This window comes from Lepidothrix coronata, unplaced genomic scaffold (assembly GCF_001604755.1).
Source record: "Lepidothrix coronata isolate B3197 unplaced genomic scaffold, Lepidothrix_coronata-1.0 Scaffold16, whole genome shotgun sequence".
NCBI lineage: Eukaryota > Metazoa > Chordata > Aves > Passeriformes > Pipridae > Lepidothrix > Lepidothrix coronata.
Genome location: NW_016690196.1, coordinates 6011035 through 6155213, shown reverse-complemented (window position 1 = coordinate 6155213; position 144179 = coordinate 6011035). Strand labels below are relative to the sequence as shown.

At 46.2% G+C, this 144179-nt stretch overlaps 2 protein-coding genes and 2 long non-coding RNA genes across 4 annotated transcripts; 2 read left to right on the top strand and 2 right to left on the bottom strand.

The window, feature by feature from the left end:
• Positions 1–5461: 5461 nt before the first annotated feature.
• On the top strand, positions 5462–12212 carry LOC108493400. The gene is made up of 3 exons (XR_001873459.1): positions 5462–5621; positions 8474–8598; positions 12139–12212. It is a non-coding gene; the product is annotated as an uncharacterized LOC108493400 (long non-coding RNA).
• A 65207-nt stretch (positions 12213–77419) lies between these two features.
• LOC108493399 lies at positions 77420–93675 on the bottom strand. Its single transcript, XR_001873458.1, has 4 exons — positions 93624–93675; positions 82415–82506; positions 77871–78051; positions 77420–77557 (listed from the first exon to the last, which is right to left on the bottom strand). It is a non-coding gene; the product is annotated as an uncharacterized LOC108493399 (long non-coding RNA).
• A 507-nt stretch (positions 93676–94182) lies between these two features.
• MRPS18A (mitochondrial ribosomal protein S18A) lies at positions 94183–117101 on the top strand. Its single transcript, XM_017806781.1, has 6 exons — positions 94183–94297; positions 94457–94488; positions 97809–97913; positions 106548–106671; positions 107491–107557; positions 116312–117101. Exons 1-6 carry the CDS (start codon positions 94198–94200, stop codon positions 116454–116456), a joined length of 573 nt encoding a protein of 190 aa, XP_017662270.1. The 5' UTR covers positions 94183–94197; the 3' UTR covers positions 116457–117101.
• Positions 117102–119047: 1946 nt separating this feature from the next.
• Positions 119048–137538, bottom strand: RSPH9 (radial spoke head 9 homolog). Its single transcript, XM_017806780.1, has 5 exons — positions 137309–137538; positions 136980–137142; positions 136271–136400; positions 135629–135775; positions 119048–119305 (listed from the first exon to the last, which is right to left on the bottom strand). The coding sequence occupies exons 1-5, from the start codon at positions 137533–137535 to the stop codon at positions 119145–119147; spliced, it is 828 nt and encodes a 275-aa protein (XP_017662269.1). The 5' UTR covers positions 137536–137538; the 3' UTR covers positions 119048–119144.
• Between the last annotated feature and the right edge of the window lie 6641 nt (positions 137539–144179).

The window sequence follows — 144179 nt, the reverse complement described above, 5'->3', positions numbered from 1 at the left end:
GGAGGAGGAATATACCAGAGTGACAGTCATGTGATGCAAAGGGCTAACAATAGCCTAATCTGACATTTTAATTCCCTTTAAATACATGTGGAGTGGTTTGGGCATAAGTGAGATGTTAGTGGACTCTAGCCTGATGTTATTTTCTTTGCATAGGAGAGAATTGCCACAAACACCAACATCCAAAAAAAAGACTTTTATAAAAAAAGTTTCCTAGCTTCACTACCAAACCCTACAGGGGAGGAGAAATGAAAAATGGTAGGACTGGCAGCATACTGAGAGATTTTTGCCAGTTCTTCTACTGCAAGACCCAACCTTTAGGATGAGCAGGGTTTATGCCAGCAAGTCTTCATCTGCATGATGGAGTTAATTCATGTAGTTTACTGTCCAGTCTCACTCTCCATTAGCTGACTTTGCAGAAAAGCAGCCCTGTCTCACTGGCTCCTCTCCATGCTTTTGGGGGCTTATCTCACAGCCCCAAGTGCTGTGCAGGAAATGGCATGGCTCTACAAACCCTTTCCCAAAGGACTGGGAGGAGAAACATCAGTCTGACCCACGGAAGGGAAGAGAACTCCTAGAGCACATAGCAGCATGGGAGAGGGGCTAGCTGCACCCACATTGCAGAACAGTTATGTCAGCAGCCTTGGGGTTGTACTCTAGCCCATCTCCTTGGCTGGCCAGCCAGCTCAAGTCAAAAAGCATCTCTGATTTATAGGGATGTGGGTGTGGATAAGACATAAGTTACCAGCAACACTGGAGTTATAATCTTATTAACTCTGCAGTGAACACCCACACTAAGCAGGGAGGCAGAGACTCCAAAAGAGGAACAGGACAGCCAGGCTTGTAGTACTGGTCCAACTGTAGCCTTCCCACTCTCATTCCCTTCACCCCATACACCCGGTGATCCTGTTGCCACCTGCACAAGGTGGGAGCAGGATGTGTCTTTCCTTTCATTCTCACAGGATCTCACTCACAGGATCTCAGCAGCAGGGCCCCTTCCCTCGGCCCTTATTGCAGCCACTCATGCCTCCACCACCTCCACCCTGAGACCTTGCAGCTGGGCCAAGAGCACACAGCCAGAAATGGAAGCTGTCAGCGCAATCACTGTGGGTTTCCCAACCTCTTGTTACTGCAGCTTTACGGTTTATGTGCTCTGTGTGCCAGCATATGTGGACACATGCTCTGTTCCTGTGGATATACATGCATCTATGTGTCATGCTACCTGTCTCCTAAAGCACAGGGAATGTCAAGCCTGTGAAAAGGTGATGTCCATGGTTTGGCAGCTGCACACTTTGTGGTCACTCTTTGTATCAGATGGGCATGGGAAATTTCTACTGAACTCTGGCAGCAAGTTTCTCCCTTGGCTAATTTTTAATGGCAAAGGTTTTGTAATCACCATCCGAGCCTGAGGAGCAGAAATTCCTGAGGAGTAATTGGCTTTGTCGGTCTGTTGGGCGCACTCAGCCTTGATCTCTTCAATTACTGTATGCATGTACCTACTCTCACACTGACACACTGGTGAGGACAAGCCCTCTGGCTCCATGGATGGGTGCGTGTCTTCAAGCAGTGCAACCACCCTGGTAGCTAATGCAGTGCATGAGACATGGGGCAAGTCTAGCAAGGAGCAACTCTGGTCTCACCTTGGTGGCCCATGAAAAAGATCACTGATGAGATGGGGCCTGTGGAGACAAGGGGACAAATAAAATGGTCCTCCAGTTGGTCCTCTTATACCATTTGACTCAGGTTGCTGACCACAAGCTTCTTCACCTGCCACCATGCAGAGCAGCTCGTTCCCATTGCCAGCCAGGAAAACCCTCCCAGCAGAGACTCAGCTTCCACTGACAAAAAGTCTGCACGTGCCAGGGTGGCTTATCCTGGATGAATTTTCTGCCAGCAGTACAGTGCATTGTCTTAAGACTCTTGCCAGCAAAACTGTATCAATGTGAGAGACAGGATGACTTTTCCTTCCCTTAATTAATGGGGTTATGGAGGCAAAAAATTGTTGGGAATGGACAAGGCTGATGACCCCTTAATGCTGCCTCATCAACACACAGCATTTAAAGGATATGTATGACAGTGAAGCATGTTTTGAAGCCCCTCTGGGGGGCCCAAAAGGACTCCACATAGGCACAAATCTAACATCTGTTATATCAGATTACATACTGGGGTCTCAGACACAGCAAAGGAGTCAGGATATGTGTGCACAATCCTCCTATTTGCTCCTCCCATCCTGCTCCATCCTCCTCACCTCCTCCCCACAACAAACTTTCTGCTAACGCCTTTCTCCCTCCAGTCCTCAGGTCTGTCACCCATTCCCGGATCACCCCAGGAGCTGCTGCCCCTACAGCAGTGGCCAGCGGGTTGTTCCACAGCTCCACTGTCCCGGAGTTCACCACAGGCAACTTTCACTCCCTCGTCTCCTCTAATTGCGGTCCGCACCCCCCAGGCTGGGGGAACTCGTAAATACCATGGTCTTGTGAGGGAGTCTTCCAGCCAGTAATTGACTAAACTTTCCAGATGCGCTTCCAGCAAGAAATTAAGAAGCAATGTGACCCTTGTCAAGGGCACGGGCTCCCCCTGCAAAACAAACACCCTCTCCCAGGAAAGCCCTGTCCCTACAGACATGGGCCTGGCTGGGCTGGCAGGATCCATGGTGACAGGAGGCGCCTGGGGAGCTGGGGAGCTGTAAAGCAGATCTCTCCCAGCCCCCTTTCCCCCATAGATCCTTATCAGTGCCACTTAGCATGGTGGATGCTACAAGAGGTATGTGAGCAGGGCCACCAGTAGAAATAAGGGCTCCCTGGAAACCTCCAGACAACCCACACCTCTGGGGCAAGCAGGCCTGGCACAGGGGTCTTCTCCTCCTCCCCGTTCCCAGCCCCAGCTCCTGATAGCACTGGGGGCTGCAGCCTGACTGTCCAGCCTAGCCTGCCACTCAGCAAACCCCATGCCTTAACCTGGGCAGGTTGGACTTCCCCCTCCCTGTACCCTCATCTTCTCTCCCCTTTGTCATATAAGAAACAGCCTTAATGAAGGTTTTTATTGAAAAATAAAACAAGTCGGGAGCTTTACACCTGGGGAGCAAAACAGTCACGGGCTGACAGTGTGCACCACTGGCAAGGCACTCCTTCCCAGCCTTGGCCATGGGAGTCACACCAAATCCTAGAAGACCTGGCTTGCTGGGGGCCATTGTGGCTGCAAAACGCTTTCCCTCAGCACCCAAGCAATGCCATCACTTTCTAAATGAGCTTCTGCACCCTCCAGCAATGCTGTGATGGGAGAGGAGGCCCAGCAGAAAGTCTCTTACACTGCAGGCCTGATTCTTGGCTCAGGCTCCAAAAAACATGGCACAGCTGCCACCTTGCAGGGCTCTGCAAGAGACCAAGGAATTGAGACAACACAGGGAGCAGGGCAGAGAGATGCAGAGGCAGAGTCCAGGCAGGTAAGAGCAGAAGAAAGCAGAGGTCTTCAGCAGAACTGCCAGCAAGTAACTGGGTCTGGAGCCAGTCAGGGTTGGGGCCAAGGGACCGGAGGAGGCCTTGAGAGGGAAATGTGCCCTCTGTGTGCTGGGCTCCTGCACCCTCTCACTCCCCCAGCTCAGTGACCTTCAGGGCAGAAATGACAGTCTCCAGCTGTAGGATTTGCAGACAGGGGAGAGGAGGAAATCCAGTCTGAGGGAGAGCATCCTCCAGCACCAGCATGGGGTGGAAAGGAAAACTGAGTGTGTTGCAGCTCACTCCTGTCCTGCCACAGTTGGTGGCTGGAAAGCAGAAGCCAGGGCCAGTGTGGGGAGAGCAGTGATAGTCCCTGTGTGGCAGGACAGAGCTCCCTGTATGAGGCACAGAGGGAAGTGCCTGGGGAGTGCCAGTGATTCACAGCATTGAGACCAAGCACAGATAACTGGTTGAAAGGTCTCTCACCCTGCTAATCCTGCTTCCTTTCGATAGCTTTAAATCCATCACTTAAAAATTCAGTGTTTCTCTGTAGGAGAGCTGGGTGGCCTACAGGATGAATGGAGCTCTTCACCCCTGGAGCAGCAGGGAGACTCCAGAAAACAGGGCCAGGAAGGTGCTGGCATGTTAGCACGTAGTTGGGTTATAATTTACACACATACACCATATGCTTACTACCATTAGCATCTCAGCTTGGAAGGCACCCAGTCTCCTTTCACCCCTGAAGGAATTGACCTCATTAGAAAGCACTCAGAGGCCTGCGTGGATATATTTGCCTGCAAAATAGAGGCAGCTATGACTAAACCAAAGCCTTGAATATCAAGCTCTCTCCCCTTTGATGGAGTCGGAAAGATGGCGCTTTTCATGGTGGGCAATCTCAAGTTGGCCATTTTCCCTGAGGGGACACAGCACACAAAGATATTGCTGCAATTTCAGTGACCTCAGGTGGCAAGCAATAGGGATCATTTGCACTTGCGTATTTAAAATAACACCTATGAGAGATTGCCCAAGGGTCCAGTACAGATGAATTAGCTGGTAGGAGAGAAGTCTTTAACTGCATGGCTAGTCCATAAGATAGGACCTCAGGGGCAATTAAAATGGGATTGAGTCCATGTTTAAGTATGGTTTTATTATTGTCACTAGCACTTTTCACACTGAGTGTGACAAATACTGTTCCCCTCCTGCACTCCTCTAGGAAAGGTGCAACCATTTCAGAAGTCATAAATAAGCCTCAGGTAGGTGAGGTCCTCAAGGGTCAAACCAGCAGTCCCAGCTACACAGGAGGGCTTTGCCTCCAGGTGGACTTGTCTCCAAGCAGCTTACCCACTCTCCCATCACTTTGGAAGGCCACAGCCCAACACTATCTCTTCCTGTCTTTTTCCACTGTGTTTCTACCATCTCCACTTAATGAGTGCTGTAAAGCCATCTCCTTGATCCCTGCACACAGCCCTGGGCTCCAGATGGAGGCCTGGGGGTAGGAGGGTTGCTGAGTCTGTATATTCTTCAGTATCTCCCTCCTTCACACTCCTCCATGCAGAAATATCCCTACTCCTATCAGCGGTTTTGGAGCTGACGTCTTTCGTGACGCAGGTAACGCCCTGCAGGGGCAATGAGGAATGATCTCCCCCCCTCCTGGGGTCCCAGACCCTGCCCGCCCCAGCTGGGGAGACCTCACACTCATCTCGTTGCTGGTGCTCACAGGATACTGCTGGGTCACATTGGCTCGCTGAAGGTTGGGCCTGGTGACAAAGTGGAGCAGTGCTGATTTAGACCCACCCAGAGAACTGCCTTTTGAAACTCTGGTCCTTCGTTCAGGCTGCTAAAGGGCCATACTGATGAAAGTCTTTGACCAGCATTTCCAAGCACTGAAACCCGGACTGCAAATGTTGAAAGTGCTGGAGCTCAAGCCCACACTCCTGACTGGCACCTCCATCATGTTGTCACAAAGAGGACTTGGATCACAGACAGGAGCAATGGACAGTATGTAGTAGTTGCTCCAGGCAAGGAGCAAGACTCTCAAGGAGTGGTCTCAAAGGCAGCCTCACTGTCATGCCAGCATGTACCTACTGTGGAAAGGGGTTTCTAGAGACCGCATCCCATTCCCTGTCCTGATTTGACCACATGGGAACCTTTGCAGTGGAAAGAAACCAGGCACTATGGGGCCAGGGCAAAGTGAGTTCACACAGTGAATGCCTAAAGGGAGGTGCTGAAGTGCTGTCATGCCTTGGTGCATAGTGTCAGAGCTCTCTAACTAGTTAAGTGCTAAATTCCTTCATCAACCCCAAGCTACTGCCTCAGGTCAAAAGCAACCTCCACCATAGTGAGAGAAGCAAGTTCAGCTGCTCTTTAAATTCCTTCCAACCTTCCTTCCTTCCTTCCTTCCTTCCTTCCTTCCACACCATACCCACTTTTGTCCCCAGAGCTCTTCCCTGTCGTGCATTAGCAGCTGCAGGAGGGGATAAGCAGAGAAAGGGAGATGAAGGAGAGCTCTGCTTATCTCTCCCAGAGGGAATTTCTCACCTCCACTCTGTTCTGCTCAGCTGCCCAGGAGGCAGCCCTGTCGACAGAGACAGCGTCTGGCCTGCTGTGTTGACAAAGTCACAAGAGATGTGGAGTGCACATGGAGATCAAGGCAGGGCTGACACAGGCTTTAAGCCCATTCCCACTGCTCTGTTCATCAGAGAAAAGAGGCGGGTGTGGGGGTGGGAAGGGGAGAAGACTTGTCTTCTGCACTGTGCGAGACCCAGCAGCAAACCTTGGCTCCTCTGTTTCCCCAGCCCGGCTGCTCTCAGCCACTCACGCTTCCCTGCCTGGTCCCAGCCAGAGACAGCACAGGGTTGACAGCAAGTCATTCCATGACCTTTGCAGAGAGAGCAGAAAATGTTTTCCTTATATTCAAGTAGCACTCTAAAAAACTGGTGAAAGTTCCTGTGTCAAACACACCAAAGTTTTGTTCCCAGACTTGACAGTGAAGCAGGCTCTTCAGGGCAGGCATCCACAGAGCATGTTGTCTCCTTGTTCTTCTGCTCTCCTATTGCACTCCTCCTCTGAATGGTTCCTCATTCATATGCTTATCTGCTGAGTTTGGCATCAACCCTTAGATCTGAGTGCTCTGCCCACGATCCTGCTGCACCCCTGTTTGCAAAGGATCATGATGATGTACACTATAACTGCCTGGCAGAGGAGGGCAAGTTCGCATTTGTCTGGCAGTTTTCATGCACACCACTCAACTGATTGCAAGTGCTCATCTGTGACTGTCTTTAGCACGGAGTTCACTTGCCAGAGGGGTTTGCCCGTTTCCACAGGCTGGGACCAGAACTATTGCCAACACTTCCAGTAGCAAGTGCAAAGCTGCTCCAAGTGCCTCCTCCCTGCATCCTCCCAGACATCCAGGCTTCGTTGCCCCCTACTTACAGCCTCCCAGCTGCTTGCACCACTTACCCCCTTCATGCCAGAATCTGCCCATGCAGCTCACTTAATCTAAGAGGGAAACTCAGGAGTGTTGGGTACACTCAGAAAAGCCTACCTCTTGCACTGAAGTTCTCCCAAGCACTTTGTGCTCTGGTCTCTGGGTACTGGCACCTGGTAAGAGATCAGGGGAATCTAGTGGTCTGCCAGGACTGAGCACACATCTCCAGTCCTAAATGACTGCAGTCCTACCTATTTTGGCAGATTGAGATGAATTAGTAATAGCACTTCAGTACTGGTATAACACTAGCTATGCTTCCTAGTACAGAAATATTCCTTTAAAAAAAACACCCCATACCTCTACATGTCTCAATTTCACTGTGAGGCTGGCAATAATAAAGGCCAGCTTAGCCTGAAATAGCTGAATTTTTAATGGTGCTCAACTTCCACTGAGGACAATAACGAATCCCATCCTGTGAGGGGCAGCAGAAGTGGTGCTGAAAATCTGGCTGGCAGTGCTGCTGCTGCTGCTGGCAGTCCCAGACATGCAGCAGTGTGGATGCAGGACGTCTCACCAGGAGGGAAGAGCAAGTAGGACTTCCCCTTCCCTGACGTTCTGTCTCCACCTTTGTGTTGCAAAAACAAAGAGTTTTGGGTGTGATCCCGCCCTGTGCCCAGCAGCAGCTTTGGCGGTTGCGTGCGCAACGTGCCCACTCCTGGTGCTGCTTATGGAGGAGGAGGTTGTCTGTGCCATGGGCACGTTCCTTGGCCCCTGAGGCACCATGCTTCTCCCTCTCCAAAGTACACATGCCTGCACCACCTCCCCTGTGCCGGCAGCGGAATTGTTGCTGGAGACTTTTCCATGCTGCAAGCCATGCTGGATGAGGTAGGCCAGGCTCTTTCCAAGGTGCCCGACCGCCTCCTAACATGAAATCACAGAGCTGATCAATGCAGATGAGCACGTAGAACAGTGTATACTGTCTCAGCCTGACTACAGGAGCTTATGGTTTACAGCCAAAAATGGTTTGACCTCCTCCAGGATTGCCCAAGGGAGGAGGGCTCTTCTTCTCCAGCTCTCCTTTTCTCATTTTATTGTTTTGACCCTTATAGCAATATCCAAGTAAATCCCTCAGACTAGAAATCAAGAGGTTGCATTTTTACTCAGAGGTCACTGGAAGCTAGGAGCGAGGAGACACATGTACTAATTTACTGTGCCACCTAGAGTAGTGCATACAGGGTCAAGGATCCACCACCAAAAACTAGAGGGAGGGCCAAATCTGTATGATGCAAGGCATCAGAAGGAAAAAATATCACAGGAGGAGGAAAAATCCCCTGACACTACATATACATGTGTGTCCAACTAAAAACCACTGCCAGAGCAAACTGTGAAGACCCTAGGTCAGAAGGAATAGAGCTACAGTAGCACCTCCATCTGATTTGGCTCCTATGCTGAGAACAGGAGCCTGTGGCAAGCAAGCTGGCAAAGCCTGACAGAGCCAAGCTATACAGTAACATTAGCTGTTAGGAGCAGAGCCTCTAGGCGACTCAGTCTAGGCATTTTTTTAATTTTTTTTTTTTTTGTTCCCAAAGTCTTACTCTGCTTTTTCCAACTCCAGACTTTGACAAGCATTCTGGACAGCCTAGTAATTGTGTGCTAAGTGTATAATCCTAACGAGAATGGGAAGACCTGACTCTTTGGAAGCTCCTGCAAGACTTCAAAGGAATTACCAGGAATTACCAGGTGGTTTTGAAACACATCCATGACTTCTGGCCCATTTTCTGATTGCTTCCAAGGAGGGAAGGCTGCTTGAATCCCTGGGAAGGGGCATGGGACTAAAAGAGGAAAGCAGAGACTGGGGTGGGACAGGTGGGGGTTTGCATGCAGCAGGAGATGACCTGGGGTAGTTTGTGTGCCAAGAGGGTACCAGGAGCAGGAAAGATGTACACTAGTTTTCTTCTCTCTTTGCTGGAGATAATACAGATGGCATGGTGGAGATGAGATGGTAAAGGGAACAGGAAGATATCCCCTGGTGTACAAAGAGAAAGGTTTGGCAACAGAGGTGCAGAGTTGGGAAAAAAATGGATAGATATCAAGGGAGGTATACAGACAGCAAAGACAGCCTGGTAACACACACATTAGCCTGACTGGATGCCCACATGCATGCTGAGTTGGGGGCTCCTGATTCTTCATCTGCCCACTTAGCAGCAACCCCCTGGACCTTGTAATACTATAAACAACTCTCCCAAAGGAAAATGCCTCCTAAGGCTGGAGAGGCTCCATGAGAGCAGGATCTCTCATTCCAAGCACTTTCCACCTTAACCTGGTTTTGCTGCATATGTCAAAGTGAACGCATGTCTCTTTCATCAGGGACACTGCTCTGTGCATAGATAAGTAGGAGATGAAAATATCCTCAACCTCTACCAACACAACACAGAGGGCCTTGAAATTTTTGGAGGGCTCCCCTCCATGGCTATGCTGTCAGAGAAATTATGTGAGCTTTAGTAGAGATATTTGAAGTTCAGGAGCGCAGGTAGGCTATGAACAATGAAAAATAAGACTGCCATGCAGGTATTAATACTATCTCAGTGTATAAAACGAACTGAGGCGAAGGGGAAACTGAAAACTTGGGAATGCAAAACCCTTCTAGGTACTGGGCAGAAAACAGAAGATCCCTGCTGTGTATCCCTTCTCTCTTGTCAGATCACATATTGCCCAAGTCAGGGCTGCACATGGATGTGCTGCTGACAGAGCACCGTGCAGTTGAAAGCCTGGTGCTATGCCAAGAAGTATGTGTGGCACATTGCTAATACAGACGGGGGCTGTCACCCCCATAGGCACCACTGGCAACTCAGTGCCTGATCTCTTGTGGATTTGTACACATCTGGCCATCCCACTTCTGGAGTCCTTATGTGGAAAGGCAACTGCAATGCACTTATCAGACTGTGCACAGATGGTCACCTGCCTGCCATCTGCTTCCTGCTGCTCTGATGACTTGCTTCATCACTCCCTCCTTGTGAACATCAGCCTTTTCGACACCAGTCAGCTGCAGTCATAGCTGTTACTTAATTACTTGCTCCTCAGGAGCTGCTTGCCCAGAAATACAGAGGCGCTGACCTATCCTCTGCACTCTCCCTGGGTGCCAGACTGCACCCACGGGGAGGTCCCAGCCCCACCACTCACTCCTCACCTCCTGGAAGCAACGAGGTGGGTGGCAGCATTTCATCCTATGTACAAGCACTGCTGCATGCAGTGCTCAGAGCCAGCAAGGCCAGAGTGTACCATCGGTCTGTACCCCAGAACATAACGCCCCAGCCCTCTTAACAGCCCAAGAGTACACAGACACACGCACACGTACTCTCAGCCTGTGCCCAAGCAGAGCCTCTGATGCAGACGTGCTCTCCTACCTGGCACTCATAGACAATGGAAATGGTCTCATTAAAAAAGCTGTAGACAGAATGAATCACAGTTTCCTGCAGGCCTAGTCTGTGGCCCTTGACAATGAGATGAGATTGGCAAAAAGAAACCAGCCCATCACCCAGAGCTGCTTGTTAGCTTTAAGCAGCACCAGGAGGAAACACCCTGTTCACCACTCTGAGACCAGACTCACCCTAGGAAAGGAGTGGAAAGGAGTAGCACTCTTTTGAGATGGTGAAGAAGCCCTTGATCCACATCAGGGGCTGCCAGGGAACAGTGCTCCTGGAGTCACAGTGCATGCAAGGAACTGCAAACGTTGCAGGATGTAGGCAAAGGAAATGTGGTAGTAGTGAGAGAAAAGAGATCTCCACAGAGGAAAGCAACCCCAGTGTTTTCCCCAGGACGTGGCAGTGACTGTGTCTTGCTCTGGGCTGGTCTGCTCCATTCCAGAGAATGTAAGAACTAGCACCTATTTTACTTGTCTCTGACAACTCTGGCTTCATTTGCTTGTAACTTGCCACTTTCACCACTTGAGTTGACATTTTCCAGGCCAGGCATCTGCCTTAGCTTGTTACAAGAAAAAGAGGAGATAAAAAAACCAAACCTAGCAAAAAAGACCTACACATATTTAGGGATTTTGACCATTTTCAGAGTACCAGAAGAAAAAGAGGTTATTTTGTCCATGCTAAAAAAAATCAACACAACTTGTTAATTGAGAATTTACAGCTTAAAGAAAGAACTTGAAATTAGGCAAGGGAAGTGCCTAGCTGCCAAGAATAGGCCTCCACTGTCCCCAAGAAAAATATCCCAAATTTTGATTCAGTTATGAGCTTGATACTCACACATAACAGACTTGGCAGAGTTGGCGGCTCCATGCTGCAAATTTTCTGCCCCAGGTGAGTATGCAGTATGTACACACATAGCTCTCAAGTGCTGAACCAAAATGGCCCTACACCAGAATATCTCTGCACGTCTCTATGTCACTGTGTTTGGGGTGGGGCATGTTGATGGAAATTTTACTTTCTCTAAAGAACATATGCATTTGCCTTGTAAAATCTTGCTGAATTACCCAGTCCCAGTTTCCAAACATTACCTGAAAACACTTGCCAAGTCTACCCTAACTTCATTCACTTTACACACCTTTTGATTTCTGCCATGCACCGAGATTGTGTATCACAAGCAGCTCTGGTTTCCTTCCCTAGAGAAGCCAAATTCATATTCACCAACACTGAGATCAATGCAAATAAGAAAAACACACAGAAAAAATGTAACATGATGGTATTTCCGTAGTATCTGATCTCCTTATGCACCAGGAGGTAAATCCTAGATGCAAAGAAAACCCTAATTCCATCACATCCTCACTGGCAAAGTTTGACAATATTTTTAACCTCTATTGCTATGTAGGCTCTTACAGTTTCATCTCTGTGGTTTCCAAGCTAGTCCTAAGCAATATTTATTATGCCTCTGAGGTTTGGGTCTCTGATTCTTTTATCCTGCACCCAGGGGAGGAACTGGGGGAATATTTTGAAGCCTCCTGTCTCAGGCATTATGCTTTTGGATAGATGTTGCAGAGTGGGGAGAATAGCCCAAGAATGTCTGCTCCCACAACAGCTCTAGAGAGGAAAGCTGGCTAAAGGAAGGTTATGGCCCTTTCTGCCAGGGGCTACTGAGCTACATCTTCCAGGGTATTTGGAGGTCCAGATTTCCAGATTCAGCTTCCACACCAGCAGCCCAGAAAGCAGAAAGCAGAGTAAACCACGGTATTAATGTACCTTTTATATCAGGATCCCTAGGCATTTTGTATCAGTTTCACCTCCCAACAGACCAGAGAGACTGGGTAATAATTATTACTTTTTCCTTTTGCAGAGGAGAAAACAGACACTGAATGTGAAATGAATTACCCACAGACAGCAAATAAGTCATATGCAAAGTTATGAGAGGAGCCCAAGTGTCCTGACTCCTTTCTTCCTTCTCTGACCATGCCAGTGAGCTGGAATAGCAAATGCCACACACACAAAACAATCACACATGCTGTTGCCTTGTAGAAATGCTTCACTCTTTAATTTTAGTCAAGACTTCCATGTACACTTCTTCCTTGCCCTTTTAAGTATTTATTCATAGCTATGTCTGGCCACACTGATGAATATAGCAAAGGGAGATGGAGGGCAAAAGAATTGTGATCCAGAGCAATGGGTATTCATGGGGTAGGAGATGGAATAGGAGCATTTTCCTCTTCTCCCGCACTTATTAGCATAGAAAGATTTGTAGGAAGAGTAGTGGGGGTTTCTAATTAGACCAACTGATGCATCTGGGAGAAGACAGACAAGCTGTCGGGAGCTTGAGCTCTTCTTTAGGTCAGAAAGAGACACATCAAACCTCAAGCTAAGTACAGATTGCAAACAAGTATTCCAAGTTTAACTTCAGTGTGTCAATCAGCTACCTGTTTTGAAGAAAAGGGGGTTGTTAGTGCATCCACAGCAGTAGGAAATATTAACAAGGGAGAGGGGTAGAGTCTGCTCACTTTCATATAATAAGTACAGGCAAAAGTTCTTGCGAGGCAAATAGCAAGGGATTAGTGGAAGAGTCGGCAGCTGGGGAAAATTGTAAAACCAGTAGAATCATAGAATCATAGAACACTCAGAGGTGGAAGAGAGCCACAAGGATCGCTGAAGTCCAACGCATGGCCCTGCACAGGACAGCCCCAAGAATCATACCATGTGCCTCAGAGCATTGTCTAAACACTTCTTGAACTCTGTCAAGCTTGGTGCTATGACCACTTCCCTGAGAAGCCTGTTCCAGTATTGGTGCTGTAGCCTTGGTTTCAATTAAAGTACAGTACTTTAATTCCCTGCTCATCTTTTGAAGATGTTTCCTAGGTTTCCCATAAGGATCACGATCAATTCTGTGACAGCATGACTGTTTGCTCTGTGAACAGTCCTCTCCTGCCTGTGCAAGCCTTTTCCTGTTGTGTACCAAGCTCTGTGTGAGTTCTTTCATGGCACAGGAGTGGTTTCATCCCCCACTGGTTTCCCTGAAGACACAGGGCATGCTGGAGGACATGTGTCACGTTCTCCATGCCACTGGGTTGCCTTTGGGACATCTTAGTGATTTTATCCTCTGTTGTTCAAACAGAGTTTGAATTCAGGGTGACAACCACCTTGTTGTGTCATGTAAAATCCCCAACACGGGCTGCTTCTTCCTAGCCTGACTTAATGCTAGTGCCACCCAACGCTTCATCCCCATCTTTTGATCACTGCTATTCCCTATCTATGTCTTCCTGTGAGAAATGGCATAGAAATGGGAGCTTTGCCGAGTCCTCACCACATAATTCATTGCAGAGTAGTCTCTTCCTGCTGCATTTCACCCTGTTTCAGACATCTCCCTTTCTGACTCTCTCATCCCTCTCTCTTTTAATCTCTGCTGTTTGTTCTATGAAACTATTCATCAGATAATTCCCACAGACGGCTCCTAGGCATCAGTTCACTCATGAACAGCTCTGTGTAATTCTGCTTGAAATACCAGCTGCTCGGAATGGACGTGCAGGTGCTGCGGGATCCTTCTGTCCCTTGTCATGAGGGGAATCCTTTAGACGGTGCAGATATTCTCATCTACACACTCTGAAATAGTTTCCTGGGGTCAGTCTCTCTTGTCTGATGTTCATAGTGGAGCATGGTGAATGCTCAAGGCAGGTTTGCCATGTTCAAAAGGTGTTTGATAAATTAGTAGCTATGGATCAGTTTAACCAGAGACGCAAACATCTCTGGGCAGATTGGACAGTATGGTCAGCAAAAGCTGACTCTTCAACAGGCTTGTGCAGCTTCCATGCCCGTTACGTTAAAGGAGTATAGAGATGAATAAATCAGTATCCACTGTTTGCTCCATCCTTTGTCCATGCATTCCTCCATCAGCACAAACCAACCCAAGTCTTTGCTTGGGCCCATTCCTAACAGCACATCTGAACCCTACTCTAGCTGAGATCACATTTCTCAGGTTGATGGGCCTGCTTTCCTCCAAAGACAGGCTTAAAACAAAACCAAAGCCACTCACTTAGAGTTTGGGGCTTAGAAGAACCTTTATCTCATGAAAAGAGAGATTAAAGCCCTCTGATAATTTATAAAGTGCTTAAAAGTTTAAAGGGGAATTGGTCATTTATCTCAACAATGAGATAACATGAAGAGCGCAAAGGCCACGCATAAGGCAGCCCCAGGGTTCAGTCACTTCACCGCAGAGAGCTTGTGCTTCCAACCATGGATCTGATTCTGGTCCCTGAAATAATAGCCAGACTCCCAGACTCTCATGGACTAGTAGCCAGGCCAGTCTGACATGTCCCTGTGGCTCAGACATGCAGTCACGTAACTCTCGCCTAGAAGGTCCTTGGGTGTCCTCATTTAGTGGTGCCTGACAGCTCCTGTGGTGACACAGGCTGGATGACCCGGATGCCTTCGAGTGAACATCCTGGCATTGAGGGCTTCTCCCACCACACCGATGGCCTGTGCTTACTTAATGACGGTGTGCGGTGTACTCGGTATGCCCTAAGCAATGTATAGTTGGCCCAAGTGCTCTCAGAAGCTTGCCCAACCTGTTTTCATTTGAGTTGGTATTTTAAACAGCCAGTTATTATTTGAGTGGTTGAGTCCATCATTCATTTACTCTCCTGGTAGACTTTTGCTGTCTTCCCAGCTGTCTCTCTGCTCATTATCCACTTTGTCTGTTGCTGACAATGGTGTCCTGGCAGACTGAGACCACCATCAGACAATGGAGGGAGGAGCATGTGTGGGACACAGAAATTACCCTGGAGCTGGCCCTGGGTACTGGAACTAGCTCCTGCAGGAGACAGGAACTCACAGGCTTACAGTGAAATGCCAAGCTCAACTGTTCTTCAGCATTTCACACACATAAAGGAAACAAGTTGCCCTCTGAGCAAGAAGGCTAACAAAGCCTGGGGTTCCTGGGGAAAAGGGATGTCCTTTGTCCCCAGACATCTCCTCCTCAGCCGCTACATTAATCCTTACCCCACAAAATGCAAGAGACAATGGCAGTATGCATAATCTAGAGCTAGATACCTGCTGGCGGGCAGGTCACGTTCACACATGATGATGGTGTGGCAAGCTGATGTCTAAGAGCCTCTTCAGAAATCACTGGTCTGTATCATTTCGTCTACTCTGACAGCCAAAAAGTTAATGTTTTTGAAACTTCTACTGCCCTTTCAGATGTAGTTGAAACTGACTGATGTGAGCTACCGGAAGAGGGGAGGATGGGTAGCCAAACAAGTACTGTTTCCTTTGGAAAATGGGCTTTAAAAATACCCTGCAAATAAACTAGACTTTCTTCCTTTGTGCTGACCTTCAGTAAAACCACGTCCTTCATACAGCAGTCCTAACCTCAGTCATCCTAGCATGCAGACAGAGCAACCTGGCCAGGCCCACCCTCACTGGACCAAACTCCTCAGTCTCTCATGAGTAAATGAGCACACTTGCATGTGCTTTGCTGGCAGTCCACAAGAGGATCAAAATGTTCCCAAAAAAATGCATTATGCAAATTGTCTGCCAAATACTTATTTTGAAGGGCCTTTTTTGCAGCTTTTCAAGTCCAAGTTGAAGATGAAGGTTCTCTCTGGAGATTTTGGTGGATCACTTGGTAGACAGGACTTTGTCAGTCTCTGATCTAAGGGTTGAGAGAACTGAGTTCCCTTCCTAGCTCTCTCTAGGACCTTTCACACAATCTCAGAGGAACAATTCCCTTTTGTATTTCCTCCCTCAGAGTTTGTCCATCTGCTTTGTTTAAATTGCTTTCTCTTTGGAGAGGAGGTTGGCATTAGTGAAGACGTGACCAGCATTTCCAGAATGGGGCCATGAACTTGACAGACAGGCCGCTACAACCTTAATGGCACACAACAGTAGATAAGGACTTCGTTAGTCTTCATTTCTGGAGAAATATTTGCAAAGAAATAAGTATCATGGAATCAGAGAATCACTGAATATTCTTAGTTGGAAGGGACCCACTAGGATCATCAGAGTCCAACTCCTAGCCCTGCACAGGGCATCCCAAGAATCACATCATGTGCCTGAGAGCATCATCCAAATGCTTCTTGAACTCTGGCAGGATTGGCGCTGTGACCACTTCCCTGGGGAGACTGTTCCAGCACCCAACTATCCATGGATGAATGTCTAACTAAACCTCTCCTGACACAGCTTCAGGCCATTCCCTCGAGTTCTGTCACTGATCAGTGCCTGCCCCTCTTTTTCCCCTCACGAGGAAGTTGTAGACAGCAATGAGGTCTCTGCTCGGCCTCCTCCAGGCTCAACAGACCAAGTGCCCTCAGCCGCTCCTCATACGACTTCCCCTCAAGGCCTTCACCATCTTCATTGCTCTCCTTTGGACGCTCTCTAACAGCTTAATATCTTTCTTATATTGTGGTGTCCAAAACCGCACACAATTCAAGGTGAGGCCGCACTAGTGCAGAGCAGAGCAGGACAATCCCCTCCCTCAACTGGCTGGCGATGCTTTGCCTGATGCGCCCCAGGACACGGTTGGCCCTCCTGGCAGCCAGGGCACTGCTGACTCACGTTCAACTTGCCATCGACCAGGACCCCCAGGTCCTTTTCCTGGCACTGCTCTCCAGAATCTCATTCCCCAGCCTGTCTGTACATCCAAAGTTGCCCCATCCCAGGTGCGGAATCTGGCACTTTCCCTTGTTGAACTTCACACAGTTGGTGATTGCCCAGTCCTCTAACCTATTGAGGTCTCTCTGCAGGCCTCCTTGCCTTCAAGTGAGTCAACAGCTCCTCCCAATGTTGTATCAATTGCAAACTTACTTAGTATCCCTTCCATTCCTGTGTCCAAGTAATTTATGAAGAGCACAGGGCCTAAGATGGAGTCCTGTGGAACCCCACAGTGACAGGTCACCAGTCTGATGTTCCCCCATTCACTATTACCCTCTGTGCTCAACCCGTGAGCCAACTGCTCACCCATCACATGATGTGTTTATCCAGTTGTGTGCTGGACATTTTGTCTTGAAGGTTCCTGTGAAAGACACTATCAAAATGTTTACTGAAATCAAAAAAGATTACATCAACATGTAATACATACATAAGTAATTAATATATATCTAAAGAAATACATATGTATATATACACATATATAATTTCACATGAATAAAGAACCCGATACAAAGGCTGGGAATTGAGGTATTCAAACTTTAAGAAGTCTCTCTGAAAATGTCTGGAAGTGTTTAGTCTGGTCATTGGTACTGGCAATGTATACAGGACATGGGAAACTGCTGGCAATTAGTGAGGTGCACCACATAGCCAGGCCTGTCCAACACCTTCCATGCAGCCAGGTAAGGCTCTCTCCAGGGACTACTGAGTGTCAGTACTCAGTAGCCAACAGCACCTGTCTGCTGAAGAGGATTTTGTATGTACATCAGCCACTTGGCTTGTGCGGTGCTGAGCATGGGAGCCACTGTGAGATGGAGGCATTCAAAATATCCACGAAGCATTAGAACATTTTGGGGGGTTATGCTGTGGTTTGTCCTTTGGTTTAGGACACTACTAGAACCAGCCAAGAATGCTTTAGCGTGACAACATTCTCATTCGCATGGCTGGCATGCTAACATCCTCATTCTTACCTTGCATGTCTGTCAAGTGTAAGCAAAGTATCTATTAATTGTGTCTGACTGAATTTCAGCGCTCTTTTAAAAGGTCATTGATAAAAGTTTAGACAATAGGCCAAGGAGAGGCTGAATCCCCATGGAGAACACACAAGGCATTCTCTTGTGTCACTGACTTAATAAGGAAGAATTGAATACACTCCTGTTTAGAAAGGCCCAAATACTTTGAAGGTTTCTGCTTGAATGAAAGTTGGAATTCACTTTGGCTGTGCTCTCACTCTCTGCATGCTCACCTCGCTTGCACTGCTCCATCCAAGGGCTTTTACTTGGGGAACATGTGCAAGAATAGCTAGAACACTGCTAGTTTTTTGTGGGAAATCCTGTTTCCAGTAGATACCTCCTTCTAAGTGTGAGACTCATCCTCCAAGGCCAGCAACAAGAAGTTATGCATGAGATTCAATATCCAAGACCATAAATGAGGTGATCAACACGTGCCAAGAAAATGAAGTTAACTCTGACTTTGAACCTTTGGGGATTTGCAAGAAACAAAATTCTGAGAGTTCATCTGGAGGCAAGACATAAATATATCACTTGAGATGACAATCAATCATAAACTCATGGGCTGCTTAAAAACATGACCAGGGCTGAAATGCCCCAGTTACATGACTGGAAGTGTTACTCACTTGGTTGCAGGCATGACTCCTCAGGTCCACATGGTCACCAGAAACTCAGCCAAGATCTCACCAAGTTGGCCCTAGCTGCCAATTCCAAGGCCCCTTCGCTTAGTCAAGTCCCCTGTGCAATACACACTTCCTGCCCTGTCTGCTGCCAAAGTCCCACTCATCCCACTCACCCCCAGCAGCAGATGGAAAATATCCACAGCAAGAAGCAATGAGAAAAATTTCTCTGGTTGGCTCCTTACCTCTCAGTGCGCTCTGAAATCAGTGAGCTGTGCTGGCTCCCTATCTCAGAGAGTGCTGCCATCTCTCCCTTTCTATTTTAACTGCCTCACATAAGGAGTGGAAAATTCTGCAAGAGAATTAAGCTACCGGGAACACTGGTAGGCACTAAGCTGTGAATAACTCCTCACTTGCCTGAATCACAAGAAACACGTTACTGAGGGAAGCAGGGCAGACCATTGCCACAATGGGACACAGGTAGGGATGTCTCTGTGCCCCAGATGCCATGAAAAACAATACTCTGTGCATTACATTCATTATATACTTTTAGAAGAGCCCAAACCAGCAAGATGTACCAGTCTGCACTGCACTGCATCTTTGCAGCAGCTCCAGACCCAAGGTTCAAGCAGGCACTACTCAATTCCTGGTACAGTATCTCATGGAGCAGTGTACTAACATTTCATAAGCACTGTGTGTCCCCAGCACATGAACGTGAACAAATGCTCCGTGCCCAATGCACCTGAGTGTGGAGGCTGTGCATTATTGCAACTGTCACAATCACAGCTTCGGATCTCTGGTGATAACAGACATATTGTCTCTATTACGCAAACCGGCACCAGGTTGGGCCAAGCAACTCACAACAAGGCATCACTGGCATTCTAGGAACAGTTCTGGTCCTTTGCTGCCAAAACACACGGCTCACCGCACATCCCAGTGCAGTGACACACAAACCGAGAGCTACAACCATCTTCCTGCAACCCTTTTGGGGCTGGGTAGGAGCATATTTGGGGGGGATACTGTGAAGCCCTCCTGGAGAAGGCCAGCAGCTGGATAGCTGTGGAGCAGCTCAAGCGAGATCTGACACCACCCAGGGTGCCTGTTGCTTATATAAAACAGCTAATAAAGCTGGTTATCATCCAGGCAACTCTTGCATTAGGTGTCAGTGGCCATGTGGAGGACTCCCAAAAGCGATATATGTGCTGGTTTTGCTGTAAGGAGAGAAATGTAAAATAGGAACTCAGCAGTTGGATTTTGTTGGTCCTTTAACAGACATCTAGCAACAAATGCAGAGCAAAGCTCTGTTCAAAAGGAACTTAAGCATGTGTGGATTAAAGTTAAGCATGTGTTTGTGTGCTGTCCTAGATCATATCCATTGCAATCTCAGGGCCTGTGTCTGCGGAGACTTTGTTGGCAGAAGGCATCTTAATGCAAAATGCCACCTACTGAGAACAGGCTTTCACTGGGGTTGCCTGATGGGAGGACATATCAAGCCAATGTGCAGAGACATAGAACTACCCCAGTAGGTGTAGAGGCTTCAAACGTTTTTAGTCACACTCATCAGCAAGAAGAAAAAAAAAGCGAAAACAAACCAACAGCTGCATCATGCTCACAGATTTTTGTGAAAAAGCCTGGAAGGCACATAAAAGAGACATACACCTCTGCCTGCTGAGGACACATTGTCCCATTCCTTAGGGTGAGAATGTACCACAGTGTATTCAGTTGCAACTAAAAGCATGAGAGGCAAGGCCTCAGTGAAAACTCATCCAAGGAAATTGTAAAAGTACATTACAAGAACCAGGGGCATCTAAGAAACTGGTAAGCAAAACTTGCAGTAGGAGGTGTTTGTTTACACAACAGGTAGTTACACTGTAGAAGTCCTTGCCACAAGATGCTGCGAATACCACAAGTTCGCAGGGTTTCTAATGTGTAGAAAAAGAAAAAAAAAATGCAACAAATATACTAGGTCTCCTCAGAAAGTCCCCAAAGTACAAATAGTGGGATGCTAGGGAAGGTTTGGGAGGCATATCACATTTGCCTTCAAATAGTGCTGTTTGCATGTGTTATCAGCCACTGTTGGAGACAGGCTGCTGAGCTCCAAGAACCCTTGGTCTGACACAGCACAGCTGTGCATCCTCTGTGGACATGCACTTTTTGGTTGATGGGGACAGAAAGAAGCAGCAGACTCCCAGTGGTCAGTGCCAGAGGGAACACCTTGGATCAGGCTCCATCCCATGGCTGGTTGTGCATGATGAGGGAAAGATATTTTGCTCAAAATGAGATAAGGCAGAGATTTGAATCAGGGCATTTCTCCCTAGGCACAAACACTAGCATGCACCCCTCATATTTCAGCTCTGAAAAATGTAAGTTTCAGTCTGAAAATCACATTTCACACACAAAAAATGGAAATTTGACACAACGCACTCTCTGCCAGAATAGCTGAAATATCATGGCTTTGTCCCAACACAGGCTGAGAGCTAATTAGAAATCTTTCAAAGTTGTTCCCAAACAGAACTGCTTTTCTCTGGTTATCTACTATGGCAGCTTCACTCCAGAAATACACAAATATGTCCAAAAATACAAGGATGTGTATCAGCAATTTGTAAATGTATCTGCAAAAAAAATGGCATGGTCTATTTTACAAAAAAGTGGGAGCATAGTTAACCATGGTTATAAGCTGAAGCTACGAAAATGCTCAGATGCTGTTTTTCCAATGTTATGATAGGAAATGCCAAAGGCCAAGGGCACAGGCAGTGCTGGGGGGAAGCTGGCAGAGGGTCTGGGATGTCAGCCACAGAAGGAAACTTCACAACAGAAAAGCACAACAGAAAGACAGTAAAGCATCATTCTAACACAGTAATGGCAATGTAGGCATCCAAAAACACAGACCAGACTCAAAAAAACCTTAATGAGCTTTGTTTAAAAATAAAATAATTAAAATCCAACATGGTAAGCTGCTGGTTTCATGTCTACAACAGAGCCTTTAAGCCTTCAGAGTTCCTACTCCCAGACTTCTATTGGTGACTCTTTGGGCTGGAAGGGTGTTTAAAGAAAAGCAGCAAATGTGTGTGGGGAAAAAAATACCTGATTTGGGTTTTTTTCAGACTTGTTTTCTTGCCCCATCCATTTTGAAATTCTTGCTCTTACATGCAGAGCAGCTCTTGCCTAAGTAAGACTTTGGCCTAAATGTTTACCCTGAAAAAGACTTCGGAAAATAACAAGATCAAAGAAGAATAGGTCCAAGGATCCATCCATGACTATCGACACTAGAATAAAGTTTAAAACAAACGAACAAACAAACAAAACAGAAGAGAAACTTGCTATATGTCTTTAAAAAAATATCAGCGGTAGCACGAAACAGTGCAGCCAAATTTTCTGGATAAATTGGTGAGTAAATCCACTCAAGTGGCTTATGAACAGAATACCCGGTAGAGTGTTAGCAAAAAGAAGGAACAAAGATGTTAGCTGGTTTTGCAACACAAAAATGAAAATGAACAGAAAATGAAAAAGAATGCTTAAAAGTAGCTGCTTCTCTGTGTTGACAGTTCCTGACATTCAAAGTCATTACTGAATGATTAACTTACCAACTCATTAGAGGTTATTTACATTGTTTATGAGCATATGACTAATTACACAATGAAGATACCGAAACATAATCACCTAATAACAGCATATGGTTGTGGCATAGATGAATTGGATGAGCAAGGAGATCCTGTCTAAGTGCTCCCAACAAGCCCCAGCCTGCCCTGATCATGAGGTGCATGAGGCTCCTTCCTCATCTCTCACAAGCAGCAAATCTGGAAGAGGCAAGGAAACTTTCCAGGGATACTTGCTATAGAGGGGCCACAGTCCAGAGAGAAAACGAGGAGGGCTGCATGAGCATCCTTGCAGGGAAACAGAGGTAAGAGGCCCTGTACAGAGCCTCAATACCACTGTCACCTACATGGAGGGTGTAATCAGGACAAGTGGTATTTGGGAGTGGTTCTCATTTTGACCAGAGGCAAATTCCAACCCAAGAGAATTTGATCCTGATGAAAGGTGTTTGACAGGCAGCCTTGAAGATCGAATGGCAACATCGGCACAAATTCAAGATACACTAACAAATGAACTTTTTACAATATCACGTTTCCTATTTCTGATAGGCTTTCCCTGATCTCTTCACCATTTAAAAACAAAAAGGCTGACATGGTCCTGACTTAACCAAAACTAATGTCTCAGGGTAAAAGATTCTCTCAAGGATGGTAAGGAGAAACAGTGACATTGAAGACCTAGCTCCAAGCTGGATATCAGCTGATATCAAGTTCCAAGCTCCAAGATGATATCAGAGAAGCTCTTCAGGTGCTGTAAGGTGTTCCCTTTGTAGAAAAACCCCACACAGGAGGAACATTCACCAACAGCTCACAGTGATGTGAGCTCTTCTAGTCCAGTTGGGCTGAACCTCCTGTGCTCAGGAGGATATCCTGTGCAGCCAGCCCCAGAATCTGGGGAGTGTCTGGTACTCTTGAAGGCTGTGCTGCCATTCAGCAGGACCTTGATAGGCAGGAGAGTTGGGTGGAGAGAAACCTGATGAGATTCAACAAGGGCAAGTGCAGAAGTCCTGGGGAGGAATAGCCACAAGTACCAGTTCAGGTTGGGGACTGACCTAGTAGCGAGTAATTCTGCTGAGAAGGACCTGGGAGTATTTGTGGATGGCAAGTTGACTATAAGCCAGCAATGTGCCCTCACAGCCAGGAGAGCCAATGGTATCCTGGGGTCCATTGGGAACAGTATGGACAGCCGGTTGAGGGAGGTGATCCTGCTCCTCTACATGGCCCTAGTGAGGCCACATCTGGAGAGCTGTGCCCACTTCTGCACTCCTCAGTACAAGAAAGACAAGGAGCTACCAAAGAGGGTACAGTGGGGGCCCATAGAAATGGTTAAGGGTCTGGAGCATCTCTCTGATGAGGAGAGACTGTGGGAGCTGAGTCAGTTTAGTCTTTAGAAGAGAAGACGGGTGTCATGAGGAAGGTTGCCAGACTCTTTTCAGTGGTGCCCAGAAACAGGATCAGGAGCAACGGCCATAAACTAATACACAAGAAGTTCCATCTCAACATAAGGAAGAATTTCTTTACACTGAGGGTGGCAGAACACCGGAACAGGCTGCCCAGGGAGGTCGTGGCTTCTCCCTCCCTGGAAGCATTCAAAACCCATCGGGGCACATTCCTGTGTAACCTGCTATAAGTGACCCTGCCTTGGCAGGGGGATTGGACTGGATGATCTCCAGAGGTCCCTTCCAGCTCTAACAATTCTGTGTGATCTTGCCAGGGGTCCCGTGTGCATTGGGCTTGCAGATGCACTGTAACAGGAACACTGAAGCATGGCCGGGTCAGGAGAGTGCAAGACTGCCTATTTACCCACCAGTGGCTGAGAAAGCCAGGGACCCTCGATGCTTCATAACATCAATGGCAGTAATGTTTTAGATGAGGTTCTTCCAGAAAAAAGTGCTTTATGGAAGATAAAAAAATCAGCCAGACTTATGGTGCCACTTATGAATGTCATCTTCTAGAAGCCATCTCATCTATGCTATCACAGCATCTGCTTATCAGAAAGTTGCCTGCATCCCCCCCAGGACCCCACAGATCAGTAGTGGAGACATGGCACCTCACACACCCTGGATTCCTGTGCCTCCAGCACTGTGGCCCAAAGCTGTGACGCCTGATGGAACCATATGCCCCCGGCTGGGAAGCAGAGTGGTGGCAGAAACAATGTGGGACTACAGCCATGGCTATCTGATGGCACCTGTAAGGAGCTCAGTTTGCTGCCAGCTAATATCTGTTCTCAATGGTGCTTTCTCCACTCCTCTTTCTCAACCAAATATTTTTGCTGCTGTTTGAAGGCACTGCCACGTGAAGGGCAGGAGTACATTAAACTTAGAATATGGCTTGCTGGGAACACTTAGAGACCACCTCTTAAATTTGAATACAGCATATGCTGAAGGCTCCAGAACATTCTGGGTGGAACTCGCCCACTGCATTACTGGAAGCGTTGGACAGAGTCACAGAATCACAGAATACGACGAGTTGGAAGGGACTCACAATGATCATTGAGTCCAGCCCTTTGCCCTGCACAGGACAGCCCCAAGAGTCACACCATGTGCCTGAGAATATCATCCAAACACTTCTTAAACTCTGTCAGGCTTGGTGCTGTGACCACTGCCCTGGGGAGACTGTTCCAATGCCCAACCAGCCTCTGGGTGAAGAACCTTTTTCTAATATCCAACCTAAACCTCCCCTGACACAGCTTCAGGCCATTTCCTCAAGTCCTGTCACTGGTCACCAAAGAGAGATCAGTGCCTGCCCCTTCTCTTCTTCTCACAAGGAAGTTGTAGACTGCAATGAGGTCTCCCCTCTTCTCCAGGTTGAACAGACCAAGTAACCTCAGCTGCTCTTCACATGGCTTCCCCTCAAGGCTCTTCACCATTTGTGTTGCCCTCCTTTGGATGCTCTCTAAGAGCTTAATTTCTTTCTTACATTATGGTGCCCAAAACTGCACACAATATTCAAGGTGAGGCTGCCCCAATGCAGAGCAGAGTGGGACAATCACCTCCCTCGACCAGCTGGTGATGCTTTGCCTGATGTTCCCAGGACACAGTTGGCCCTCCTGGCTTCCAGGGCACACTGCTGACTCAGCACCCTCAGCATGACACAGGGAGAGACATAAGAAGAGCCCTTGCCTTGCCTTGAAATGTTTTTTTTTCTATGACAGTGCCCAGAAAGGGGATTAATGTCTCCCTGATGGGGCAGACAAGCAAGAACAACATAGATGAAGCCCAATACCAATTTCTGCAGGCAAACCAGTGGCAGCACTACTGTGATTTACAGCTCCCTGTGCCTACAAGCTCCTCATGCTGCTCTTATTCCAACAACCCCAATGCTAACCATAAGCTCCAGTTTCCCATCTGCTGTCAGCTTCATCCCAAGTTCATGCCTCCAAAGCTGCCAGGGATTTGTACCCCAAAGCCCAGAGACCAGAGGCAGCTCCTTCTCTTTGGAGTGGCTCTTTTGGCATAAATGCAGACTGAAGCTCCAGCAGGAACTACATTGTCTCTGAAGAAACCGCAGGGAAATCCCAACCCAACTCAGAACTCACAATGGAGAGGCAAAGGACCCAGATCTCTGAGTTACCCTCTCATCTTCTCCCTGTCCTGCCCTGAACAGGATGGTCAAGAGGGAACATGGTGATTTATTAAAGTAGCTCTTGTGTTGAAAAGAGGCCCTGGGTGCAGAACTGCTGAGCTCAGATGAAACTGGGCATCTCCCACAAGCAGTGGGACAGGAAAATTTGTATCAGCTGAGGAGTGACCCTGCTGCATGGCATCCAGCTGTTTCCCTTCCCTCCTGGGTCTGAGACAGCACAAGCATACTTACTTTCCTCCCCCAAACTGACTGTCACATTTGTCACAGACTACGCTGGCCTAAATAGTTAGGTGTCACGTAGCCAGCAGCCCATACGGGAAGATCTTACATAACTCAGATAAATGGGACAAGGTCAATGCCAAGCCTGAGCTCCTCTTGCAGAAGACCGTGCACCAATAAGTCCTCACAGCCCTCCTGCAGCACAGGAGGCTGTCGGGGATGGGGAGAAGCAGGGGCTGCCTGGAAGCCCTGGCCACTCTGTCCCCAGGCAGGTCAAAGGGCACTGCTGATACATGCAGGAAGGGATTCCTGGTAGGATTTGCAGGACTGGAATTTGCCATTGTCAGTCTGTAACCAGCAATGCCAGATCAGGTGAGATGGTTTAGTGAAACCACAGGTGTGGCCCTTTGTCTGTGCCCAGTGCCTGGTGTGGTGGAAAAGTTTTACCTGAGTTACCTCATATCTCCTGTGCCTGCTGATTCAGGTTCCTCTCTCTATTTTTAAACAAAGTGTTCAGTGTCACACAGACAGGAAAATTACTCTGTGCCTCCAGGAATAGAAGCTATACCTTATGTCTGCTTTGCCCCATCCCAGGGGAGTCCCTTATGGCTGATACCATTTAGCTACGATCAACACTGCTCTTTTTTGCACAGGGATTTCTGCAGCATCTGCTCTGAGACTGCAAAACCTACATTTGCAGGAAATGTGGTGAAGGAAGGACAAAGAGGGCTGAGTTGTAGGAGAAGAAAGCACGGGGAGAAGAGCGAACCGGACTATGTTTTGCATTTTCATTAAAAAGTAGGGAGGCTGGGGAGAGGGGCCAGAGAGACTGGATGCTGTGGGCAGCACCAGTGGGGGTCAACAGCCGGACAATGCTGGGCCACAGTTTGGGAGCACTGGCCTTCGGAGCAGGGACAGATACCAACTGGGGAGGACAGATCTGAAGAGGGGCCTCTTCTTTTCAACAGGGAGAGAAGAATGTGGACAGTGGGCAGAAGCACCCAAATTAGGATGGGGTTTGTGGTAGCGTGCGTTTTCTTTAAAGCCCCTTCTTTCACTGAGGGAAGAAAATTTTCAGGACTTGTCTAAAACAAAAGGCAGTTTCTAGTCTTGGTGGTTTCAGAGAAAAGTTTAGAGTTGTGTCTCAAGAAGAATTTTAAGGGTAAGCAGTTGGAAGTGGGAGAGAAAGGGAAGGGCTGTTAAATACAAGTGCTTTTCTTTACTGATAATTCTTACTTACTCTATCAATTTGTTGTACACTTCAAGCTGGTGATGTACAATTGTAAGAGCCAGTATTTAGGGGGGTTCTCTCTGGTCACCCCTGCCTTACTGGAAAATGCAGTGGGGCTGCAGCACTGCTCTAGCTCTGTGGCCTGTGCTGCTTAGGAAGGGTCCAGCCCCACAGCAAGCCCAGTGTCTCCATTTCACTTCCCTCTCCTACATTCCCTACTCTTACTTCAGGGAGCACTGGCTCCTTTTTGCAGGCCCCTTTCATACCCCCATGAATTGTCCTGTCGTGTTCCACCAAGAGTCCAGAAAACACCAAGCAAGTCCACAGTGTGGTGATGACTTTGTGTCCCAGTGTCACTAACTCCAACCTGTATGGGTACATGGGGCCAGTTACAGATGTCCATCACCTGGAGGTAGCAGCCGGTGAGCAGTGTTTGTATCACGTGCTGGAGAAGGAAAACCACAGAATCAGCTGGAGGCCAAAAACAACAGCCGTGAGAGAAGGGATTCATTAAGAGAAAAGTCAAGAGAAGCAAAGCGTGTTTGTGTAAAGGCAGAGCCAGCAGCAAGCCATCCTGCAACCTGCAGCTACAGAGCTCTGGAGCTGGAGCCATGCCCATCCAGCTGCTCCTGTGTCAGCCATCTCCTCAGCTGGGCTGTCCTGGCATTTGGGGACCTCCTGCTCCCTCTCAGTGGGACTGTGGGGCTCCAGCAGAGGGGCTTCACCAATCCCGATGCTTTCACACCCCTGTCATCGTCATCATTTGTTGCTGGGTTTGGGGCATTTGGGCAGCAGTAGCCCCTGGAGCAAGTGGGTGGTTTTTCAGAGCCCAAGGCCTCATGGAGGACACACACCCCTGCTCCTTGTGGCTGCCTGGCTTAGCATCCCCTCTGGCATGCAGGCCAGCAAGTTTCCAGCAAAACAGTTGGAACAGACTTCAAAAGGATTTACAGTGAGCAACCTTTCTATCTCTTGATCCTCTCAGCTGTACACTGGATTAGAGCCTGGTTGAAGCCTGGAGCCCTCAGTCTGAGGCTCACTCCCCTTGGTCTCTGGGGATGCACCAGGGCCCTGCTTATCCTCAGGTCCCAAACTCTCTGTTTCTCATGCTGGCCTGACTGTCTGCAAGAGGGATGTTCTGTCCTACATCAGTGGATTTCCCTGGATGCTGGCTATTGGGGCACAGGGGACCTCACAAGGATATGGTATGGGTTTGGCCACTACAACACAACCTGGCAAAGCTTAGTAAGGCAACAGTCTCCTCCACCTTGGGACTGCCATTAGAGCAGCCCCAAGCAGAGTCCTTTTATCCAAGAGAAGAGAAAGCTGAATTAACCCAAACCTTGTCTTTCCTAACTGTTTTTGCTGAGGCAGCCATGCCCACAAACCTTGCACCACCCCAGGGCTGAGCCATTCTGGTTTTTACGTGGGCTACTTCTCCTTGGGAAATATATTGGATCCTTCCATAGCATACCCATGCCATGAGGCATCTCCTCAGGTCCCAGCGAGGGGGAATGGTGCTGGAATAACATTGTGAGGACTTGGAAGAAGGGAAATTTTCCACCAAGGAGGGGAGAGTGGATGAGGGGGAAAAGAAACACTTCAGGAGCTATAAATCTTTACAAAAGGACTAAGCTTACAAAAAGGGAAAGGGAAAGGAAATTTGGGGCAGGCCTTTTCTTTAATTATTATTTTTCCAACAGACAAAAAAGCAGGTACAGTTTCTGAAAGAGGAAAAATACTCTGGCTTAGCTCAGGGCAGCAGAAGAGTGGGTTGAGCTCAAAATTACTGACTTCCATTTGCTCTGCAGGATGGGTCAGTGTGATGTAAAGCTTGTCTTTGAAAAGGATGTCCAGACTTTTTCCAAGAGGTGGGGATGGGAACAGAGGTGGAGTCACTTCATTAGGACAGGAAACTGCTCAAGCAAAGTTCATACTGGAAAAGTGGAGATATTTAGCAATCACCAGAAAAAATACACAGCCAGCATAGTAGACAGGGTTACTGCAGGGCAGAACACCAGGGCTTCCCTCCAAAGTGGAGGAGAAGGGCTGAGAGGAAGCACTGGAGTAACAGAGCAAGGGTCGAGGCACCAGAGTGTGGAAGCAGCATTGCTGCACTTAAAGCCCACTTTTACCCCTGACTCTCCACAGGGCTTTGTGTAAGTCTCCTTTGTGTCTCAGCTTACTCCTACAAAACACAGGGGGAAAAAACTCAACTTTCAAGGGGAGGTGAAGGTGTCAGCCACCACTGTCATGTGTTTAGAGACATACTGAGAAAGGGAGAGGACTCCATCCTGCTACTGCAAATGATGGATACATTAGGCTCTACTGGGATGGGCTTGCTGAGACTTTGGCCCCCATCACACTCTCCCCACTGCTGGACTAGCCAGTGCTGTGGGGGGCACTTCACTGGGAGGTGCTGGGTAATCACTGGACAGACTCACCACTGTCGCTTCAGCTTGTTTGTTTTCCCTAATCCCAAGAGGCAGCAACTCTGACATAGCAGCAGCGTGATTAACAAGATCCAGCATTGCTGTCACAAGCATGTAATTACGGGTTTCCTGTGCCACTCCTGCTGGGAGGTCAGTGACTTGCCCTCCCTCACTCCAGCAGAGAGAGGGGACAGCCACAAACTCCCATCTGCCTCTTAACCCCTTGGCCAGCTCTGGCCTCCAGCCTCCAGCTTCAGCCTCCAGCCTCCACAGCCCTAGCGAGGAGTCGGCAAGCTGCAGCACACAGTCAGGCTGGGGAGGGACAGTAGGCTGTGAGGGGTCAGGGAAACTCAGAGCAAAGAGGAGGGGAATGAGAAAGGCTGGAGAAATGGGGTCTTGAAAGGGAGACCACAGAGGATCCTCCTCCTCCTCTGCTGGTACTCAGCACCCTTAAGTTTGCCCACAAGGCTCTGCAGCACAGTGGCACATGTGGAGGCAGCTGGACATCTGCCGAGGAGGGGCCTACCTTTCAAGAGAGGGTGTCTGGTGCATTTTGGGACACTGTGATTCAGACCCCACCATGAGGGAACCTGCCTGTTCAAGGGAGACCTCAGACCCAGGGAGATGGGTAGCACCCTCCTCATGAGTGCAGGGGCCTGCTGGGGGCCAGTATGAGGACTACACCGCCCATGGATGCAGAAAAGTGGAAACTGTGGCCTGTTGTCCCTCCCACGACCCTTTTAAGACATCATCATATATCTGGGACCATCCTGAGAGACCTGGGCAAGCTTTCTCATCCGCTACATCCACATATCTCTGCCTACGAGTATATGATGAATGGGAGCTTTGCCACAGTCTGCCCCATGTTCTCCAAAAGGCACTGAAAAATCATTTAGGAGGCCCCAAAGGAATCATTTTGCTCTTCAACACACATGTTTCCCTCACAACTAGTAGGCTGGTCAGGGATGCACAGAGGAACTGCTCTCACCAGATCAGTTTCTGAAGCTGTTGTACATGGGATTATCTGCAAATCGCAGCAGAGAAGGACCCGCTGCTGGCCTGTCAGAACAAGAAGAGGTTTTGTGCTGCATTTGCTCCTGGAGAAGGCCGGGTTTCCTCAAGCTCTGTTTGTTTAGTAACCCCTACATGAGGGAATCCATCACATAGCCTCCTTTATTAATGCTGGCAATCATCTGCAACCAGCTGTTGCCCAGCTGTCAGAGCTGGTATTGCATGGGAATCCCTGCACAGAGAGCCACATCTCATACTCATAGACTTGGGATCCAAAAGAGACTTAAGGAAGAGCCTAGGAGGATATGGCAGCAGCCTGCTTACTGTCACAGGCAGATGTAGTGGACCTTAGCTCCTACTCAGACAGCAAACTGCAACTTAGCTGAACCCCAGGCTGGTTGTGTCCCCACAGCATCCAGTGTCAGTGCGCATCCTGTGTCAATGCTCACCCTTGGCAGGACCAAAGCACTTCTGTCTGAATAGCTGCTGCATGGTCACCAGCTCTCAGCCCGAGCAAAGAGTAGCTCTCTCCAAAGCACTGCAAGCTGTTGTATTCAGATGGGGGCCAAAGCCCACATTTGGGTGTTCAGGCCAAAACAGATTTGCACCTCATACATAAAGAAAGCTGTGAAACTGAGTCTCAGCTCTTCCCTTGCTGACTCAAACTATTTGCATCTGGCAAGTCGTAGCTTCCAGAAGGTCATCCAGTCTCACTCCAAAGACATCAAGAAACAAAGAAGACACTATTACCCACAAGAGAGTGCTCCAGTGAAGAGTTGCCTCCACCACTGAAAAATTCTGCTTTTATCCTGATTTGAGCATGAGCTAAGCATGCCTAATTTGGCATGAGCTAAGCAGCAGGCAAACCTTACATGAGTTGTGTTCACACCTAACACAGTTGGCAAGAGCTTCAGTCTTGAAGTAACTGCTGTATAAACCTACATGGGAGCAGACGGGGAGGACTTTTGTTCCATAGAAGATAAATAAGCCCCATCCATAAAACGTGCTGTGAGCAGGGACATCATCTAGAACCTCACAGGCAGATGAGGAGGGTTTCCTAATTCATGCCAGCAGTCATCCTAGCCACATGCCATTGTTCAAACAATCAAGGTTTCCTCTGAAACAGAAAACAAAGGAGCACAGAGGTCCTTCAAGCGAAGGCTCCCAAAAGCAGCCTCACATCACAAAAATCTCCAGCTAATGCATGGGCTTAGGAGTCACTGGGTGACTTAGCTATAAAGAGCCTTCTTGAAGGGGTAGCACAAAGCTAGCGGTGGAGCGCAGAGACAAATTGGAGGAGGCATGAGGCAGCTGTGTGGATCCTGCCAACCATCCTTCCCACTTTCTCCACAGGGAGCAGCAGAGAATGCTGCAGCATGCTGGCCTGTGGTGAGGATTACTGCGGAAATCCTCAGTGCATGCCCCATGTAGCTGGTCTGCTCACTGATACAACCCTCTGCACAGACAAGGCCGTACTTACACAATAAGTAGCCGTCTTGCTCCTGACCACTTGCACAGCCAGTCCCTGAAACTCCCCTGGTTTCTTTCTCGTACCCCTCAATTCACATGACACAACATCTCTGTGTTTCTGAGTGTGCTTGGGGTGATTCACAGGCACATGGACAATGGCTTGTTTTAGTGAGAGGCCAGGGAGGAGCTCTACCTGCCATGACAGAGATACTGCTGCTTTCTGAAACATTTCCAAGAAGGAAAACCCTTCCCCTTGCCAAGGGCAATGTCATGTTGGCCATGCTGCTGCAAAGTTAGCAGTGACTGACGTGTAGAGTCCATTCCCAGGATGTGGGAGCTATTCACTTCCCTTCACCTGTCACAGTCCCAGGGGTGGGAATATGTCCCGTAGCAGATGAGACCCAGGGTGAAAAAGCCCAGACGCGTTGCTTCTGGAAGTGAATGGGATGCTGCTCTATATTGAACTTCTATTATATTTGAATTTCTGTATAGTGGAGGGGACAACAAATTTGCAAACAATGCAGATAACTTTGAAAGAAAAGAATGTATCCTTTCGACACCAGACATAGAAGAGGCAGACAGCTATTTGTCACCTACAGAACTATTGTACTGGATACTACCACCAAGGCCATCAGTCCCAGTTCCTACAACTACACTCTGATCCAGAGGTCACAAGGACATTCACCTCCATCCCCTCCATCGCTCACATCATGAAATACGTCATTGTTCTCTGCAGTTCACAGGAACATCTCCTGGGCCAATGGAAGCAGACTATGCCATGCACTACAGGTTAAAAAAATTGTTCCTACCAGTCTGATTTGGATAGAAATACTTTCCTGACCCCAAATCTGGCATTTCCTTAAGGCTGGAATGCATACATTAGACATGTCAGGCAGGCCTTGGAGAAGTTTCTGTGGGCCACTAAAGTCACCACGGCACCCCACCACATCTTATATCAAGCTGTAGCCAGTGACTTATGCACCAGGGCAAAAAAACCCCCCAGCTTTTGAATGTCCTTTCAGCATTGTTTTCATGCAAAACAAAAGGGAAAAAAAAAGTTTGCTAGTGGGTTTATATGGGCAATCTGAGATAGAGACTTATTTATCAGAATTGTGTATATTCACCCAGATTAATTATTGCACTGCACCAAACTGAACTCAGATCACTTTTCATGTCCCTTTTGGCAATATCACCAACTGGAACATCCAAAACTCAATATTGTGAGCTTAATTCCTCCAGTCCAGAACCCCGTTATTCTGATACCTGATCCCCTCCATAAATTCAGCAATCCTGCCAATGAATTATGCAGCTGTCCTAAGTCTTATGCATCAGCTGCTACCCCCATGTAAGACCAAGATCATGAGGAATGGGAAGAGGGACAAAAAATAAGACAGTGTGCTTTTTCCCTAACTAGAGAATGTCTTATAGCACATCCCAGAAAAAGGGCCAGAGCTCCCCAAAGTGCCTGTGCTCTTCTAGTTAAGATGAAGAACAGCCATGAGGAAGGGCAAGAGACTCATACACTTGATATGAGTCTTGTATTAAGATTGTTTGTTGAATTTGGAGTATTTGAAGATCCTGGTCCTTGAGATTTCTACAGATCATAATTTTTTGCTGCTTTTTTTTTTCCTGTTTATTTAACCCACAGATGTAACTGGTGCGGGAAGTACTGACAGGACATGACTCAGAAATACATACAAGCATATCACTCTACATATACACAAATAAATTCCCACGGATTCAATGCTGATGAGGGCTGCTTTGCACTGGATGTAACAGGTACTTGTACAAAACATCCTCAGGGCCCTCTGAGCTCATGTAGATGATCCCTTCTTGGACACCCTGGGGCCTTCTACCAAGATGGGAAACAGCTATACTTACTCAGGCATTGGCCTGTGACAGAGGACTCAACACCACAAGTCAAAGAATCATAGAATCATTTAGGCTGGAAAAGACCTTTAAGATCACCAAGTCCAACCATTAACCCAGCACTGTCCAACTGCTTTATGCTAACAAAAGTGAGGAAGCTGATGGAAGATGGTGTGTTTTGGAGTGTGAAGTGAGATCATACACTAGCTGGCCCTGCACCAGGAAGTCAAGCCCAGCCTCATCTATGATGGTTTTGCTGATCTTTATCTGCTAGAAAAGTGATTAATCTATTTACAGCTGGGTCTGGTGGGGAACTTGTAAGAGATGAAATCTCAGAGAAGGGGAGAGAAGAGGTGGATGAAGAATTTTTTGGCCCTGATGGATAAGGGCCTTCCTGAAGCTCAGACAGAAAGCGACCAAGACTGCGAGCTCTGCCAGAAAACAGGGGAAAACTGGAAGTCAGCAAGGAAAAGCAAAGTTCCTTTATGCTCCTTTGGGACGCTTCTCAGAGATGATTACCATCATGCTATGTCCAGCTACTGAAAGAGACAGATCCTAAATTACAACAGAAAACAGAAGTTCTGGGAGTTCTGAAACAAAGGCCTAAAGCAGGACAAACATTGCCACAAAGACATATGAACAGCACTGAAGATGCTGACCCTGCTACCAAGCTGTGCAGAGGAGCACCAAGTCATTAGGCCATTTCTACATGTGAATATCATTCCTTCTTGAATTCTGATTGCCAAGGTCAGAGCTCCAGAGAGAAACAGAACTTCCAAAAACCAACATACAAGTGTGTTAGAACAAGCATGAAGGAAACATTTGATTGCAACACATAACACCTTCATTGAAAATTCCAGAGAACTCCAATGTCCTTCATGACAAGAACCAGTTAAATTTTACATTCTTGCAACAAAGGTATTTCCATTTACTGACCAGGAAACTGAAGCACCAGGAGATTCCAACCACTGTTTCTAAATGTGAAAGCCTTAAATCAGATGTCTAAAAAAGCTTGAAGACATGTTGGAAATGGTCTTGGTGTTTCCAAGGTTCCTCATGACCCCACTGTTGCTAACTGAATAATTGCCAGCTGACCTACTTTAGCATCCATAACCACAAACCTTTCCATAAAGGTGACAATTACTATTATTATGTCTGATAAGAGGACCCAATTTAACTCCTCCATTCTTTTAATTAATTCTAAGGCTCCCAATGCCATTTCCATCTGATAAAACAGAGGAGAAGGTTGTCAAATAATTTGCTTAAAATTTCTCAAAGTTTTCACAGTTACCTCTTGCGCAGACTTTTTTTTTCCAATCTGAAAGCAGCAGACTCATGCATGACTATGTGGGGCCATTTGATCCTATCACTTTTAAACAAACGCCCCCCCTGGAAATCAGACGCTAGCAAGTCCAAGCAAGAAAAATCTGTGTTCCAAAACCATGGATGACTGAAGTAGAGATCTGTATTAACATGTCCTTTCCAGGCCAAAAGAGAATTCATTGCTTTTTATTGTAAGTCCACTTTATCCAGACTTCTGGTTTGGATCACTGAATCGGATGTTTGAACAAATTTCCCCACTGCTCCTCTTATGGCAGGACAGCAAGGAGCTTATGTGACAAGGTTGATACTATTTGGTAAGATAAAAGCACACAACATTTTGAACATCAAAAAAAGTGACCCTTCATCACTTACAATGCAAGTAAGAATTCCTGTCCATGAAAATACTAATCTTAACACTTTCCCAGTCTGTGTTAAATTAGTAGCATTCATACGCAGCACTTCAGGCCATTTACGAGGGGCATTTCCTGCAATCAAAAACATATGTCCCGTAAATGGCCCATTTCTAAGTTTGCTTTCCTAGAGCAGCTGGCCATTCCTGAGAATACAAAGGAGAATATATAAGCAAGTGTAGTGTTTGCTGATACCCCAATCTGTCTGGGAAATAGAAATCCCTTCCAGCAGGAAAGAAAACAATTGTAGCTGACTTCCTTTTTAAAGAAAATACTAGACTGAAAAATAAAAAATGCTGCTTTTACTAGAGTTACACAAAAACTGTGCTTTAAAAGAACCAGAATGAAAAATTTTGGCTTCCTGGCTGTCCATCTGATAGGGATGTATTCGCTTTCTGGGGCAGTTTAACTGTCAGAAACTTAGTGGGGTGACTTCCCATCTTCCAGCCTTCTTGCACCTCTGACTGCTCAGCTGTATCTCTGATTTCTGGACCCGAGGGGAAGGCTGGGTGTCTGAAAGCTGCACAGAAGGGCAATTTCTGTTAGTCTGCCTACAACACTCTAGGCAGTTTTATTTTCTCCTCGCAAAAGAAGAGCCAAGCTTTTTTGCATCAGCTTGATTTTCCCAATGGAAATCTGCAATTTTGACAGAAACTGCTGAGTTAGTGAAAAGGGCATTTTCCATCGGAGAATTATTCTGATGGAAAATTTCCCAACTAGCTTTATTAATACCCTTGACATAGTTTTGTCATTTCTCCTATCTGTGTATCAGTGTCTGGCCACTGAACCAAATTTCCAGCCAGGGCTTTCATAGTTATTATTCCCAGAGGGTCATCATGTAATTCTTGGAGTACAGTAGACCTGAGATTTATTACAGTAACTGCTCTGGTGCCACACGTTAGGCAACTTGGACATGTATTTCAGTCCTCTCTTTCCAGCCAAGAAGGCTCAAAGATGCTGCATGCTAAGCCCATCCTCTCATCCTTTCATCAGATGCCTCGGTTGACTTGGCTTGTTCTCCGTTTCATAATGTGTCAAGGTACGTGTCACTCTTCAGGTGCCTGTGGTACCAGTCACTACGTATTCCTACCACACCACCAGAGCAGGGAGTAGCCCAGAAAACCTCCTTGTCTCTAACCAGGCTGTTACTGCTAACACTGAAGCCAGTGTTCGACATTTGCAACCAGAGTAAATTGTTTCCTCTTGAGATAAGCTGCGGTTAGACCGCTGACCTCCCAAGACGACACGTGGGTCTGTTCTCTGGGTGTAAGCACAGCACTGTAAATGGATGCCAGTGATCCCCAAGTGCGGGTCTTTTGAGTATTTTACCCTGACGGCTGGCTTTCAGCATCAGCGTTTCAGGCCCATGGTGAAGTGCTGCAAGCTAATTTTACAAGCAGCGTTTCATTTTCTGTTAATGCAAAGTTGTTTGTTTCATCTGGAGCCTTGGCACATCGTGTGGATCAACATTACTTCTGTCCTTTGTGCACTGGTCTATTTAGGGAGTGTAATAGTGTCGATGTATTGGGCAAGACCCCTTGGTAATAACTGCCTATCCCCAGAAAGGAAGATAATTGTGACATATCTTGTAGCTGAGGTGCCTTGAGGATAGTCTCATGCATTACTGGTGATTTATGAATATCATCTACAAGACCTACAGCATACGGCTGAGCCTCTGGAAAATTCACTTTTCCCTCATTTGCTGTCCAGCCATTCTTGAGAGCCTCACCAGTACCTCTGCAGACATCCCTCATCGTCATTTCCATTAATCCTTGCCTACATTGCTCTGAAAGTTAAAAATGTTTTGCAATAGCTGCTCCGTGACCCTTCATCAGAAGAAAGGTGTGGAAACTCTCCTAGTGCTGGCCTATTATACTGGAGCAAAATCTTATCTGCGTTATTCGCAGGGGTTTTTTTTTCCATTAGCTAGATTCCCACATGGCTGATAGGTTTTGCTTGGTCAAACCTAGGCGAAGGATACCCATCTTTGTTCACAGCAACTAGGGAACCACCACAGAATGGAAAGGCTTCTCCTTCCTCCTTGCTGACACCACATCCTTTCTCAGTAACCCATGAGAGGATCCCAGGTCCTGTCGATGTTGCCATTCTGCCTCTACACTGGTCGTTATGCAGATTGGTTCTCAGGAGCACAGTGGAAATAAAAGCATGTTTCTGCTTCAACAAAGCTTCCTGTCATGAATGTTTTCAGTTCTGATACTCTCCTGAAGGACTTTCACTCCAAAGGGGTGACTGTCCCCCAAAGGGGGAACAATGAAAGTTTTGTTTCAGGCTGTTTGATGCTGTTGCAACTCCCTGTCTTCTGGAGTAGCTGTATCCTTTGACACAGCAGTTCCTAGAGCACATTTTAAGGGCAAATCAGACTCAGTTAATAACAGTTTTTGTATTGCTTCATTTTACATACCACACACTAACCGCTCCCTTGACACAGTATTTAAACTCTCTCCAAACTGGCAATACACTAGTAATTTCCTTAAACCCCCCACCCCCATATTTAGAAATTGTTTAATTTTTCTTTTTTTTTTTTTATTTTTAATTGAGTTTTTCAGGATCTTAAATGCATTGTCATCACAACTGTCTTTATGAAGAGGGGATTTAGGAAAACTTCCACCATTTTGGCAAGCATTTCCCCCCATGGTTTAACAGAAGCCACTATTCTGTGGTTTCCTCTTTATCTTTTTAGCAGCCACTGTATTCCTGGATTATAATCCCACTCTGATCACCATTTTGCGTTTTTCTTTCCTACTTAGACATAACATGAAGAGCCACACGGTCACGGATCAGCGCTCACTGAGTATACACAACAGTCTCTCCCACTACAACTTGGCCATGAGCACAGAGCAAATGTTGCTTTCTCCTTCAGCACTTTAGCCTGTCTTCTTAACCATTTATTTGCTTCCTGGAGGCTGTTTGGTTCAGGGATGTAAAGAACGGTTTTGATTATACATCCTCCCAGAATATCAGTGAACTGATCTCGGGCACCTGGTGATCTCCATGTCAGGTGCTGCTCTCATACCAGTGAATCCTCACTGGGTGGAGTTCAAACACCCAGGCTGTTGTATGTACATGGTCAGCGGTGTCGAGGCCTCACCACAGCACACAAATAGCTCACACCACTGCCAACATGTCTCTGCTCACAGCTTCAGACCTTTGACCTCTTTTCTTCTCTCTTCGCCATAAGGGACAATGTGATGCCTTTGCTTTCTGGTTCACAGTCCCTACCTTGCTGATAGAGAAATGGGAGTAAGGAGACCAGCACCATGCAGCAGTCGGGGGGACTCAGCCTTCTTCTAAGCCATTGCGAATGCAGCAGTCAGCTGACAGGATGATTATGAGTGAGTGCCCTATAATCCCTCCCTATGCCATGGGGGATCTCTCCTGGCACCACATGAGAGGGGCAGAGGTGCCTCATGATGCTTGCTAACTCTGTAAGCACTGTCTCTGCTCACGGCCAAGCAAGCAAATGTCTTCTTGGCTTCATCAATGGTGGAGGGCACAATAGGGAGCAGAGAAAAGGGGCCCATGTATGTTGGGGGAAGGAGGGAACTGGAGGGATAGCCCATCAACGCACAGGGACAATCCAGGCCCCCAAGTAGGGAAAGGCATTTTTCAGGCCTCCCTTCTAGCACTGCAGTATATTCTGGCAGAGATGTGGAAATTCACCTGGGGTGTTACATCATTGAGGCCTGGCATAAAAAGCTGAAAAGAGGCTTTACCAGGCACCCAAGCACTGACTGCAGGCACAAGAGCATGATTGGAAAGGTATCTGAGATGGCAGTGAGTCACAGGTACAGAGTCACATCAGAAAGGGGACACCAGCTTTTCCCCTCCCAGTCCAGTTTCAGAAGGAAGTGCTGCTCCTGCTAGTGGCATTTTCCCTGCAAACTTGGCAGTGCTTGGTGATGCCTGGGATTAGCTTCCCCTGAGGGGGAAGGGAAAGCCAGGTAATACTTGAGGTCGTGCCAGCCTGATCCTCATTCAAAAAGAAGACCTGGCTTTTTCCAGGCTCTGCTTCTTTCTCTTGCCTGCATGGGAGCCAAATCCCCCAGTGGGGACAGGCTGGGAAGGCAGAGGAAGAGACAGAAAAGCCCATAGAAGCTACTGCTGTTGGCAGTTATGCTGCCTAGACCGGTCCAATGCTACAGCAGTGAGGGGCATTGCAGAATCCCCCTGCTGCAGAGAGAAAAGGGAGTACCGTGACTGGTTATTTGGTGCGGCTCATCCTTCCTCCCTGACATACTCCCACTTCCCCTGCCTTGCTCAGGCACCACGCACATGCCAGACCTCACAACAGCTGTAAACTGTCACTGCTTGTACAGAAAACAACAGGCTAGCAACTCCTCTCTGTTTTCCTTTAGGTTAAATATGACAAATGCCAAAGAAAAGATGAAAAATTACTTCGGCCTGAAGTCCAGGATGGACAATAGTGAAAGTCAGGCCATGGGCAGTTTTAAAGCAATTATCTTACATTTTACTGTCTTGTAAAGCATTGGTGTCCTGCCTCAGGAGAGGAGTATTGCTACCAGGCTAAGCATCAGCTCTGGAGAGTGCAAGGCAACCTATTTAACACAGCATGGAGCTCAAAGTCATTATTTCAAATGTGAAGAGGAAGCTGTTCAGGAGCATCTGAAGGAAAGAGGCTGCAAAGAAGAACTGTGCTGTCACAGGCATCAGGAGGCTGCAGGACAGGGTCAGAGCTGGGGGCCAGGGCTGCACGAGCCAGGGCTGCACGAACCAGGGCTGAAGGGCAGGAGTGTAGAAAGAGGCTTTGGGCTGGACGAGTTGCAGATAGGAATGGAGGGCACAAGCTGAGCTGCACGGATGACATTTCCACAGTTGCTGCCTGCAATACACGTGGATCATGCCTCTGCCCTTGGTCTAGTCACCCTTAAGGAGCCATAGTTTGTTTGTTTGTTTGAAGCAATTTCAAACCCAAGAGTAAAGCCAGAGTTGCCCAGAGCAGTGCTACTGTCCACACACTGGCTGACCTCATGCCTGTATATGTCAGGGAGGTATATCCACCATACAGTAATGACCCAGGACGTGCAGCTTTAAACTCCAGCTCTAGGTGTTGCATCAGGTTATGTAAAGTTCAGTTGCATCATGCACTGTTGCACAATGCAGCCTGACGGCAGCATGCCAAACCTCCCTTCATTCATCGATCAGGTCTCGTTGGCCACAGCAAGCTGGTCAGGAGAGAAGTGTCTGCTCCTCAGGGTACCCCAGTGTGGGAAAGCCACTCCCAACTTGCCACACCCTCTCAAAATGTGCAGGGGGAGCTGCCACCCAGTTAGTTCTCTGTGGTATTTGGCACAACGGCAGCACAAGAGCCCAGTGAGTGAGCAAGGCACGAGCTGCCCAGGTGGCCTCCTCTTGACCAGAGCTGAGACCATGTCTTCTTGGAGAGACTCTCTGCTCCGCAGGAAGCTCTGCCAGGCAAAATGTCACATTTCAGAGCCTAGCACTCACCTCACCATGGTGTCCCTGTGTGGCACCTCTTGCAGGTGGTCTTGGCCAGCCCAGCCCAGCACTGAACCCACTGATGTAGCTGATGCACCACACATCGCCCCCAGCATCTGCAGAAAGAATCTGCAGATCGGCTAGGGATTGGGTACTGCATCAGTACTTCTCTGCTCAAGCAATTCAAGCCATGGACTAATGGGAAAGATGGTAAGTGGCCCTCTGAGGGCCAAGGGTGATGAGAAAGCAGTTGTAATTCAGAGACCACCAGGAGCATACCTGAAGCTCAGAGGAGGTTTGTGTTCTTCTTCAGAGAGCCCCTAGTCCCCACCCCTGCCAGGCGCCTGTGCAACACCCCTCCCTGGATGTGCTGGGCCACCCATGGTGGCAGGCTCAGCAATGTTCAGCGGATTCTGCTATTTCACACTGCTATTGTGTGAAATGCTGCCTTCTTGCCAAACGGCGCCCCTCCTCTGCTAAAAGCACAATCCTGCGATGACCCACTCCAGGGTGCGGCATTGCAAGCAGTGGCCCATCCACCAGGATGAACTGGATGAAAGCCCTTCAGCATGGGAGGATCTCTCCTGGGAGGGGCATGGGGGGACCTACCTCTGCAGCGAGGTCCTCTGTCCCCCTCCAGTGGCAGAGACCTTCAGGAACCAGCTACCAGGTTTCACTTACCCAGCTCCCCCATGTCAAGTTCTACATAAGAGAACGAATGTGTTTGAGGCCATCAGGCAGTGCCACACGTCATAGCCATGGTGGGCTCCAAAGCCACCAAGGCATTGTACCAAGGAAGTCTTCTACAAGGAATGTGCCCTGGTGTGGTGGTTTGGGCTAGGCCTTCCTTGGTGACCAGTTTGTAACCAAGGAAGGCTCCAGATTTACCCAGTATTCCCTACGATTTTTACGTAAGCCAGATTATAAGAAGAGAGGAGGAGAGGCCTTCGCTCTCTTTCCTTCCGGCGGCTTGGAGGTGCAGGTTCCCTGCTGTTGAGTCTGCCGTGTTGGGGAGCGAGGCCTGGTTGGGCCTTGTCGACCTTGGGAGACAGAGGTTGCCGGCGATCGTTCCGGAGTGACTCTCAGTTGTCCCAGGGGAGTAGTGAGCTATTTTTCTTTGCTAACTTTTTAGTTGTTAGATATTGGGTCTTGGGATATCTATATATTTTATTTTAGTTTTGTTCCCTTTCCCTTCCCCCTTCCCTTTCCCTTGTGAAATTGTATATAAGTGTAAATATATTTATATATCTCACTTTGGTTGTTTCTCTCTCGTTTCAGGTTTTTTCTTAGTTTTTTTTCTCCCTCTTCTCCCTGAGGTTTGGGGGGGGGAGGGACTTCTGGTAGTAAGGTTTGGAGACTTGGCAGGGAGCCAGCTTCAAACCATATCACCTGGCAAGAGGTCCAGTAGTCTGCAGGAGACTTCAGCCAACTACAACCTGATCCTCTACAGCACAAGCATACAGAGCTTCATGGTTCCTATATTCACTTAAGAAAAATAGAGGTTTTGAGTTCTGTTTCTTCTCTGCCCAAGATACCATTGCTAGAAAAGGAGGAAGGAGATCCCCAGTGTCTCTGTATTGCCATGCCTACAATTTCCTTACGGAGCTGTAATTGAGCAGGGACATGGACCTGGTTGAGTGCAAACCTACCTGCCTCAACAGTACATGTCCCTCCACAGGGGAACGTCCCAGGCCTTGTGGAAGACCCCAGGAGAGCCCAGAACAACAGGGATCCACCCAGATTACATCATGAACATGCTCAGGAGATTTTCCTAGAGCAGCTGTTGGTATGGGGATGGCGCAGCACAAGCAGACATGAACCTGTCCCCTCCAGAACAGATCACCTTCAGGCAGCAGGAACATCCTCCAGACTGGGCATGAATTTGGCAGAGGAGGGATGAAGGTGAGAGGTCTGGGAAGATAAAGAAGCCTGACAGGCTGGCACATCTAGTGCAATGACAGGAAGAAAACATATCCACACCCTCATGACTGATTTTACCACCAAGATATCATACATTACCTGCAGCAGGAGCTGGGGAAAAGAGTTGCAACCAAGCCACGGCCCAAGTCTCTAGCAGCTAATTGCTCTGCCCAGGAAGGTACTCAGCAGCCAAAAGCTGGCTTTGTTGGGTTTGCTCAGGCTGTTGAGTAGGAGGAGGCTTTAATACCAGTCAGTCGTAAACTGTTTAAGATGTGAGGGCAGGCTGAGCTGGACAAGGGCATGGAGAATTTGTTGGACCTACTGTGACCTCTACTGGCTTAGTCTAAAACTGGTGTGCTGGTTGGCATTGTCTTGCCAGCATGGTGGGAGCTGGTCCCCCTGCTGCAGGGCTCCCTGGCTCTCTGGAGTTCCCACACTGCAGTCCCTGGGGATCCCTGCCTACAGCACTATCTTTACTCTCACTCCCAATGTAAATGTAATGCAACACCCTTGACTGCTCTGGAAAGAAAATTGCTGTCTAATTCTCACAACAACATCCTTCTGCAGTTCCTAGGCATGCCAAGTTTAAGTTGTCATCTCCTCAGAAAACTGTATAGGCTCAAGGAGTGCCACACTGAGACAGGAGACTTTCATGGGGCAGAGGTGCCCTGCTCCAAGTCGGACTGGTGATTCAGGAGCTCCCACCCCAGGCCTTCCCCATCCTGCTACTAACGTGGCCACTATCAGGCCTATGCTGTGGAAGGGACCCTCTTGGGGGTAGTGCAAATGAAGCCCTGAACAACTGTGACCATGAGAGGCCATTACAAGTGCCTGCTTGGGTCTCCTATAGATGAGCCTTGGAAAGGATACCCCAATGAGGTGAGTAGGACAGCTCATCTGCTTCAGAGCTGCTATCTCAGGGTCTGAGTCTTGATCCATTTTTCTCCAAAAACAAAGCTGTTTTAAAAGCCTCCTGCCTTTCCAAAGCCTGGCTGCTTGTTCCTGAATCCATGCTGCAATGTTCTGCCTTCTCAGGGGCATGTTGATGACAATTTTTCCTTGGCAGTAAAGCTGCTTATGAAGCTCCTACCCTAGCCTTGTGCTCCTGACCCTGCACAGCAACTTGTCCTTCCTCTTGTCCCTCACCCCCTGTGGTACCACTACATCGCTGTACATGACCACAAAGAGAGCTCATTCACTGAAATGGTTTGGGTTTAAAAAAAAAGAAAACTTCTAAAATTAAAGCAAATTTTCACCCCTTTGTAACCCTCTCCATGATGCAGCTTGTAGATGACAGCAATAGCAAAACCAAAGGCACAGACGGCCTCAGTGCAGGGGACAGAAACCTCTGCCCATCTTTGCTGCCAGGCAAACTGCAGCACTGAACTGTGCCCTTGGGGTTTGTGGTCCCCAGAAGAAGCTGTTGCATTGCTTCTCTTTAGATCAGGGTTTTGATCTTTTCTATGCAGGCAAAGAGCAGGAAGCTTTCTTTTTTAAAGGAAATCTGAGCTTTCAGTTTAATCCTGTGTTTTTAGGAATGCCCAGATCTTAATCCAAGCCTGGAGTTTGGACTGTTTTAAATAGATGTTGTGTGACATTTCAGAGCTAGTTGCATTTAATTGGTGACCTAGAGTCTGTTCCCACTGCTTTGTATGAAGTTTTAGAGGCTATAGTTTGATGAAAAACACTAAAACACATTCACCCACAAACCCCTCTCCAGCCTTTACATATAAAAAGAAATATGGAGGGAGAGAGAAAGGCAAAATCATTAACAAACCAGTAGGGTGCTGAACCTTACTTTGAAAATAAAAACCAGAGACTTATTCGTGATGACACATTAAAGTGTCACAAGTTATTCCCATAAAAGATACCACAGAACTAGTTTTGATCGAGTGTTTGTGCTTTTCCCTATGCAAGCTACCGTCTCTACAGCAACATAAATGTTTCTTGTAGTAGAACTTTTCCAGTAGTTTCATGTTTTAAGTACAATTCCTCCTGCAGCACTAAACAAGACTGAATGCTCATATAGCTTCAATGGGGTTTGCAGTCACCTGACCTCTCTTGTAATCCAAATACTCTTCATCACAGCGAGCACACCTTCCTCTAGGCTGTTTGTTCCTGCTAAACACAGGACAGATTCTCATCAGTGCTGCAATATGTACTGAACAAACATTGTATCATGAACTAAAAATAAAATCTGGTGAAATAAAAACCTGAGACATTTCAAACTCCCTAGAAGATGTTCCTGGGTTACGGGGATGTCTCTTGAAAAGCCAAGACACGAAGACAAATGACACAACACATCCTTATCGGACAACCTTTGTCCCAACCCATCAGACTGCTTCTCTCCTATATGATAGACAGTATGGACTTGTGGACTTGACCTAACTGTGATGCTTTAGTAAGAGCCTAGCCTTTCTTTAGCAAAGGGGATTGTCCACACAGACAAGAGGAAGTGATTGCTACACTTCCAGATAGCTGACAGTGTCACAGAAGAAAATATCGACAGCAGTGAATAAGCGATGGTGAAAACCACAAGGCAGGAGCCTTCATTATTACCCTTACTAATGCATTTTGGTTACAAAACCATCTAGAAGATTCCAAAACCATCCTAAAGATCCCATCTTTAGGCCCAGTGTGCAAGGCTGACATACATTTGCCAAAAGCTGAGGTTTGTTCCAAGCAACACATGAACTGAGACAGGCAAACAAATGAAGAGCACAGAGAGGGGGGAAGGTAATGATTCCCGGATACATGCTTTGCCCCGCCACAGGAGCAGATGAATTCTCTAGGTCAAGTCAGTGTTGATCAGAAAGAAAACTTGTATCCCTGAGAGAGTTATGATGTTTGTGACTGTGAGAAAAAACTATCCTGCAATATCAGTCTTGACCTCACTGAAGCAAAGCCCTGTGAGTCCACAAGGTAGGGTGGAGTTAAGGCAGATAACTTAAGGAAAAAGAGACTCAAACACTCCCAAAACAAGAGGCTCAATAACAAATGAAGAGTGACTGAGCAGGAAGGCACTTGCGGGCTCTGCCATGGGCTGCAGGCTGAATCCCCAAAGCTGGAAAGTTCCTTTCAGTGTCCACATAAATATTTCTGTAAGTTATTTTTAAGTGCATGTTTTGAAACTGAAGTATATTTAGACTAGTTAAATGAAAATGTGGTTTATAGAAGGCTGCTTCTTTAGAAATTTCCCACACTGGGGAGTCTGCCCGGCCGTGCTTGGTCCATGCCAGGGCTGCCCAGTCCTGCGGGCAGCTTGGCAGGCTGGCGCCGTGCAGGCAGCAGCAGCAGTGCAGGGCAGAAGCAGGGGCACATCTCTCATCAGGGCCAAGACAGCCATGCACCAGCCCCCTTGCTGGCACAGGAAGGCTGGCAGGCCATGCAATGCTTCCATGTTGTTTTTTGATCCCGGACTGCAGGAGTGGGGTAAGAAGTGGTGTAGCACATGAGAGAGGAGAAGGGCCGAGGAGGAAATCCTGGATCTAGAGAAAGCAAGCTTTCTCCTTCCTGTGAGCCATGGCCGAGTGACTTTCCCAGGGCGCAGCAGGGGTCACGACAATAGTCTCTTCCCAATGTAGCGCAAATCTGGGGTACTCATCACGTGTGGTCTGATCCCAGAGCACTTGCCACAGAATCAGGATGTTGTTTTGGCCAGGGTCCAGCCTGGCTTGAGCAGCCAGCACCCTTTCACAGAAGTCAGGGATCAAAAATGTTCATGAGATGGACACACAGTCCCTCTGCCTGGTCAGTGAAGACCAGCTGCCTAGGACCACAGCATGCCATGTTCTAGCTCTCTGCCTCCCTGAAGGAGTTTCAATGGGCTGCAAACTTATCATTATTTATGTTCACGTAAAATAATACTGGGAGTGACATCATGTAGAAAAATGCTTTTTCTTCCACTTTTTGTTTGCATTATCTCTCCCTCTCATGAGCAGAATTATTACAAGCTTTCCCATGGATTTCAGCTGGCTGGGTTGATTTAGGAAAAACCTTTTGAAGCTTCTGCACTCCTGCCTGCACAGTTGGATGGCTTTTCGGGGGAGTTCTGGGAAGTGCACATACAACAAAACCTCTTTCCAGGACTCTGATTTTCTTTTCCAACTTTTATAGATAGTCCAGCTGGAACAGTAGCAACATTTATGCTATAGTTTAGAAATCTGACCTATTTCCTTTAATCCATGCTATCCATGGGAGCTCTCAGAGGGCTCAAAAACTGTGCACAGCCTTACCAGGTCACTTGCAACACAGGCTTTGAGGTAAAAGCTTCATCCAAAAGTAAAAACATCCTTTGATGGATATGAAATTAACCAAAAATAGGGGGCAGAGGAGACTCTGAGCGTAAGCAACAGCAAATGTATTATGATTCCTGTTTCTTCTGCAGAAAAATGAAAGATAAACTCTCTGAAATGCAACCTTCATCACCTGTGAGAGCTCCTTCCATGGGAATTCCAGAAAATAGAACTAGAGATGTATCTGGTAAATATAAATACAGCATTAACAGTAACTGACCCAATGGCAGGACCCCAATCAAACTGCTGAAATTAAAGTTTACAGTAAGTCCCAGATTGCCTGTTTGTTGCACTGCATATCCCCAATGCTTAAAGGGCAGCATTCCCCAGTTGGTAGGCTAACATCTGTACAAAGGCTGCTTAGGGAGATGGCAAGACTGCCAAAGTGTGTATTAAATCCCAAATAAAAGTAATGTTGCTTCTTTCTGTCCCTCTCCCAATACTATCCTTAGAGGTCCAGAAGTCACCTCTCTGAACACCATGCCTCTTCCCAAAGTCATCAGCCAAGCATTTTGATGTTCCTTTTATTTTTCCCTGATACACATACACAAGGGCTTAATCTTTTCCTTTTTTTCCCAAGTAAGGGCTTACTCTGTGCAATAGGAAAAGGCTGAGAAAAAGAAGATTGAGAAACCCATTTCTAGGCACTCTTTTCTCAGTATAAGCAGAGGTTTTTATAAACCATATTCATGGTCTGTTTGGAGTCTGTTCTCTTCCTACAATGATAGGTGCCGTTTAAAAAGAGGAGCAGACCTGCTCTCCTTCTAGTTGAAGCCAATGACAACATTTCTTATCCTAAATCACCCTCATCTTTTCCTTCTTTCATTATACAAGTGCTTTTCCCAGGCTCCCAGCGTTTCTCAACAGCAGCGCCCCAGCCCCCTCTGTTTCTTTTTTACCAGAGCTGAAGCCTATATTCCCTTCCCATGAGAAAATGCCATTATAATATTTGCTGATTTTTCTTTTTTTTTTCCCTTCCACCCCACTCCTGTTTTTGTTTCCTTTTGACCCCAGTGACACACTGGGAAGAGCTCTCTCCACAGCCATGCCCACTGATACTAAGACTCCTGGCCAAGCAGCTACAGTTGATTTAAAACATAGCCCTGTGAACAAACGGTTTGACCGTTCCTTTTCGACGCACCTTCCCCCAGCTTGGTTTGCTTCTCCAGACCTCAGGGTCCAGATGTTCCCTAGACCGTCTCACACCTCCTTCAGAGCAGAGATAACACTGTCCCAGGGAGGAAACTTCCAGACCTCATTAGCAATGCTGAAAATGCATTTTGGATGCAGTCTACATTACAGATTATCCAGACAGCAGCGACATACTTGTCTCCTTGCTTCAGTCAGGCCACTCAAGGAGAATATTGAGTGTACCAACAGCACATTTGCCAAGAACAGCTATGAAAATTTAAGAGATGGGCACTGCCTGCCCTGTGACAAAATTCCTCTTCCTACTCTGTGCAGGGAAACATTTACAGGCTCTCTGGAGTTTTGTTCTGCTTGTTTTTAGGCAATGGGAATTTCACTTCTATTTCCAGGATTCACATGCAGCCAAAGGTGTTCTCCAAAACAAAACCATTACAATCTGTAAAAAGATGGGCCCAAAGGGCATTCTGGCTGCAGAAAAGCAGAAATATTATAATAATAGTAATAATTCGAATAATGACAGCATTCAGGATGAGACAGTTGAACAGAAAGAAAGAAAGAAAGGTGAGTTCTGGAAAGCTGTATAGCCCCTGATGCTGCTGCAGAGCCGATTCTGCCTTTGGACTCCCAGTGTCAGGAGAAAACCACCCTGGATACAGGTCACTGCACAGCATCGCTGTAGAGGTCCATACACCTGTACCTGTACAACATCACCATTTGGCCGCAGTGAAGGGGAACCCCAATATTCTCATGCATGGCTGGACCCTGCAGAAGTGGTGAGCCTGTGGGACCAGCTGGGCACCCGGTACACAGTTTTCCCCACCTCCCTCTTTTTCAAAGGGTCCTTTCTTATCATCTCCCCCGCCCCCCACCCCCACTCCCCGCCCAACCTCCCCATTTCCACATGTTACTGGCATTCAAGGCAAATATTTCTCCCAGCCCCTTCAGTCTGGTGTGTCCCCTGGGCTTTTAGGAGGCCCCTTTATCAGGCAAGATCACGGCGAGCCAGGCAAACATTACCTCAGGGGCACCGTGAATCAGGGCTGGGGGCGTGAATAGGCCCCACACATTCTCTCCAGCCTCTTCCCTTTCCTATAGCAACCAAGTTGGGAGCAGGCAGGTCACACAGCCCCTCCGTTGTGTGGAGAGCCCTGCTGAGGCCAGGGGGGGCAGCCATTTGGTGGTAGCGGGTCGCAGGGGGACGGGCTTGGGAACAGGGGTCCCCAGGGCAGCACTCAGCCCTGTGCAAATATGGCAGGGGGTGCCCCGGCTTCCTGTTTGAGGCCTGGCCAGTGGCTGCATCTGGCTCTCTCTTCCCTGTTAACCAAAGTCATGTTTTCTGGTGTGAAAGAGAAGCTGCTCAGCTCCATCCCAGTCTTTTCTGCCCCTCACAGAGGGGAAAGGAAAGCAGCATAACAAAACCCTGTCTGTGTCAGCCACCGATCCCAAAGGAGAGCACCAGGCAAAAGGGGATGAACTAACAATAGGAGCCTGGCAGATCTTTCCACCAGCAGAGGTTCCTCCAGCAGTCTTAGCAAGGGACCCTCTGTCAGCAGAGCCAAGCCCCGCACACTGGGCAGGGCAGGAGCCACTGCTCAGGAGGGTGTCTCCAAGGCAGCATCCCAAACCAAGGCATTGTGCCTGCCTCTCTACACCAAGTCCCAGGTATCCCTGACAGGTTCTTCTGGGGAAGGTCCTGATGAGACCTTCAGCCTTGACACATACTGCAGCACCAAGGTGGGGGATATCTTGCTGTGCCACCAGGATTTGGTATGGCATTGCCCCGGGGCTGGCATCAGCTGTACCTCTCAAGGTATAATGTGGACCTCATTTCAGTAGTCCACTCATCCTCCACCAGGCATGAATGCCAGCTCCCTCATGGCACCCAGAAGGCTTTCCACAGCCCTGTGCACACACTGTCTTGCTTCTTTCCCTACCACAGGGCTCTGTGCAGTTTCTTCCCAGGGGAATTTGCAGAGCACAGATCATGCAGTGTTTAGCTAAAGACGCCAAAGGGCCATCCATCCTCTGGCTTCTGACCTCCCACAGGTCAGAAGCCTCCCTCTTGGCAGGCTTCCTGCTGTGAGTCTGCAGAGGAGGGTATAAACACAGTTGCACAAAAGGACCAGCTTTCACCTGGCGCTGTTTCTGGGTGCCCTCAGGGACAGCAGGCAAGGCACACACTCTGGCATCAGCTGCGTGACCAGAGACAGCACCGATCAACAGCCTGGGAATGGGAGACACTCCATATTTTCACTGGGGAAAACAAAGAGGATGCCATTTTGGTTCTGTGAAACTTTCCCTTGCAAAATATTTATGATCCAATGTGACAGGGAGAGTCATGGGCAAAAGTCTACATGCAACAGCAGTCTCCCTGTGGCTCCACATATAAGGAACAAGCACAGCTGTGCTGAGTCAAAGTGAGCATCCATCTAGCCAAGCACTGGCTGATAGATGCCTGAGGGAGAAGAGAACAGGCCAACAGTGATCTTGCTCTCCCAGGCTGATTGAAGCTCAGGACTTCCTGAGACAGAGGCTGTCTTCATATCTAACGATCCTTGAGGGTCTTTTATGCCTTGAGTCTCACTAATCATCTTCAGGAGTCACAGATTTTTAGCACCCACTGATGCTTACCCAAGGGCTGTGTGAAGGACTAACCCCTTTTGCTTTTGTACTGTACATGATACTGCCTTCCCCTGGCATCTCAAATAAACAAAAAATAAACATTAAATGGGTCGTTTTCCTTCTTGGAAGCATAATGGTGTCTGGGATGCCAGAGCAGATTCTTTGACTCCACACTTCTGGTAGATGCTGGATACACCCACAATGGGATGCCCAAGCAAGTGAGCTCAGTCCAGTGTATTTTCCATCATGCCCAGGTGTGGTGGGGCTTGCTGCCTTTCCATGCCAAAGCCACAGCTCTTGGTGTTGATCCTGTGCTTAGCTGTATGGGACAGCTCCTGCCTCTGCCAGTGAGACCTTTCCAGGAACTCCTGCAGCATACAGTGGTGTAGTAGGTTAACCTTGGCTGGATGTCAAGTGCCCACCAAGCTGCTCTATCACTCCCCTTCCCAGCCGGACAGAGGAAAGAGGATAAGATGGAAAATGACTCGTAGGATAAGATAAGAAATCTTGTCTGTGCACAAGTGAAGAGGAAAATAACAAGGTTTATTCTCTAATTCCCATCAGCAAGCGATGTCCGGTCACGTCCTGGGAAGCAGGGCTTCAGCACATGTAGAGGTTACTCAACAGACAAACACAGCAAAAAATGAATTCCCCCCCTTCCTCCTCTTTTCCTTAGCTTTTATATCTGAGCTGATATCATGGTATGGAATATCCTTTTGGTCAGTTTGGGTCAGCTGGCCTTGTTGTGTCCCCTTGCAGGATCTTGCCCTCAATGAGGGAAGGAATGTTACAGTGGTGATGCTGTGTCAGCGCTGCTCAGCAGTAGCCAAAACACTGCTGTTATCACTGTTATCAACACCTTCCATGCTACCAATGCAAGGCACAGCACTGTGGGGTCTGCTATAGGGAAATGAACTCCATCTCAGCCAGACCCAATACAAATGGCATCACAAATTCAGCCACATTCTTCTCACTTTTACGCTTCTCTCCTAGTTTATATTCTGCAGCCCTCCCCCAGGAGCCATTTCAGTCACTGTCATGCCATACCTCTCACACAGGATGGACATGGATGGGTGCAGGCCCTTCCCTGGGCTCATCTTAACCACCAGAGAGTTCCTAAGCTGTCCCAGAGCTCTCAAGTCTAAAACCAAAGATATTGAATAAGAACTTTGTCTTCCAGGAGAGAAAGTAGGATAGGTCATAGAGATGTAGACATGAAAGAGACCCTGCTTAAGCATCACCAGAACTATCTGAAGGGATATTAGTCTAAGCCCCTCTGAAAACACCACAGGAAGGATCTGCCTTAGGTTGCTTGCCCCAGTGTTAACTAGTCTGACAGAAAACTTTTCCTAATATCATACCTCAAATATTCATGGACACTTATGCGTGCTAAGCTTCATACCATCTGGAGCTTTTCCAGGACCTGTGGTTTAACTCCTAAGTATAGACAGAAACTGTCAATTTGAGTTCTCATGTGTTTCCAAAATGAGTGTGTTGTGGTTATTTTACTAACGTTTTTTTATGTCACAGTAGTAGCCACGAGGCACTATGAATTGTACAGATGGCGAGGGAAGAACAGTCTTCCCAAAATCCTACATGATTCATGGTGAATTAGGACACTGACAAAAGGTGGGTAGCAGGGAGTAGTGGGACAGGAAAGTGATAGTGACGGTGACTAATATCCTGAAAGCCAGGAGCCGTTTTGGCTCTCCTACCCACGCCAGAGACCCTCCATCAATCTTGTGGTTTCACAGTCATATATTCCACTTTCTAAAAAAGCTTTCACTCTCCCCCAAAGGCTTGTGCAAGGCCCACCCAAACAACGGAATAAACTCACTGACCAAAGAAAAACTGATTGCACCCAAAGTGCTGACACACGCATCGCACGACCCAGCCAGGAGCCAAGCATGAGTGTTTTCCTCCGCTCTTGGCTCTTGGGAATGTCACAGCTCAGCAAGAGGATGGAAATAACTATTTGAGAGAAGTGCATTTTTAAGTGGATAGCGCTCCTTCAACAAGTTGCTATGTCCTTTGCTGAAAGATAACTGGGTATATCCCAGGATATTTTGGGTTGTAGGTAAAATATCTATGCCTTCTGCTGGATCAAGGGTAGGGAAATCCCTCCTTGACCTGGCTGCCTCTTGCTATGTGACAAGAAATCATTCTCCATCCCATCCATACCCATTCCCATCACATGTCAAGGCTTGCACTCCCCATGCAATGGAGAAAACCAGCCCATTTGATCATGCACTAAAGACATTGCTGGTCATATCACAAGGAGAGGCTTGGGGATGGCAAAAAGCAGGCTGTTGGCTGCAGGAACAGTTTGCAGAGTCTGCGACCTGCTCCTCAGAGACCTCTAAGGGCTTCAGAAAAGAGGGGATATAATAAGGAACAGGTCCTGTGCCAGAGAATGTAGTCTGGCAGACTTTGGGCTGGGAACTGTAATCCCAGCTCCACGGGATGACATGATGAGGTAAGGCAGTGCCACGTGCATGGTGAGCTACCAGATGTTACACCAAGTGTGAGACACAAGTTGGCCTGGTAATACCCTCCAACATCACCTCGACCCACTCCAGAGGTGGGCACTGCCTCAGCCTGGGATCATTGCCCCCTGCATCCCAGCTTGGACTACATGGGACCCCGGGGAAGGGTTTGTGCTGGTTCCCAACCCCCAACAAGGCTGGAAATCAGCACCAAGAGTGGCTAACCACCACCATGGCATAGACAGCCACAGCACACAGAGCCACCCACATTCCTTCTCCCTGACTCCAGGGAAGAAAACCAGGCACTGCCTGGCAATTGACTGTTTTATTTGGGTTTAGGATATTGGCCAAGTTGGTGGGTTCAGTGCACTGGCCATGCAGCAGGCCATGCTGGCTGCATTCACAGTGCAGCAGGGAGAACATACTGCTAATAGGTCCCCTGCCTCAGCCACAGAGGGCTCTTGCCACTCTCCACCAAAAAACCCTACCCTTGAGGAAGAAGCCTGGTGGGGAAGGCAACTCCCAGTACAGGCCAAGAAGATCTGGTGGCAGGCTCTTTGTCTCCACAAAGGTCAAAGACTCAACAAGGGAAATTACCAGAGTCCTAAACTGTCAGATGACACTCTATCCTAACACAGAGGTGGTACCAGTCACAACTTTTGCCCTGAGCCACATAGAATCTTTGTTGCTCTCAGCCTTTGCCTCTCCACCAGGTATTGCCATGGAGGAGAAAAAATTAATTTGGGATTAAAGCATTGGGCTCAGGACTCCCTTCTCCTTATGCAGCATGCCTCAGTCCCTCCTCCAGGAACCATGGCTGGCAGGTCCCTGCCCCCTTTTCCTGGGGTGATGGAAAAAGAAATCCCATCTGCTGAGGGCTATGTAGGCATCAGCCCCCATGCTTCCTGATGAGAAGCAGGTGAACGCGTAGCTTGTGCGTCATATTTGCAGTTTATTTAAAATCAAAGACAGGCAGGAGAATAGCAGGGATGCGTTGGCTAAGGGCCACTTATCCTGCCACCCCCCTGCATGCAAAGCATCCGTTTGAGGCATTTGTGCCTCTCCAGGGGCACATCCTCTGCACCCAGACTGTGGACAGAACTCTCTCTCTCCAGCTATCTCCTGCCCCTCAGTCCTGCAATTGTCTGTGAATGAAAAGGAGTTATTCTTGCTACTTCTTTTAAAACCCAGTTCCCAGAAAAGGCACTTCTACCTAAAAAAAAAAAATATATATATATATATAATCTATGTTAACAGGAGCCTTCAGCAAGGCACCCACCTTTGTCTTCCTGCTTCATTGCCACCCACCCAAATCAGCAAGAGCAGTGGGTGGCATTTACAGAATATGCCCCTGCTGAGAAGCAAAAGCACTAGGAAGGTGGCCCCACTACCAGAGTGGGAAATTCAGTGGTTTGAGAGCACTTGGCCTCAAATCGAAGTGGTTTATTTCTGGTAACTCAGCCACAGCAGCTTCCAGTAATGCTCATAAAGCTCCTTTCCGCTCGGGAGGCAGTGACTTCCAAGGGCCATCTCAGCTAGCATTTTAGTCTGGCTTCCCTCAAAGTGTGCTGGTGGTAGGCTGAAGTCAATGAGGGAGCTGAGGCTGCCCAAGATCCCATGTGGGGGACACTGGAGATTTCCTAACAGAACCCACAAGGCACTTTTACACCAAGAGTATTGACGAGCCAACCTCATATGGTTTGGCCAGCATCCATGTGTTTGGAGAACAAGGGAGCAGGATGGCTTATGAAGACTGCCTGTTCCTTGCATTCCTCAGATCTGCCTTATCCAGTCAGGAACTCCCAAAGACCTGCTCTGGACAGGTTGCTCGCATCACCTCACTCCCATCAAGCCCAAGACAGGGCAGTCTTTGCTGGGAACAGCTGTGGCTTCTCCTTACATCTGCTCTAGACCTAATGATGTCTTGGAACTGCACTGTTCCATGGGGAAGCTGGGATGTTGTCTGAAAGACATCTCATAGGGAAGCTGCAGGAACAAAACAACAGCACATCAAAGTCCAGCCTTGCCCAGAGCTGTTGTACATCCAGATCCAAAGACTCCATGCAGTAAAAATGCCACCAGAGCTGCACCAAAGTGAAGTGAAGCTTCATTTTGGTAAAGTGAAGAAGTGGTCCAGCCAGTTACCACAAACCATTCTCTTGCCATGCCACACCCCATCACTGATTGCTAGCCTACTTGTTGACAAACAGAAACATGAGGTCTCATCTATCATGGTGTCCTGCCTCTGCCCCAGTGGAAAACAGTAGCAGGGTTGCTGTCAGAGCATCAGCTTCAGCAAAGCATCACCTCTGCTCCCCCAGTACCCCTTGCTCTGTATTAGGTTTCTCCTGATTTCATATGTCCAGCTACCCACCATTGCCACAGCCACACACTCAGCCCTGAGAACTTGACCCTGGCCAAAGTGTGCAGATCCTGGCTCCAGTGGCTAAACAGCACCACCTGGGGCACTTTATAAAGCTGTTGGCTAACACTGCTTCTTGGTCACTAGACATATTCCGTATATCCTGCACTTAATTGTTCAGCTGGTGTCAAGGGTTGCACAATCACCCCTTTTATCTGCCTGAAGTGTGACCCCTTTGCATTTCAGTCTGTGCTTCATTCACCTGAGACTGAAAACTGAGACATATCAGAGCCTCTCTGGGTTTCCCTGCAACATTCATTCCACGGTCTCAGCGTGCTTATTTCCTTTTCTAGCTACCAGCAAGCCCATGGTGCTCCCTTGCTTGAGGGCATGCACTTGCTCCAGCAAATTGCTCCCTGTCTTGCCTCCTGTCTTGTCATTTTGGGGCTCAGAGCTGGTCATGAGACTCTGAATGGGAACACAGCACTGAGACGGGGAAGGATGGAGCAGCAAGGAAAGACAAAACCTCTGCCCATGGAAAGCACACATGATGAGGACATGTAAGTTGGCCTCAGCAACATCCCACACACATGCAAACACACCAGCAATGCGCACACATACCCAGACACTGCCATCTAACACCAGCATGCTGGTTCCAGAGCCCAGCTCAAGGGATCTACCCTGAACCTCCAGGCTCTGCTTCCCATTTATCCCCTCTAACAGGGACTACCCAAAACACTTGTTGCCAGTCATCTTCCAACCCAAAAGGTAGCGTGGGAGCATCAAGGAGGTTGACCCAGCAGACCCCATCTCCTACTCAGGTAGGCAAGTGCTGCCAGTTTACTGGGGCCAGCCAGGGGCTGTTGCTAGCAAGGGAAGTGATCTCATTCCCTGCTAATGTGGAAATGATGGGGATCATCTGAGAGTCCATCCCCATCTCCACTGCTTCAGGCTGTGCTCTGGCCTTTTCTTGGGGCAGTCATTTTAATGACTAAGCATGTCTTTCAATTTCCTGCCAGGTTTCAGTCACAGGGATAGAGAGAGAGAGAGAGAGAAATACATGCAATAAAGGGGAAAGGGGAGCAAGACAAAAGCAGGGAGAGATATGCTATCATCAGGACATCAGCCTGGAAGAGAAGGGCCTGAGCAAATGAAGGCAAGCAAAGCAATATATGCTAGCATTCAATGGTCTTTCCCCCAAGCCAGCAGGGAGGTGAGGTGCGGCAGTGAGGGAAACACAGCCAAAGAGCAAAGGACCCCAATAGGGAAGGCAGAGGAAGAGAGAGAAGAGGTGAATAATGATGTAAGCATCTCCATCCTCCCCAGAGACTCCTAGTAACCAGGAGCATCTAGGAGCCTTTAGGCTCTAGACAAGCATATTAGTGAGGATTAACAGCCAGTAGAGAACAGGTGGCCAGGGCAACTTCAATGCAGTGCAGGCTTGCAAAGAGCTTGTTGATCAATAAAGTCCATAAACACAAGAGCCTTGTGGTGCCTCCAAGTACCACTGGCCCTCTCTCTGGGAAGACCAGCAACTGCAGCACCTGACCCTAATACATGACGTCTTCCAATCAAGGCATGTTTCCTTCCTGTCTGTGCCTCTGTCTCACCATTCTGGAAAGGGAAGTACCAGCAGGGACATAGCCATGTTCTGTGTGCCCCAAAAGGGCACTGTGGGTGGGGGCATGCCTGTCCTTTTGGTTCCCTGGTTGTTGCTCACCCTAAACAAGGATCTCCTTTCTATCTGCCAGTGGCTCTGGGTGTCAGGCTGGCTGAGGCTCCTTGGTTAGGAACCAAAAGCCTCTTCTGCTCATGCCTCTCTACCTCTCTGATCCACTCACACCACTGCTTCCACCCCACTCAGTTTGGACTCTGGACAAATGAGTCTTGAACTTGTCCTGTCCTCCTGCAATGACTGAATTCCCCCAAGGATATACTGGAAGTGTCTCCCCAAATCAGCTATGTTTGTCACTGTGGTTTTTTGCCAAGGCAGGACTCAAGCGCAACCCAGCCTGAGCTTCTACAATCTACCTGCCTTCTCTGTGGAACCCCACACTGCTGGCCTTCAGCAGCCCCAGCACATAAAGGAGAGCAGGAAAAGCTTTTTCGTTTCTGAAGAGAGGAAAAAAATTGAGAAGGTGGTAAAAAGAGAAGACCTGATGGTACCTGCAGTGTCATCTCTCTATGCAGACTTTGGTTCCTTCTGTCCTCAGTTCTGCAAACAGCAACAGAAACTATGCATTGATACGAATGCCAATGTTTTAATTGTTGTTACTATTAACATAGTTAATATTGATAAACAGTACTTTCTAAGGACTGGAGAAAAAGCCCTACAGAAGATCCAGAGGAGAATGAAGTCAAGGAGATGAACGTGGGTGGATACCCCATACCTGCACTCCCCACACCACACTCAGCCCCTACGCCACTGCTCCCCACCACGTTGTGGCCCATCTGGTATCTCCCAAAGAGCACTGTGGCATTAGGACAGAGTCAGTGTCCTGGGCTTCCTCTCACCCCACTGGGAGCCATCACACTGTGTCTTTCTTTGCAGCAGCACTGAGCTGGCCTGGAAACCACTGTGAGTGGCCAAGGAAAGGAAATTATTGCCAAGGCCGCTTCACCATGAAGTTTCAGAATCTAATCAGGGAACTTTATTAAAAAGTAATAATGGTGACAAAAAGAGAGAAAAGTAAGCTGCCTTGGAAGCCGTTCAACTGCAAGCACAGGAGCACAAGAGGCTCTTTCAAATGCAAACACAACAGAACCTCCTCAGGGCCAAGCGCAGCTCAGGGCTGCAGGTTGCAGTTACCAGCTGCACCAAGGTCCAGCGCCAGACTGCTTCTGATCAAAACCAGCCCCTCGCCACTTTTTGCCAGGATCAGCAAGGAATGAATGAAGGTGTTTCACAGAAGCTGGTGGTGTCTCTTCCTCTCTGCAGCCAGGGATTCCCCAGTGGCATGCCTGAGGCTTACCCAGGTCCTGCACTGTGGGCAGCCAGAGCTCTTCCAGCACCTGGTGATGTGGCAGGACCAAGATAATCTCAAAAGCCTCTTTTTTCATTTGTTTTCTTAACAAGTGTTTACAAATAAAGCATCACTCAGAGGCTCAGAGTGCACACCTGGGGCTCCCCTTGATATGACAGCAATCAGATGGGGCAGGGTCTGATGTCCTCAGAGGTACTTGCACTTTGTAACTGTATCGCCTAAACTCTCCCTCCCCAGTACTCCCTTTACCACTGCTAGGAAGGGTGAGGAGATGGGAAAGTCCCATGGATTTTCCTCTAGACTATTCCCCAGTCAGGGAGCTGGGGCATGACTGAAACCCATGTAAGCAGGGAGCAGCCAGCCCCTTCCTGGGGATAAGGTCCCATGGACTCAGAAATGCTGCCAGTCCAGCCTCTTCATCTGTGTGGTGCCTCTTCTTTCCACAGCTGTCCTGCTTCACCACTGGATATCACAGCTCTCCTGCCCTAGTTACTACTCTTCACCTATCTGTGACTTGGGCTGCTGTCTGGCATCTTTCTGCTCAGGTGAGCTTGCTCAGCTTGAGGGAAGGGCTCCACTGATTTATCCTTCCCACTCTGGCAGGTGTCCCCCAGGTCACAGGGGAAGGAGTGCTCCAGCACATCCCTCATGTCTCTTCATAACGCAGTCCTTCATCCCCCAGATGCTCAGAGTTTGCATCTCCCACAGGAGATGTGTTATTTCAGCAAAGCATGATGTGATGCTCCATTTTCCATCACACCTGGAGTACGCCACCCCACAGTGAAATCCTGCAGGCAGAAAACGTCAATTCGGTATGCCTCGGTTTAGAGACGGTACCTTTAGCATCAGTCCTCGGCACAGTCCTGTCCTCATGTGGATTCACCCTGCCTGTTCCCTCACTAGCAGCTCATGGACAAAATGGTCATTTCACGCAGGTGAAGACCCTGTGGCAAAAGCGCAGCTTTAGGCAGGATGATGTGCTGCTCCAGGAATGAGGGAGGGCCAGGTAAGGGAAAGGAGCTGAAAGGGAAGCTCAGAGTCAGAAGAGGCAAAGCCACCACAGGGAGAAGTGCTACCAGAGAAAGGAACGCTGCCATGGGATATGGGAGGTTGGGGCCTCCGTTGCTCAATCTGACACACCTCAGAGCATGGCTGCAGTTGGGCCATCATCATTGGGTTTGGCTGGGACATTCCAGATAAGGTGATGCTGTGGTTACTGGAGCTGGAAACCACTTTCCTCTGTCCAGTTAGTACATGTTGCCCTATGCATTGATCCTGCTCATCCAGCAGAGAGCTCACCAGCAGCAGCACCAGACAAGGAGCCAGGAGTCAACAGCACCATTCAGAGAAGTGCTCCTGTGCCTGACTGGAATTGGGTTCATCAGCTTGAGTCACTCCTGAGACAAACAGCCCTCACCCTACCTCCCTGCAAACACAGACAGTGCTGAGGCAGAGCACAGCAACTCATCACTTCGGGTGCCTCACACACGCAATTGTCTGCAAATAGAAGAAAGAGACAAGGAAACGATCAGATTAAAGAAACCACAAAGCCTGTCTCTGCAACTCCCCATCCCCACTACCTCTGGACGGGATCGATAGGAAACCAAACATCCTGTACACATGCAGCACACCGCGCAGCAGAGACGTGAGATTATCGCCCACTTCCTCTGTGAGCATGCCTGCTGCTCCCAGTGCTCAGTCCCAGTCCCAGTTTCACGTAATGAGAGGTGGAAACAAACTGCCAGCTCATGCCGACTTCTTCGCACCCCAGGAGGCCTCTGGAGAGCAGCTCCCCACCCCCTTCCTCTCCTCGTGGCACAGTGAAAGCAGCTGAAAGTGCTGCTCCTCTGCCCGGGAGAGAAAGGAAACCTGCATCCCACACCACTGCAAACCCAGGTGCCTTCCCAGGAGTTTGTTCCCCTTCAGGCAGCACCCACCAGGCTCAGCTCCCAGCACCTTACCACTGTGGTAAGGAATTGCTCCAGTGTCTGGGCTCATCCTTCTCCCCGGCCCCAGGGGTGTCCTAGAGAAGCTCATCGAGTTACACCAAAAAGAGAGGGCGTAGGCATTTAGGGGAGTTAAGAGGCACTGAAAGCCACAAACACCTCAGCTAAGGGAAACTGGCACCTAGTCCTTTCTTCATGTCTTGACCACTATCTATGAGGTTTTCCCTTGCAGTCTCTGTTTTTCTTTGGGCCAACCCCAGCATGAGTCCATTGCTACTTCTGTTATTTCCACCGTGTGGTCCATTACACAGCTGGATGTCTTGGACGTAAAAAGCAGTTCTCGTGGCTAAATTGAGTGTATTGCTGCATGGTTCATCAGGGCTGGGAGTTTTCATCTTGAAGGAGAAGTGGAGTGACAGAGGTCACTGCACTGCCTCTGCTAGGTTAAACGTGAATTTCTCTGAGGCTCTCCTGGAAAATCAGTCATCTGGGAGCTGTGAAGTGCCCCCAGGGAGACATAGGTAAGGCAGAAGGCGGCTGAGAGGGGAGCAGAGAGTTCACCCACCAATCTGGAGTGCATCTCAAGCACTGATATTGAATAAACCCCATGAACAAGTTCTCCATTTGCCCAAGGACACCCTCCCGAGGGAAAGCACACGCATAACTAAGTACTGAAGGAGATGCTGCACCAAAAGTCACCAGCCAATCCTTTGCCTTAACCTGCAGGCAGAGGAGATATTTACACCTCGACTGAAAGCCCATCAGGATTCTCCTTTCCTCTGCATCCCACTCTGCCTGGCAGAAGGGGCCAAGGTAGGGAGGCTGAAGTGGCTGCCACAGCCCCTCAGGCTCTTTGTGCCCCTCCACCCTGCTCCCAGGCTTCAGGAGATCATTATCAGCCACAGGTGACCCCCGGATTATCTCTCACCACCTGCCAGGCTCCTGACATCGCACATCTATTACAAGCTTCCTCCCTCCTCAGGGGCAACCTGGCTTTCCGGACCCCCCTGCAAGTTTGTCAGGGATGCTGGGACACAGAAGGGGTGGTGGGAGACCTAACCAATAGCCCATGACATGCTAATCCTGGGATTAGCCAGGGTTCAGAGGTTAATTACAAAGGTGTGGAGAGGAAGAGGGAGAGAACAGGGACCACAGGAAGACCCAAAATAACTCCTCTTCCTAAGCATCAAGATAGAACCCAGGCGGATTGCAGTTTCTGAAAGACACTGTGAAAGAGGCAATACTCTGGGAAGACATTATCTCCCTCCTGGAGTCAGAAGGGCTGGTCCTCCCCAGTTCCTGACCCATCTCCAAGCCAGAGTGTCTCCTATACCCCAGCTGATAAAACTAGCATGGTCTCCCCGACAGGGGATGAGGAAACTAAACCCGTTGGAGAATGTGCACAGCTCTAATACAACCCAGGCTGTGCAGGAACATAAAATGGGGACACGCAGGGCAGATATTTCATGGGGACACAGCAGGATTTACAAATCTTCCCACCCAGACTGATTTCTCAGACATCTCTCTGGCAGAGAGAGGCATCACGCAGGGAGATCTGAATGGGCTCCCAAGTGGGAAGCAGCATAAACGCTTCAACCTCAATTCATTATCAGAAAACATCACTAATTTGCTCCAGCACAACCCTACTAAGTGTGGTTTTCTGGCTTCCAGGCCATAAAGTATCTCTGCAGGACATTGCTATTGGATTAAGTAGCTTTACCCACCTGTGGAGAGCTGCCTGGGTGCCCAAGCATGGCAGAGTCAGCCCCGTGCCACCTGCTGAGCCCTGCTGATCTCAAGGGGAAGAGAGGGAGAGCAGAAGGTCCCTCCCCAGGGTCTCCAAGCAGCAGCTTCTGGGGAGTCAGTGCTATCGGCCCACCAACAGGTTCCTGGCATGCCCCTCGCTCACCCCATCACTGCAGCATCCCCAGGGCTTTCCTCAGGGATGTCATTAGTCAGAAACTGCAGCATATGACTGCACATCTGGAAGGAATTAGATGACAAGAGCCTCTGCCAGCTGTCTTCATTTAGGTTTGTTCATACTTGGAAGCGCTCTGCAGCCTGATCTGTAAAATAAAAAGTTGCACTGATTGACGCGAGCCAAGGGTTTCCTCTGAGGCACTCCCTGCCCCCCTCGCCTCTGCCCAAGACAACATTAGTACTTATTACATAGTGGAGGCTGGCTGCACACTATGGAGGAGGTTGTGTAAGAATAATTATGGCACAGAAGTTAACTATTGCCTTTCTTCATGTCAGAGCATGGCCAGTTCCAGCATGGACAGGGAGCCCATGGGAATGCCAATCCCAGATGACACTAAGACAGACCCAATGATACCACCAAGCATCACCACCTAAGGGGCATCCAGTGGGTCTTTGGTGCAACCCTGCTTAGAAGCCACTTCCTGTCCCTCGGGACTTCACCCAATGCTGAGTGCTGCAGTATGGGGCATCCCGTGGGCTGTTGGGCAGTTGGTTTCTTCCCTATCCTCATTTCTGTACATTGGGCTTCCCAGGCCCCAGTGATCCCTGAGCTCACACGCTTTGTTCTGCTGGCAGAGGGAGAGGGTGGAGAGCCCCCTGCTTCAGTAGTTGGGAGCCTGGCCTTCCTCCAGCCCTTTGCACAGATGTCCGCATGCCAGACTGGGGCAGCTGGGCAGGCTGTACTGCCTCCACTCTAAGGAAGGGAAGACATTGGTGGTGTGGGCCACACAGGGCATAGGGTAACACAGCAGTGAGCATGCTCGCAGTGGTGTATTAGTGGGGTTGTGCACCATGCCACGACCACAGTTCAGGCATTCCTCACCTGTGAGATCAGCCTAAATCTCCCAGATACCTGCAAGACCACCAAGCTCAGGAAGGGTTGCAGAGCTCACTAGAGAAGCAGATGAGAAGCTCAGGAACCTCCCCTTTTCACTCCACACAACAGTTTCCCATTTTAAGATGTTTCTGCAGGCTTGCCTCTGGGTGCATCAGAGATTAACAAGGTCTAGGGTCAACCAAAGGAGGCCATCAGGAGAGCAGCATCTAAGCTTCACTGAATCTTCACGGATTTGTCAAAAGATTTTGGATCAGCTGTTCCCAATCTGATAAACCAAGTCCCACACACGAAGCCAGGGGCTGCTGGGAAAACAGCTGATCTGTTTTAGGATCTCCCAGGGTTGGATCCTTCCCACAAAGGATGAAAAAGAACAGGAGCAGCCAACTCCTGACATTGAGTCCTTCCCAAGACACGGGAGGCTGCTATGCAGGAAAGTGGGGAGGACACTGGGGAGGTGTGATGTTGCGAGAGTATGTACTCTTGCAAGAGTGCCATGAATTCACTTAGCCATGTACAGCCTCCCTCAGCTTCCACAGGGAACATGAAACCTGCCCAAAAGCAGCACTAGGGCTCGCAACAGAGCCGGGGTGATTGTCTCGGCTGTGTGACACATGATCTCCCAACGAGGCTGCCATTGCTGGGCCTCAGCCAAGGGGTTGTATTCCTAAGGGCATGGCTTGAATTAATGTATTTTCTTTCCCATTTTGTTTAAAATTGAGGTTGAGCTGCTTCTAAACAGATGTGTTGGAGTAGCCAAAATATTTGCCTTTATGCAGGCTGCTTGTTTGGCATCCACGCCTGGCTGATGCTAAAATATTCTGTCCTCCCAAGGGCAGCGAGTGAGAAGCAGCGCAGGGGGTGTAGTGGGTGTCCTCCACTCAAATGCCCAGAGCATCACAGTCAGACAGGTCCCTGCTGCCACTATGTCTCATCTGCAACCCTGGCATCTCTCACAAAAGCACAGGAAATGTAAAAGGAGTTTCTCTCCTGGGAAATGCAGGGAAAGAGGGCCCAGCACTGGAAGGAGTGGGCAGGAGGCTGGGGAAGGAGCATCCACAGTGAGGACAGGGCAGCAAGCAAAGTCCTCATGCCCTCACCTTCCTAATCCTGCAGTCCACACCAAGAGCAACTAGACGAGAAAACCCCCACCAAAGGGGTTGCAGTGGCCCGGGTCAGGGTGTTACAGCCCCACACAGCCCCAGTAACCCAGGGTATTTTCACACACCCGCTCAGCAGGGTGATAGTGTCAGGGCTTGTCCACCCTGTGGAGGGAGACGGCTTTTGAGACACCCTGAACTTCAGGAAAAAGTAAAGATACACCTGAGCAAAAGATACCTCACCGGGGGGGCAGCAAGTCCAGTGCCTTCTGTCCCCGTGCTCACTGCAGGGACGGAACCCACAAAACACAGCAAAGTTCCTCAGGGAACTTCCACCCACTCAGGGACATTCTCAGCCCCGAGTTGTCCAAAAATGTGTGTTTGGAGACAATTTCCAGCTGCCTGCAAGGAGGCTTCTCCGCACGCAAACCCGTGCGCTGGGTGGTGGGAAATCCCCCCTGCTCGAAGCCAGGACCCTGTGATTCAGAGGTGGGTGGCCGGAGGGACAGTTTCCGTGCGAGCGCTGGTGAAGGCGTGCGGGAGCACCGCTCGCTGTGCTCTGTGCCTCGGGAATGAGCCGACCGAGCACCGTGCAGACACTCTGTGACTCAGAGCAGCTTCGCCAGCCCGGGGTCAGGCTTCGGCTGCAGCTGGGGAATGCGCCGGCATCACAGACGCGGGGGAAACCTCTGCCTGTCTCGTCCTTTCCTTAAGACACGTAAGGAATAGCATCGTGCAGTTTCCTCCTCCTTCCTCCCCGTGCAGACACAGACCCTTTCACGCTGGCAGAAAACCGCAGTCGGTTTTTGAGTTGGGAAATGGGGCTGTCTCCGCAGATTTCAGCTTCCCAGCATGATTTAGCCACCTGCAGGGTTAAATGCAGCCCCCTGCCCTCACAAGTGCTTTCACCAAAGCTCCCAGAGCCTGACACACCATCTTGACTCTGCAATAAGCTAATAACCAGTGAAGAGAGCATGAAACCAACCGCTCTGGCCCAGCAGCCCGATTCACTCCTACCCAGTCACACACCTGGACACTCATCCATGATGCAGACAACCGTTTACGCCAAGGCTCTCAGGCTAGAAACAATCCTAGCACATCCCCTGGCTCTGAGCCTGACACACCATGGTGGGAGGAAGACATTTCAGCATTGCAAGCTTATGCCCCCTTTTGCTAAGGAATAACCAGGGGAGGGGGGGGCCGGCAGGAGGAATGATGCTATCGGTTCACCTCAATCCGTGCCTCCTTCCACATTTTTTTTCCCCTCTCACATTTCTGAGGCTCCTCTTCTCTCACTTATCACTCACTGGGTCCAGAGGCTCAGGATAGACCTGGATATCAGTGGACAAAACACACCAGTCAGGTCAGTCCCTGGATCCCACAGAGGATGGATCTCACTCGGGGGCTTATTCTTGCTGGTGGCTTATACAGCCAGCAAAACCTCAGACCTGTGACCACAGCCCCACAAGATGAAGTCCTTCCTCACAATCCTGAGGAAGAGAGAAATTTTACACTGGCCACTTCACATATTGTTTGAGACTACAGTAAAATTCACCTTTGAGACAGCAACCCACTGGTCAGCAACTTAGCAGCGTGGCAAATCATAGAAAGCCCTTACACAGAAGGGTCAGGAGCTGACCTGGAAAGATGTTTCTTGCTATGCTCTCACATAAGGTTTTTGAGTTTGAGTGCCAACTCTTCGGACTCTCTCCTACACTGTTTTGTCTTCCACCATTTCTCTGAAAGAATCTTAGCTGGTCTTGTCCTCCAGCAGCAGATCTGAGCAGACCAGATAGCTTTACCTCAGAGACAAGTCAGTTAGTTTCAACAGCAGTTTAGATGCCAAACTGCCCTGTGGGTCTGCCTTGCAGTGCTTTCCACCTGGAGGTCTTCCCTAGACCTTATACTGAAGCGCTCAGCTGCACTGGAGTTTCATGCAGCTCACATAGACTCAGCATCCCCATCCCTGGAAGTGTTGAAGGCCAGGTTGGATGGAGCTCTGAGCAAGTTGTCCCTGCCCATGGCAGTGGGGTTGGAACTAGATGATCTTTAAGGTCTCTTCCAACCTGAACCATTCCATGAATCTATCATTCTATTATTCTATGACCTGCTTTTGGTGGTGGATGGATCTAAACAGTAAGAGACAAGAATCAGTGGCAAGGAAAAAGCAGCATCTAGTAGGACATGCTGGTTGAAGACAAACAATTGGCACCTGTGATCAAGCTGGTCAGAGGTGCAGAGCCAGAGGGTTACCATGGTCCATCTCAAAGGGACACAGAGAAGCACTAAACTACTCGTTGCTCCAACTGCACGGCAGCTCAGTGCCATCAAGGGTTTGTCAGGATGTCCACCTAGCTCCCTTCCCTTTCACTGAACTCTTGCCTTGTCTCGTCTGCCTGTGAAAGGCCAAGGGAAGAGAACAGTGATGCAGCAGCCTCAGTCACAGTACTTACTATACCCCAGCAACACCCTGCAGCCTCCTAACTACTCTGTGTAAATGCCATGGGCTACAGAATGGGTTTCCACCAGTTGATTATGACAGGAATCCATTCCTTCACCAGGTAGAGGCTTTGCCTCTCCAGTCCTTCCAGTCCAACAAGACAGGAGATCAGACCATCTTCCCCTTGCTGTAGCGCTCTTAAGGCCTTAAGTTGCAAGTGCAAAGGGGTGACATGTAAAGGTTTAAAGAACCCTCCTGCTGATCCCACGGCTGGGTCAGCACTGATTCCTGCGAGATAGGCCTTTGAAGAAAAGGCCATGGAGCCCAGGAATATCCAGTTTCTTGCCTGTCTCCAGAGCCCACTAGCAAAGACATGGGCATGTTATGCGTGTGCCCGACAGCAACACATCTGTGACCCAGCCATGCACAGCTAGCAGCACTGGCAGCATCCAGAGCCTTCCAAGGGGAGAGGAATTGTCAGCCCAGGTGTTCTGTATGTGCTATTCTTCCAGCTCTGAGGGAGGAGCCAGTGCCCCCTCCCAGCCTTTGAGACAGGAGCTGGCTGGTCCTCTGTGGATTCCCCTCAGCAGGACTTTATGTCCAGATGTCACCACATAGGATACTATCCAGTGAGAAGGGAGGATGGTGGCGAGGCATTGCCTTTTTCCTGATCACTAACTCACTATCTCATCATGGTGCCCCAGATAGATCAACTCCCATGAGTGCTTCCTCCCAAACATCCACCAGGATGAATTCCTTCCCTCTTAGCAGAAATGTCTCATGATAAAACAGGATTTCCCTTGTTTCCTCAATACCTATGATTTAGAATTTTAATTGCCCAACACTTGTCTGACAGGCTTGAAGAAAGGGGCAGGTCAAGATGGTGTTCTCAGAACTTGATGAGCATCATCCCAAAACAGCCTTGAGTATGTCATAAAGGTCTCCCCTGAGTCATTCCCTGTTGAACTGAATGCAGTCATACAGTAAACATCCCAGTCTTCAAGCTGGAAATGTCTGATACCGACTTTCCCAACTGGCTGCTCACGTACAATACTCATGTATTACTAGAGAGCACTTACATCTCTATTGGAGCATCAGAGTGGGCTGTATTTTTCCAGTCTGTTGTGACTCAGTGGTGAGCAAGTGGGGACGTGTGGACTATGTCCGGTGATGGTGTACCATGCTTACACACATCTGGGAGAGTAATTAGATACATGGCCACACTCTAACCTCAGCCTTCCTCTGTGGTCTCACACTCAACCTGGAAGCCAGAGATCCAGGGTAGAGTCTGGCCTCACTGACCCCACTTGGAGGAGAGCTCTGGTTTGAGGACATTGCTGGGGCAAAAGAAACTCTGATGTTCACTTCAGCCCTTGCCAGCCAGTGTCTTACAGGCAGGGCGAATGGCGGGGAGATGATGAGAGGGGGAAGGATGCTGGTAAGGCTCTCAATTCCCCAGGCCCAGCACCACACTCTGTGGAGTGTGTCCCCAGGGTGCACCATTCCCAGCCCTGACTGCCCCATCACTATCCCCCGACCCTCAGCTCAGTGGCATGTCAGGCAGGGTGTCTTCCAGCATGTGCAGCCAGTGGGAAGCACAGGCATGCTCAGCTACAGGAAACGAGGCCTCATTCCTCAGGAGTCCCATGCTGGACAGGCAGAGATGACAACCACAAAAATTTGCTCTTTATTTGTAAAAGATCTATTCCCTTTGTTTTACTGTTCCATACCCCCCATCTCTCTCTTCTCACCTCTGACAGCTCTCCTATACTCCCAAGGAGGAGGCAATGATAACAGCAGAGCTGGATAAGATCACCTCTCTGATGCCCAGAAAGGCTTTGGTATGTTTCCTAAGAGCTGTCTCAGGGTAGCCACAGTCCAGGCTCAGGCAGGCTGACACACTGGGGAGGTTTTCCACTGCCCAGAGCTCCACTGGGGAGGATGAGGATTCTCCAAACTGGGCAAGATGTGAGCAATCGCCACCTTGGGCCCCTGCAGATGAATTCCAAGGGTGAGATGGGGTGCAGCTGTTAAGAAGCTGGGACGGGGCAACCACCCAGCTTGGCAGCAGAGTCCTCCCAGATGAAGAACAGCTGTAATTTAAAAAATGCAAAGTTTCCCCATATTTCCCTAACAGTGCATTTTGTACTTCACCTCAGTTATCGTCAGACCTTGGGGAGCACACAAGGCGCAGGACAAACTCAGGCAGCAGCAGGGCAAACCCACACACCCTCTAGCAGGGTCAGCATCCCCCACCAGTTCACACCAGTGAATGATCCTCCCCGGGGACCAAAACGCCACTGTTTTTCTGCAGAGAGGGCTGCTGCAGGACCATGAGATAGATGCTGTTTCCTCTCCAGTTTTGCCAACGGGAAGGTCAGAACAAACCCAAATCTGTTAACAGCCCATATTAATTTTGAAAAATCCTTTTATCAGTATAATGAATCCTTCCTAACAACATATATTGAGGATATCTGTGCTCCCATACTCTGCATCAAAGCTAAGACCTCTTGGCAAAAGCAGTCTGGGCTGGCAAAACCTGCCCTGGCTATTATGGCCTGGTGCAGCCACAGACCTTTGGTTTCACACAATTGTTTTTTAGTGGCTCTTTAACACACAAAACATGAAAGTGGAGAGCTGCTCAACCTCTGCTCTCCACAGAGGAAGCAGGAGTGAGTGTTTGCAGGCTGCTTTTAGAGAAGTGGAGCCCAGCCCAGCCCAGCCCAGCCCTCAGCCCTCCCCTTCACCCCTCGCCAGGGAAAGGGCTCACTGGCCCCAGCTGTTTCTCCACCCCAGCTTCCTCGCCAGATGTTGGTCATTAACAGGGACCAGCGTGAAGCAGGGCTGGCCGCTGGGAGCAGCCTCCATATGCTGTTAGTGGTACGTGTGTGTGAGCAAGAGCACATGTGTGCAAGCCAGCATATGTGTTTGCAAGCGTGTCTCAAGGGCTGCAGTAACCACTCCTTTGGCCCGCTGCCAGGAGTGAGACATCTTTCTCGCACACGCACACTCTTGGCTTTTTGCTCACCCTTGCCCCCTCACTGTTTTGTAAAGCCCCAGACCCGTCTGACTCAACAGCTGAACTATCCAGAGGCCCAGAGCTGGAGATGTCCCTCCTCCTCAGCCGTGTTCACATCCAGCACTTTCCCAGTGCACAGAAGTATCAGCTTCTGACACCATTTCTGTCATCCCCATTTGGCTCACTTGTTCTTGTCAGCCCAGCTCAGACACACACACAAAAAGCCCAGCTTTCTGATTCATCTGCCATGGGTTCTGAGGAAAATGAATCTTCAGCTTTTGTTTTCTGAGGAAGGAGTGGGAACTGTTTACTCAGCAAGGCGATTAAGTCATTTTTTTTCTCCTTTTCACCGATAACAGAAAACCATTTCAAAGGAAAGGAGTGAGTTCAGATCTGGCCTCAGACAAAAGTTGAATGAACCTAGACCGGAATCAAAGGCAAACAAAGCTTATGAGTGGCTTGTCCATAATACTGATAAGTCCTGACCCAAGTTCTCTGCCACCACAATCAGAAAGAGACTCTCCATTATGGATAGAGCTACAGTCTCTGAATCCTGGCTCCTTGTTCCCTTTCCTGGCCACCCAACCTCAACCCCTCCCACTGCTACAACATGATTTCAGCAGTCCTGCTTCTCAGGAACCTGCTTCATGCATTAGGTCAATTCGTCTCCTAGAGCTGGAAGGGGAGCTCTGGAGTCCTGCTCTGGTTATTTGGCATCAGTATTTGGAAGAGCTTTTGTTCCACTCAACCCAGCGGGGGCTGTGGAGGCACCTAGGGATAAAGCAAAAAGTGTGGCTGACTTCATCCATACACGTTGCCCCTTCAAAACATAGACACGGTGTCCTCAGGTCATGCCCAGCTCAATGCCATGTGGATCTGGCATCAGGTACATCTCAGAAGGATGGAGGAAGTCTTTGACCCAAACTGAACCTACAGTAACATTGTGTCTAATGTAAGGGTTTTTTCTCCTCAAAGCTTTGTCTGATCTTAAAGTCTTCACCATTTGACATTTACTCATTGCAGCAGATGCAGCCAGAGTGCACCAGACACTGGGCAGCTGCTTAGGAAGATGAGCAGAGGCTTGTTGCCTTTCTTGCTGCAGGACCCAGAGCAACCACTGCTGTTCAGTCATGAGGAGCAGCACCTGGGAGATGGCTGGTAGTGCCCAGTGCCTGATAGATTTAGCATTTCCAAAATTTTCTTGTCCACAATGGGTCAGTGGTTCTAGGGGTGGCCCCAGCTCCCACATAGGCCTCTTTGTTCAGCAAAAAAAATCAGCAGAGGTTGCAGAGCCATGGAGAATGTATTTACAAAAACCTGTGTTGCTAAGCAGACATGCAGCTGCGATTGACACCAGTTGAAGTCTCCTCCATTCCCCCTTGGCTCTGTTCCCAGATACAATGAGTTGGATTCAAGGAGCTGAAGGGCTCTGCTTCCAGATCTGCATCCAATAGAACAGGCGTGGGGGCAACTCATGGTCGTGTAACCCTCCAGGACTGGAAATGTCATCACTGACTTCACTGGGCACATTTCACTGCTCTCCAGAACCCCACAGAGCGACTCACTGACATCATTCCTATGGCTGGGCTTGGCAGAGGCAATGGGGATGAGGCCCACAACAGCCAGCAGGCTGGGGATGGTCTTCATGGTTTCCATATGTTAGTTCTTTCTCAGGAGTCTACCTTTGCTGCTCAAAAGCTTCAAGTGCCCTCTTTAGCTCACCAGTGCAACAACTGTGACTGCTGCCACGTATGCAATTTCAACAGGTCCACAGCAAGACACCCTGGCTAAAGGGGAAACCAACTGCAAATCCTTTAGCAGATTCTGCTATAGGCAAAGGGAAATTAAATTAGTCATCCATGCACAGCCCTTCCTTTTTGTTGAGTTGGCTATGAAATGTAAGGTTTTCATCACTGCTGGGATACTTTCCACAATTCACAGCAGGATTTTAGATGCCGACACAGCTGTGCTTCCCCAAAGGTACCTGGACAGTGGGCAAGTGAGACATACAGGCACATGCCAAAGAATGGGCAGAGAAGAAAGAGAGAGGAGGAGAGAGAGCTGGAGAAGCACAATAGCAGAGCACTGCTCCGAAAATGACCAGCAGAGAAAGAATAATGGTTGCCATTATTAATTAACATCATCACATCCCATGCTGGTCCACAACATCCATAAAGCAGACAGGGCCCACAGGAACCTTTCTCCCACTAATGCTGCTTTCCAAAAGGAATTTAGAAGAGCACAGATATCTGGAGCAAAATATACACACACCTAACAACAGCGCTGCCCACAAAGAGTCAATAAGAGTGGCTGTGCATCTCAGCACTTCAAAGATAGAGAAAAATAAATGAAATAAATGCTATAAGTAACATATTAAAAAGAATAAACATAACTTGTTCTAATGAGTAAGATAACTAGCTCCTCAAATAGACTAACAAGTTGATGTACGTGCACACTATCACTGAGGAAGATGGGTTTGAAATGAGGAGAGCTTTCACAGCATTTTGGAAAGTGAGATGCTGAGGACTTCCACGCACAGTCTCAGTCCTGATACTATAAACAGAGCTTTACTTTCTCATGAAAAATATCAGTGGACTCCCTATCGATGAAGAGGAAAATCACAGGTCTGTTATCTCAGCCAAAAGATTGCACTTCCTACAGCCTAGTTTCTCCTGGCACTAGGATGTGCCATTGGGTTCAGCAAGGGAAAGTGCCAAATCTTGAATCATCAGGACTTCCTGTTCACTCCGCAATGACTCAGAAGATATCTTTCTAACTTCTACCCGCTTCTTGCTTCCCTTTTCACCATGCTGCTCATATTAGGTAAGGGTAGTCAGGCAGAAAATATTACACAGCCTGATTTCTGTTACCTGGTGTGTCAAACTAAAGCTCCCTTTTGGTTTCCTTTTTTCACTTGCTTGTGCTAGTAGGCAAAACATTTATTGGCAACTCTGCAACACATCTATGAGATTCATCATTGCAAGATAATTTCTGGTACAAATTCTTTCCTGGGCAAAAGACTGACATGTCTGGACTAGGTCTGGACTAGATCTTACCTGACATTTCTCAGCAAATTTTGTTGTTAGTTTTTTAATTGAAAAAAATTTACTGGAAATTAACCTCTTTGTGGAAACTTATCAGGGCTGACAGACCAGAAAAAGAGTCAAGGTTAGGTTTGCAAGAAGGATGTGGGAGACCCAGATTCATAGTCTGCATCAAATGGACCAGAGAGACTGATTCATTACACTGCTGTGATTCCTCTGACAGGATGAGGCCTGTGCTCAAATCACTTACCTAATGAGCACTGAATCCTTACACAACATGAAATAGCTCCTTGGTAAGAGGGAGAGCACCTCCACATAGAAACTTTCAGGATGGGGAAAATGTCTGGGACACTAAATACTGAGTGTCCCAGTCTCAGATCTCAGTCCCTGCTTCAATCAAAGCAAATATTTAAGCAGGTCTCACTTACAGCATCTTCAAAATACTTTGTGTCACACTGCCTATGGTGCTCTGGGTGGCCACTGCAGTGACCTGTGCCTGGCAGATCTGACCTGAAGCACTGCTTATGTGTCCTTTCACTCAGGGGGATCGGTGAGGACAGCTGAGCCACTCCCAAAGCACAGATCCAGTTGTTAAAGAGCTGAAGCAAAGCACTGAAACCCTACAGGGTAGTAAATGGTGACCACAGGCGATACTAAAAACTGTCAGGGAAGCCAGCTGATGAGCCACCTCATTGCTGAGAAAAGAGCGGGACCTAAATCTCCTACAAAGTTTCCACCAGCACCCCAAAAAGCAGATGGGATTTCAGGCGCTTTAGGCTGCCCACTGGAGGCCCTTCTCCTCACAGGCCACGGACAGTTCCTGTAGGCAGCACCCAGTGACCCTAAGCAAGTATTTTACCTCAATGTCCCCACAGACCCCATTGCCTAAGCTGGTAAGAAGCTGTCATCTCCAGGAAAACTGAAAAACAAGATAGACTGGAGCAAATAAAAGCCACACTGCACACCCACTCGTCTCCAGGAGAAATCACATGGTCAACAAGACACATCCTGGTCGTTCAGTCCTCAGTGTCTCAACACTCCTTATCGGGAATGTGCCCCCACCACCAACCACACTCGGATACCACCAACAATAATCTTGACTCCCAGTCAGCTGCAACAGCCCAACAGGCCAAGACCTAAACAATAATCCCCTGGCATATACCAAACTGTAGGAAGGATGCAGTGACTACAAAGCTCAGACCTTGTGTCTTTTTTCTCTACCAACCTACATCGGATGGTGTAAGAGGCCACCTCTGGAGCTGGACAACAGCTGTGGGTTAGTTTTGCACAAGAGGACCTCTCTCTGCTCTCTGCAGGGCCACAGAACCTCTGCCTGCCTGCAGCTGCCCTGCGGTCAGGCACACATTTGCCATTGTGTGGGAAACTTGGCTATCAGGAGAGCTTTGAAAGCTACTCCCAGCTACTCTGTGGTAAAGCTGCTTTCTGGAGGAAGGAATTCCTCATTGCCAGCTGGTTGCCATAGGCTAAGGAGGGCTGTACCTTCCGGTGCTCCTCCTGCTCTTTCTCCCTACTCCTGGGTGCTAGTCTTCGCCCAGCCAGAATGCAATCTCTTGCTGCTTCGCTTCAGGCGCAGCAGCTGCTGGGCTGCAGGACCAGCCCTCCTGAGTGCAGAAAGGCTCTGTGCAAGTCAGGTACCCCTGGCTCTGCCCTCCCCATCCTGCTCCAAAAGCCCTGTTGGTAGAGTGCCTCCTGGCTCCTAAGAAAGCATCCCCTCAGGAGCTGTTCCTAATTGGTGGTTTCCTCCTCTTTCTCTTATGGTGCTGAGTTTTGCTTCCTAGCTCACATTTTATAAGACTGCTTTTTAGTAGGCTGTGCAGACTGCCAGACCTGAGTCTACCTTCAAACTACTGGGAAAAAACATCCTGTCTGCAAATCAGAGGATAGACGGGGTTTTGTGTCTGGATGCAGGCTGGGCCAGTGGGCCCATCCAGAGGCCAGTAAGAACTCTAAGCTTTGAGATTTCATACCTTCAACAATCTGAGTGGTGTCCAAGTATCACAGTGATGGGCGCTGCAGCCCAAAGAAGACAACCTGGGGCTGTTTTTCAACGTGCATTCCTGAGATCAGCTAACCCATGGCATAGTGTATGTGGTAGGTGTGAAGGGCAGCCTGAATATTACTCTCCCATAATTACTATATCCTTCTTCTCCAGGGATCACCAGCTAGAATAGGGAATAGATGAACCTGAAAACAGCACTGTCTGAAATGCAGACAGATTTTATTGCTGTACACCCCAGCTGTTGAGGAAGGAGTGACTACACACAGATAATTTGCCAGGACATGACAAACACACAGGAGGAGCCTTCTGCTCCATTCAGTAGGCCAGGCATAGAAGACAGAGGCTGGCAGATGCAGCATGATCCCTCCAACTGCCTTGGTCATTTCCATCTCTGTCCTTCCCCTACAAACCTGCCTGGTCTCCCTTGAGAGCCAGGACACTGCTGTCTCCAAGGCTCCTTTGGCCCTTTCCTGCTACATGGGGACTTGAAGGGTGGTCTGGGCAGCAGAGTTGATATACTGAAGCTGAAAACCCATCACACAACAGAGGCAATTTGGCCTACCAGCATCTTTCTCTTTGCCTGGAGAGCAAGTCCTGGCTCTGGCAGGGCTGTCACAGCAGCAGGGCCTGTGGCGAGCTGCCACTTGTCTGAATAGCCAAAGTCCATGCTCAGGGAGCAGGCAGGGATGGAGGAACATAGCTGTGGTTGATCAAAGCCACAAGCTATTCTCCAGGAGGAAGCCCAGGCTGAACTCTGCAGTTCCAGTCCCTGGAGGCAGACTGCCAAAAACAATAAGCCAAAAAAGCCACACACAAGCAGAGACAAAATCTTCCTTCCTCCTTCCATTAGATCATCTCCTTTGCCAGCTGCTCAGCTCCTCACCTACAAATCCCCACCAGCTCCTGCGTCTGAGCAAATATGCAAGTTATCAAACCTCACCTGCCTCTTTGCTCAGATCCAAACTGGGGAGTCATCACCCCTACTTGCACCCACTTCTCACCCTCATCGCAGTCCATTGCTGCTTGGAAAGTTTTCTCCTCTCCAAGGAGCCCACACACAGTGTGACTACTGAACTCCACACGTGGCTGGCAAGTCATGAGGGGATGTTTGTGCTCCCAATCCAATTTGCAGAAGCAACCAACATACCGTGAATTGTAAGTGTCAGATATCACAGGCACATCTCCAGCTGGATTTTCCATTCAGAGGGGAGGTATTGGTTCCAGAAATTGCAGCAAGTGCCTCCCAAGTGTAAGAAAAAAGAGTGACTGTCAGAGAAGGGTCAGGGCTTGATCCCCTGCCTCTATCCTTCCTCCTTGCTCACTTGTGAGCTGAGGATGGGTTGCTTGAAGTGCACCACCTATCCCTGCCTGCCAGTGAATATTCAGGCAGTCTATCTCGCATCTCTGAGCCTTTGATCCTATTTGCCTACAAATCTCCTTGGAGATAAGGGCAAAGGAGGGAGACCAGAGACAGGATTGTTTCTAGAGAGAATAGTGTACCTTCTGCTTTCCCATGGAGAATCAGGAGTGCTGCATTCCTTTCAAGCCACTGGCCTTGTTGTGCTGCAGGGATGAGCCCCACCACGAAGCCTGGGCCCAAGGTCACAGAGAAAGAGCTCTCAACTCAACCCTGTGAACGGCAGAGCAGGGTTCATTTAGGTGTTTAATTAGGAATTATTGCTAATCATTGTATGCACTACAGCAGAACAGACAGGTTCCAGTGGAAATCATGAGTTGCAGACACAAACATACATACACAGAAGCTCACTCTTGCCACAGACCTTATAGTCTAAAGAGGAGCAGATGTTGATGCAAAACGTCACAGCAGGAAACAGACCAGACACCGTCTCAGTTCAACCTGAGTGCTCAGGTAACACTCAGCTGTCAGGTAACATGTGTAGGGAGAGAAAAACACTGGGGAGAAGCAGGGTCTGTAAAGGCAAGCAGATGAAGTACATGGGAGACTCACTGGCACAAATCCCTAGCACCATCTATTCTTGCAACCACAAGACATCCTGATGAAAATACTCACAGAGAGAAAGACTTGCTGCTGTCCTTGGACACACAAGGGTGAACAGATATTCAATCAGATGAAGAAGTGACTGGTCCAAACTTCATCAAAGTAACTAATCTCTTTCACTCATCTGTAATTGGATTAAGCTGTCCCGAACACAAGAAGCTGCAGAAGCCAAGAATTAAGCAAACAATTTTCTAAAAAGATTGGACAATGATGTGGATGAGAAGAAACGAAAAAGCATAACAATGATCACTAACAACGCTTTCGGAAAAGATGCTAAAATTTATATTCCTGGTCCCAATCCCATCTCTAATAGATAGGAACCAGAAAGTGATGGTAAGTGTTGAACAGATTATGTTACATCTGCCTGCTGCAAGGTTCTTGCACCTTCCCCTAAAGCATCTGGCAAAGGCATCAGAGAAAGCATCAGATAATCAGAGACAGGATCCGGGAATAAATGGATTTTAGGGCTCACCCAGTTTTACCATTTCAAGGTTCCAGTGTTTCCAGGATCAAGATTGCAATCTCCATATTTGTGTATACAAAGTCCTTGCTGACATCAGTGAAGTGAAGCCATTTGAAGTAGCACTGCCAGTGTTTGTGACGGGTTGTGGATCTCATTATACTGGTCCTGTTTTTCCTTGAAGCTCCAGAACCTGATGACAGATGATTAGGTGAGAAAAGTGTTATCTGCATAAGGCAAGTTTCTAGTCCTCTTGTGTGTGGGAAAAACCAAAAATTGTGATACTAATGCAACATGTTTTCTTCACTGCAGGGAAAAACTACAAAAAGCTATTTGAAGGCAACTCTAACGCTCAGAGGCAAAGAGAGAAAATGCAGTATTTATTCTTTTACAAAAACCCATGATTCTGGAGTTATCACAAATTTTTGTGGTCCAGCTTAAAATGTCTGAAACCTTGGGGCTTAGAATACTGAATTTAAGGCAATGTGAACTCCTTTGAGCTCCCTCATGTCTCAGTTCTTGATAGCTTCTCTCAGATGCAAGGCTTCTGTTCAGCAGCTCTTCAGAAGCCCTCCTCTGAGGGTCTGCCTCCCCCCATGCTGCTGACTTCCTAGATTTCATCAGACATCCCATTTGAGTCACCGTTTTTTGTAAAGCTCCAGCTCCCAGACTCACTCAATTACGTGAAAACTTACATCATATAAGGGAAAGTTCCTACTCTTCACAGCTGCCAGGAAAAGCTAGCAACGGAACCTGACTGTAACCTTAAAGCCCAATATTGAAGGCCTGAGAAAAACACTAGTATCTTCTTACACTACTGTGTAAGATGTTTATGATTTGAGAGATTCAGGTCTTGGATTGTGTATCTGAAGTCCTTTTGCCAGCTACATTGCTCTCCCCACCCCTTGATTTTGAATGGGTCTCTCTTGCCTCCAGCCTGCTGCTTTGCCCTCCTAAATTTACACCGCTGCTTCCTAAAAAGGCTAAAAGACTAAAAAGTGCTCCACAGCAGTATGGATTCTGAATAAAAAAGGAGATTGATGTTCCCTTGAACACCAAAACTCAGTCCAGCTCAGGCACTAGTGGCATATCCTTAGCATGGTCCTGAGCTTTGTCCCAGCAAATGTCACCACCATATTTGCCTCCCACCCTCTAGCTGAGCTCTGAGTCTCTCTCCCTTGTCTCAGGGCATAGCATCCCTTGGTGCCAGGGAGCGAAAACAGCTTTCCTCTTACTCCTCCCTTTCCTCCCTGGCTCCCTTGTCAGGTGGTAGCCAGAAGCTGGTAAAGGTTACAACCAGTTTCCCAGTGCTGCTGTAATTTTGGCTCTATAGCACAGCACCCTGTTGAGGCTGGGCTTTTAGAGCCCCAAAGGCTTTCCGACTGAAGATGTAGGGAGTTGGCCCTGAGGGTTAGGGCGTTCACAATTTGCATAGGAAGCAAGTTAGTGCTCAAACTCGGGCTCTGACCCAAGTTTAGCATACAATGTGAACGTGCCCACGTACTACAGTCTTGTCCCGGGGCCAGTGTCTTAGGGCATCATTTTGAAGGTGATCGTACCTCCTAACTTCATGTAACCTGCTCAGCAAGGGGTTTCCAGTGCACCCCTCACCCTGGTATACAGGTGTGTGAGATTTGCATCTGTGGCTGCTTCACACAGGCAGAGCTTTCCGGGGAAGGTATGTTTTCCAGTTCTTTCCTGTGCCAGTATTGCCGCCACCTGGAGATGAGAGGAATGAAGGGCACCCAGCCATTTCCTTACCTTCATCCCTCAGCCTCTTCTCAGCCACAAAGCACCTTCCTCTATTTCAGCTGGAGAGAAAGCTGGCAGCCTCCCAGCTCTTGCGGTTATGGTGTCCCAAGCGTACAGCCTGTTGTGCACCCTGCTCTGCGGAGGATGGGGCCCTTACGCTCTTGGTAAAAACACAGCTCCTGGGCACTGGGGGAGTCTTTGGCAAAAGGAAATAACCTCCACTCAGTGCACTCACAGTCCTCCACCTTCTAGAAAGAGCAACTTGCCCTGGGCTTTCCTGTCCTTTTTAGTTTGGAATTTAAGCTGCAGATCTGTGCGAATGAATACAGGCTTGTGTGTTCGGCAGAGCTGTAAAGGAGAAGGGATTTTTCCATGTATTTTATGGCACTGTCTGGGTACTGAGATGGGAGGGAGCTTATATGCTGCATGTGCACGTGCACATTTTCATGTTGTCTGCACGTGTGTGCATGCATGTGTGCATTTCCATATTGCGTCTAATAGGCTCTTTGTTTCTCCAGAGAAGAAGGAAAAGGAAATCCGCATGTAATGAATCCATTTATTTTATGGAGCTCCCCTGGAGAGGGGCCGGGGAGCACGATTTATGCAAAAAATCAGGCAGCTGCTGTTGGGAGGGGGACATCAATCTGGTTTTGATTTTCATTCGTAAGTGGAGGTGGCCACACAAGCCAAGGCCTCATAAACTCCCCATAGAGGAGAGCGGCCCGTTGGTGTGAGGCTGTCAGAGCCTATTTGGCCGTTAGTATCGAGCTGCTCTCCTCTGCATCCGACTAATTCCCGCCCTGTTGTTCTGCTTTCTTAGGATGTGTTTCCCCATGCTGAGGCCTCCCATTAGAAGAGAGAGGCAGAGCTGTACAAGGGGCACAGACTGAAATCTTTGTATTGAAGGGCAAAAAAGCCCTTTACAGAGCATTTGCAGTTTATACCACAATTCAGTGTATAATGTTAAAAAAAAACAACAAAAAGTAACATGACTTGTATGATACAGTCCAGTCCCTCTCTGCCGTTTATAAAAACAGAGGGAGTGAGATGGGATGGAAGAAATGGCCTGGAAACTATATACCACTTATCAGTCTTTTTTCCATCCCTGCCATTTTGCATAACTATTGTCAGGACTGTGAGTGCAAAGGGACAGTGGAGTGGTTCCTGGTGGGGGAGAGATGCCTTAATGGAGCAGAGCTCTTGACAGAATTCTGTTTTATTATCTGATTCTTCATAGATTAAGAGTCCATGGAGTTTATCCATCAATAGCATAAGAGAAAACTGCCCATAGCATACCATAACTCACTCTGTGACTGTCCCATATGACAAGTAAATTGCATTTGGCTTCCTAATGATCTCCCCCCACTGTCTGTGCATGGCATAGCTAACATGCAAAGAATCTAACTCAAAATCTAACTCAGGGTCTGTATTCTTCAACATAATCTTGTGCTTGTCCAGTAGAGGTAGGCAGGTAAGTGGATAGACATATATCAATTCAGGAAACCAAGAATGAAAACTAGTCTTTCCTGAAAACTGTCCTCACATGCTACTAGCAATTAATTACCGGACAAAGTTATTAATTTTTGTATTTTACTGGCTCTGTGTAATTTGGGTCCCTATAAAGTACATAAATTCTCTAGTTCTCAACATTGAATGATATTTTTAGATCCCTCAGATACATGTTGTCCTTTCAGAGAACAGACAACACTTGACTGTTGACACTGAACTTTAAAAGGCTTTTCCTTGGCAGAACTAAGGCCCAGTAGTGGGTCAGTGAGAAAAATTTGGAAGAAGAGGTGTGGTTCACTTACCACTCCCTAAAATGCCCAAACCACCTTGCAGAAAAGGATTCATTTTGAGAACTACAAAAAGGAAGCTGGCTCATTTGCATGTAACACATTTGTTGATTTTCCAGGTAGCCTTTCCGTGGCTTTTTGAGAACTTCATTTGGCACCAGCTTATAAGTCAAAGGTGTTTATGTTATGCTGCCAGCAATACAGCCCCTGGCATCACACTGCTTTTTCATCACCAAACATTCTGAACCTCCTGTTCCCAAGTATCTGGAAGGGGAAAAAAAAAGATGCCTTGAAGATATAAAGGCCAAGTATGCACTGATGTGAAATGCTGACTTTAGAGAAGCAGCCACAAGGAATGGGTTTTTTTTTCTGAAAACAGTGGGATCAGAGCCTCTCCCTGAATCCAAAGGTGGTACGTCAATTGGGCCATCAGTTTTCAGGCCAAAAGAAAGAGCTGCTTTTACAGGCCATACTGGAAAAACAGTCTTATCTGTGGAGGAATGGATCAGGTTACAGAGCTTCCACCAGCAGTAACTTTCAAGCATAAAGTTGGACCCATTTCACAATGTTGTTCTGAAAGAAACATAATTGCTTACTAAGTCTCAGAACTACTAACCCTATAGCAGAGACTAATAAAGATTAGCTGAAAGGCCTCAAATTTACAGGAAAATGCCATTGTCCACACTTGCCCCTTGAGAATCCGCAATTCAATGACTTTACTCTGAGAGACAAAACTGAGTTCCAACAACCAAAACGCTGTGCAAGACAGGTGAGTAGCTAAAAGTAAACAGATCACCTTAATGCTCTTCTGTTTTACATTTTTCTTCCTTGGATATAAACACAAGTGTCTTTAGTAGCATTGCAAAGGACATTTAGAATTAGAGAAACGTTGAACGGATCCATCTCTCTACCTTCTGCATGTTTGCACATCCACTTATTAAGTGCACATGTTTCAAGTCATTTTATGAACTGAATATCTTATGAAATCTTAGTTGAATGATACTGTACCTATCAAAGTTTTTGATAGTCCGTTTTTGATGGTCCGTTCAGCTACAACTTGTGCAACTCTTAATTTTAATGTGTTCCATCTTCATACAGACCTATAGGGAAGAGAGGCACAATTATACACCATAGCCAGTTAAGTCCCTGAGGAACTCAAAGACTAAGGCTTGTCCCACACTGCAAAGCTCATCCGGCCAAAGAGGACTGCTGATGTAACTGTGCCAGCAAAACCCCTCATGCAGATGTCTCCAAAGTGATGCACTCTATAGTGTCCTCATTTTTATCACTCAGTAAACAAGGAAATGGCCCTAGGCTGGGAAAAGGAGGCAGTAAACAATGCCCAGTCCAGCAGTAAGGCTTCTAGATATGCAGACCATATTCCCCCTAGGTGTCTCTGCCAATGTAGCTATGCTCCTATCATATGGTAATTAAGCTATTATTTCTCAAATAAAAACACACAGATCATAAGTAGATACTCTGTACTTCATGATGGCCAGCACACAAAAGCTCATTCTTGCTATTCTCTTGGAGTTTGACTTCTGCTTCTAAAAATGCGCCCTTAATTGCTCACAAGAAAAACGTGTTTGAAAAATCACCTCATGACTTGTCAAGGTCACACAGAAAGTCTGTGGCAAAGCAGAGAATTGAGCTGAGATCTGCATCTCCAGCTAGTCTCTTAAGAACATGGATCAGATGACACATGAGAAGCAGGACAGCCTGGAAGCACTCTGAGAAAATTTATGCCATCATCAGGATGTAACAACCCAGAAAACAGAATGCAAAATCATCCTGGGAGATAGGGTGAGCTACCTCAACTGATAGACACAAGGACATGCTCACATACGCTACTGCACAGCTAGAGACATGGCATGCCAAATATGCCAGACGATAGCACTACATACATTCGTGTGTCATGCTATGATATGACACCTCTTCTCCAAATAGACAGCTCTGAGGACAGTGAGAGAAAATAGTTTCCTGCAGTATTTCTGAAGATCAAGAGAAGCCTCCATACAACTGGACTGAAGACCACACAGTGGAATCAAGACAGCAGCTGTGAGCAGAGAAGGTTCCAGCCTGGCCTCTGGGCACCCACAAAAGGCATAATAACTTGTGATACTCCTTACGCAAAAGCTATAGGTCCATTGATGTCTGTTTGGAAAGAGTCTTAGTATACAATAAGGAAAGCTGGAAAAAAACTTAAAGAGACTAGTCTAGTTCAGCTGGTTGAGAACAAAGACTCTTCTAGCAGCAAATAATTCAGCATAGCCCTGACTCCTTCATCTAGGAAGTTATTTTCATCCAAGAACTCCTCACCAGGAATTACACCTTTTCAGCCAGCTCTCTGCAGTTCCTACTGACTTGGTCTAATGAAAGTGACTCCCAACCAATACTGGTTTAGTAAAGTTCTTACCAGATCAAAACTGACCTCAGCTGGCTCCTGTCATTTCCAAAAAGCTCCTGCTGATTTGGCTGACTAACTGAGCTCCGGGAAAATTGCATGTAAGCCCTGCATTTTCAGAGGGTAAATTCTCCCTTTCTGGAACACAAAAGAGAAAGGAACAAAGCCAACAGGAACAAACAGAGTCAATTTGTCTGGATGGAAATGTTTCCAGCAACCCCTGCTCTAGGGCTACTGACACTGAGCCGAGCAGCAAGACATCTTGGGCAGACCAGCATCCCATGCCACTTCACACAAACTTCCCCAGCCATTGGCCACTTTCTTTCTAGCTTTATTTGACTGCCCCACACCCGGACACCAGCACAACTTCATGCTGCAGCCACGTGCAGAGAGGACTATCCTTGCAAAGAGTCCTTTCATCTTGTGAAGGGCCAAAAGATAAGTCCCAAAGCAGACACTCAAAAGCACCCTGTACATTGGAGATGAGTCCAGCAGGACTTTCAGGCACTTTCCTTACCCCTCTCAAGCTCTTGGCAGAACTGAGATTCAAAATTATTACTTTGATTATAGGTTTACGGCTACTTTAGCATCTGACTTCCATACATGGCCCACCTGACAAAGCAGGCACACCTTCCCCAAATCCACGCCAGGCCCATAACATTAGCAGGCTGTGTGGGCTGCTCTGTCTCAGGGCTGTGGAGCCTGTCGCATTCCCCTCCAGCTGCATCGTCGGCAGCGTCATGCTGACAGGTTCAAGCCGTGCAGAGAGAGTTGTTTTTATAACCCACTTTCTTTTGATAAAACTTTCCCAAGCTTATTCCTCTACATTATAGTCAGGATCACCTGCTGCTCAGGGGGATTCAGATTCTTAAAGGAAAATGGAAAAAAAAAAAAAAAAGAAACCCAGTGAGGAAAAACTGACATATAATGGCATCCAAGGAAGGAGAAAGCACTTAGCACTAACCAGTTACTCCAAATACTGAGCTCTGCCAGCATCCCTCATTCCTGACTGGCAACTCCCTTTCTTTCTCTATTCTTCCCTGGTGTCACCACAACAATCTCTGCTGACCTGCAGCTCCCCTACTATTTCTGCTCTGGGACCACAACATATTGCCCAGGAGTTGTCTTTGAGCCTTGATCGATAGCCCCCAATGCAACAGTGACATGCTGGTCTGCTCACAAATTGAACACCACTCAGCTCTGTGATCCCACAACCCATCTCTGCTGCACACCTTGGCCTTTGCTTATGACATCCCAATTGTTCTTATCCCTCATTCACAGTACAGCTTCTTCTATGTACCTCAGACTCAATTCACCACCTTCTTTAGTCCATACAGACAGAAACCAGCACATGTGGAATATGTGAGTCGCTCTGTTGCAGCAGTCCCAAGGTCTCCACAGTTCAGTATTTTACCTCCTGAAAAAGCTACCAGACTAGACAGAGGAGGTTTTAAAATCCACTTAGTAGCCTGTCCACCATCCAAATTTGAACTGACATTAGTTTAAAAGCCTGAAACATCATGTTTATTCTGGCTTTCAGTTATGTTATTAATAACTACAGTGACTCTCCACATACTTGCCATTCACACACTGCCCAGTCAAGTAGACAGTAATACTACAAATGCACTGAGTAGTGCTGCTCAGATCTTTTCCTAAACTAGAAGAATTAAGTTAGAGCAATTCAAGACATCTGAGCAAATTAGTTTTCTCCCAGATCATGCTTTGTCTTCTGGCACTCTACAAGGAACTTCATTTGCCATGAAGCCTCCTCCTCAGTAAGTTTAGCTGGGTCTCTCTGAACTCTCCTCTAGTCTCGATCAACCTAAATTTGGCTAGTGCTCGCATACTAATATTTAAAGCTCCCGCAGTGCAAATGAAAAAAACATGCTATAAAAGGATTCAAAACAATACCATTTGTTTTTTGTTTTAAAATTTTGGTATTGAATTTCATGCTATTGAATCCACAGCCCTGGAGTCCAAAGTCCCATTCTTACTCAAAAAGAGCTGCACAGGCAAGACAAGATTCTTCACAGTGTGCTGGGGGATGGACTTCTACGTTCCCTAGAGAGTTTAGACTCTAAGGAATACTTAGTCCACAACTTTTTTGATTAAACTGTCAATGAGTGCAACAAAAGTCCAAAGCCTTTTCGAGACAGGGATATTCTCGACCACTAGGAACTGGACTACAAAAAAACCAATTTATTTCACACATGTACTGCCAAAGAGCTGTCAAATGAAAACAGCTTATTGTGAAATGTTTCTGTCATGAGAATGAATATTCATTCAAGAACAAAACAAAACCTACCAACCTCTCTGACTTTAAAAACAAAAAGCCCTTTGGCCAAGAGTTTCAAAGCTTTTCACCACCCTCAGTTGGCCCAAGATCCAGGATCCAACAAAGTTCAAGAGCTGCTGCCCAGTAGGACAGGGAATGAGATCCTAAATAGGTGTGGACCAGGTGTGAAAAAGTAGAAGGTTAACACACCCCATCCATCACTGGACAGCACATCTGTAAAAACGGAAATAAATATTAACTCAAGTCACAATCTTGTCTGGAGATGAGCAGAATTCTCCCCAGTGGCAACTACAGAATATCATGTGGTGAGGACTGCAGCTGAGCTGATTTACTGCTAAACTGTGCTTGTATGTTTGCAGGAGGTTCTCGTTCCCTTGCTGCTGAAGTGCTTTTCGTTAATACAAGAGACAAAGAGTCCTAGTGCTCTTCTGAATATCTCTCTGGTTCATTTTTCCAGTTGCAAAGCAAATGGTTTGAAGTTTCATTGTCTTGCCAGACTCATAAAAAGAAACTATCAAGCATTAGCCAAATTGTGAAGAACAGCATGTTTTATGAAAACCCAATTAAACTATGGTCATCAATATCACTTTCATCTTTGCTGAGTACTGCCTCAGCTTTCTTATTGCATGCCAAGCTCATGTTCTTCTCCGATTCACTCAGTGAGATTACAGTTAACAGTTTTGTTTTGCTGGGTTTTTGGGGGGGACACATACAAAAGCAGAGTCCTTCTTGTTTATATACTAGATCTGCAGGGTATCAGAAATAAGTGTCTTTGGGCTCAAGAAGGGATTTTATTTTCATGTCTCGGATATCAAAATGGGAATTGGTTGTCATTGTCACTCACACAAACAGACACAGAATGCCTTTCCCGGAAAGAACTGACAGAAATTAAATTACAAAAAGCACCACACTGCAATACACTTTGGAAATCCTCATCAGTGAAACAGCTCTTCGAGCTGCACAACATGACCCATGTAGATCCTATAGTCCAATGTACCAGGAGATTTGGAAAGTATAAAAAAAATACTACCATGTTCTTCTTTCCCCAAGGGAAATTCTTTTTTCCTTTATCTGTCTCTAAACAGATAAGGCATCCAGCCAGCTACGACTGATAGAGGAAGCCATAGGGAAACGCAAAAGTATATTGTGTTTTCACCTGATGGCAAGGAGGACAACACTATAGCTTTCCAGAAGCCTCCAAGCCTCTTCCAGGTCGATGATTAATAAAAGTAAAGAATTCACTAAAAATGTAGCACAAAAGACTGCAAAGCAGAAAGCACAGACAGTTAGGGATGAAGTAAAACTGATTTTAACAGACCAACAATCATCACTCCAGCCCACCTGATCTTTTTTCCCACACGCCAGTCCAGGAAGCAAGCTTGATGACGACTTAAACAAAACAGAGAGGTCCTACTGTCTTGTATGGTTATCACTCTTCTATTGTTTTCTACTGTCTTCTCTTTACAAGACTGCCTAATAAGACTGCCTAATAAGACTGTCTCCTATTGTCTACTACTCAGTGCAATTTTAGTGCTAAGTGATAAAAATGCAGTGAGAAGGGCATTCCCTGCTTTTATTTGTCATGATATTTGAGGTTTTTCACGCTGAACAATATTGGAAAATTTAAAAAAAATAACCTAGAGAGCAAATGCATATTTTCCAGATTTGCAGAATGCAAAGATAATTAGAAGTTCAGATAACAGTGCTTTGTGTATTAGAAAAATCTGCTGGGACTGACGGTGGTGGCACACATAGGTGTGTACATGAAATGCCATGTTCTAAACTATTAAACAGCTGGAAAACAGCAGCATCACAAAGAAATACCACTCTGAGAACCACATCAACAGTACAGTTGGCTAAGGGAGCGCTCTTCTCAGAAATACTCGGAGGAGTTAGATGACTGAAAGCCTCCAAAACTGAAGGACTTTGAGGTGAATCCAGCTGATATATTTGTTGTATGGTGCCAGCACAATTTCCCCGAAAGGCTAAAGAAAGGGGGAAGCATGAAAAGGGTCAGATGGGAATATATGTGCATGTGGGGGAGGGGGGCAAAGAAAAGGCAAAACTAGCTGAGAACAGGCTCCATTTAAATTGCATGCAGACCTCACACAAAGCACAGAGAATTGGTCAGTAGATTGAAGCCATCTGGCTGGAGGAGCCATAAGAGTAAAACCCTGCTGGAGATCTCCCCATCACGTCCCATCATGGTCCAACATCAGAGCACAGCATGGGCTTCCCCCACTCCAATCTCATGGAGTGAAAAATGGGAAGATGAGCAAGAAGAGGATTGCAAAGTTTGTCATTATAACAGAGCCTCTACTCTTTTCACGAAGTATAAACCCAGCTGGCACTTTCTCCTGCAAACTATTTCAGCCTTGACTCTATGCCTGGTTAAAAAATACCACTTCACTAAAAGTCTAGGTGTTTGATCTCTGGCTGGAAGGGGCTGTAGAGCCTGCTTTGCACTCAGCCAGTCTCATATAACTCTTGACTGTAGTGATTGATAGCTGAGCTTGTGGATCCTCCTGCACTCAGAGACAGGGATATGAAGCTTACAGATGTCCACGCTAAATACTCAATAAAGCAGTTTCTACAGCGATACATCAGTTTGGCAGAAGGAAGGACTGAACATGACTGGTTTTGTCTACGTTGTCCCAAGGCCTCTCTAATAAATTTCAAGCTTTGGTGACAACAAAAGAGAAACTGAGTCAAGGCTCTACGCTCTGCAGCCAACAGCACAGAACAGTGATGCAGACAGCTGGCTTCAGGCTTCCGTGGCTCCCCAGTGAAAGATCACCCCAGGGCTCTCCTAATGTGAATGAACCAGCGGACTCTGAGTCTCCTGCTCATCCCCGCCATTTTTACAAGCATGTCTGTTATTGAAGGCAAACTCGGCATTTGTTAAAATGCAGCCTGGAAGCATCTGAAGATGCAGCATTCTTATTGTAAAAACATACAAATGTATTTTAAAACTTATAAAACATATCCTGATTTATGTCCCAGATAAAGCCTCTGACTTCATTTAATGCATATCAGCACTGCTTGTGTTTCAGCACACTGGTATCTGAACACTCAGCGATGCAATGGTCTTTATGCCAACCAACCCTTACAAATCCAATGGTTTTTATTGTCTGTTTTTCTGAAGTCTCTCCTTCACCTGAGCTGGAAAATCAAGGCACTTAACATCTGGAAAAATTAAAGCTTTGGAAGTCTGCCTGTCTGATTGCCATGGTGTTGTTACAGAATTTTTGTTCCTTATGATTCTCCCATGCAGCCCAAACATTAACTGCCAGAGATCAAATCCAATGCAAGTTCTTCAGTTGTTTTCCATCACTTTGACTTGCCCATATGGAACATTCCCAAAGCACCAAAAGTCATTAGTATTTTTTAAAAACTGAAAATCCCAGAACTTATCATTTCTGTATCAGAAGTGCTTTTCAGTGATCCTAAAGGCTTCTCTCGCTGATAAATGCCATCACTGAGGTATTGCAGCTGATGTCAACAAAGCCACAGATACTGGGTATAAGAACAGTAGCAATGAAAATACATAAGGAGAGTGGTGAGGGGAGAAACAGAACTGAAGCGCTCTTGAAAAAGGAAGTTGGATTAATTTTCCCACTGGATTTTTCTTGTTTACACTTAGCTTGAAATCTTGGAAGGAAACGTAATGAAATTATTACTTGGTTATTTTACTTTGAAAAATAGCCATATCCACTGGGAAAATAAGAAAACCTTAAAAATATAAACAAGTTATATTCAAGTGAGTCGGTCATTCCTCTACCAGAGTGCCATCTCTCTCTGCTCTCTTTGCAGCATTTCCTTCTTACCATCTCCAGCCACCTTTTCATCCCCCTCCCCACTTCCAATTATTAATTTTTCTCTCAATACCATTCTCTCCATCCTCTAAGATCTATTTCAGAAGCTAGCTGCCACTTCTTCATGGACACAGGCATTTGGGGTACACTGTTGTTGTGTGGAAGGGGCCAGGCTTTCCTGTTGATGAGATGTGACCACTCTCGACCAGGACACTCGGTTCACATGCGTGCAATGAACCCTGCAGGAGCCTCTGCGCCCTAACAGACTCGTGACACTGGACAATCTTCAGGGAAGTTCCTGTATGTCAGTGGTTGGGTAGGATGAACTGTATTTTCGGTGAAACGTGATTGTTATTCTCTTCCCTTATTTAGACTTAAGAGCGGTTTTGTTACTTTTTTTGGTCTTTTATGATCAGAAATTTCATTTCAATTATCCAGACTTTTGTTTATGTAACTACAAAATATTATTGCAATATGTGCTTTCTAAGTATGGACAATCCAACAGGACAAACCTGTGAATCCGTGTCACTCTCACTACCACTAAGCATCCCCAGAACAGTTCTCAGGATCTGTAACATCTAATATACATACATACCTAACAAGTAATTCTGAAGAGCTCAGTAATTTTCCTCATTTAAAATCTTGGATGATAAGTTGTTGAACTTGAACACATTTCTTCTGCTTTTGATCACCCAACATCAAATTACAGGCTATAACATAAATTCTAGACGTTTTGCAGCCTACTTGTCACCAGATTCAGGTTTCCTAATTTTTCAAGAAGGGGGAAGGGCTGTTGGATTCAAAGCGAGCGCTGACCTGCACTGACCCCTTCTGGAAAGCACCAAAAATGTATCATTGGAAACAAACCTGTACTGATTCAGGGGGTGCGTGTGGGAACTACTTGACCTAATAGCTTTTTCCATCTCTATTCCTATGACTTTTAATCATGTTTGGTTGGAACAGACTCAGCCTTCACAAGCTATTTGCATGGGCAAGGCTCTGGAGCAGATATACATGTCATCCATTAGCATCCAGCAGACCAGAAAAGGCCCAAAGGACGAGAAAAGTTTCTTCGTAGCTGGAAGCAGAAAATAGTAAGACATTAAAAGAAAAATGGCAAAACATAGTCCATTTTCAGGCAAGGACAGAACACAAATTAGTATGAAAAGAAAACAGAGCCTTACAGAACGTCTACAATGTGTAATCCCAAAGCATCTAAAACAAGAGAATACAATTTCTTTGCGAACAGTTCCATAAAATCTCTGGAGGCTATAAGCAATTGGGACATAAATTTCTAATCTAAAATATGATACTTCTTTGCTTCTGAGCAGACTCACACTTGGGAGCACAGGTTTAATTTTTATTAAAAAGGAAAAGGACTAATTCTTCAATGGCCAGTGACATCCTGTTCTGTTCCTTGGAAGTGTCCAGTTCTATCTAAACTGGATGACCCTCCACAGTGCTGACAAATCACAGACCATGGTTGAACCGGCTTACAGAAAGAAAATAATTTTTTTTTCTCTCTTGTGTACATGAACATAATATTCAAAGCTATATTTCTTCGCCCTTGAACACAAGGGCTTGATGAAATAAACACATTCAAAAATTATCTGCAAGAAATCAGAAATATGTCAAATTTCCAAATTTGGAAAGAGATTATGGGCTTCAGCTCAAACTGGCACATGCTTTGTTTGTCTCCTTGGGACTCAGTGGTCTGCACTGCTAACAGTTGTAGAAAATACAAGACAAAAAAAAACAACCAACCAACCAAAAAAAAAAAAAAAAACCACATCTCAGGAGAGGACACAAATCACTCAATCCAGAGAGTACAGGTTTTTAAGAAAGCAATTATCTTCCTTGTTTGCATTAAATTATGTGTCACATAAATTCCTTTGGAGACAGCATGTCTTTAAAGGTGAGGCAAGTGGAGTACTTACTGTATTTGAACTACCACCATATTGCTGGCCTCTTCCTGTCTGACCAAAAGCCACACTGCTGCTGAAGTATCTGCTTCAAAAGTCCCACAACACGGAGAAACTCTTGGACAGCCAGTAACCCTTTGTCTACATATCTTTACCATGATAAGCCAGCACTGTGCTTATCAACTGTTGGTTTCCATGACATGAAGAAAGCCACCCCTTTAGCCTTCTCAATCACAAGAGGCCAGCAGAAGAAATTGCATTTATTTTAAGACATTGAATAAACTCTCCTATTATGTTGTTGCAGACAAACTCCTTCCACTTGGACAAAAGTCACTTTATAAAGGAAAAAACACCCCAACCCTCATAAAAATGTGACATCATTACATCACTGTGCATAGCAATGTTCATTCTCCTCATAAGGATGATATTCCCAGACTGGATGGCAGTAAATATTTTGTTTGGCTCTTATGTTTAAGATTTTAGACAAGTTAAAGATTACCCTGCTTCTAGAAATCATTATATAGCATAAAGCAGCAAGAGAGGAAGAGATCTCTTCCGGCAAGCATTCTTACTCAATTTGCTCTCTGAATAACCGTGATGGCCTTGTTTTCATCGCTTGGCATAAAGCACAAGAGCCTGGACAGAAGCCCTGCCTTCATTCCCACTTCTTTGGAAAGTCCCGGAGTTAAGTGCATAGATCTGCCACATAAAGAGATTTGCAAACTAGACTGTAACAAGAAGCAAGTGCACACAAGAGGATGGAGGTGGAAGACCTACTGTGACAGGAAGAGCAAACTATATTTTACAATAAATTTTACATTTATGTGACAGTTTACATTTTACACCACATTTTAGCTATAAGCTCAGAAAATGTACAAAAGACCTCGGATGAGCGCTGTTGACCACTGATGGAACTGAATGGCATTAATTTCCATCAATGCACATGACCCCCAAGTGATTTTAATTTACTCTGTTAGTTTTCGCCTGCTGAAGTGACAGAATGCAAACAAGCACTTGGACAAACCCCATGAATGACCTTTCCCATCGAGTACAGTTCAGCTGAAGTACTCTCTTTACAAAGATGCAGAATTACTATCTAAGATGAACTGTTTGTTGGTATCTGAAGTCTCAGCAGACTAGGCAGGCTCTAAGCGGGCACCTCTAGGCTACCTTCCATGAAAGGCAGGTGTAAGAAGCCAAGAGGTGAGGCATGCTAAGAAAGATGATGGGAAAAGTGACCTCTCAGCAGCCTACAAGCTGCCCAAGGCCTGACAAAGGCAAGTGATATTAAAACAAAAATGGAAAGGTTAAAACTGGACAGACTAGTTACAAGAGTTACATCCTGGCAACATGCTGTTTCAAATCTTCACATGCTGAAATACACAAACCACCATGGGAACATGCAGGGACCTCAGGATCCATACAAATGTGGTCATTTGAAAACAAGCCCCTTCCACACATCCCACAGAAGGCCTGAAACTCCTTGACATGAGAGTCATCCCAGAGCCCATCCAAATAGGGCAGCCATATAGTTCAAGCAAAACCACCCCCTGGTCTTCCTCTCATTGGAGAGCTAGGAGAGACTCAAGAGCTGTGGCAGGAGTGTAGCTCAGACTTCCATAACACAAAGGCAGCAGTACATCTAAATTCACCTCCATTCTCCTGAACATGAGGCAGCAGTGTGCCCAGGTGGCCAAGGCCAACAGCATCGTGGTCTGTATCAGGAATAGTGTGACCAGCAGGACTAAGCAAGTGATTCTTCCCAGTGGTGAGGCTGTACCTCAAGTCCTGTGTCCAGTTCTAGGCGCCTCAATTCAGGAGGGGCTGGAGCAAATCCAGAGAAGGGCAACTGAGCTAGTGAAGGGTCTGGAGCACAAGACCTAGGAGGAGCAGCTGAGGGAGCTCGGGTTGTTTAATCTGGAGAAAAGGAGGCTCAGGGGGCTTTATGGCTCTCTACAACTACCTGAGAGGAGGTAGTAGCCAGCTAGGTATCTGTCTCTTCTCCCATGCAACAAGCGACAGGACAAGAGGACATGGCCTCAAGCTCCTCAAGGGAAGGTTAAGGTTGGACATCAGGAAGGATTTCTTAACAGAAAGCGTGGTTAAACATCGGAACAGACTGCCCACGGAGGTGGTGCAGTCACATTCCCGGGAGGTGTTCAAGGACAGAATGGACGTGGCACTTAATGAAAACGAAAACCCCAGGTGGAAAGCGCTGGGCAGGGGAAGAAGAACCTCCCGCCCCGTTCTGCCCCTCGGCTGCCGAGGCGGGGGGGACGCGCCCCGAAATGGCGGCGGCAGCACCGCCCTCCCGCCGGCGGAAGCGGAGTGACGGCAGCGCCGGCGGCGGCAAGATGGCGGTGTCCAGCCTGCTGTGCGGGGGGTTGAGGCGGCTCTTCGCCGGGCTCTGGGGGGCCGGCTGGGCCGCCCCGCCGGCCCGGGCCCTCCGACAGGGTGAGTCCGGGGGCGGCCCCACGCTGTCCCGCTGCCCCGCGGTCGCGGAGAGATGGTTGCGGTCACTGTAATTCGCCTTCTCCCAGTCCCCAAATACTACTTCTTTCAGGCTGAATGACTCTTACTGTGTCCTTCTGTCTTTTTTTTTTTTTTTTTTAGTTGTGGAGGTGACTGAAGGCAACACGACCACAGTAAGTCCCTGTACCCCTTTTTCTCAGTAGCTGCCTTTGCTGTCACTTCTCCTTCCTTCAGCCTCCAGTCGTGTGTGTGGCCGTGTGTGCCCATGCCCGCACCCCCCCTCCCTCTCCCTCCCCCCTAGCAAAGTTAAGAAAAAAAGGGCTGTAGGGTGCGTTGCGAGTGCAGGTAAGCAATGGAGGATTTGGCTGCCAAAGGTCAGGATTGTCACCCTGCTGCTGGTGGCAGGTGCCTCCACTCTGAGCCACCTGTGAGCACCAAACCCCTCACTACAGTCCCGGTGAAGCTGGAAGCCCTGGCTGAAGGCATTCAGAACCCAAAACACCACAGTTCTTCAGAGGGTTCATTTCTTAAACTGGTGACACTCGACAATGTCTCGAGTACAGGCACAAAAGAGGGCATGGTGGCTTTGTCATTCCCTCGTGGGCTGGCAACACGATGTGGCACTGAAGGATGGCTCTGTACCAGCTGTGTGCCATGCACATCTCTTGCCTTTGATCGATGTTGTGTTTGGTAACCACTGTGTGTGCCATATTGACTGCAGGTGATACAAAGCTTGCATCTTATAACACACATGGTAAGAAAAAATATTTGGTGAAAGGGGTATTTTCAAAGAAAGGCCTTAAATACTAAAGGAAAACAGCCCCTGAAAATAGAACAGAAGTTCTGAAGTAACTGCTGAAGAAGAACATCTTCTCAGCTACACTTTAAGACAGAAGGAAAAGATTAAAGCAGTAGAATTCGAATTTTACCTAATTAACATCATCTGATCTATTACACTTTATTGAAAGAATTGTCAAGGAGATTGCAATATTCTGCTCACATTATTTATGCCAGTAGCAATCTGTGCCTTGACTGGAGACAGGTAACACAGATATTTTGAAATATATAAATAAGGAGAGTGGAGAAAGAATAATTTGGGAATAGTTAGAAGACAGTGCACCTAAATGCTAATCTCTATATACATAAATAATAAGAATGGGATGGACTTTTTTTGCTTGCTAATGAAACAGACAAAACCTGGTTGTTCATGCCTTTGAAAGTCTTAAGTATTTTTGTCAAAAATGTATTTTCTCAGAAGTTTTGTCTTATTTATATTAGTGGACATTGTCATGTTTGAAACCTGCATGGAGCAGGTTATTTGTTCTATTAGAGATTATATATCTAAAACATATGGCAGTTAACAAGATCTCTTAAGACTGTCAAAAAACCCAAGTTTAAGGTGTGATACTAGGTGTGATAGAGAGTATCTTTTTCTTGCCTTGAAATGCCAGGCAACTAATCTCTGCCCAGAAACCTGAAGAGAAGAGCTTGCAAGCATGCCCTGAAGTTGTTCTAACCAAAACAAGGGGGGTAGTGTGCACACCAACAACACACACAATGTATTTTGCACTAATATAATTTACATCCCTTTACAAAGGAGATGTAAATTATAATCTCAAAGTCCCAAAACATTAACTGAGGTTTGTTGTAAAAAAGGTATGCATTACATTAGCAGAGCCCTCTATAAAACTAATTCTTCCTGGAGATTTGGAGTTTTTTGCTGAGTAATATCCTAGCATCAGTCTAGGATCCGTCAGTGCCCCTGGATGAGGAAAGTCTTGTAACAAACAGTGTAAATTGAGAAACCACGTTTCTCAGTGTATCCATTGGTCACTCCATTTATCCTGCCAATTCTCTGTTCGTATTTCCTGAATCCATCTTTCTGTGCTTATCTTTCTATGTGTCCTTGTTTTTATCAGTATTGAAGGAAGTCTTTGACATGAACCAGATGAATGAATCCCAGAGAAATCTGGATTGCATCAGCATACTGAGAATGTAGATCCTCTTTATGCACTCTGAAGTTGTTTAACAGAAAAATAGCAACTGAGTGAATTAGCAGTATTGAAATCCTCAGTAATTGGGGAATAATTGCTAAAGCCTGTACACTGAAAGTTATCTCAAGAAACAGTGATCTTGACATAGCATTCTGAATCTGTATTCATTTCCAGCATGAAATTACAGTCAAAGTACAATCTGAAGCCAGACTGGCAAAAATCAAGACCAAATACACCAGCTTCCCAAAAATTAACTTTACTGATTAATAAAAAATTAGATACTGGCCTACATTTTATATTCATAGTTAGGTATTTGTTTCTGTAAAACTGACTGTTTTACTTGTGGGAGGTAGGAATCTTACTTAAAATTTGATAATACTGCCTCTTTGAGATAGCAAGATGCTTGAACTACAAATAACTTATGTTTCCATTTTCCCATCACCAGACAAGAAAGATACAAACCCAGAGTATGAAAGAGTTCTGCCAGTTCAGCTGGATGCCAGTTTGCTGTGCATGCTTACAGAAAATGTCTTGCTTTTCTTTTCCCAGATTTTCCAGCACAGAACCTGATGGTTTCTTAAAAGTAACCTTGCATTCCACCCAGGGTTTCTTTTCAAACTCTCTGGTGCTTGCACTGTTTGAGCCTGTCAGTTGATGCTCAGAATCTGCATTTAATCTTAATTTGACCAGAGGAAGCTTGCAAAATATTTTGGAGAAAAAAGGCTTAGTTTTATTGGTTTTTCTGGCTGCAATTTGAGATAGCTCTTGCTTCTATTAGTAAGTCCTCAAGAAAAAAAAAAACAAGTGCACATGTAGATAGACTTCATATTCCTATATTCCTACGTATCTACTTTTAGAAAACAAATTTGTCGAGTTCTTCCTTTACACACCTTCTACATCTCTTTGCATGTTACTTGTGAGAAAACTTGAGTGTTAGACATCACCACTTTGTAGTGATGTAGAAAAGATCATCTTATAGTCTCGAAAAAAGAATTGTCCAGCAAATTAAACTGGATAAAATATTGGTGTATGTAAAAAAGAAAAAAAGAAAACCACAAACTCCACAGACATCTCCTAGCAATGCTTTCTTAAATTTAACTTTTGCTCAGAATTTGCCCTCTTTGTGATTTGTAATCACTACAACTTCAAGGCATGCTGTTTCAAAAGAGTACTGCAATAAACAGAATTCGGGTGAATATGAGAACTTCACACTGACTGTCAGCTAGGTTACGTTTAGTAACCTTTACACAAGAATTTACCAAAGGGTTTTCTATGCCCTCTGGATTTGTTCTTCTCCCCGTAGTCTGTGGCATAGATGTACCAAAGTGCTTGGTGTACCTATATAAAAGTGAGTTGAATGCAGATACTCTTTTCCTTACATCTGCACAGAACTGATCAACGTATTGTGGGCTTCATGAAAAGTATTCCTTTAGTCACAGGTGCAGGTCACAGAGGTCTAAGCTATGCCTTATCACTATATCCTTTAAATTTCTTCCTAGATTGAAGGGAAAATTATAGAGGATGCTGAAGCACCAACTCCTCCAAACCCCTCTGGCCAGTGTCCCATCTGTCGCTGGAACCTGAAGCACAAGTACGATTATGTGGTAAGTTTAATGAAGGAATTCCCCCAACTTCATAGCTAGATCAGATGGCCCTCAGATCTACGTACTGCACAACCTGCCCCTCTCGTCTTTTGCTGGGTGTAGTAAAGATACTTGACTCCATCTCTGCTTCTCTTGGATGTAACAAGAGCTTTCTATGGAGTAATCGTTTGCCTTGGCTGATGGTGTTCCTGGGGGAAAAAAACGATGAGCTCGTATCAAATAGATTTGGAATTATACAAATGGCCATCTGCTCTGGCAAGGCCATATATTTCTTCTGTGCCCAGCTGCCTTTCAGCATTGCACTTCCAGGAGAATCAAACTGGAATGCAGCACTAAGTCAATGGATACAGGCGTGTTCTAACTCCAGAGAGGCCAAAAGACCTGGCTAGATCAATTATATGACTTCAAGCACTACAATTTCTCCTTGGGTCATTGTCCACTAAGTTAATAACTGTTTCATATAACCTTTAAAAGTGTTGATGAGTACAAAGGAGAGCATACATTTTTTACGTACCTTGCAACAGAAAAAACAGGTTTTATTCAAGCTTTTTGCAAGAAATGCTAATGAGAGGTTCATTAACTAATGAGGGGATAACTAACACTAAATCTAGACTATGGGAAGAAAATCCTGTAGTACTTTAAAACAGAAGTACAACAGTTAAGAACACTTTAATAAGAAGCATGAGATAGAAGATGCAGAATGTAACTTTACAAGAGGTCATTCAAACACAGAGTTTACAAAGGGACTAAGTTCCCCCCTTGCAAGCTAAAAAAACTCAGAATAAGTTAATGTCAATAGGATTAGAGAGATATAAATACATTGGAGGAAAAGAAATGTTTGTGAGAAAGAAATTCCATTAATGAGAGAAGGAGACTGAAAGCCACATTTGTTGCAGAAAGACTAAGCATGTAGTCCTAGTGCACACACAGAAAAGAAAAATCATGTTTTAATATCTGTGTAGTAACGGCAATGTTGAAAATGTAAAACAACAGGAAAAAACAGGTGTAGAAATCACTTGAACATTGAATTAGGTACAGACCAACAGGTCTGGATTGCATGTTGCCCCAAGATCTTGAAGGATCTTAAAGGAATTACTAACAAATATGTTACTTCACTCACAGGATTTTTTTAAAGCATGAAAAAAAAGTCCTAAGGAATCACCAAATGGTTTGAAAATAGCAAGCAAAATAATAAGTAGTTGAAAGAGGAAGGAGAATGATGCTGATGATTACCAGCTGGTAAATAAAATGTTGCAAATTCCAAGTAAAATGGTATCAGCTAGGAGTAAAAACAAATAATGGATTGAACAGGACTAATTATGACTCATGAGTTATGAAGAACATGAGTACAGCAACAAGTGCCAGACAAAATACTTGCAATTACTCCAGACAGGTGAAACAGCAGATATGAGATGTAAATGAAATATGTTTAGTATCTTTAAAAGCCTGTGTTGCAGAAATCAAGGCTTTAGGATCTGAGTATTGTCAGTGATTTTGACTCAGGCTGGGTGCAATGTTAAACAGAGAAATTAGTTGTGGGCAGGAGAGTATTTAGTGTTCTCTGGTCTGGTTTCTCAGCAACATGGGAAACTTAAAACACAATGAATTTGCAGATTATAATAAATTAGGTTAAATGGCAAATACCATTAAGGTTTGGAAAGTACTACAAAAAAGATCGTGTTTATTTTATGTCGCCCATGTTTGAACACAGCATTTTCTTGGAACTCATTTCTTCTTCATGTTTGCTGAATGGTGGTGTAATCAAAACCAACCAATCACACTGGAAAATACTTTGTTAAGGTTACTGCAGCTACGTGACTTTTGTATGCAAGAAGTCAACAGCATCATTAAACTAGAGATTTACAGAAAGCATTCCATGAACCACATATTAACAACTCAAGAGAAACTATAAACTGATGTTCAGGGGTAAAATGAGCTGTGGCAGTGGATTAAACTTGGAAATTAATATATAGACTCAGTTTCTAGTGCTGTACGTGGTAGAAGACTGTTGCATGTAGAGATAATCGTGCCATCAAGAACCAAAGAAGCGGTTTTAGACAATGTGATGCTGTAGAGTCTGAATTCCAGGATTAGAAATGGGTCCCAACAAACACAGAAAACCATGAGTTTTACGTGTGTTTGTAGAGTGAACTAAGGTTACAAGTTTTCTTCCACACTTCGCTTTGATTCTTAGATCCTGATTCTTACTGTTCAGTATGGAGGCAAGAGAAAACCAAATGTGAGGAGAAATCCTGCAGCCAGAGTCTTGTGAATCATTGCTATGATCCTTTCTAAGAAATTGTGGTCCTGAGAGACAATCTAGGAACATGTCCATCTCAGCTGTCATACAATTTTTGGATGATATGCATCTAGTGTATATATTATCCAGTACTACTCCAGTAGAGCAGAGGAGAACGTGGACAAAAAACTAAAGAGAGCAGTGTGAACTAGTATTTTGTAACTGTAGAAGTTTCTTACCTTATGTTTAGAAACATCCCTCTGTGGGGCTGGTGAGAACTAGGAGAAATTTCAGTTCTGGAGTAGACCACTTCTTTTGCTTGTGTAAGTCCCTTATGCTTTTGATGCTTTGTAGTGATCACAGATTTTCAGGATTTTAAATGTAAAGGTGAATAAAAATCTCCCTTTTCTGCACTAAAGTGGTCTCTGCTATTTTCTTTGCTGCAGCAGTGATGAGCAGCAGAATCTTGAAATGCTTAAATACTAAAGTGCAGGCATTTAACTGTGTGGGCTGTTAAGCAGTGGCACAGTTTACTCACTGGTGGTTAATTGTCCTAAATGTCTGTAAATTGAGAACAGCTATTTTTGTTAAAGATATAGCCTAGTTCATAGAGCATAACCTATAAGCTGTGCTTGGTAAGAGATCAGAATGCATGGATCACAGTGGTTCCTTTGAGATTGATAAACTGAGATCAGTCGGTTGCACAGAAGGGAAAGTGGTGCGAGCTTTTTTGCTCGAGACGCTTGTAATTGGACTGAATGAGGCACTATGAAAAGGGAAGTGTTGAATTAGCCCCTGAGGGAGCTGAGTAATATGACCTCACAGGACTTTCCTTTTGTCATGTGCAACTAGCACAGTCTAAAGTAGTGGCATAATGAGTTACTCTGGCTGTCAGAGAACTGGGGGACCAGTGTCTCCAAAGTTATTAATCAACTGAACAGGCATTGTGAGCAGTAGCAGGTCATGATTCCAACCTGCCTCAGCTGTGGTGTGGAGGGCTGCAGTTGTCTTTGCCAGTTCAATCCTTAGCCTCTCCTGTGGCTCAGGATAACAGAGCTTAAGATATAAATTCCCACAGTTTGTGGTCTGTGTGTGTCCGTCCAGTGAAACTGAGATCTCAGTTGATTTTTTTTTCACATCCATTGGAGATAAAAAAATTATTTTGGTCATTATAGGGATGCAACTGGATTGAAAACTGCCATCCGGTTTTGAAATGCCTGGAGAATGGTGTACAGCTCCCAGGAGTAAGAGAGAAAGGCAAAACTAGACTCTTGTATAACTGGAAATAATGACTGGTGGACTTGTCCAGTGCAGCCCAGTAGTAATTTGTCTGCACAGACAGAACTGTTCTCATGGTAAATTAAGGTTTTAATAAATCACATATAAGCAGTCAAGGATCCTGCTTTTCAAAGTGTCTGCAGACACTGAAATGCAGAGATGCCTTGCATTTTGGTTGCCATCCATTCACAAGAACATGCGGTATATAGCATTCCATTTAGCAAGTTTGTCCTGTTAGAAGTGAAGGCTAAACTTGTTTTTCATTTCCCCCCTTATCCACTTCAAACATCATTAGTTTGAGTAGGCAGTAAATATGTCATCTTGCTTTGGCAACAATTAGAGGAAACCAAACTTTAAGCTTTGCCTATTAGCCTATTATTAATTCAATCCAAGTTGTTTTCATCAAATGCTGCAGATCACAGGGGTGGGAATCTGAGTCCCGCCTCATGGAAGCTGTCCAGTGATTAAAGCAAATCCGTGGTTACGGGCTTGGCTGTCCACTAGCACAAAATGTGATTTTCATGGAACATGACGGCACCATGAGAACTTGCCAGACATTTTTTTCTTTGACCGCTCCACATATTTGTTCACTTCCCTCCACAGCTGCCCAGTGAAGTTGGCTGTACCTGTGTGCTTTCTCCCAGTGGTAAGATACATCTGTGCTAGTACTTTGGGAGAGCACCTGGCCTGTTAACTGTGGGGATCTTCAGAAATGGACAAACCTTCGGTCAAGTGTGCAGCATTTTAAGCCAAATGGCGTGAGTGTGATTTGGAGCTGTAGCAGCTGGGACATAGATGATTTCAGTCAAGAAATGACTGCCACACCAGGGTGTTGGTCAGTTGGTGACAGTGTTGGTCAGAGATGATAACAGAGAACAGATTGTCTTGATTTTTTTTTCTCCCACAGAGAGAAAAGGAAAGACTATCTCCCTTTGCTTCCCACCGCTCCCCTTTGCATGGAAACACTTGATAACAAGCCTGTGACTCCATGAGGTGTGGTAGTAATATTGAGAAATCACTTGGACCACACACATGCCCTTCACAAGAGCCTGTGGCCTACTTAGGCTTTCAGGAGTGCAAAAACTGGAACTGCCTTCGACTTGCCATTAGCTCCTTTTTGCCTCCTCTCCACAGAGTAATGCAGCAGGCTAGTAGCAAAGTCTAGCAAGTTTTTTTCTTTCTAGGCGCTTGGAGCTGAACATCCGTTTTTCATTCAGGGAAGTGGTATGTCCTAAATGGCAAATTGAGCTGTTGGTCAGTTGAAGAACCAGATGGCTAAAAAAAGAGCAAAAAAGGGAATGAAGTTTTGCCCTGGTTTCCTGAATCCAATCCAGTGTATTTCAGGAGTGGTTGAAAGTCAGTGACCTTGGACTGTTTGGCTGGCCTCCATCCAGTTTCTACCAATGCAGCTGGCACCATCTGGTTCCCTGGTTACTGTTCTCCTTGGCAAGGCCATGTGTCAGCTGGGCTGAGGACACTCCACTTCCATTTTAACCATCGACAGCCTCCCAGGAGCTTTTTGCTTGTTGTTCAGCTGTGCTTTTCTCGTTCTTTGGATACAGCATCACTCTGTAGGGTGCCCGATAAGTCATTTGATGTCAGTGAGACACTGAAGTCAGGGTCTAAACGTCAGTGAGCCTTCATAATGCGCCATTGTTTTCAAAGGAGCTAGATCTGAAAATCAGCCTGAACACATTTCACTGTAAACAAGTAGAAGTAGAAAGGAAGCCAGGTGAGGGAAGAGGGAAATTCTGTGTCATGATGGTATTAGTGAGGGGAGGGGGGAAGGACAAAACAAACCAAAAACCAAACCAAACAAAACCCCTCTAAATTGTGTCTCTAACACTTGTAATGCAACAATTGTCCCAGGTGACTATAAAAAGGGAAATGTTATATCCATCTTAAAAAGGATAGAAAGGAGAACCCTGGGAACTACTACCTGTCAGGCTCACCTCCATGCCTAGGAAGGTCATGGAACAGATCCTCCTATAAGTTGTGCTAAAGCACATGGAGGACAGGGAGGTGATTCAAGACAGCCAGCAGGGCTTCACCAAGGGCAAGTCCTGCCTGATCAACCTGGTGGCTTTCTATGATGGAGTGACTCCCATCACTGGACAAGGGAAGGGTTACAGATTTCATTTATCTGGACTTCTGTAAAGCCTTTGACGCTGTCCCCCACAACATCCTTCTCTCTAAATTGGAGAGAGATAGATTTGATGGGTGGACTGTTAGATGGATAAGGAGTTGGTTGGACCGTTGCATCCAGAAGGTAGTAGTCAGCTGCTCAGAGTCTGATGGACATCAGTGTCAAGTGGCATCCCTCAGGGGACCATACTAGGACCAGTGCTATTTAATACCTTCATTAATGACATAGACAAAGGGATCTAGTTCACCCTCAGCAAGCCTGAAGATGACACCAAGCTGAGTGGTGCAGCTCACACACCTGAAGGACAGGATGCCATGTGGAGGGACATGGACAAGCTCAAGAAGGGGGCCATGGGAAACTCATGAGGTTTAATAAGAGTAAGGTGCTGCGCCTGGGTCAGGGCAACCTCTGGTATCAGTACAGGCTGGGGAATGAACAGATTGAGAACAGCCCTGCCAAGAGGGAATCAGGGGTGCTGGTGGATGAGAGGCTGGACATGAGCTGGCAGTGTGTGTGCACAGCCCAGAAAGCCAATTTTGTCCTGGGCTGCATCAAAGGCAGTGTGGCCAGCAGGTGGAGGAAGGTGATTCTGCCCCTCTACCTTTCTCCTGTGAGACACCACCTGGAGCACTGCATCCAGCTCTGGGGTCCCTAGCACAGGAAAGACATCAACCTTTTGAGTCAGTCCAGAGGAGGAACACCAGCATGATTAGAAGGATGGAGCACCTCTCCTGTGAGGAAAGGCTGAGAAAATTGGGATTGTTCAGTCTGGAGAGGAGAAGGCTTAAGGGTGACCTAATTGTGTCCTTCCAGTGCCTGAAGGGAGCCTACAATTTGCAAGGGCATGTAGTGATAGGACAAGGTGGAATGGCTTCAAACTGAAGGAGGGAAGATTTAGAGTCAAGAAGAAATTCTTTACTGTGAGGTTGGTGAGGCACTGGAATAGGTTGCCCAGAGAAGCTGAGGATGCCCCATCCCTCAAAGTATTCAAGGCCATGTTGCATGGGGCTTGGACCAGCCTGGTGTAGTGGAAGGTGTTCCTGCCCATGGCAGGGGGGTGGAACTCGATGATCTTTAAGGTCCCTTCCAACTCAAACAATTCTATGATTCTATGACAGCATCTGTCAGAATTGGCCATTACCAGAAGGCCATCCTAAATTCCAGCAGCCCCCTTCACAGCTGAGGTGGTCTGGTGCTGTGGAGGTGGATGAATAATTCCTAGTTAGCTAGATTTCTGAATACTCATTTTATATTCACTTGTGATTGTTTGCTTTTGCAAGGGCAGTAAATGAAGCTAGGAATGCTCCAGGGAGCTCTTTGTAAAAGAGCAAAGATGGGGGGTGAGAGCAGGTCTGTGAGTCTGTGAACAGGCTCACCCAACGTGAAAAGCAACAAGTACTCTTTGTTCTTGCCTGTTGCCCTAGACAGGGGGGTGTAGAGTTCTGACATGCCTCATTTGAAATCTTATTCTGTCTGAGTGCTCAATGGCAGGTCCCCTCAGACTGCAGGCAGCCTCTGCATGGTTCTGCTGCCTCAACTATGAACATATTTACTGCAGCGATGAAGAAGTAAACTCTCACCAGCAACAAGTCTGTCAACAGAAGGGGAAAAAACAAGCAGAGAGTCTCCAGAGGCCCTTTGGGACAACTTATGCTGACATCAGGATGTCAAGGGGGCCTTCTTATATTGGCCTGAGAGGTACCTTTGCACTGGTGCTGTGTGTGGAAATGGAGAGCATATATCTGAATCCTGGGCTGTTGTACTGTGTACAGTTAATGGGACACTCGTGCAACAGCTGGTGCTGCTGTGTTTAAATGTTTGTCATTCCAGCCCTGTGATACTATCTGATCCTAGAGATCCCTTTAATTTTGTTTTTATTAAGAATGCTTTACATTTCTAGATTATTGGTCTACTCTGGCCTCCAATCGGGAGGTCTGGAGACACACTATCTGTAGCACTGCTGCTTCTTTTGAGAAAGCACGCAGGATCACTCTTGAGGAGAAAAGACAACATAGAAAGAACTGTGTCTTGTCGAAACCACCTAAGGAGTCCTTCTGCTGTGCCTTTTGCAACCGGACTTGTCTATCTCGCATTGGCCTTTTTAGCCACCAGCGCGCTTGCAGCAAGTGTGGGTAGAGTCCTTCCCAAATCTTCATTTGCAAAGCCTAGCCATGAATGAAGGAATTGGAAAGGTCAACAGCAGTGTAGTCTAAATGGTTCTTGAATCACAGATGAACCCTCAGCATGCTTTGAGTGCTCCTTCCATCCAGCATGGCTGTCACAGCCCCATCTTATTAAGATACATGCACAGTTGAAGGACTGAAGGCAGCAATTTATCCTATTAGGCCTTTCTCATCAGCACACATTCTTTTCTTACAAAAAGCTTCCTCGTGCAAGATATTGGATCATTGCCCTGCTCTGCACCCTTCCAGAGAGACGTGAGGGAAGTTCCACTATGGGAAACTCGATAGAAGTTTGAGGAGTAGATAGCAGAGAACAGTCCTGCTTTGAGAGAACAAAGAGGGGACCAGAAGTGGTCTAACATATCTGTGACCTTTAGGATAGCAGCTGTGATGGCATTTCAAGTTGTGTAAACAGTGTCCACCTGTGGGTCTTGTGTAACTGTGCCTGAGTACCTAGGACACATTATCTTAGCCAGAATCTTGGAGCAAGTAGTGAAACAGTGAAGGAGCAGGGATTGCAGCTGACATCATGTGTTTACACTAATGAAGTCAGGGGAAGACTCAAGCCATCTGAGTGACCTTACTGAGCTAAGCTGGCAGGCAGCAAGTGACAGCAAGCAAAAGCCACTTGTTGTCAAGCTGCAGACAAAATGCGTAGGAAAGAATCATTGTTTTGTTTTGAATTGTTTTGAATTCTGTACACAGCACAAGGGTCAGCACAACACCTTGAGTACCAGCAGTTAAGGTAGCTGTAGCACTGATGGTTTGCACTTCTCTTCCTCCGTCAGGATGTCTTGCTGCTGAGTCAGTTTATCCGTTCTGATGGAGGGATGCTGCCACGAAGGATCACAGGCCTCTGTTTGGAGGAGCACAAGAAGGTTGCTGTCTGTGTGCAGATGGCTCACCGTGCAGGTACCTAGCTTCCACCTGAGACAACTCTTTACTGTGGAGTACCTATAGAACCCCTTGAGAGGGGTCTCCCGCCCAGTAGGTATAGCTCAGTGAGATGTCATTGTCCAGTCACCCTGCAAACTCATTATTGTCCAAATACTGGGAAAGGGTGATGGAGCAGAGACTACTTGTTCTGCTTACTGTGTGTCTTGACTCCTACCATGGCAGCAGACATTTATCCCTGTAGGTGAAACTACCATTGCGGAAAGATCTGGAAAGTGGCTCAGTCTCTGTTAACTAATGATTAAACACCTGCTTCTGAAATGACATGATTTAGTGTAAGCTTACCTACCCCTTTAGTAACACACAACTCTCTACCATCTGCCGTGTGACGGCTTTTTTACTTTTCCCTGGGACTGGGACGCAGGTTGTCACAGTCAGAATATTGTGCTGATCTTTATTACTGGTACCTGAGTTGTATCCAAGTTAAATGGACTGAGAATGTTAATAGTCAGATTTTCCATCCTGGAAATGAAATCTAATTGGACACCAGTGCCCTATGTCCTCTGAAAAATCCTCTGCAGTGAGCCGAAGTGACAGTGTCTTTGGTGTGTATTTCCTTCCTATACCCAGCAGAACCTCCCAGCTTTGTCTTGGCTGAGGTGCAGGTTCAGCAGTGACTAAAGACAAAATACCTTTTCTACTGTACTTGAGCTTTTGCTGTGCTGTCCCAGTAGCAATCTGGGTTTCCTGGCTTACGAGTTGTAATGTGACTTCTGAATGCTGTAGAAGCAAGGAGGCGCTGCAAAATATTCTCACACCTTTCTTTTTCTGTTTCAGGTTTGTTGCCAAACCACAGGCCTCCACTTCCTGAAGGGCATATTCCCAAGAGACCCAAGCTCAACAGGCGAGTAGTCTTGTCTTTCCACATTTCCTTTTTTCAGGAATAGATTGGAAGAGAAAATGGGGTAAAACATGCCTCAGGCAACAGGGTTTATAAAGAGTACTCATAGCATTTTGGAGAAGTAAGATCTGTCACAGTATTCTCTAGCCAATCTTTTAAGGACAAGCCACATCTCATACAAACCATTTATCCACACAGGATTAAAACTGCCACACGTATTAGGGTCTGCCCACCCTTCCTCAGCCGTGCTTGCCTCCTCATCACTAACAATCAGTAAGACAGTCACAGGAGGACACCACAGAGATGGAGTCACAGCACTACAGATTAGCTGAGGCTGGAAGAGGCCTCTGGAGATTGTCTAGTCCAAGCTATGTGACTCAAGCAGAGTCACATAGAGCAGGTTACTCAAGGCTATGTCCGGTCAGGTTTTGAGTATATCCAAGGATAGACCTTCCACAGTTTCTCCAGGCAGCTTGTTCCAGAGAACCACCCTCATAGTGAGACAGTGTTCTCTTATGTTCAAGCAGAATTTCTCATTTCAATTTGTGCCTGTTTCCTCTTGTCCTGTCACTGACACCTGCCTCTGTCTTCTTTACACCCTTCCTTCAGGTACTATGAACATTGGTAAGGCACGCCTGAACCTTCTTTTCTCCAGATTGAGCAGTGCCTTATCTCTTAGCCTTTTTAACCCCCCAACAGCAGCAGGAGGGTGCCCAGGCAGAGTAACAGCAGTGACTGGGGGACCAAGCAGCCAGCAGGGGCCCATCACAAGCCTGTTGCCTTCTGCCCCATCCCTGTTTCCTGTAGTCAGCAATTCACCCTCTGTCTGCCCTTCCTATGCAACAGGATCTCTTTCCCCTCCCCAGCCTCAATGGCCCCTGGCCTTTAGTGGGCGAAGGGAAAGCCTGTGGCTGCCTCCTGCTCTGTGCTGGGCACTTGGAGGTGCTAATCCCCTGTTTATAACCTCACACTCTCTTTCCATGGGGATGCCAGAGTGGTGTATGAACCTCACATTAGCAAGCCATGGGGTTACCAGAGGCCATGGGTCCATTGCTGGGAGAGCTTGGAGTGCAGGGCTGAGGATGGCTGGAGACTCCTGCACTTCAGGTCTGACTCTCTGCAGTGGAGATTTGAGAGAGGTTCTTGGAAATGTCCCTTAGATGCTGGCATGCTGCATAATGTAGCCATCAGATACTTCAACTGTGATAACTTCTTTCCTGTGTCTTATGAGCCTTGGGGATTCTTTAGTAGCTGTTGTCTATCTTGTAGCTGTGAGGTAGAGCACATTATCTTGCTAGCATTCACACTGCAACCCTGCTTAGCAGGCCGAGACTGGAAATGGTAAGTGCAGTAACTTGCTGGACTCCACATCTGATTCCCTGACTCTTACAAAGTGTTCCATAGACTTCTAGTGAGAACAAGGAATTAATACCTCCGGATACATTCTACATGCAAGTAGGTGTGCTACACCTCTTAAATAAGGGATTTAAATTGGAAATTAGTATCCAAGCTCTTCCTGTTGTATTGCTAGTCCCTCCCTACACCACCCTTGTTTTTCTCTTCCCAGTGAGGGAATGTAGGAAGCAGGGTGGAAGCAGAGTTTAGAAAAAAAGAGCAGAGCTGTTGCAGAGGATATGGAACAGCATTGAAATAGGCAGGCTTTGGGGTCTGGGTGGAGACCAGAGAACAGGATCAAGAAATCAAACTGAAAGTTTTGATGGTGAGCCTGAAACTAAACAAACAAGTCAAAAAACCAGGATAGAATGCTGGTGTACTTCAGGAGTGCTCTCCTGGTCCCTCATGATTCTTCTCAGCCAGATGGAAGGGGAAAGCTCTGTGTTGGAGCCTTGTGAAATCTTGCCATTGCAGTTCTGTAAGAGTTTTGACTGTGTGTACCCCCATCTCTATTTCCCTCATTGCTCTCTAGAGCAGCAGCTGGCACCACATAAGGCAGGAGTTACAAATTGCTTCCTTCCTCTAGCCTGAAGGGTACCTACATGCTGAAGTCATACAACCAGTACTTATTTTGGGAATGAGGCCAGGGCTCTTATCAAAAGTTTCCCACATAAATGACTTGTCCAAGCTTACCTTGTCATTACTTCTGTACTTGTTTCTAAAGCTTCCTGTAAGTCTGTAGTAAACTTGGGAAGCACCCAACCTGTGGTGCTGCCAAATGCAGGTGAGCTGACAGAGAAGAACAGGGGCAGAATTGGGCTTGGACTTTGGAGTGGAACAGGCTGCTTTGTTCAATGCCATGAGAACATGACTGGGTCATCCTCTAAACTTGTTTGGCATAATATCAGGCTGCTCACCAAACTTAGCTTGTTCCTTCATTGTGTTTGTGTCTGCTGGATTTTTAAGTACCAGTTGAAGAAGGGATCAGCAGGATCTACAGAGAGCCTACTATAGCAGGTAGGCTATAGGACTAGCTGTAGTAGGCTATAGTGTAATAGCAGCTATTACACAGTTAAGTGATGTATTTTCCAAATCCTTGAGTTTCATCTCTTTGAGATTGCTATATTGGCTGCTCTAGCCATCTTTACCACTGTGCTTAGATGAGAGGTAGCAGTGCCGTTTTGCACTGCTGCTGTAGCCCTGGGAATGCCAACAGGGAGAAACTGAGGGGCCTCATAATACACTTGGGCCCCTTGTTAAAGCTTTTCCAAGACAGGAACACAGGTAATGTACATTCCTTAACATCAGGTTATCCAGCCCTTGCACTTTCCATCTCTTCCTGCAGTGATGGCTTTTTTCTCACTCCACTGGTGTGTCTACTCTGTGTGTGGTGTTGAAATGTGCTCTTTACACATCTCCTCCCCCTCCAGAATAACTCTCACCAGTTAGGAGCAGATGGAAGTGCCCATGCTGTAGATGCTGGAACTGTTGAGTTGCCACCAGCTGCTTGAGGAATCTTTTACCTGATCTCTGAAGGAGCCAGGGATCCTGGAACAACAGTTTGCCCAGTGCTGTGCACTGGTGCTCTCAAAGGTAAAAAAAGACATCACTTCCTTGGCTCTACAGGAGACTGGTCCTACTTAGGCAAAAGAAAGTAGTCATGAAGCACCAAGCCAGCAAACAGAGAGGAAGATAAACTAGGATCAAAGTGGCAAACTGAGACAGATAGTCCTTACAGGTGGCTACTAATATCTAATATACTGAGAATTTAGGCCATTCCCAGACACATGGCCTCCCTTCTGCTCTCCGTCGCTCATCTGCACTTATTCTCTTGCCATCAGAACTTGCATTGCACATGGAGGAAAGCTTTGCATACAGAAGACACAGTTCCTGCTATACCATTCTAAAATAAGGAAGTGCAAGTTGAAAAGAATAGAACACTGTAAAGGTGTATTCTGTGTCAAGACTGGGACAATAAACTTTGTGCTGCTGAAGGGCAGTGTTTCTCTCAGTCTTACCTGTACTTTTGTGTGCTCACCCTTCTCCCCAGAAATTCCTCTCATTGCCCCACCCCATAAGCAATCCATTGTTTGTCTCTTTCCTCTGAATTGAGAAATCTTTCACTTTTGTAAGGGAGGGACTTCTGAGAAGTCACCGTCTGCTCCAGATGTTACCCCACATAATTCTGTGAGTATTCCTACGGTCTGGGGACTGCCTGCCTTACAGTTACACTGAGCTGAAGAATGTCTTGCTGACAGTAGACTGCAGCATCAGCTGCTAGAGTGCCAGGACAAAGATGAAAGCCTAAGATAACCTTCAGGACTGATTCCACTCACACCACCTGAGCCTGAAGGCGATTCATCATGGGAAATGTAACTTGGAGTGGGAGCCAAAAGCCCAGTACCTCTACTGTAATACAGATCTCAGCATTCACTTACTGCATGTGGACTCACAGCAGCAACCCCTGCTTGGCTGAAGTCTGGCAGAATACTTCATTTGGATGAGCAATCCCTTTCATTTCTCTCCAGTCTTGCAAAGTTCTGGTTGGTCTCCCTTTGGCCAGGCTTTTTCCGGGGCTGTGTCAGTAGTTTTGAGAGCAGCTTCATCTGTTGCTGAAAGAGGGACAAACCAGCCTGATGAAAAATTGATTTGTCCCTGAGGCAACGTACAGGCCATCTGCACAGGAGGAACCCTATGGTTCCTGGGCAAAGATGCTAAGGAAGTACACAAAGAAGGACTGAGGAGCTGTGTTAATGTATGCAGCACCCGAAAGCACCAGAAAAGCCACTCCTCAGCTATTAATTTGCTGCATTTGTGGCTGTCTTGGCCAGGATGTTTGGCCCATGTCATGGTCACCCTGATTAAAGTGAGCCTGCTTCAAATCTGGCATGCACTGGCTAGCACCTAGCTGGGATTAAAAGGTATCACGCCACCATATGGAACTATCAGCAAACTGTCTTGTTTTAACAAGGGTCAGGCATGCTGACCTGTCATTGATTTAGTGTTGTGAAGCGTGGATTTATCATACAGAACTCCTCTTCCTCTCAAGAAGGTGCTCTTCTGGTGCTTATTGAATGATGTTTTCCAAAAAGCATAATTCGCGTTCTATTTTCTGAAGTGGTTTTATTGTCTCAATTGTAGGAACTTTGGACATTCCCTTCTGCATGCCCTAGATTTCTCTGCAGTACTGGGTTTTCACTGTTTTCCAAGGGATGGTTCCACAAGCAAATTTGTCTTGCCAAGGATTGACCCCTCATCCTCAGCCTGAATTCTCCCCTTCATAACTCCTGCTGTTACCTCTGCATCCATTCATGCTCCAGCCTGATATGTTCCAGTTAAGTGCTGCAGCAACAAAATATTTTCACTAGCCCAAGAGGCTGAGGGAGTTCTCAGTGATCTCACCAGCACTGTGCAGGGTGACAGACTGTTCTCATAGTCCAGAGTCTTGTGTGTGCAGGACACCACACACTAGAACCAATTGGGAAACAGCCAAGCTCAGCTGTAGGTCAAACTTCTTCCTTTAAAAAGTAATGGAAACCTGAATAACTCAGTGATTTTCTTTTCACCGTGGAGGTTGTCACGTGGATAATGTGGACTAACACTCAATCCAGAACAGTCCCTAAATTCAAGACAGTATCTAGATGCTCTCTTAATGTGAATATAGCACTCATTTTCTTCTGGCAGGTCCAAAATATTGATTAAAGCACAACACTCTAAAGTTGTTGCATGCACCCTTTCCAAAAGGACTAGGGGATTTCACAGGTTCCCTGAGTCTCAGCTCTGTCAGCAAGAGGTGCTGTAAGATTATGGAGTACTTGATTTTGAGTGCTTAGTTGCCACTCCATTTTCAATTTCCTGCTGGAAGAGCATAACTTGGCACAGGTAATATCCAAGTTAATCCCTCCTCCATCACCTGAGATGGAGGAGTTGCTGTGTGTTAGGAAAGAAGCAGGTTCCATGTGAATTCCTCATGAATTACAAGGTTCTCAGGCTCTGTGGACACCTCTCATCCCTAGGAGCAGAATCTGGTTTCACTGCTATCAGCATTTTACTCCAGCAGCATGTGGTTTCTCTCATCTGCGTGGAAACTGTGTTGTGCATAGCATGTGAATTCAAAAGCAAAGAGCCAGAAAGGTTGCAGGTGAGCAAAGCCAAGAGGTGTCGTGGGAAGGGATGTGGCAGGGAAGAGGCAGTCTCGCCAGCACTTTGATCGAGTGCTTCCTGCAGTCTGTAGCCCTCTGCCTTCTGCTCTTAATCCAAACAAAAGCCATATTGAAAAAGTTCAGTGAGGGTTCAGAAGTTCAGCCTTGAACTGCACCAACATGGCCTTTGCTTGGGCTGTGTGCAGGACTGCGGTTGCCCCATTTCCCTTACCCAGAACATGGAAGCCCTGTGCCTACTCCTGGGAGTTAAGTAGTAGCCTCCAAGGGGGAGGACTTTGGGGCCCTCCTGCCCACTAAATAAAATCCATGGAAACAGACTTCCACATGCTACAAAGATTTTAGGCTATTAGAATGACTGCAGGAGACTAACCACAGTTGTTTCCATCCTGCTTATATCTTGCCTTTTCCCATCAGGGAAATCCCACCAGGATTTCCATCACACTTCATCCAAACTACTTATTTTTGCAGCTGGAGTGTAGGGATTCTCGTTGTTGCTCAGGACTCTACCGTACTCAGGGGCAAGCAGAGCCCTGAGGTGAGTCACCATTCCCAAAACTGGCAGTTCTGTCCCCCTGCACCCAGAGTGGGAGCTCTGCACACCGAGCTAACGGGTTTAGGAGACAGCGGACCAGCTGCATTTGGCATCCACGTGGAGGGTCTGTCCTGACAATCCTCAGACCATCCATCAATGTGTGTTTGTAGGTGGTTATAAAAACTCCCCAAGACAAACCATGTTGTCGGATACAATGAAAAGTTGGGAGACTTGGCTAGAAAAGGGGGTATGCTACCTTACATGGATGGCAGAGTTTGCAAAAAAGTCCCATGTGCTGGCCTTTGAAGCTCTCGTATATGAGTTTTGTGGATTGTTTTTACTCTGTGGAAAAAAAAAAAAACTGTGTGAGACAGTAGGAACTGGAGTTAGTCAGAGAGGAAAAGGAACTTTGTAGACTGACTGCTCCCAGGGATCAGGCTTTTGCACTGCTGAATCAAGGTAAAAAAAAAAAAAAAAAAAAGCCAGCAAACAAAATAGGACAAGTTTGAGTTTGGGACAAAGCAAGTATTAAAAGCCCTAAACCCAAATGTGCTTCAGGAAGGGAAAGCGTCCAAATGTCTGTTTCAGTTAACAATGAAAAGCCCCAGCCTGCAGTCCCCAAAGGAAGCCAAAAGCCTGGACCAGAGGGCTGGATTAGACCTGCTCAAAAGAGAAATAACAAAAGCTTTAAAATCAGGCCATTACTAAATCCTCCTTCCTATGCAGAATTGGGGTGTGCACTTCCAGCCCCCACACAGAAACAGAGGGATTTCTTAAAAAGCCACTGTCTGTCTAAACCTGCACACAGCATTGATGTGTATCTCACATTCACACATTCACTTCTCTCCCAGTGAGATCATTTATTATCACGGGAACACTTTCCCGTAATCGTGTGGACACGTGACCAGAGCTGCACTTGGCACACTGATGCATTAAAACAGTTTGGGATTTTTTTTTCCTCCTTTGCTGTAAGTGCAGTCTTGCAATACCAAAACTTGTGCTACAGCTGTCCCCCTGCAGCAAGGGGAATATGAAAAGGAGGACCTAGCCCATGTGCCCGTCTAATACCCCCACAGCTTCTCCCAGAGGAGTTGCCTTGCTGTGGTTCTTTGCCAGATTCTGAACTAGGGACCTGCGTTTGGTCTCTCTGAACTCTCCTTGCATGTGAAATTAGAGACAGGAGACTCTCTCCTACTTCCTGTCCCAAAGTTGTTATGTAAGGGATTCCACTAATGCATGAGCATAGCATTACAGGTCAAAAGGGACTAATTGAAGGCACAAATAGGAGAAGTAGTTGGATCTTGCTCTGTGTCGTCACCCAGACCCCTCCTGCCGTTGCTTCTACGTGTTTTAACTATGGTAAACTCCTCAAAGCAAAAGCAAAGCATCTTGGAAGTGGCTTCATTTCAGAGGCAGGAATCTCCACATGTGATTAATTTTTCAGTTTGTGCTGTTTGGGAGTGCTGAGGAATAAAAGGGCTAGGAAGATGGGCTGTTACATACTCTGTAGCTGCCTGGCATAGCAAGCTTTCTTTGTAGTTCTTAGGAATGTCCCAAATGCCTTCAAACAAATGCATTTCATGGTCTCTATCCAAAGTTCTTAATATCTCAGATTTGCACAATGCAAATAAAAGGTAACAAAGCTGTTTGGGGAGAGGATGACTGATTGAGGTTACATTAAGACCATGGGATTACTCAACAGAGGCATGCAAACATCTCTGGACAAAGTTTATCAGTCTGTTCCAAATTCTAATTTGTTAGAGCATTGTTTGTGCAGATTATGCTAGGGTTTTACTTTAGATCTTTATTGTCTGAAAAGACTCCTCTTTCTCTAAGGACCTCTGTTCCCCTCTCTACTGGTAGCAAAAGATTTAAAGCCTAACAAAACTCCAGGCCACCCAGTCACAGGGTAAGATTTCCAGTAACTGATTCTGGATCTGAAATCCCCTGCCTGTTTGCAAAGCCAGGTCTAAAACTTCAAATGGTAAAAAACAGAGGACATTTGCCAGACATTACTCTTCACAGAGATTTGTAGTTGTGTTGATAATTTCATTCTAATACCTCTTACACTGTAGGTGTTGACTTCCTGCACCAGCAAGCTGCAACAATACTGTTGTACAGAGAACACTAGAGCAAATTTGGACATATGAAAATACAAGACTAGGCCAGAAATCCATTCCATGCATAAGAAGTAACCAATTATCCCCCAAAAGTAAATTAATCCCTTTTTAAAGACTTTATTTCTCACAGCATTTAGCCTTTGTAATTAGTTTACCTTATTGAGACCAGCTGTTGAAATAACACTTCCCCTAGAGGTTGAATGCATTTAATCTTGGACTTAGTTGCAATGATGGGATTTGGCACTCCAGTTTAGCTGCAGGTGGACAACTTGCCAGCAGCCTGGAGACTACACCTGATTTGCTTTGTGAGACTGAAAGTCAAGCAGGTGCCGGTGGGTTCAGTACAGAGGTGAGCTTAGAAATTCCAAAACAAACAAAAATTGCTTTCCAGTAGTCCCTTCTGAATTAAGAGAGCTCTGCTCATGGTTATTCCTTTTATAAATAGGCATGTGGGGAGGCAAAGGTTACAGTGCCTGCTTCTGCTTCAGTTGAAACCTTTTCTCGGTGATCAATCTCCAACTGAAACATGTTTGTGTTGTTTTGACAGGTACCTGACCCGCTGGTCCATCAGTTCTGCAAAGCCAATCTGGAAGAGGGGCCCTAAGTGGTGCAAAAAGCCCTTTCCAATCGGACACCCTTTGCTGAAGGATAATGTAAAATATACACGAAAGCCTCTCTCTTTAAACCACTAGTGGCCAGAACTGGCATAGTTAGTAAGCACGTTTTGCACTGGTCTGCTTTTTTATTTTTCCAAGTTTGTCAATATCTCCAATTTTCTTATTCCAAAATTGTCCTTGGTACTCTATATTGTGTCCAGCTGTGATCTGTTCCTCTAGAATACAAGATCCATCAAAGCAAAGTTCAGAGTGCAGAATGATTTGAAGAAAGCAAAGGGCAAAGACTTCCGCCTCAAAGCCAGAAAGGATCTGAAGGCTTTTGTTTCTTTATGTTCCACATATGGGTTTGGGAAAGGATGTTTCCTTCTCTTTCCATCAGTGAATGGTGTTTCCCAATTAACATGTGTTTCAACTCAGATTTGCACGATTTGGGCTGTGACGCTGATGGAAGAAAAAGTCCCCTCAGCACTAGGTTTCCTTGGCAGGAACAGAAATTGTTAATGACTACTGAAATTAATTTTTTTATTATTCTTATTATCTGTACTATCCATCATTTGCAGCAGAACACCTGTGGCCATGGCAGACAGGTATATGTGTCTTACATATCCCCTTAAGGATTCCTGGCTTGTGTTTCACTCCTGGATCTGAGAAATACAGTGTTGACATCCTTGATGACTTTGCCTGTTTTTTCTGCTTTGCAAATGCATTTGTCATAAGTCTCCCATGTCAGTGATATGATTGCTTCCTAGGATAGCTTGGGAGTTGATAGATGTGCCTTATTGTCCATCTTGTAATAAAAGGTGGCGCCGTTTCTCTCCCTGTATAGTACACATATGCACCTTCCACCTACTGTCCACTGCTGCTTATGGGCCTGGTATGAAAGGCTCATTAAATTTATCAGGGTCATTATTGATTTGGTTCCATTTCTTCAGTATTTATCTGGGGGCTACAAAACAGCACAGCTTTTTATGTACTACACCACTTAACCTTGAATTGCTTTTATCAGAATCATCTGCTAATACCTTACAGCATGGGCAGGAACAAAAGGTAAGGATAAACCCATATTATCCAGGAAATCAAATTAGAATAAAATGATTCTTTTTAGCCTTATTTTGCAAAATGGAAGCCCTAGATTCAGCCCCTTGAACTGACCAAGACCTTGTGCTTTGGGAGACAGAGCCAAGACTTCATTAAGTATATTGAGAAAAAATCTGTGGCTGACTGTCTCTGTTTTATAAAGCTTTGAAACCTACAGCCCTTCAGAAAGGAAAAGATTCTTCTTTATTCTCCTACCTACAGAAGTTTCTATGTCTTCTAGCTCTGCTCAGCAAGCTTTGCTAATGGAAAAGTCACTGGATTAAATCACTGTCTTGAGATGAACTTAAATGAGCACATGTTACAAAAGACCAGGTGATGCCCACAGCTATTTTTTTTTCTACAGTTCAGTGCCATGAGCTGGAAAAATCCAACTGTATGAAGTTCAACAAGGGAAAGTGCTGGATTCTGCACCTGGGATGGGGCAACCCTGGATGTACAGGCAGACTGGGAAATGAGATGCTGGAAAGCAGTGCCACAGAAAGGGACCTCAGAGTCCTGGTCGGTGGCAAGTTGAATATGAGTCAGCAGTGCCCTGGCAGCCGGGAGGGCCAACCATGTCCTGGGGGGCATCAGGCTAAGCATCACCAACCAGTTGAGGGAGGGGATTGTCCTGCTCTGCTCTGCACTGGGGCAGCCTCACCTTGGATATTGTGTGCAGTTTTGGGCACTGCAATATGAGAAAGATATTAAGCTGTTAGCGTCCAAAGGAGGGCAGTGAAGATGGTGAAGGGCCTTGAGGGGAAGCCGTATGAGGAGCAGCTGAGGTACTTGGTCTGTTCGGCCTGGAGGAGACTGAGAGGAAACCTCGTTGCAGTTGACAACTTCCTCATGAGGGGAAGAGGAGGGGCAGGCACTGATCTCTTCTCTGTGGTGACTAGTGACAGGACCTGAGGGAATAACCTAAATTTGTGTCAGGGGAGGTTTAGGTTGGATATTAGAAAAAGGTTCTGCACCCAGAGGGTGTTTGGGTGCTGGAACAGGCTCCCCAGGGAAATGGTCATGGCACAAAGCCTAACAGAGTTCAAGAAGCATTTGGATCATACTCTCAGGCACATGGTGTGACTCTTGGGGATGGTCCTGAGCAGGGCTAAAGATTGGGCTCAATGATCCTTGTGGGTCCCTTCCAACTCAGCATATTCTGTGATTCCATGACCCCTCTAATTTTGGTGAAACCTAACATCTGAAAAACTAAATACTGTTCTCTCTTCGATATGCCTTTCCAGAGTTCAGGGTTTAGTACAGATCCCTTACAATATCCATCTGCTTTCTACTCTGACTCAAACTCTGTTTTTGTCATTCGTGGGTGACAGCAGATATTCGTTCATATTGTCTCCAGATTAGTTCTTGTGTAAATGAGGTGTCTTTGTAATCAGACAGATGGCCTAGTTCTGATTTCTGACCTAGAGCTTCACCTGTCATGGAAGAAAATGCCATTTGTTACCATCTAAAGGATCTACAGTGACACAGGGAATTCAGTCTGGAGTTGGGGGAAGATTGCATTCAGTGAAGTCCCAGCAAAAGAATCGGGGCCAGAGTCCAGGTACAAAAGAATCCTGCTCGAAGTGCAGAGGTTTCACACATTTATTAGAACAAGCAGTAAACAAAAATCTAACAATAAAGTCAAAATGTTCTTTAGTTCTGGAGTCCTTGTGGCAGACAGGAGAGTCACAGCATGAAGGGCAGATCCACATTCTTCTCACCAGTGCCCAAGTAGATGTAGCCGTATTGCTTGGTCATTGGGACATGGTAGAACGTCAATCCCAGCCACAGCAGGCTCCGCAGCACCACCACAGCACCTCCCTTCTCTAGCTGGACACTCCAGGAGCCTGTGCGAGAAGATGTGCAAGTGAATCACTGGACAAGAGAAAGAGGCAGCGTTCCTGGAACAAGCTATCCCTAAGCTGAAAGAAGGACTGCCATGGGTTCTACCTGACCAGTTAACAGTGCACGAGGCTGCACTGGCGTTTGTGACACCTGAAAAGAGGGAAGTCAGGGAGATCAGAAACCTCGATGGTCTTTTTTTTCTTTTGTCACTTCAGCACTACAGGCTGCCCTTGTTTCCAGATGTCTGTGTCTCAGTTCACATAGTAGCATATTTCCATGGCTATGATGGTAATGTCATATGCGTCACAGGAAGGGACCTCTTGAGCTCCAGACTTGTATAGTTGATCCCCAGGAGAGGCTCCAGCTATTCTTGGCTGTTTCTGAGTGGGCAGCAGTTACTCTAACAAGCTCTGCCACCTACTTGGTCTAGCTAATAGCTATAGAGAGCCAAGATGACCTATAGCAATCCTACGTAGGTATGAAATTTGTCCTTAAAATAAACTTTTAGCATTAGTAGTGGGGAGAGGTGCTTTCCTGATACAGTGACTGGGAAAGAGGGAGAAAGTGAAAAGCAGGATATTTCCTATCTCTGAGAAATTTACGGAAAAGTTTAATTCTCTTCAGTCTTTCTTGGCTCCACCATTGAAGAGGATGTGCGTGGTAGGGGCAAAGGGATTAGTTTCCACATTAGTTTTGCTTTGGCTCTGCAGAGGAGGTTCAGAGCCAGTGTGAAAATGCAGATTCTTCTGGATACAAGGAGCTCTGAGCCACTGAGTATTTATTTTGCATCTGACATGACAGCCTGGGAACTATGCCAGAGGGGAGGGGGATGAAGAATCGGCTTGGATTCAATGCTGGAGGGCTAGGAGCTTCCAGGAGAAGAAAATACCAGCTTCAGCACCAAATCGGTAGTGCCTAGAGGCTACAATATAGGGAAGAAGGTTTCTGCTGAATCTCCATTTAAAAAAAAAAAGGAGCACGCCCAAATTTTTAAAAAAATTGCAGTTGGAGCTGTCAGGCTAGTACTGGCCTGGAGTCAAGCAGTCAGCCTATCTGCACCCAAAGCCAAAATCTGCCAATTCCAGAGCAAGCAGAAAACCCATAATGTGCTGGGCCAGTTAGGCAGTATTCATCCTTGTAGATAATTTTAGGCTCATCAATTTGTGCTATGACTCATGCTTATTCATGTCATGGTTAGCCTGGGGAAGGGCTTCTGTGATTGCTGTCAACTGCCAGTTCTCCCCTTCCCACTCACTTGTGACTCTTGGCCAATTTTAGTCACATCTGACAAAGGACTGAAAGGCTTTAACACCGCAAGTTCCTACAACAGGTCTCCCCCAGGAGGTCCAAGGGTTGACTGCAGCTCCTGAAGCTATTTGTTTGGTCTGCCAACAAGGAAGCACAGGCTGTTAGGCTTGCCTGGCAGCCACAAGGCAGCAGCTAGCTGGGCAATCCACGTTTGTGTAGTGTTGGGCTCTTGCATACTCGCTTGTGGTACATGTAGTCTCTTAGTTCATGGCAAACTACAGTAGTTGAGGGCTTGAGGGAAGAAGTTGAGTGGAAATGTTTACGTGGTAGCTGCAGAATCAGAAAGGAGCAACACAATTCAAAGCACTGTAATAGCAGGTCTTGTGATTTGTGCTGCTCACCTGTTACTCTGTCTCTTTTCTTTGTATTTGTGTACTTTTCAAAAGTTTCTTGGACACCATTGTTTCCCATGTCTCTTTCAGTAGGAAGTTCCACAGGTTTGTTATACTAGAATATGCCCCAAGTCCTGTGTCATCTTTTATGTTACCTCTCAAAGTACCCTCTTCAGTCATGTGCAAACACGGAGCTCAGTGAAGAGCAAGAATGCCTACCTCCTTTCTGACAGACTGAGTCTAGCTGCCAGACAGAAGTACAGAAGAGACTTTCACAGTCTTTTGACTCAGGAGCGTTCTGCTCTGGAGAACTCACTCACTCACTCCACGTTTCCACTAAAGACAAACAGCTAGGATCCCAGTAAAGCAGAGCACTACTTAATATGGGAGGGTCAATACAGGTGTGTGCCATCTTTCAACATTACTTGCACTGTGACATTGTTTGAGCAGGTCCTAGTTAAAACACAAGCTGTCTTCAGAAGCAGTGGTTTCACATACAAGGCAACCCGAATCTCCCATCCAGTCTCTCCAGTGCCACACAGATTGGCACAAACTAGTCTGGATCTTTTTCATACCTGGAGTAAAAATACGTATTATGGTTCAGCCACTGGGATTACAAATTCTGATTGAATGGGTCTCCAACAAAATCTGCATGTTCTTGAGAAACTTCACCACTTGGATAGCATGGAAACCCAGATGAAGAATACTTCACTACAAGACATTATCTGGTGACTGAAGCACTAACAGCCATTTGCTGTCAAAAGGACAAGCTTTCAGTTTCTTGAACTTTGTTCCTAGAAGTTTTCAGCATTTGCCAGTGGTAGTAGCATGACTATGTATAGGGGTGTTTAGTAAATAGGTCTAAATGTAATAGTGACCAATAACTTTCTCAGTTTCTCCTTTGAACTGACTTTGCTCCCAGTACAGGGTTCTTGCAGCTTGAACTTGGAGAAATGATCTGCAAGCCCTTTATCTAAATACTGGTAGTTCTTGCTGCAGGTTAGTTTGCGGGAAAGGGGAGGATGACACACTGTAAACTTTGGGAAAAGTTTCTCTGACAAAAAGATAATGGAATGAGGAACTCTCATTGTCTTTGATTTAGGACCAGTCCTCTGAGAAGCAAGTCTGTTGAGAATAGGACTATGCCTTGCCTTGCTAGGTGGTGAAGGCCTTTAGGGATTATCTAATTTGCTAATGCCTCCCAACATACCAGAAGCATCCAACAGCCTGTGTACATGTGATAGCTTGTATATGTATATATATGTTCATGTACACACATGAACTCTGTGCCCCAAACTATTTACAAAGAACAGAAAGAGATGCCTGGAGCATGACAAATGGGAAAGGTGAGAGGGTAAACAGGGATATTAATGCTCTTAGAATTATATCTAGATTCAGACATCTTTTTGTTGGACAAATTCACAGAGGAGATAGAGTAAATCAAGTTCAACATGATTAAATTCCCATATCTGTGCTCTGAGGCAATAGAGTACACGGATCCATGATTTTCTCAGAGCACTTACCCAGTGACACACAGGCTTATCAATCTCAGTGGAGTATTCATCAGCAGTTAACTCTGCTGATCAAAGGAACTTCCCATGCACCTTCACACCTGGCAGAAATGGACAGATGTAATTGAAGACACCTCCATTCACGTTCGTTCTAGATCTCTGATGGCTGTCATGTGCAGCTGCTGTATTTCCCCAGCATCTGTCCAAGCTGCAAACTCTCAAAGGGCTCATATTTGTCATTTCATAAATGTGAGACCTTTGGGGAACATTATTATTGTTAAACTTTGTAGCTCTTCTCTGGCCCTTCATTCTGCATCTAATTCTACGCAAATATGGACAATAAAGTTTTGCTGATGCTGCATAGGTCTTTCTGTGAAATGAGGACGTGAACAAAGCAAGCAGGTTACTTAAGGCCAGTCCCAACTGGACTGGCACAACAAAGGTTGAGAACAGGAAAAAATTACAAGAAACTGCTGCGAACTGTAATGTCATTTTCGCTCAGTTCCTGTTTTCAGCCAGAATGATCATTAGTCCTAGAGCTGCTCTTTATTCTGCAGAGCAAAAGAGTAGCAGCAGTGCCACCTTCCACCTTTTACTAACCAGATCACTGGGGACATTTTTCTAACCCTGTTATCAAAGATGATTTATTCAACGTACTTTTTCTAAACTGGATTTTGCAACGCACAAAACCCATTCAGAAACTGCATTTGATACAAAATGCTGGTGTGTCTTCTTAGAAGACATCACATTAAAGTTCTGGAACTTATCTGGATTCTTTGGTCCTTTTCTTTAAAGGAAGAAATTATAGCCTGATATCTCCATACTTTTTTTTCCCCATACCTCACCATATTAACAGTATTTGAGGAAATGGTGCAGAAAACAAAATTTGAACTCACGAGACATGGAGAAAGTTGTTCTCTTGGAAAGATCCAAAGCCGCTGTATTCTCTCCACCACAGCTCAAATCTCACAATATTCAAACAAGATGCTTTTTCAGGCCCACCTTTCTTGTAGGAGTTTGAAATATAGATAAATCACTCTAAAAGCACTTTAATCACTACCTAATGAACAATATGAAATAATGGCTCAAAATGAATATACCTTCTTTCTCCTTCAAGAGAAAGTCTTAAAAATGCATTTAATAATACAATATAAAAAGAGATGAGGAGAATTATAAAAATTAAATGCTAGGTTTATCCTTCTTTTTTTCTTTCTCTTTTTTTTTAAACTTCCCTGCTATTGCAAATAGTTCTTGGAATAAAATCATTGCATAGGTAGCTGTAGGTCCGTATTACTATAAAAATGCAGAAGCAGGCTGCTGGGTTCAAATCCCTTCTAACATTGGCTGAGAATATCCCATGGCAGTCCCTATGTCAGACAATATGTCTCTTACTGGGAGGCTGGGAAGCTCAAAGCATCAATCTGTAAGGTACACCAATACTCCTAGATAAAAGTTGTCTAGAAAAAAGATTTTAAAGCGCTGTTATTTGCATCGGAGGGAATAGAACTAGAACTAGAAGCCAGCAAGTAAAATCTCAATTTCCTAGAGTTAAGTACTGATTTTAACTTTTATGTACGTGTGAACTGTAGCCTGTGCTGCCCCTAAATCAGGCAGCAGAGATAACTCATCATGCAAAGCTCAGTGAGGTGCAGGGAACTGGAGGTCATTGCTCTCACACTAGAGATTTCTACCAGTAACTGCTCTGGTGAGTTTCCCAATCTTCAAAATACATTTTTTTAAAAGAGCAAGTTAATTCTTAAGCTGCACCCAGCAAACCTAAGAAAGCCAAGCACTGTCTGTGCTGAAACTATTGCCTGTTGCTGCTCCAGAAGGGAAGGGAGGGAGCTGCTGTGTGGGAGGAAAGAGCATGGGAAAAGCATTTGCTGGATGAAGATCTGGAGCTTCCTATTCCCTGTTTGGACCAGGCTGCAGCCTCCACCCCTCCAAACACAGGCAGGAATTCTGAGGAGTTCCTTACATCTTTCCCAAACAAGAAAGTACTTTGAAGATCCTGATGCTCACCCAGTGTTAAACCACTGCCTTTTTTATGGCCCTTCAACAGCTGCCAGGACACCAGGGCTGAATTTCAAAAGTCAACCTCCTCGGCTGCTTCTTCCTTTCCAGTCGCTAATAGAAATCCCTGTCTCATCCCCCATGTCTGCCTCAGCTATGGGCTGAATCTTGTAATCCACAGAGGCAATAGGGTGCGTGAGACATGAGCTTTTAAACAAAATCCATTTAGGAGGGCTGTTTGCAGAAGAACTTTCCTGCCGTAACTGGTCCACTTTCAGTGTGACCTCTTATAACGTTGCTGCTTTGGAGGTGATTCAGCAATGCCTCATTTCAGTGCAAGCTTGAGAAGAAACAGCCTTAAGAGCTAGACAGCCTGATAGAGAGGCTCCACATCACAAAAGCTCACAGAGGGTCATAAAAGTGACATTATCAATTCCTCTTCAAAGGAGGAAAAGTCTCAAGGGAAAAGCAGCTGCAGCGTGGTTGCACTTACTGTTAACACAATATGCTGCCACAAGAGCAAGTTACAATGTATGTTCCTGCAGTTAGTCCTGAGAGAGAGTCAAGTACAGAGTTATAGGACAAATATTAACACCCAGAGAAGGGCATAACCGTTTCACTCTGCAAAAGCAGCTCCTCTTGGCTGTGTGACCCCAAGCACTTAGCTCTGACAAAGCCTCACTACACCCATGGGATTTAGCTTCCATTTCACTTCAACAGAAAATCCTAAACTGGGAAGAGCTTCCTACTTCTAATTTGCTGTCTGTAGGAAACAAAGACAAATTGCAAAGCAGAGCAGCTGTGAGAAAAGGTCACCGTGATTTGGCTCTCAACAAATTGTACCACACGGACGTTTCGTGCACAGCCTATCAGCCATAAGGACACATCCAAACACTCCTATGTGGGGCCCAAACTCCTTCATGCCACTTACTGGCTGCAAACTAAATCTCCTTCATTTGCTTGACACACCACCTGCACCCCATATGTTAACACTGCTGTCAATATTTCCAATTCCCCATATAACTATTTAATAATAATTAAATAAAAACACAGACTGGTTGCAGGTTCAGTACTATTTTTAAAAGCCTCCAGAGCCAGAAAAGCACAGCTTACAAACAGTCAAATGCTGCCAAGTGGCTCTTGCATGGTCCTAATGCCTACCATGTCCTTGACACACAAATACAACCATTCCCAAACCTCAAAGTAAAATGATCTTACTTCAGAGGCTTTTCCTCTCCATTATTCTCTCCCACTGGGAACGTGTCTGCAGTAGAAATGATTAAGACTGGCCTGGACCTGCCATTTATACATGAAGAACCCGTTTCCTGCTGACAAGGAAGACTAGAGATTGCAGTGCTGTCCTAGATGCACAGCATTCAGGTACCTCCAAGTACTGGGTGAAATTCAGGCCATTCTCAGAAATCTGACAACAGTGCTGCTTAATCCGATTGAAGCAGCCTCTGCCCTCAAACCCTTATTCCCGCCCTCATCACTCTTCCATCACAGAGACCACAAAAGTGTTTATTTACTGCTCAGTGAGCCAGGTCAGTGAAATGAGCTGACTAAAAAATATATTAGACAAAAATAATGTTTTTCCAGCTGGAATCTGGCTACACAGCCAGCAATGCCAACACAAAAGAAGGGACAATACACAGATATAAATGAGCAGCAGAGGATGGGAATGACTGAAAAAGCTAGCACAGAATACACATCAAATTATAGCCTCCCTTACAGCCCTGTTAGTTTGCCCCTTAGTCCTAAATCCACCTGATAAAACAAAAGAAAAAAAAAAAAGATTCTAATTAAGAAAAAGATGCAGGCTGCACAGAAAGCATCCAGAACAAAGATTTGGAATGGGGCTGTGCACTGCAGGAAACAGCAAGACAATAAGCAATCAAAACTTATAAGGAGTAGGAAAAACTGATTAAAATCCCTGCTATTTGTATTCTGACAACTACAGTACAGATCATTGTGTCTTGGGTCTTCTGTAGTAAATTTAGAAATTGCTCAGAGTGGCAAATCACCCTCCTTCCAAAGCAAGTTTATGCTGGATCTCATCACACTCCATATTTCTTGTTCAGCTGGTCGCTGTGGAAACGTTTTTGGAGCGTGCCAGGAGTCACGTAGCATCTACCTGGGGAGCCCCTGCATTAATCCGTCACCTTCGTGGGCTTCTCTGAGCCCATTGGCTGGTAAGAAGAAAAAGGAGTCTCTCGCCCCTCCCTGCTCCAAATGAAAGACGCTTCCTCTAAATCTTGCTACAGGATTTCAGGCTCAATTCAGCTTCTTTGGGGCTTTTGTCACCAAACAAATGTGATGTCTTTGAAAGAAAGATTAACAGTTTGATGAAAGGATGCAATGGACAGCTTTGTTCTAGCCTGCTTCCCCCTAGAGCTTTCGGTCACTGTCACTTTCTTACCCACGGGAGAATATCTGTCTGACTCTCAGAAGAGATTATGGCCACCTCGTAAGATTTTTCCTTTCCTGGTAACAAAGCACTGGCCACTTTGAGGAGGTGATAATGATGAACAGGGGCTGGATTAGGGGCAAAGAACCTCACATTGATCTCTGAATTCTGAGAGAACACAAAGCACTCGATGCTGGTATTCAAAACCCACTGAATGCTTAGAGCACATCCAATTTGCTCTCCTGCAGGAGGGGCAAGGCCGCAAGGCCTCAAGCCCTGTCAGTCCCCCAGTCGTACTTCCTACCTCATCATCAAATTAGCAGGGCTAGTTAAAAGAGTTTGAGATGAGGAACAGATGGCGTGGATTATAAACTGTTGATGTTTTCGTGCTAAACTAGATATGAATTCTGGACCAAATTACTCAAAGAGTTTACAGTTTTCTGAGAAGACTGTCCCATGGAGCATATCCACACAGCACAGTGCAGTGTTGATACTCAAGCTAATTCTGAACACTAAAGATGGCTGAGCATCTTTCAATGCCTGGGATAGCCTAGCCATCTCTGCACAGCACAACTGCTTTACAAATATACCCACAGATAAATTCTCCCTTGTCCTTCTCCCTCCACACACAGCCACGCACCCCTTCAGTGTGCACAATTTCCATCCATATAATATTTGTGTACAGTGAAACAAGACAATGCCCATTGACTTCCTCCTTGCAAGAGCTCCATGGCCAAAGGAGCAGCAAACAGCAAAGCAAAACTGTATTTAGGGCTGGCACCAATCCCAATAGCTGCGCAGGCAGGAGCTGCCACTCGTTATGTGGAACCCCTTCAGAGACTGATCGCTCCTAGGAAAAGCTGACCTCGTTTTGACTTCAGTGACACACAGCGTGTCCTAGGATTTCCCCCACAAGTAATTTTTCATCGTTCCCCAGAGAAAGGGTTAGGCCAAGGCTGACTGATGTGGTGATAAAACTACAACTTCTGGTTCTGTAACGCTTTACCAACATTTCCCATCAGTTCAGCAAGAAGTTCATCTCCTTTTCATATCCAACGAACCAGGAGCTGAAATGGAGACAGGGTGGGTCATGATTTCTTTCACTGAGGAGAAAAGAAACTTTAAATACAATCCCTGGATAGTAGCTATGAAGACTTTGCTTCTGTCCTCATTCTTTCACTACAGCAGTCAGGAGGGCAAAGGACTCCACCACAGTTCTCAGTTGATGGGCAGCCCTGCTCCAGTATAAACTCATCCAAGATCTCTGATTAAACAAGACCCCTGAGGTGATATAGATCTAGGACCCAAAAGCAGTGAATGCACTGCTTTATTAACCATAGACACAAAGCCCAAGGAAAACAGTCTCCTTTCCAGAAATCAAGGCAGACCATGATCAGCCAGTCAAAAGCTATAATACTGACTGGTTCTGGAGTCCTCCTGCTGTGCTCCCACATGAGAGGTTCCAATCTGATCTTGAACTCCTGAGCTGGCAGCGCCCCAGCTTGTAGGAGTGACATATTGTCTTGTTCCCAGGTAACTCTCTTGGATCACTGCAGCAATGGCTTTAACGGCCTCTAAAGCTTCCCAGTCCACACATCACTAGCAAGAATGAAGAGTGCCTCTACTTTTGAAGGATGTAGGGGACACAATTATGTATTTGTGTATGTCCATTGCATGCTTATGACCGCTAATGATAATAAGAAAGCTATCGAAAAACCCAGTGACAATTCCAGAAGCTGCCTTAGTTTGGAAGGGAGAGAGTATCTTCTCTATACCTGCAGTTCAGGAGGTCAGTATATCATACACAGTCCAGAAACTCAGGCCATACCTTCTCGGTTTGATGCTGCTCTTGGTGCTTTTCTTTCTGTTTTACTTTTCTGTGGTTTCCTTTCTGTGCTCACTGACATTGCTGGCACCATAGTGCACCCTGCTGGAAGACAGCAGCTAGAGCCATCCTGAAATTTCTAGGGATGGCCGACTTCAGTTTTAACAGAGAACTTCAGGTACCAATGCTTTTAACCCACTGGGCCAGCTTCTGGGTTCAGTTTTCGGATCTGAAATTCTACTGTTTTGATGCACACTAATCTGTTCTACTCCTCTAACACTGTTCTAACGCTTGTTTGTCAAAACCACTTGTATAAATGTCAGGTAACTCCACGGGATACTGTAATTCAGTTTCACACATACACCAAGCCTTAGGATAAATCCAACGAGGAATGAGGATAGCTGTGAGCCACGCTAGATATTTCAGTCTACATTTTGGCTACCTGTTTTTATCCTTACGAACATGAAGCACTGTCCTCTCATTTATTATGAGTCTTTTAGTTTGGATTTCAGTGAGACAGCTTGAAAAGCCTTGTCCCCGTGTGGCTCTTGGCAGGCTAAGAAGTAAAGTGCTCTTGCTCTCGGCTTTCACAGAGCTGGGGAGGTGCTGCTTATTGTTAAGCAATGAAAGGGGAGGGCTCAGGTCACATCTGTGAAATGTTAGCAGAGAAGGGAGGCTGGGTGAAAGTAGGTGGCCAGCACAGCATAGCACTTTGCTGGATTTTGCAAGGCCACTGGGGAGATAGGCAGCCATTTGTCTTACAGCCCTGATAACGGGCCCTTGCGCTCTGCTGGCGGGCTGGGGCTGTAAATACCTCTGCAGACACAGGCTCTTCAAATGGCTGGAGTCGGAGGCTGATAGGAGATTAATAGCCTTGAAGGCTGGGGAGGGGAGGAAGGGGGGAGGGCCGAAAGGGAGTTAATTAGGTGTGTTAATGCATGGAGATAAAGCAGGTTTGTGCCTCCTGGTCTTCTTCTTTCCTGCACCCGGGCTTTTGGGACAGCCAAGTGGGGCTACCAAAATGGCCCTTGAGAGTGTCCACAGAGACTATCTCCCACTTAGAAATGCAACCCCTCCATCTTCAAGGGCCCATTAAGCACTAGCTTTTGCTAAACCGATAAAGAGTGTGCCAATGAAGCTTAGAGGACAGGAGGTTAGCGTTCTAACCCACGCTACTGTTCAGCAAGTTTACAGAAAGGCTAGTGCCCGAAGTATTCAGCCGAAGAAATGTCCACAGATCCCTTTGTAATGATGTATAAGGAATGCTCCAAAACCACTGTACTTTCAGATGAAGAAATAGAGCTACAGACCAAGTGGCTGTCACTTCCTCCACAGTCAAAGCAGCTGAAATGATCTTCTGTCTAGGCACTTTTCCTCTAATTTAATCTTAAACAGCAAGTAGACAAGACTCACTACGATGCATCCTGCCACTCTATACCCGTTTAGATTGATGCTATAAAATTTCTCCTGGCATTAGAGTCAGCAATTACATCTGAGAGGTCTCAGCTCCCCAGATTACCATTCACAATTGACAGCAGCAAATCAGGAATCTTTTTAGTCCTCTTTTGAGCCCTCATGAATCATAATTCAGAAAGCAAGCCAGCTGATTTGCACTTACAGTCACTGTTTCAGGAACCCATTGTCACCTTTGTGTTATTGTCACTGACAATGAAGAAGCCCAAGCTGAACATCACCCTCCATGGTTGCCATCAAGTTTATGGCCGGGCATACCAGGAATCTGGACTCCTACATACCAATGCCCATTAAACTGAACTCAGTTGCTTGTGTCTGGGACTATCAACTTATATTTGCATTTGGCTGAAACACCGTTTCCAGGAAGATATCCAGCATGATGTTAAGCTACCAAGAGACAGAGGCACATCCATTACCCTTGCTAGCTTGTAATCATTTCATTGTTCATTTTGGATTTTCTGGCTATAATATTTAGCTGCTGATTCCTGTTATGCCTTTCTCTGCTATAATAAATAGATCTTCAATACCTAATACTTAAACTCCACAGAGTATTTACACAGTGTAATACAGCCATTCTCATGGTCTTTTCCACAAGATAAACAGATTGAACTGTTTATGTCTCTCACCAGCCCTTGAATCATTTTGTGTCTCTTTTCTGCAACTCTCCGATTTTGCAATGTGTAGTAATCCAATCCTGATTCCACTAACAGTATATGCAAAAATACAGTCACCTCCCTGTTCCTATTTGCTACGCCCTTGTTTATGTATCTGCAGATCAAATTAGCCATTTATGTTTCAGGATCAGACTGGGACCTGATGTTCAGTGGGTTGTGCCTGGATTTCTTTTCAGAGCTACAGCTTCCGGAATACAAATCTAAAAGTCTGGCTTCTAGTCCTTACTTGTAGATACGTGACTTTGCAGGTAGCTACATCAAAATGTACTGTATTTACGTAAGCTCAGTTTTCCAGATCTCTGTATCTATCCTGCCCTTGTCATTATTTGTCTCTCCACCAATGCTTTACTTCTAGATCATTTGTAAGTAAGTTGAAGAATATCAATACTAGCACTGGTCCCAGCTGAAGCCCCTTCTGACCCCTTCCAGAAATACAACGATTTGGCAATTTCTGAATCTCAACTACTAATGAAGATTAAGTTTAGGGGAAAATTCTGCAATGCTGAGATTTATTAAGGGTTAGTATGCCCCAAGTCTCCTGAGATAATGATTTCAGAAGTAACTTATTTGACTGCCATTTGAATTCTTTTGACTCACAGACAAGGTTGTTTAACTCTTCCCTCTCTTAGCAAACAGTCTGAAAGCTGTCTGAAAGAGTATTTTATTGTCTTTGTTTAATGTGAGTCCATATTCTTTCCAAAAACAAACCAGAAAAAAATATTGAGCACTGCTGCCCTTGCACATTCTTACCAGCCTTTTTACCATCACCATTTAGTGACAGTTTCCAATAGCATTACTATGCTTTCTTTTCTTCTCAATATAGTTGAAATAAATCTGCCTTACCGTTGTCATGGACTACTCCAGGTTATTCTGGCTCCCTTTGTCATTTTTTACTCATTATAAATTCCAATTTATATAAGTCATTAATTGTTCCAAACTTTCTGCATTTCCTTTTATGTGTCTTTTTAAATTCTAATTTCTGCTCCTATTCCACAAGTGAACTGTGGTAGGCTTTCAGCCAAAAGCAGCTATTTATTGACTGGGAGCCATGACTTTTGAAGAAAGTCTTCTCATATAAAACCTAATTCTACTCATATCTTTTCCTATCTAGACATACCTCCCCACCCACGTCAGTTTGTCAGTTTTTAACAGTGTCCTGTCGGTGTCCCTTCTCTCCATATCAAAGTGATCTGAGTCAGTAATCTGTAACAAACCCCCAGAGTCAAGTTAGTGCTTTTCTGAACTGTAGTTTGAAAGTGCCAAAGAACTGCATTCTCCACCCCTGTCTCACATCCTCCCAAGCTTTCCACTCTACACTAGTACCTTAGGCTTTCTCTCACCCCCTTTCTTTACCCTTGCAGAGTGGAGCACAGTCTGATCTGATACCACAGTCACAGTAAAATCAACCTTCACCCTCTATTTTTACTTTCCCCATCATGTCAATGCCTGACAAGTGACTATTATTTCATATCTCTACAACATTAGATCATCAAGTGAAAATGCTGTAGGCATGCTAGGAATTATTGCTATTTGCTTTGCCATTCCATTATCTATGAGCATATGTAAAACTGCCACAAACCCTAGTTCCTGAAATAGTAAGTTTAGGGTTCCAAACTGCATGCAGCAGAAAGGACCACGCTGGCAGTGTGCCAGCAGCTGAAAGGCCACATCTAATTGTGCATAAAGTTGAGCAGATTGTCTGCTTAGACCAGAGCAAACAAGCTTATCTTTAATGCAGACATATGGCCAGCAAAACCTACAGATCCCAGCATGCAACGTTCTGGCCAGCTGGCCACTTGGATCAGAATGAAGCTTTACATGATCTAATACTGCAGTGTCAGAAGATCAGCATTGCAACCTCTCCATGTTCATGCTTTTGAGGCAAGACACTTTTCTCTACAATCATTTTTAAAAATGTATTTTTTTAATAAAAGCTCAGTCACACAGTCACTTTTCTGTGGAAGCTGAGACATCAAGAATAAACAGACAGACCCACAGATGATTAAAGGAGGAGCATCAATATGTTCTAAACTCTTAAAAATGCACAGATAACCTCATAGATAGACACACAGATGAAATTTGGAACCTGCAAACACCACAGATATCACTGGCAAAGATAAGGATGGCAGACAGTTTTGTTACAAAACTCCAGGTTTTCCAATTTTGCACTAAACTCTGCTTTTACCATTATTACCTTTATTCAATCCACTTTTAACTTCCTTTCTTCCCACCTCTCAGCTGTCATATAAAACGTTCTTTCTGCCTCCAACTTTCCATTCTGTAAGACACCTCTGCTCTCCTATAATGACACACCATACATTTCATGACAGTTACCCCCTTGACAGCCATCACAGATGCTAAGTCTCCAATTAATAGAGAAAACTATTCAACAGAGTTGTTACTTTTAGACAAGTTAAAATCAGCCCTTAATCTCTCAGTCCTGTTCTTTAGGTCTTTTAGGATGCTAGGGGAATTCTAGCTATTAGAAGCTGGGAGCATCAGTCCCGTGTTGCGTATCCGCAGTCCACTTCTTGTGTATTTGTTGAGGACAGAGACAATTCTGGCTTCAATCACAATTCTAGATGCTATTTGACAATTCCTACTTATGCTCTGACAGTAACCGCTCAAGAGAGGATCTAACCAGGAAAGGCAAGAAAAACTTCAGGTCAAAACAAGATTTACCAGAGCTATGAACAACACATCATGAAATAGAAAAAGCACTGTCTGCTTTTTCTGCTCTGTCAAAACCAACATGCACTGTCACAGATGAAGGAAAGTAATCCATGAACCAGAATCTGAGTGCCTCACAACCAGGAGTGAGTGACTTTGACAGAGCCATGCTGATAAAATCAGCAGAAAGCCTGTGTCTGCCCACTGTTCTTTCCCCACACACACACATTTTCACAAGCAACTAGTACTTTTAGGCAACCTGAATGCTTGTTACAGGAGGGTCAGTTGATCTTTCTTTAGTGTCAGAGCTCCTATCTGCATGTGATAGAGTGCAATTAGAGAGGCTACATGCCTTGCTGTAACAAATTCCTGTCTTATTTCCTTCACCTGACAAGCTCATTCCATCAATTCCCAGGTTCAGTCCAAAAAAGAGCAGGACAGAACAACCAGACCTGCACTGGCACCAGGATGAATCTTTTCCATTAAGAAGCACTCAGCTGCACTTGAGCTCAGGTAGTCTCTGAGAGGTAACTTTTTTGGGGGAGACTGAGAGATTTGTGCTAACAGCAACACCCTCCTGGGAAGGGGGCGAAGGTTCATGCTTACACAGACCTTGCGTTGCCACAGGAAGACAAACGCAACAACGGCACAGTTGAGCCCCACTTTCTATCTGCCACTGGGTAAAATAAAGCTACAAGGTAAATTTGATTTGAAGACTTCAACAAAACTGCCATTTTTGTGTCTAACACACAGCATGTCTCCCTATGACAAGAGAGGGAGAAAATAAAGGAGGGAGCAGGGAGGAGGTAAATAGCAACACCTGAACTACTGTACAAAACATCAGCTAAAATTTTCTTTGGAGATATCTAGGAACTAATCCCCCTGTTGCAATACTCTTTTGAGTCAAAAATGTCACCTGAATGAGCCAGTGTATGTAAAAATGTGCAGTCTCTCCAGACTACACCTCTGGAAAATGATTGCATCAAGGACACTCTAGGAAGTTGAATAGTGGTTTAGATTTTAGCAATTTATGCTCACAGTCAAAAATGTTCAGAATTCAGGCAGAAGCTCACTAGGTTTATTCTCAATTCTTTTTTTCCAAAAGGAAGATTACAAGCTGGGGGGGAAAGTGGGGAAGAGAGAGAGAGGAGGAGAGAGAGTGCCTGAAAACCTACTTACAATACTGGCAATTCACTGTCCCTCCACTCAGTTCCATCTGGCACAGGTCATCTGCTATCCTATTCTACTACTCCAGAGTAGGAATAAAATAGCAAACCTAAAGTTCTGATTGTGTCCATAGAATCTTCCTAGACAGCAGCATGTACAAGCACTTGGTCCAATCAAAAAAAAAGTGCGGCACATCAGCAAAAAGTGATTAGAAACAAATAAAAAGTCATTCCCATCTCTTCGGAGAAATCCTGCCAGAGGAATCCCTGAAAGAGGCTTTAAATATATTTCATGGTTGTCCATCAGAACAGTAGAGTTGTGAACTGAAAATACATTCCAGTATGCTATCTTTTTTTCTCCTTCCACAATTTAAATCCCACCAGAGTACAGACTATTCCACACTCCAGCATTTCTAACATAGTTTATCAAATGAACTTTTGAATGCAGCCTCTCAGAGATACCAGCCTGGTGTTAATGAGAGCCCATTAAGATAAAGAAGAGCAGTGCTGGGTGGGACAGGAGGTGTGAAATACTTCAAACCACATAAATTCCCCGCTATCACAGGTGGAGTTATTTCTCCCCATAGGGATACCAATTTGCCACAGGCTGTACAGAAGTCAGGAGAGAATATGACACTCAGGCAGAGGGGTTAACTGCTGGTGTGGTCAGACCTGTTCCCGAAGCCTAGCCATGATGATGGTCAGACCTGTTGAGAGGATGTGACAGCCCTAGTACACTTACATCTTACTATTGTAAGCAATTAGAATTGCTTAAAATGGGACTTAACTACAATACTTAGTAAAGGATAAAGTTTTTTTACAGATTCACAGAAGCTTCTCCGAAGCATACCACCTCTACAGTAATCCAAACCAGTAACCTCAGTGTTTCCTAGACTACTCAAACTGCCTTCCCTTTTACTGCATCTGTTGGTTTTCCTCCCTTTACCTTGTGGGATATCATGCTCCAGAGAATCCAGAAAGTCAGTGGATGGGTCCAGGTTAGCCTTTTCCAGCAGGGTTTTATTCTTCAGGTTGACAGGCTCAGTGAAATGGAAATAGGAACTCAACTTTTTTGCCTCCACCAAAGACAGACCTGCAAAGAGCCATTGGTGACCATTAATACAGTGAACTAGGGTAACATTCATTATACTGTCAAGTATAACATTGTTTCTCTAATTCCCACAGCATAGGGCAGAATCATAATCTTTCTCCGGTAGACTCTGTAGAAGACTACAATCTTCTCAGAAAGAGATGTCAGCACTCCCTGATGTTGTGCATTGCAGACCATACTGACTGTAGTCCAGATAAGCAAAGGACACCATATTGCTAAATGCTGACACAAACTACAGTTTATAAAGACATATGAAACTACAGGTTTAAAGATTCAGAGCCATTACTGACTCTTCTCTCCCCATCCATAGTTGAATCATGCTCCTGAACATAAGTGGCACTGGATTCTCTCCTCCCTGTTCATCTTACCCAAGGAAAAAAAACCTGAAATCAAAACATCAGCTAGATAAAGTTGTCTTAATTTACAGCCTTTGTGATCACAGTACAGTTGATACTGATAAAGACAATGAGAATTTACCTTCAAAGTGTCTGTTTTCATGCACAGACCCAAGAGGAGTCTTCACGAATGCCCCCCGGGGGACGATACCAACTGCTCTGTCTATCTGTTCTATTGTAGCTATGAGGCGGGCCTCCTCCTTGATCACGGGCTTTAACGAAAAATAGGGAAATTTTAAAGGCAGGAATTTCCTTGTTTTCGTTTCTGAAAATAAACTGGAGGTGACAGTAGAAACCACAATGGACTCATCAACTTGAAGCCCAATGGCACTAAGAGGAGAACCACAAATCACATGTTTTTTCTCCTAAGATATGACAGAAAATTTGACTAGGGGCAGAGAGTTTAGATTCACCAGAGAGATAACTATCCCTCTCTTGATCCATTCTTTCCTCCCTCTCAATTAAGCAACTTACAACTTCTCTATTCATTTATAAAGAATGATGCCTGCAGTTACCTGCTTCAGAAACTGAAGTGAGAATCTGTACCAATTGTGCATAATAAAGCATAAGAAATATATACTGTTTCTGAGCCCCGCATAACTCCGGAAATAACTGAAGAGGTCAATCAAGAAGTTGTTGCTACACAATGACAAAGAAGAGGAAATTGTGTATCTTCTGCCTGACTACAGGCTCGAGCTGCTAATTACAACAAGGAGGAGGAGCCACCACCTGTCCAGTGCGAGTGGCACGACTGTAGACAAGAGAGTTCGAAAGTGTTTTGCTGTATTTACCTCCTTACCACCTTCAAACAGTGTCTCAGCAGCTTGTGGGTTTATCTCAGCGAAGTTGTACTCAAAAGAAGGATCACCCTGAAAGCGGCCCTTCAGCTGCTCGGCCTGCGCAACCATCTCCTTGGTCGCCGGTGTCAGGAGGCTCCAATCCAAGCAGTTCAAGCTGCCAACGACAAGCAGGACGTAGGGCCGAGCCCGTTAAAGAACAGGCCCCTCAGGGCACGGAAAGGCTCCCTCCAGGAGATCCGGACAGCACCCCTCGATTCCCTTATCTCCCCACCGCCCCAAACCGAACCCCCGGCCCCAGCTGCCCAGGGCGGCCCCCGCACCTGTAGAGGCGGATGCGGGGCGCGGCGCGGTCGGGGCGCAGCCCCTCGGCGATGTAGTAGGCGCCGCGCACGCCCTGGATGCAGCCCCAGAACCAGACCCGCTCGAAGCGGTAGTTGTGCTGCAGCAGCGGCAGCGATACCCCCAGCGCCGCCCGCTTCTCCGGGCTGAGCCCCGCGCCGCCGCCCGCCACCAGCGCCAGGGCCGCGGGCAGCGACTGCGCCTCCATCGCCGCCCCGTTGCCGGGCGACCGCCGCCCGCCCCGGGTCGCGGCGAGGAGGCCGAGCGCCGGCTGCGGGTCACGCCGGGCCTCCGCCAACGAGGAGAAAGCAGGCAGCGCCCTGGGAGCCTACGGGCAGCTGCCTGTGCCGGCCCAGTGCACAGCTAACCCCGCCCGGCAGCCAGAGATGCTGCTGAGCACAATAAGGAGGCAGCTAGGGATGGCAGGCTGCACACGTGCTCCTCAGTTTCAAGAGGCCTAAACCCAAAGCAGAGTCCAAAAAGCAGGAGGGCATACAATTGCATTGCACCTTCACTAGGATACCACGTTTTCCTCATTTCTTACATGAACAACAGGAAAAAAAAAAAAAAACAAAAAAACAAAAACAAACAAACAACAACAACAAAAATACAAACAAAACAAAACAAAAACTCCTGAAGTTCACTGCTTACAGTGTCATTCTTACAGATCCAGAGGAGGGCTATGAAGTTGATAAGAGGACTGCAGCACCTTCCTGGCGAAGACAGGGGCTGTTCAGCCTGGATAAGAGAAGGTTGCCTGGAGACCTCGTAGCAACCTTCCAGTATTTAAATGGCGTCTATGGGGCAGCCAGAGAGGGACTTTTCATCAGGAACTGCAGTGATATGACAAGGAGTAATGGGTACAAAGTGAAAGAGGGGAAATTTCTGTTAGATAGTGGGAGGACATTTTTTACTGTGAGGGTGGTGAGACACTAGAACAGGTTGCCCAGGGAGGTTGTGGATGCCCCAAACCTGGCAGTGTTCAAAGCCAGGTTGGATAAGGCCTTGAGCAACCGGTCTAGTGGGAGGTGTCTCTGCTCATGGCAAGGGGAGTTGGGACTAGATTATCTTTAAGGTCCATTCCAATCTCTTAACATTCTATGATCTTATCTAACTTATATACATCTATAAATAAATAACTTATTTATAAATGACTGCACTTGGATTGCTCCTTGGCAGCTCCTTTTGCTGAATCACATTCAGACAGACATCCAGGAAACAGCTCCTGCCCTAAAAATCTTGCAGTCTGGCTTAACAAAAAATGCAATAAATAAGTAATGAAATTGTGCAGCTGCTTAGAGAAATAGAATTTCTATTTGACGTCTTCAGGAAGTTTAAGCTTTTATATGTGTACATTATATAAATGAATATGTGCATGCACTTACATTTAAATCCATTGTCAAGTCATAAGTTCTTTCTTTTTCATCTGTTTCCTGTTAACTTCTAAGGAAAACACCGATCCTAGGACCACAGCCTGTAGCAGTTGTCACCTGGGATTTTTTGTCAAGTGAGATGTTTAATGAGCTTTACAGCACACAATCCAACCCATTAGCTTTACTTATGCCGCAGAAAAGGCAACTCAGGTTCCTGGAGGTTAACCACCTCTCTTTGACATGAATCAGGCAGAACATGCAGGAGTGACCACAGACTTTTGCTCCATGCTGTCACCTACCTATTCCATACTGTGATTTGCTCAATGGAATAGGAATTTTCAGGCTTTTTAGACTCATTAATCACTGATTTCTCTAGAACTGTGTGTTAATATTTTGTGTTAGGACTATGATCTGACCAATAACAGCAGAACTGCAGGCCAAACTCATTTCACATGAGTCAGAGAGGCAACCCAAGAGTATAATGAATTTCTGCATCTGTCAGCCACAGCTGGATTCAAACCAGATGCTAACAGCTGAGAGGCTCTTTAGCCTGTTATGGATCTTCTAAGCCACCCAGTCTAGTCTTTGCCTGTCCTGACTGAAGATTATCAAAAAGGAGATCTATAGCTTAAGGAAATTCTTCCTAGTTCGGTAAAGTATGGTGGGTAACTGTACTCTGCTTTCCTTTGTCTTGACCCCAATTACTAAACACCGATAAGGATCGAGAAGTAAGTGGTTGCATTATTTAACAAATGAAAGGTCAAAAGCGCTGCTATTGAGTAAGGTCAAAGGTTACCATCACTGTTATTAAACAGTTTGAAAGCAGTTTCTCCCATTCCTCGCCATCCCAGGCTCTAACAAGGAGCTGCTCAGCAATCGGGCAGCCAGGAGGGAAGAGAGGCACCAGGCGTCATTCAGCCAGCTGCTGGCTAGGTGGCTTTTCTTGAACACCTGCTTCAGTGAGGGAAGGAGTCACAGCCCAGCAGCTCCCATCAGAGGACTGAGCTCTCCTGCCTCTGCACAGAACACGCACATACCTGTGTGCCAAACAGCTTCAGCTCCTCCCAGCTCTGTCCTTTAGAGCTGGCATCCTTTTGGGTGAGAAATCAAACTCGAGTTCCCTTCCTCTCATCTCAGGCAAGGTACAGAACATCAGAGCAGTATCAGAGTTAAACTACTTGTTTAAGTAAGTTGCTGCTGTGTGCACAGTGACTCCTGTATGTTTGCACAACTTCACAAAACATTTGAAAATACTTTTAGTGATGTAGTAGGAAGTGAGTTCATCTTCCTTCATGTTCTTCGATATACCTTATCTCAAAAGAAAGAAAAATAGCTATCATTCTATGTCACTTCAATTTCTGCTGGTACAGATTAAGAAGGCTGTCCTCAAAATACTATTGCAGGACAACTATTGCACTGTCCCGGGTTTCCGTTGGGCTGACCCTGATCACAAGTTATACTTCTATCCATCATCCACTTTTTCATGTTGTTGGGATAATCTGCAGCTGGTTCTGGTGCATCAAAATATAGATGGGGTCGTTCCTTCCAGGTATGTTGAATATAAAGTCTGATTTTCCTACAAATTATCTCAAAAATTCAGGCTGTCTTTGGCTTCAGAAACATTGCAGCTTTGAATCATTTCCCTGCATGTAAGTCATTACTGTATAAGGATAGTAAAAGATAGTAAACAAGAGAGAAAAGTACAGAGTTTTTCTGAATAAGGAAGGAGCGAAAGATGGCTGCTTGTCAGGAGGGGAGGAGACTGTGGAAGACAAACAGCTGAACAAACTTCAAGAACTGCAAAGTGAAGCCTTGAGCTATGCTGAGCAAAAAGTAAGGAACTAGAGCCAAGTAATGGTTTAACAGCAACAGAAGGGATCAGGGGTGTCCCTACGTGATATAATACAGACACTTTCCTCTCTCTTGGAAATTGTACTAAATATGGAAAAACTTTGGGAATACTTTAACTGCAAACTGTTCAAAGGAAAAGGATGTGGGTCTTTTGGCTTCCCCAGGATCAATGCCATTTTCTCCATTAGTGAGACCTGGGTTAACTGTGTGCAGTCATGGGGAGACTCGGAGAAGAAGGGGTGAAAAAGCAGTGTGTGCCATGGGCTGGACTCCTCCACTTCTGGAATTCAGTCAGGAATAGCACTCTAGGTAACAAGTCAGCAAGAAATCAGGCTAGTAGGTCAGGATGGGAGCAGCTGTGCTAAAATATAGAGGAAGTCTGCAGGATGACTGTGACAAGCCTTCCCTGGAGATTCCCTTTGGCATAATCCTGGGCAGGCAATATGCCAAAAAAAAGTATTTCTCCTACCCAGCTCAGGAAGAGACAGGCATAAGAGCCAAAGAGCTTTGTCATTTTGTCACATGAAGTTTTCTGTGTCTTTAAGGTTTGTTTCATGCCTTTCATCACTTCCCTAATAGCAGCTGTCATCTTGACTGCTCTTGGTGCAGCGGGCAGGTAAAGAGTCTACTGGGGTAAGAAGTACCAATGTGCAGGGTTACATCATCTTGCCTGGGCATCACATGAGTAGCTGTGATTCTTCTAGCTGGCAGCTGGACACGCATGTCTTGGTTGTTTTTCAGGTACCCAGAGGGGTGTGGTGCAGCATTCTGACCTTGCACACACCATGCTGCCAGTCAGAGTGCCTGGGAAAGACAAAACAGAACAGTGAGAAACTGCTATGTCAGTGTAGTTCTGGCTGTGATTAAGCTTCAGGAGAATTTAATGCATTAGTGTAGGTATTATCCACATTTCAGGCTGCTCGTTGTCCTAGCGTATTTGAACTAGGATTTAATAGAACAAATAACTAATACAGGGTTTTTCAAACATCCTACAAGGATAGGATAGGCACTGTATGAAAGATTGCTGAATTGTTTTGGTGATTCCTTGGAAGCAGCTTGCTGATGACGATCCCTGGTATTGATGAGTTCAATTTTTAGGACTGACACTCATCCTATCTCTGCAAGCTGCAGATGCTACAACAAAATGGTGGAAAAGCATGTGTTATAGTAGAGGTACCTGAATGAATTAGGCTTTTCAGAGCCGTGACGAAGACCACATATCACAGGGAGGAATGAATCAGAAGCCATCAAGTAATCAGAGTCTTGGTGTAACAAAGTTTAATCAACTTGTCCTTGGAAGAGAGCTCAGCAAGTCTGAAGCTTTCAGGTGGCTCCAGGCAGAAGATTTCTAAAGCATTTAAGCAAAGGAGCAACAGAGACCTGAGTGATGCCTGGTGCACGTGGCAAACTTATGATCGCATGAGTGTTTCTGGCCTACCACTGAAGAGCCCAGAGTTGAAGTGAGGAAATGGATCCAGGGATGCTCTGGGATGAGAACAATGGACGGGGCAAATCTCTTTAACTAAAGATGACATTTTCAGAAAATATCTTCCTTGTAGTGAGCCTTGTTTATATCTAGGCAGCGCTTATTCTGTTGGAGATAACTGCGTGTCTCTCTTTGCTGGATAGTCAGAGGCCACTGGCCTTTTCTCATGTCACTTTCTGTAGTGATTGCTATTTTCAACATTTTTTTCTCTCAGGAAAATACTTACCAGTATGACATTTCTGCCCAGTCTCAGTCTCAGGCACCTGCTTAGGTCTACTAACCTTTAAAAATGTGTATGAATCAGAGACCAACTGAGGTGGGGTGCATGATTTCAGATAACTGTGTCCTCCGAGCATCCAACATCCGGAGAGGTGTGTGCATCCCCATCTTTTGGGCACTGACTCTTGTCAGCAAAGCTCAGCCATCCACTTAGCAAGCCTTTTGCCTTTGTATGGATTCACTCACCCACCTGCTGCTGAATTACTTTGTTTTAAAAACCCAGGTGGTTTATGCTGACACTTGTATTTGGTTTCTTTTTCCATTAATAGAGTGGAGCCAGGTAAATTATATCTGAAAAGGGGAGGAAAGGAGGGTTCCCTGCACAGCATCTGCTGCAGAGTCTGTCCCTCCACATGCAGTGTGTGGCCCTCGCCCAACCAGCACTAACAAAGTGCAACTCGTTTTTACTGCAAGACTGAAAAATATGTTCTGCCTAGTTTAGGAGAAAATGTTGCTCCTTTGAAATTTCCAGCCTTTCTTTTCCTCCTCTACTCAGTTCAGGGCAGAGATTGAGGAAATCTGAGATGACCCAGGAGAGAGAGCAACAGAGACCTCTGCCTAAACTGTTTGAATAGATAATACCCTTTCCAAATACTGGCACCTGGGAATCCTTTAATGACTTGGATGGTGCCTTGGGTAGACTAAAAATTTCCTTTCAGAAACAAAGGCTTATTATTATTATTTATTTATCTGCCTTAAATCTTACAAGCAGCTAGAAAGTAACACTTTCTTGCGTTATATTCCTGCCACTGTGCTGAATATCCTGAGGTCCAAGTGTGTTCTCATTTACTCTGATTTAACTACAAGTGTAAATCTGTATTAGGGCAGGTACCTTACATCAAATTCCAAAGAGCAGAATTTGTCCCTATTTATTTAGTAAAATCTTAGACACACATTGCCCATTCAGAAAGGAATTATATGTGAAAAATTCCAAATATTAAATGGATGTGTGCCTCCAACATATCTATTGAAAAGCCAAGTAATCATTTGTAAGTGAGATGATAGGGTTGTCACTGAAAGAGGTAATAGACCACCCTGTAAAATGTATTTTATCCTCTGCATTGGGAAATTTTTTTAAAAACTGAACCTTTATTGACAAAGCTCTAGTAGGATAAATTTTTCCTTTTTGTCTGCACAGAGACTTCTACTTGATCTAAAAAGAGAATGTGGTCTGTGGTTTCATGAGTATGCATGAAGACTCTTCTTAATAACCTGATCCAGAGTCCTAATCCTCTGAAATTTATTTCTTACCTCTCTCTGTCTTACCTTGATTCGTTTATTATTGTCTGCTTCACTCCCAAAATCTGATTACCTCTATAACACCATAATTTGTAGACTTGAGCAACACGTTCTTTGCAGAGTCCAGCCTTACTTGGGTTAAGCTCTTTTCCAGTTCTTTGATCCTTAAACAAGTGGAAGAATTGATAGCAAAAAAAGTGAACAAGTAAATGCTGCAACTTTAGAGCTTTTGCTTTACGTGAGCCCAGCTTACAATTGTAACCTGCAAGGGTGGAGGGCCACTCTGGGTTTGTTTGGGACCCAGCAGAATTAATCCTCTTCCCACCCTCACTTGTTGCCTTTAGTCTACATGGGAATACAAGTAGTGTGGCATGTAATAACAATAATAAGTACCAGCTTGCTTTCCTGCAGTAACTGTTATATTTGCCTTTGCTTCTACCAGCCTGTACCTCAGAATTTCCTGCAGCACAGTCCAGCAAGGTCTGGAGGTCATTGCAGATCTGAGCCAGGGAAGTTTCCTCAATGACAGAGAAACCACATGCCCAAGTCCCCACTGTGAGTTTGTCAACGCAGCAGCATAGCACTATGCCCATTGGGGATGGTGTGGATCTCACACAGCCAGTT

Bases quoted from the DNA above. Each gene is read 5' to 3' on its own strand.
- MRPS18A (XM_017806781.1), top strand. From the start codon at position 94,198: ATGGCGGTGTCCAGCCTGCTGTGCGGGGGGTTGAGGCGGCTCTTCGCC. The intron at 94,298-94,456 runs GTGAGTCCGGGG...TTTTTTTTTTAG, and splicing joins GGCCCGGGCCCTCCGACAGG to TTGTGGAGGTGACTGAAGGC. The intron at 97,914-106,547 runs GTAAGTTTAATG...TTCCTCCGTCAG, and splicing joins AGCACAAGTACGATTATGTG to GATGTCTTGCTGCTGAGTCA.
- RSPH9 (XM_017806780.1), bottom strand. From the start codon at position 137,535: ATGGAGGCGCAGTCGCTGCCCGCGGCCCTGGCGCTGGTGGCGGGCGGC. The intron at 137,143-137,308 runs GTGCGGGGGCCG...TGTCGTTGGCAG, and splicing joins CCCCGCATCCGCCTCTACAG to CTTGAACTGCTTGGATTGGA. The intron at 136,401-136,979 runs GTAAATACAGCA...TTTTCGTTAAAG, and splicing joins TGTTTGAAGGTGGTAAGGAG to CCCGTGATCAAGGAGGAGGC.